Source organism: Lepeophtheirus salmonis, chromosome 7, assembly GCF_016086655.4.
Source record: "Lepeophtheirus salmonis chromosome 7, UVic_Lsal_1.4, whole genome shotgun sequence".
NCBI lineage: Eukaryota > Metazoa > Arthropoda > Copepoda > Siphonostomatoida > Caligidae > Lepeophtheirus > Lepeophtheirus salmonis.
Genome location: NC_052137.2, coordinates 33132805 through 33276983, shown reverse-complemented (window position 1 = coordinate 33276983; position 144179 = coordinate 33132805). Strand labels below are relative to the sequence as shown.

The 144179-nt window shown below is 30.9% G+C and overlaps 1 protein-coding gene across 1 annotated transcript; it reads left to right on the top strand.

Annotated features, from left to right (window-relative positions):
* The first annotated feature begins 48052 nt into the window (after positions 1-48052).
* Cbp53E (Calbindin 53E) lies at positions 48053-127990 on the top strand. The gene is made up of 12 exons (XM_040716550.2): positions 48053-48188; positions 98486-98654; positions 98907-98992; positions 99048-99137; positions 106204-106290; positions 110574-110629; positions 117014-117098; positions 119957-120012; positions 123084-123129; positions 127592-127648; positions 127712-127783; positions 127851-127990. Exons 2-12 carry the CDS (start codon positions 98516-98518, stop codon positions 127986-127988), a joined length of 912 nt encoding a protein of 303 aa, XP_040572484.1. The 5' UTR covers positions 48053-48188; positions 98486-98515; the 3' UTR covers positions 127989-127990.
* The last annotated feature ends 16189 nt before the right edge of the window (positions 127991-144179 follow it).

Genomic DNA, 144179 nt, shown 5'->3' with positions numbered 1-144179 from the left:
TCAAAAATGCCTTAGCCAACCTCGGCCCGAGCTTCATCGCCAAGTCATGCAGCAAGTTCCGGTCCAGGCTGGAGTTGGTAGTGGAGAAAATGGGCGCCCATATTGAATAGACATGTGTCTAAGACTCTCATCTTTCATGTTAAATAAATTAATTCGTCTAACACTTTAAAAATTACAGAATTATTTAACTATTTTTTAAAATTTCAGAATGTTCCGTTTTAGATACGCACACATGTATTTCATATATTATGTTTATTGGATGGTAACTTCTTGTACTGAAACTGGGGTGTCCACAAGGAGTGGTATGGACGACTGTACATAAAAACTTTAATTTTTTTTCCAAAAAATTCCAAACACCAAACCCTCTCCAAAGTATAATTCTGAGGAAGCCCATAAAAAACACCTATTGATGTAACTTCGAGCTCTGATGTATTTTTTTACAACCATATTAATATACGTATTGAACAAAAAGTCATCACTCCCAGATCCTCAAAGACTTTCTCATTCCTCATACCCTGAAGACTAATTACCCTGCCATGAAATACCATTGAAGCACTTTTCTCCATATTTACAGAGATTCATTGCTCCAACCGAAGAACTACCAAAGATCATATTTGGCTTCATGTTCTGAATTATTCTGATCTACACACCCACTATTTATGTAAGTTGAAAATAGTCATTTCTTTCGACTTAGGACGAACACGTTACCTATGAGAGACAAAAATATAATTAAGCCCATTTATAAACTTTTAACTATAAATTTATTTAATTAGATCACCTTCTGCAAGTAACCATTCATTTGAGACGAGGTAAAAAAGACTTACATATATGCCCCACATCCGCAGGAAATATGCCAGCCCAGTGTCACTTGTCCCAATGGCATTAAGGGTCACAATGACGGCATCATGAAGCTTTGTTTGAAGATGAGAAAACCATCACCTACCGCTTTAGCCACTCAATAACAATTCTGAACATCTATTCAAGATTTACTACATCTCATCGGCTGATACTGTACTTTCTTCTCCAATGAACTTCGTTTGTTGAACAATATTTTACTATTTGATTACTTTATATGTTTTGAAAGTGTTGAGTTTGTAGGAAGTAACTTTTAAGTCACATTTCATGGTCTTGGCGACAGTGACTATAATTATATTTTTTTGGGTTGGATACTGATATGATTCTAGGAATTTAAATGTTGGATAGTTTTAGTTCAGCAATAAAGATGGAAGCCCTTTTCTTCTCATACTATGACTTGTGGACTTCTCTAACATCTTTTCCATCCTGTTCTGAAATGGTAGTTATCTAAACTGTACTCATAAGAGTCACCATGTAAGTTCCTGATTGTACTAGAATAATAAATCTCGTGAGCTAGTTCAACAACTATAATATTTTGTTTATTTTTTTAGCCTCTACACTGATTTAATATTTGATACTGATTACAATATGTTTTTAAATACATAATATCAGACTTTCAAAAAATATTTTTTGCGATTTGCTCTTGATTAAGTTTAAAATTGTCCTGATTGATCTAATCGGTCTTGTAGACGGGGGTTATCTGGAATAACAAATACAAATGTTTTTTTGTTGATTGGGGGATTATTACAATTCAAAATTGCGTAAAAGGTTCAATTGAAACTGATCCATTTTATGAACTAGGTTATTACGAGGGTTGTTTTGAGGGAAATTCCTATTGGTTTTGTTTGTTGAAACATAATTAATATTCTAAAGTAATTAAAAATTTTATATTAAGCTAGACAATTATAATTTTAAATAAAGGTGAATAAAGCAAATCCTTCTTCACATAAAATGTTTTAAAGTTTATTGTCAATATATGAAAGCCTTACTTTATGACAAGGATTGTTAAGAGGTAGATGCGAATGTTTTCATATTTGCTTTATTTGTCACCCAGTTACTAAAATTCAAAATTGAGTATTAGCTTTAGTTTTAAATGAAGAACTATTATTTTATGCAAAAATCTAAACAATCATTTTTATTTGGTTATTCAACTTGTGACCAATAATTTTGCCGCTTACATTTTTGCCTTTGTAGATTTTGCTTAAAATACCACGTGATGTTGATATAAAATTACAACCGCTACAAATATTACACCTTTATAAATGTACAATGTTCATGGGTTGACCAACCAGAGTTTTTCCTCATAAAGGATGATTTTTACTACAAAAAGTTGTGTGATTAAAGCTTGTGCTTCTACAGATAATATTAGAACTTAAGGACTATTCCTCTTTTATTATTATTTATAAAGTATTTTATCTTTATTTTCCTTTCTTCTTCTAGCGATATAGTTAACATGATTGCGGTACAACAGCAAAGTTCGAACCAATAATTTGCAAACATTAGAAGGTGGCAAATATGTCGTGCACCATAATTTCCAGAAGTGACAACTATTTGTGGCAGAAATATTAGTGGCAAAATCCCATAGAACCATTCAACGAGGTGATTTACTTACAGCTGAATTTTATGGACATTTTAGGTGTAAAAGTGCTTGACAGATTTGAAAAGAAATAGAGTAACTGAGTCTTCATGTATTTTATCATGAGAAATTCAAATGAAAATTTAAAAATAATGTTAAATATCATTATATATGGAACAAGTTTTACCTTAGTTCTATTCTTTTATATAATCTCATATATGTCTGATATAAAAAATAAAGGAATTGTTAAGTTAAATTATGAATACAATTAAAAAGGTGGGGTAACTTTTTAACAAAGTTACCATATAAATTATGGGTTGATTTATGAATATTTTTCTTTTTTTTTTCACAAAGTAGTACCAAAAGCCAATTTTATAAATAAAAAATATTTAAAGCAAATGGTTTTGTGCCATAAACGGAGAAGGTAGATTTATAATTTATTCACATAATTATCTTCCTAGGATTTATCAACAGTTCTCTCAAAAATAGAGAAGCCCAAAATTGTCAAGTAGCTATTTAATTAGTTCAATTGTTTCACCATTTAACAGTAGGGATATTAAGAGTTCAACAAGCAATAATTTGAAAATCAATCAATCAATATTATTTCACAGAAAATATATTGAAGAAATAGTTAATTAAGGATGATTAGTTCGTTGGTATAAAACATACATCCCGTTAACCTTTTTTGAGATGGAATGTTCTTTAACAATTGATATACAACAATAATATACATAAATGTGACAATGTGACATGCATATATTTAGTGTTAATTAACTCTACACCTTGAGTGATAAGTGGGCGTTTATCCTCTACAAAGGTTGACTTTAAGAAAGGTAAGATAAGGAAATTAATCATGCTTCTAATTAATTGAATATTCCTGTATATTTTATAAATAGAGTAAAATGACTATACAGGGTCGTTCAGGTAAAATCGGACCATCTTTCAGTACATCCTGAACAATAAGGAAAAAATATAACTTGGTTACTTGAATTTTAATGTGAGAGGTTGAACTTTATCTTTAACTTAGTTGATCAACTTTGAATTCAAAACACGTTTTTACGATGGAGGATACCCGCAGGAAGACCATCATCGAATTTTCTCGCTTGGGACACAGTATAGTGTACATCAAGAAAATGCGTAGATATCCAAAGAGCACAGTCTTCTACTTCTAAAACTGCTGGAACGAGGAGGGACAAATAAGAGAAAAGCTCACCAGTCCTGGAGTTATAAAAAAAACACTCATATATTCATCGCAGGCATCAAACGTTCCTTGAAGTCATCTTCTGAGACTCCCATTAACGCTCTTGTCAAAAAGCGCCAAGTAATATTATGCAACAGTCTCCAAGGCATACACACTGATCTAAAGATGCCTCCATGAAAGACATATCCTTACGGCATTTAAGAAGTGACATAAGAGTTTGGTGGACATGAAGGCACTGTCAATAAGGCTTGCATTTGAATGAATTTCGACTACATTCCCAAGACTTGCAACCCCTTTTGTAAAGGGATTACTGCCGTAGTCGAAGCTAATGGTAGCAGAATTGAATAAATATATAAAAATTTGGAATAATTTATTATTAAATATTTTTTGTTTTATTAATATTATTAGACACGAAATAATTATTTAAATTTGTAAGGTATGTAAATTCCATATTTCCACTCAGCTTCTATAATCAGGGTCAAGTTTAGGATGAGTGGCACCTGGGACGAAGATAAACGTGCAGGACTCATTCTTTAAAAAAAATCAGTTGAACTTTTTTTAGACCTATCGAAAAATATTTTCAGCCAGCCTTTTGCAATAATATTTCTTGAATGACGTTTTCTCAGAAAATTATTTTATTTACATTTTTGATGCATTAAAGTAGGAAGATAACAAGTGGTCTTACGAAAATTAAAGTATTTGTTTGTCTTATAATATCCATTAACTGTGCCAAATTTCATTGAAAAATATTCATTGATGCTGCGAAAGAAGCGTAAAACTCAAGAGTTATTTTGCAACTAGGATTACCAACGATCAAGAGAAGAAAAACTGTTTTCTGCTATTTTTGGAATACCACATCAATAAATATATTAGTTTTAAGAAATCTAATTTATACCATTAAAAATCAATGTATTTATAGTGTGTTACATTGTATTGTTTTTAGTAAACAGTTATTCGCTTTGACAAGGAGAAATGTATTTTTTTGTATCTTACCCTATTGCATTATATATTCTATCCATATACGTCAAGATAATACTAACTTAGGAGAATACTTAAAAAGACAGTGAAGAAATTGGAAAAAATTTAAAAAACAAGCATTTTTTACGAACAGTACTCCTTGTATTCATGCACATACATACCAGTAATAATTCATATATGCTACATCATTGTTTTTTTCTTGTATCAAAAATATTGATATGATGCACATCAGGGAGCACATTATACAGTTCACCCTGTATAGACGTTCTATACTAGTGACTGCACAAGCCTGCAATAATTCATTTCACTACATGATATTTCTCAGATCAAAATATGTTTATGATATACATTTGTATCCATATTTTTTATTAATTATATTTTTTCAAACTGCATATTTTTATTGGCCTATAATAACCCACATAAGGGATGAAGATGGGCTGGCATGACAAAAGTGGAGGGATGAAATATCTAGCGTACAAATAAATGACGTATGGGATTAAGGGGTCATCAAGACGAACAAGAATAAGGGACAAAGAAAGAAAAATTGGAAATATATATGCGATATATTAGGCATTACGGACAACAAAGAATATCTCTCACTTTTGGCTGATTATATGTAAAATACAAAATTAATAAAAAAATAAATATGTGGTGCGAAATCATTAGTACTAACTTTAATTCCATAGCAAATAAGGTCTGAATGTGTTCATATACAATTTTCATACATATACTTATAATAAACTGTGAGTTAACTGAGCTAAGATATATATGAGATTTGGTAAAAATGTCATGGATACAAATGTCCGTATACTAATGTTGCGGATACAAATGTCTGGATACAAATGTTCGTATACTAATGTTGCAGATACATATGTCTGGATACAAATGTGGCAGAATCCCAAAAAGGGTTCTGTTAAAAAAAAGGCCTTCAAGGCTATGGTGGCATTAAAATAACATTGTTCTAAAAACGAATTTTTTGAACGAATAAACAAGTATTTTATAGAAAACAAAAAATAAAGACATTAAAATTTTAACAAATTTTCTCACTTGATGTTGGTATATATCTTTGCACATTTAAAAAAAAGAAGAAGAAGAGATTATTATGTTAAGAGAAGAAAAATATAGAATAAGGCAAAGGATTTTTGACAAATACATGAAAGATGAGTGGACGACATTTTTTTTTCTCTAAACCTTATAATCTACTTTTAAAAAAAGTGTTCAATGAAATATCCAGTGACAATAATTCTTTATTGTTTCTTTTATATGAAGCAGAAGAGTTTATAATTAAATTTTAATTAATTAATGTCCTGGCAAACATACTCTAGTCTAGATGAAATATAGCTTTAGAAATGTGCTACCATCCAATGGTCCAATGCAATCCTATAGTCAATAAACTATAGGATCATAAAGTTTATCTTACGGATAATTTTTTTTGTACTCTATAGGCTCTTTAAAAACTACATAAAATCCAAACTATCTTTTAATTTAATGATGAAGTTAATGGCTTTTTATTTATATAGTCATAAAAATAAATTGTGCTCACATATTTATTACAATAGGGGTAAATATATTCACATTAATAAAAAGTGAATTAGGAATGGTGAAAATAATATTGAAAAAACTGTATTGTTAAGGTTGGGATATGGAAAAAAAAATTAATCGTTTTATTGATTTAATCCATTATTCATTACGAAATAATGAATCTTTTACATTTACCGATACGGACGTTTCTACCTACAACAATACAAATACATCCATAATTTTCATATATGCATTCATAAACCATAGTAAGTTCGTCTAGCGTTGTCCGGGACATTTAGAAATTAAAATTAATTACTAAATTTTATGTTTCTTTCTAAGAATATTAAGAAAAGTAATAAAAAGTTGAATACCAGTAATAAGGATAATAGGTATTTTGCTAGCTCTCAAATCTATCATCCATGGTTGATTGGAATCGCAAATTAAACATTATTATTCCGATGCAGATCCCGATTCCAGAATAAATACCCGATTCCGATTAATCGTCCCATCATAGTTCTTATAAATCCTGTGGGTCTGAGCAAATTGCACTTAAAGTAGTCAAAATTGATCGTCACTATTACAGAATAAGAAATTGACAAGGGGGTTTGGAAATGGCTGTACAGCCTCTTCCATAAAAGGAATTTTTATTTTTTACTAGAAAATTTAATATTAATAATATTTGAAATTTAATTTTTGAAATGTTTTTCCAAAAAATTTAATTTTCTGTGAATAACCGTATACTTATGAATTTTTTTCCAAAAAATTTAATAATATTATCTACCTTTTTATCCAACAATTTAATTTTTCAGATTTTTTTCCTAAAAAAATTAATTTTTGGATTTCTTTTCAATGTATGTCTATTGGGATCTACATATCTTATATGTAGTAAGACAATAAATTGCAGATTTTTCTAAATAATTTTTATTTTGATGTACTACATATTTTTTATTTATGTTTGTTGTTTTTTCATAAACATGACATACATAAACTAATTTAAAAGTATCTTCAAAGAAATTGATGAAAAAATTTGTTGAATACTCGTATATACGCATATAAATATATTCATTCTTTAGTCTTAAGGATTCAAAAACTTTTATGAAAAATAAAATTATCATATTTTGAAGCTTCTGTACAAATTGTATTTATTAAATAAAAAAATATATGTTTTTTTTAATTTCTTTATACAAAAAAGAAGAGATATAAAAAAATCAGATGAAACACTTGAGTTACAGATAAAATTTCTTTCATTAATTTATTATTTTCTCTATATTTATTCAACCGTGTAATGGGACGATGCCAATCTCGATGCCAATTCCAATGAAATTCTAGTAAAAATTCCTGATTCTGATGCTGTTTTCGATTATTTAATATTTTAAATAGTAGTTAAAAAAAACACTTTTCCTATATATGCTTTTTTTTATTAATTATTTGAACAAAAAATCTAAAAATTAACAGTTTTTGAAAAAAAAATCCAAAAAATTATCATTTTTTGATAAAAAACCCAAAAATAAAATTTTTAGAAAGAAATTTGAAATATACATTGTGATATATACTTTTTTTTTCAAAAATCCACAACCATTCACAAACAATTAAATTAAAGTACATAATTATTCACAAAAAATTATTTTTTTTTGGAAAACAAATTTGAAAATTTAAATTTCTTCAGAAAAAAATTGAAAATTACATTTTAATTTCAAATATTAAATTTTTTGAAATAAATTCAAATATTAAATTTTTTGAAATAAATTCAAATATTAAATCTTTTGAAATAAATTCAAATATTAAATTTTCTACATAGAGAAAAACAAAAATTCATTTGCTTGAAGGGGGAGAGGGATTTTTTTTTTCAGAGTTGAGAGAAGGTATAAATAGTTAAATGCAAGTAATAAATAAAAATCGAAATTAAACATTATTTTCCCCTTTGTTGATCCAGATTCCGATTAAGAAAAACAAAAACACCCTATTCTACCAATTCTGATTCAACTTATCACTAGTATATATATGAGTTTTGTTCTTTGGAGTAAACTAGCATATAGATAAACCAATAGTTATTAATTGATAAGTAAATACTTAACCTCATCCTTGACATTTGAATTGAAATTTGGTGGTCGTCAAAGAAAGTGGACTACTGAAGCTGTTATCAATTTCCGTCAAGAACTCTTTGCCTCCACAATCATTATTATCCTATATGTAACTATTGTAAATTATATAAATAAAATTGTTTTTAATATTAAATGTTCACAAAATTATGGTGCTAAGTAATTTTGTTACAGGAGAATTTTCCCTAATATACAAATAAATGAGATATTAATGTAGTTTCTTTATATTTTTGTTTAATATTAATATTCCTTTGGAATTTTTAATCCAAATATGTTTTGTGTATGCTATAAAATGTATTAAATGGGGTTTTTATGTTCGAAAAATGATAGAATCATGCCCCAAAATTTCAATGAATGCACCAAAAAAAAATCTGATTGAAGATGTAATAAATTCGAACCAGAGACAAAATAGGTTATAAAGTTAGAATAATAAGGAAAACAAAAATAAACAAACACGGGAGATATACGAATAAAATAAGTACTAATCACTTATCTGTTAGTAATTATCATTAGACATGATTGATTATTCATATTAGACATGAGTCGTGGATTGACGAACAAACATAATATGTACAAACATGAGACACAGTATAATTCAATTATTCCTCCAACAGAAGACAAACATTTAATGCATTTTATAGTAATAAATATTCCATATTATGATTTGAAAAAATCAAAGGTAACATCAATTTCAACCAAAAACCGACAATAACGACGTATATATGTAATTTATTTATATATTAAGGAAATATCCATGATGTAAAAATGGCATTAAAGCAAAATCTCCTAACGCCAATTTGTTTGAGGCAAAATTAAAGGGCACCCAAAATAATTGTTTAATTTGTTAATTTTAGTCTAAAAACTTTTGCACAACCGGCTATATATTTATAATAATCGAAACAAGTGAGCCAAATTTTTATAAAATAAGGAATGAAAAAATCTAATAATTGTAGATACAAATTATGCCCAAAAATATACTATACCGAAAAAGTAATTATTTTTGTACATGGAAAATAACGCCGTGAAGATTTCGAGCAATTTGTTGTTTCTCTGAATATTTGATTAGTGCCCTTTTATGTCCTCAAATTATGATTACATTATAAAAGGGGCGAAGTAACTCCGTGAACAACGTGCTCAGGATAAATTATTCTTTTGAGGTCAATATGCGTAGGTTCCATTCACGGTCGTTCCTAGAAAAGGAAATTATTCATTATCTATATTAACTTCAAATACATTTCCTAGATCAGATGGAGAAATATTAATATTCTAACATTTAAAATAGTGGTTTACTGTAAATCCATCATACAAAAAAAGGAACACATTTAAAAAAAAAAACTTTAAAAATTCCTATAAGTTTAGATACCTCTGTTTGGCGTTTGGATATTTATTTATTAATTTTTTGATAAATTGAAATAGTGTTTACTTGATCAATTCAATTGTATATTTAACTTACTTTCCTCTCATTTAATACAGTATGCCTGTTAAGGTAATCAAATTCAATCGAATATTGATTAATGATTGATAACACTTCATCAATCTATTTTTTTTTTTTGCATGGATATAAACATAATAGAATAACAAATATTCCATATAGGTACTATATACATGATACATATGTACACCAATTATATACAAATTGGTGTTTAGTACAAGTTTCAAACCATAGAGGGAAATTGCCGAATCGGAATTATAATCAATCAAGGTGTTTTAAATATATAAATTACAGTTAGTCATGTGTATGTTAATGTAATGATGGTTGAAGCTGTTTTAAAAGGTTAATAATGTAATCTTGGATTTTTCTAATTAAATGTATATGTTACGGGTAATGTGAAAAATACCCGAAAGAGTGGGCAATGTGCAAAATGCCGGGGCAATCTATAAAATTTTCAATAGAGTGGTCATTTTACGTTCCTCTCAATTGTGAAGATTTCATTGGAAACAAATTGAAAATCTAATGCAAGGATGCCCAACCTGTTGATAGCAGGCCTCATTGCGGTCTACCTAATGTTTTAGGTGTGGCCCACTACTCATTCTCACATAATCAAGTATTTTTAGCAAAGTTGTTGCAATGTCATCAAAACACTTAGAACGCTCCAAGCACTACTCATTCTCACATAATCAAGTATTTCTTAGCAAAGTTGTTGCAATGTCATCAAAACACTTAGAACGCTCAAAGGTTTATAATAATAATTTATAAATAACGTACACTTTGAACGCAAATAATAAGTAAAAACATTGAAAATATTTGACATCATCTTGTATTTTTCCAACAAGGTTGCCAGTTTTTAAGCAGTTTGGCATAGAACAATTAGATTTGGCCTTGTTTCATATTGCCCTAAAATTGAAATAAACTTTTATTAGATCATTGCTTGGTGCTGTAGTCATCCTGATATAGCCCCATTTTCTCACGTCCGTTCAAATTACTTACCTTTTTGACTTACATTTAAAAATTAAAAAATTAAATTCTAAGTAAAAAACACATGAACCTACCAGGAAGCATTTGACAGTCATTAACCAAAGTTTCACTTACAGATTTACAGTATTATACCAAAAAAACTTCAAGCCCTTGAGTTTTGTGAATATTGAGGGTCCCAGGGAGCAGTGGCGGTTGGTAATGATCCACCTTTGGGACCAAAGGTCCACTTGAACAACCCATAGGCCGATGTGTATTATAGGATTATTAATAAGTTTAGAATAGCGTGGGCGAAAGGTTTTGATCCCCCATGTGGACAGGCACTTTCCTAACCCATGGGCTGGTTTGTATTACATTATATGAAAGAGGTCCTTGATACTCGGGATAGTGGTGGCGATAGGTTTTGATCCCCCTAAGAGACCAGCTATCCATTTGCACAACTTGTTGCCCAAGGTATATTTTGCTAAATAAAATGTGGTCTCTCGTGACGATTTGTAATCATACAATTGTTTGAATGTCTGAATACACTATAAATTTGAATGAAAGTGCACTTGATTATCAAATTGCTTTGAATGAATTTGTATCATTATCAAATTGATTACAAAGAAATTGTATTATAATCAAATCCTTGATAATCAAATTACTTGCAATGAATTATTTAGTAATCAAATTACCAACAATCCATTTTTCTGATAATTAAAATGAACATAAAAGGATAACTCTATTGGAAATTTTATAGATTGCCCGGGTATTTTGCAAAATGGCCGTAATATATATTTACATATATTAATTGGTAAAAAAAAATTATTTGAATTGAAATAGTAAGACTCCATATTATTTTGAGATTAAATCAGCTCATTTAAACTATTTTTAGTAAGGCCACACATCAATTTAATGGAATCCTAACATGTTTTATTATACGAATTATATACAAATTGATTTCTTTATTGATAACTAGTGGTAGAACCTGGTATTTCCCAAAGTAATTATGCGCCGGCTAGAAGAACAATTTGTGTTTAATAATATAGAAGATAACTCCCAGGAGATCCTCAGGGTTACTCTCCGTTTCTCATGAGCACACTCACAAGTAACTACTAATGACATAGAAATGGGTTTTTCGTATGAGTGCGAGAAAAAAACGAAAGCGAGACATATGGCATACCTGAATTAAGACCTTTGTTAATATTAACTGCCTTTTATATGATTTTGGCGATAAAATGAATTTCTACTATAAAGAGGAGAACCTTCTGCATTTAGATAACATTAGTATTGGGAAACTAACGGGTGGGACAAAAATCCTACTGCTATTATTTTTGTGCACCATCTTCTTTATGTGACGTTTAGCTCAGTTTCGCTTTAACCATTCTGTTGTGTAGACACCCAAATTTTATAACATATAAATATACGCGACAAGAACGAGCAGAAATAGTGACAATATTCATTGAAAATCATTGTTCCATTATTGCCGCTCAGTGGAAATTTAGTCAAAAATATTCAAACTGTCCAGTGCCTCACAAAACCGCAATTTATCGTTTATATGCAAATTTTCAACAGTACGGTATGACAATAGGCAGACCTCGTTCTGAACGCTGAAAATGTGGCTCTGTTGCGCAATAGTGTTACTGAGTCTCTAGAAACATCAATTCGGAGACGTGCTTCCTAGTTACACAATTCTGCACGCAGTTTAAGGCTAATTTTGAAAGCTGATATGAAAATGTTCCCGTACAAAACTCAATTAGTCTATAAATTGCTAACGATAGATCAAGATCAATGAGTTGAGTACAGTAAATCAATCATAAGGCTGTCTCGTGAAATTGAAGATTTTTCTTCTAAATTGATAATGACCGATGAAGCCCATTTTCTTCTCAGTGGCCACGTCAATAAACAGAACAGTCGGTTAGGGGGAACACACAATCCTCTATTAATTCATGGAACATCATTGCATCCACTAAAAACAACTGTATGTTGTGGTATTCATGTAAAAGCGGGGTTTAATGAGGTCACATGGTTCTGGGAGATGGCAAATTTACTTACTGCTAGGTTTGGGAATATTTGGTGGAAAAAATAGATAAATAATATTTAAACTACAGACGAATAAAGAAATCGAAAAACAGGCATACACAGACGTAAATTTAAAAAGAAACATTATTCAAGGAACGTCTCGAGGAATTTTACATGTGCTCTTGAAAAGGTAACAATCTCTAGAGAAAGAAGGTTTATTTAGAAGCTCAACGAGAAAAAGGAAGACAGGCTTACATAGTAGCTGTGGATCAAACATATACTCAAAGAGAAGATAAAAAAAGGATCTAAATTATAACACTATGGACGTCAAACTGAAGAGAAAGGCTACAAAAACTGCAGTGAGACACTTTTCATCTACTAGCAACAATTCAGAAGAAGAAGAAATGTCAACTACATCATCGAAAACAACGCCTAACACTTGTAAAAAATAAAATATTTGTCATCAGAATAAATGACACTGGATGGAAAAAAAAAAAAAAAATGAGGTATCGATAAGTATTATAGGTGAATAAGTAGGTATAGCATCACTTGGTTGTAAAGTTATTGATATTGTTATGATTCAAAGTACAATACTGGGAAAAATAATTGCATTAAAGCGGGAAATTGTACAAGACAACAAATAATCATTTGAATGTGAGCTTCCGCTGACAGTTTATTGGCACAGAAAGCTTATCCTTGATCTTATTGATGATGAAAATGTGGAGAAACTTCCCGTTATTGTAGCTGGTAGAGGAAAGCCTAAACTACAAGCTTCCCAAAACTTGAATCTACTACAGGAAAAATGTGGCAATTGCTGTTGTAGAACCTTTGAAAATTGAGGAATAAAAAACATTGTTCAGGCCATGTGCTTTGATATTAGAATCAAGCAATCCAGGTAAAATTGGACCCTGCATTCCCATGGAAGATAAACTTGAAAATCCATTTCATGGAATAGTATGCCGACATCACATGCTATAAATAGTCATTGCTGCAGTGTTCAACAAATACTATTTCTATTGTAATGGTCAAGATATCATACTCTTCAATTTTATCAAAACTACATGGAACACCCTCTATGTCCACAAATTTGAGACTATAAACTCTAATTTTCCAGATAAAATCTAATAATAGGTACCTAACTAAAGTACAGTGATTATAATGAACTGCTTGAATTAAAAGTCGTATATCTTGGAGAAACTCCACCAGGTGGCATTGAATTTCATCAGCCTGACTATTATATCGTGCACAAAGGATGGCACGTGTAATCTATGGACTCAAAATTTGTCATTTTCAAAAAAAAAAGGATCCAAGCAATGCAGTGTTTTGCGTAATATGCTGTGTATGCCATTATATTTACACTCATCAATGTTTTGTAGCCCATATTGCTGCTTATGCAGTATTCAATGACTTGTCACTTATGGAGAAGATTAAATCCTACAATGACAAAAAAATATCAGCAGTTGTAACAACAGTATTTTCTAGACATCTGTGGTATCTAAGTGGTCAACTTCAGAATTTCAGCAAACGTGGATCAGATAATCCCCTTCACGTGGGTGGAGACTCTTTGCGGACATAACGATCGTTAGTTTTGTTACTCCATCAACTTTGAATTTTTTCATGAACTTGTAATTTTCAACACAGTTTTTGTTGAATAATCCAGCTCAATTGAACTTAAATAATGAATACAAGGATGCCAGTTTTTATATTAGGAATTGAATGTGGTAAAAACAACGAGGCAAGAGGTGTTGCTTTAATTCATAACTTCACAACTTTAATTTAGAAAAATTACAGTATCTTCTACAAGTCGTGGAGGACAATCTGAAACGATTTCCAAACTTGAATGTAATAACACTAAGGAAAGGATTTCACCAATAGACAAACTAATATAATAAAAGACAACAGTACATAAATTAGGCCAACAGGGGACACAATTATCAAAAAAGATATATCATAGGTGGATTAGAAATACTTACTATTATTATATTAAAGCTGAACAACCCATTCACCTACAGTAGTATAGTTGTAGGCTATGACTTCAACAATAAAAAGAACCTCAATAGTTAATATATATCCATAATTAATGGAATATAAATCAAATTACTAACCTAAGAATTTAAGTATCAATAATTCATAGAATATTAACAAGGTTAAAAGTTTGACTTTGTTGAAGCACGTGTCAACATTAACTTATTTGGATACAAATCGGTATATATACTATGTATACTAACCATTCTCACAATATGCCAAGATCATAGTTCCAAAATAGTAACTTTGAGTCGATCCATGGAATGAGGGAGGAGGCCAGAGGAGATAATATCTCCTTAAGTAAAGCTTTTATTTTTATTGTATCTACCAGGAACTCTTACAGTATGAATGTAATATATATAACGGAGAGAAAGTTCTATATCATCAAAAAACTTGAACTAGAAATGTTTTATTAACGTACATAAATTGAAATATACCGTACTAACTCCAATGATTGTTTAATCCTACGTGGAGACTTATTCGAGGTATTTGTATGAATTGATTAGGATCCCTCTTTCCTTACTCCAAGAATATATTTTTCACTTTCCAAAGTTATTTTCTTATTAGTAAAAAGTTTTTATAATTGAATTTCAACTATCAGTTGTGGCTATCTCCAATTTCGAGATAGAAGGAGAAAGCATGATCTGCGGCCAATGTTCCCGATTTTAGTACAAAATGGAACTTAAAGTATATTTACATATTTTTTGAAATATAACAAAGTTATTAAATAGATAATATGCTTTACTGTATAATATCTTTATACATTATGTACATGGCGATGTTGCTCTCTTGTTTAAAACATTTTGAAACGACAGGTAATAATTTATTAGGAATAATTAATGTAGAAGGGTATTGATAAAGGTCTATAAATATTCTTAAAAAGCGGAAGCAGCTTTTTTTTTGGTTGGCAATATAAATAGATGTTTGTATTTGTTTTCAAGGCTCTTAACATTAGTACATATTTCTTGAAGGCAGAACATCTAAGTATAAGTAGTTATTGTTTAGCTGTTTTTTTATTATATTAAATGAGAGTAAGTACAAAGACTTGTTTTTATGTTTGTGTATTTTTTTAGTGTTTGTATCATGAATAAAGATGCTGTTAAAGGGGAAAGTAGTTCTAAACTAAATTGTTAATTAAATTTCCTTTATTTTATCTATTTAATTATATGTATTTTATAATACTTAATGAAATAAAGACCTTGCTAAAGATAGAGAAAAAAGTGTAAGTCCATGTTGGACTTGGAGTAGAAGTGATGATCGACATTGGGGTCATTCCTGTCTATATGTCCGTGATATATACAGAGCGGGATTTGTGTTTATTTCCTTGCTCTCAGTGGTGCTTGCAGATGATCATAAAATGCTATGACAAATAAGCTCCTTTCTCTGCCAAACATTCTTCAAATTGCCTTGGTGATCACGATCATTTTCTGTTTCTTTTATTTTTACATACCGCTCGCACATATTTTGTGCATCACAGGGTATTCAACTTCTTTCACATGATTGTAAAGGGTAGTTCTTTTAAACGTTCACTTTTTATCTGGTCTCATCCGATCCCCGTACAAATCAGCTTTAATACGAATATACTTTGTAAGAGAGTAATTCTGGTACGAATATCGTTCTACCGCGTCAGTTGCTCATTATACTTCCTTACGACAACATAATCCGTCTTCTTTATTCAGGAACAAACTTTTTTTACCTTTTTATGATTTTTTTTGCAATTTAAATGGTAAAATGGACAATGGCCTTTTGGACTACTCGATTCCTTCAAAAATTAACATGTTGAACAAGATAGTAAAGACCCAATAAAGGCGATTTCCCGGAGGCTTTGTGAGCTTGTAGCGGCCAAAATCGTCCGAAGTCCTGTTTTGTTCAGGAAAATACACAAAAAATTGAGACAAATCCCATCTAATCTATGATTGCGATCGCTTACAGTATCAACATAGCGTCCTGTTCAACTGTCAAACGTGTCAACAATGAAGATTTACCGCAGCTATACACGTCATAGGGAACAGTTTCTAACCCCGTCAAAGAGGGAGAAAAGGTTCATCGGAACCAAGACTTTGATCAGGCTAAATCCGAAGCATCCCATGAAACACCTTCTCTGGTTCTTTCAGATGAGAAAAATTTATGTCCAACCCAGAAACATAACTCGAGGGACAATAGATGGTTCGCAAAAAGTCCATATAACATCTAAGTATCATGAAGGTCAAATATCCACATAAATTTTTGGTTCTTGGGGTTGTTAGCACTGAAGGTCACGTTATGCCGCCCTTCATCTTCTATAAGGGGCTGAATGTAAACGCCAAGGTATACATAATTGTTTTGTGTACTAAAATCTTCCCCTGGGGTTTCAACATCATAAAAGACCGACCTAGGATCTGGCAGCAAGACAGGGAACCCTGTCTCACCAGCCAAATTAAAACTCGATTTTCTTGATTCTGAGAATGTGATATACGTCCCACCAAGTTCTTGGGCTCCTAACTCACCGTAATTGAATCCTTTAGACTATTTTGTCTGGAGCAATGTTGAGCAGGTTTCCAATGAAGGTCCCCACAGGACCACAAGCTGCCTGAAAGTTGTGATGCGGTAAGTATTCAGGACTTTACACAGTGGGACGGTCAAGAAGGCAGCGGAACGCTTCCGGAAAAGTTGTGAACGTGTGACGATGATTTTAACTGACTGTCAAATTGATTTAGTAATGCTGATTTTTGAAATTTTTTTTAATAAATTCGATTAAGAAATAAAGTCACAGTCGCGTGTTACTTTTTTTTCCGGTTGCGAGCGTTTATAAGGAATACTTAATTCTAATTTAATAAAGTAAATAGAAGGGTCTATAAAAATAAAGATTAAGGTACAGTGACTTTCATAAATTTAGACCAATTAGCTAATGACAAATGATATTTTTCATCATGGTTAGCCAGAGTCAATATATTGGATGTTATAGCTATCTATAGTGAATAAAGTTATTGTTATAATCGAAAAAGAGAGCATTCAGTATACAAAAAACCAATTCTTTGAGAGCCTGCTTTCCTGGCATTCTCCACCGTTCTATCTAACTATAATCAGCACTTTTCAAGCCTTTTTTATGTTTTAAATAACCACTACTATCGAAATAAAATAGATTATAAATACTTATCTGTCACAAATATGAAAAAAAAAAAGAAGAAGTTTATAAACAATAGTTTAAAAACAAGCAAACTTATGTTGTAGGCTTGCCTTTGTTTTACTTTCCAAATAGAATGTTGATTGTATATATATTTGTATTCGGTCTACCTTTACTTTACTTTATCATTCCATATAAATTAGAGCCTTTGTTTCTTGTTATAACTATAATTGAATTTTGAAGTCTAAAACAAAATTTTATAGAATACTCTATAATTATGGCTTCTGCTCTTTGAAAATTTAATTTCGAGAAAGTCAAGATATAGACCATAAAAGGAAGGAAGACACACATTCAATTTTATTCGTGAGGGGATTTCCATACACGATGAAAAGATAAAAAGTCTACAAAATAGTTATTTTATCGTATAGAAGAGCAGGCTTATATATATATATAGACTGAGTCATAAATAACTTGTGTGTACTTTAAAAACTCGATTTTTTTTATAAAAACGCTAAAATAACTGAAAAATCATATTATATAGTCGTCACTCTGGGATGCTATGACGTCGAGGCAGTGGTCTTGTAAATGTTTAAGTTGGTCACAAAACTCCTCTTCTGTCATCTTTTTCATTGCCCGCCACACACCAGTCAAAACCTCTTCAGGGACGTCAAAATTGTCCTCACGGAGTATATGTTTGATCTTCCTAAGAAGAAACGGTCATTCTTGTTTAAGTCAGGCTGAAGGGGTTTGTTTAACACTCAGAATGCCCGTTTGTCTTTTTTTTTCTCTGATCGTTTGTGGGATATCCAGATTTTCATGAGCTAGATCGTATGTTAGGATACAATTTACGGTTTTTTGCAGTAGATAAACATCCATGAGAGTTGGTCTCAATGAGGTTACACACACAGGGGATTTTATCGAGGATCCATGTCTCCCTGGTACATGCTGGACAACTTTTTTTCTCCAGAGTAAAAGTGACATTCTCCATGGCTTTAGTTCAGTGTCAAATAGTTTACCTAGTGCGGGAGTCTTCATACTTAGTAATGGAAAGTTTAGTGTAAATCTAAGGGACGGATTGTCCCTTCTTCATAGCTTCGAAAACAAAGATTCTCTATTGTGCAGCTGTAAAATGACTAACTAATATATTTGACGCATTTGTACATAGATACTTAATACCCACATTTAACCAAAGAATTTTTTCTTATAATTCAGTCCGACAGAAAAATGAAGATGATAGACTTTTTCATCGTGCTTTTATGGGGAAAATGTTATGCCACTCGATAATTATTTATGACTCAACACAATGGTTATTGTTATCGATTTAAATAATTATTGATTCGACTCAAATTGTGAGTCGACTTCAAATTTTTATTGAATGACTGGTTCACCAAAGTATGGATCAAAGTTATATTTCATAGATTTTTCGCAAGGAGTTTTAAGACATTTTTTAAGACTTGTGAGTATTCCAATTAATATTTATAACTAATAATGATTCCTTAATCGTCAAAAGATGATGCAGTTACTAAATGTATTTATGAAGCATATTAGAACAAATCTGTGACTTCTCCTTCATTCAGGACACTTTATGCCTTCCCTCCCTTTCTAATCTTTAGGAAGCCATCCCTGAAAAGAGTAATATTTACGACAAATTAAAAAAAAATATCCTTATTTTTTTATTTAAATACCTATTCTCTTCCTTTTAATGAAGTAATTTTCAATAAAAAAAAAAACTAAGCCAACTTTGAAATTAATAACAGAACAGTCAGCTTATAATAGAAAATTCTTAGAAATCAATCCATGGGCTATGGGTATACATAGCCTGTTCAATCTTACTATTACTGATATTCCCTTTTCGAATTGACACTAGTCGAGACAAGACTAATATTCATAAATGAATATAATACTATTCACTGACATGTTAAAAATAGAAACCAAAAATTAACCTGTTCACATTTAACAATTTAAAGAATGTTTTGGAGGAGAGTAGCTTAGCTGTGATGACGTTTCATTAAATTAGCTGTGAGTAGCTATGAGATGAGATAAATAAACACAAACCCCACTCCTTGTCTAAAAATGATATATGCAGGAATTACTCCGAAGTCGATCATCAATTCTACTTTGAGTCCAACACTGACTCATTTATAACTTTCTCAGAGTTACTCTCCGTCATTTATGAGCAAAAACATTCGTGATAAGACTTTATAAGTATAATATGTTCTTTTCTCAAGAAAACTTATGTCAAAACAGCTAAGCTGCTCTCCTCTAAAACATTCTTCAAGGAGTTATAATGAGGATTTCCGTTTTTTTAAACTTAACCCTAACTGTTCCTGATTAGCATCACTGTAGATAGGGATCTTCTACATAGAAAATCTCTTTATGTTTAACGTGAGTAATCTCTCATTTTTCATTATTAACTGTAAGAAATATTATATATTTTGGGCAACCCTGCCATAGACTCACTTTTTTAAGAGCTTCATGAAATAATATCAAAGTAACATAAAATTTATGATAATACATAAAATACAGAGCCTGATAATAAAGAAATGTAAGGCTTTATTTTATGTTGTTGACTGTGTGCAATATCACAAAACTAAGACTCCTCAAATCACTTGAACTAAGTACAACTTAAACACAATTTTTCGTCCCTTTACATTTTTTATTACAAATGGTTGGATTGTATTAATTAAGATCGACATGTATGTATATCATTGAATATCTTGTCTGATATAAGAAAAAAACAAAAACATTTTATTAAAAAAATAGCATGGGTATTTCACACATTATATACTTAATTTAAATTCCAATTAAATTTGTGAATATTCTTAATATATGTAATGTGTACATATACTTTAAATGTTAAAGTTATCAAAAAAAAAAAAAAAAAGAAGATTTATTATGTTTATCCAATGAATATGTGTATACTTATAGGCTATGAATAGGGATATGCATTAAATTCTTAATTGAGTAATTTTTTTTACTTCTTAATGTTTTCCAGGGTGCACTCAGGAACAAAGTAAATTCCTTTCTCAATAAATCAAGTTTAATAAATTTGAAAAATTATGTTATTTTTCATTATGATAAACAGTGAAAATTGTGATTTATACTGTTTTTTTTTTTAGATCGTTGAGTAAACCAAACTTTGGTATTTAAATACCCAAAGATTTTATTTTTGTTTCGATTTCTATAACTTTTTACTAAGAAGTTTTAAAGGTATTACAATAATAATATACTAAAACATGCATAATTTAGTCGACAACATATCTTATTATATAGTCAAGAATGATCAGTTCGTTAAATAATTAGTTAATGGAGATTTGGCAAAGGTCTTAAAATTTTTGGTATGTCCTAAAATAAATCTAGTTCCTTGATTTATACAAATTCTACCAATTTAGCTCTTTAACATTATCATAAGTGGAGTTATTTTTGTTATTTGCAAATTTCAAATCAAGAAAATGAATTGTAATTTTTTTGTATATTCAAATTAAAGCAATGAACTGATTTTTATGAATTGTACCAATAAAAACTCATGAGCTAAATTGCAACTAGCTTTACTTCATAAAACATTCTGTCAAAATATTTTTTGTCAATATTTATATACAATAGTAAATGCATGTTCCCCACGACTCCAACTCATTTTTGTATCTTCAAGAAAAATTTGGAATTTCCCCTCCAGAATGAAAATACGCTTATCCCTCTACGAATAGTTTGATAATTTGAATAAATCTAAAGTTACAGCTATTACATATACTTAAATAAGTATGAAAGGTGTAAATTTAAAATAATACTGAGTAACAATACTTTGAAATCTTTTTTCTGTCTCTGTTTTAGATAAATAGGACTATGCATGTAATATGTAAGTATAGTTTTATGATTATATTTCATTTATAAAGAAGGGGCTAAGTATAATTATGTGTTACTCAATTGTAGACTTGTACGCATAGATTACTGTCAAGTATTTGTGGGTTTTACATATTTTATGGATATTAATATTATATTGTGAGTAGGGTCATATTTAACTGAGTCACACATTGCTTCAAATCTATACTCTATATAGAACTAGCAAAGGGTGCGTTGCTCAGGACAAGGAGGGAGCGGCAAATCACACTGATAATGGTAAATATGATTTCTTCTTAATATTTGGACCCATTACGGGCGAGCATTATAAATATATGTATTATTATGAATTAAAAATAAATAAATATTTTATTATTAACTTCAAATAATATACCAACATATATTTAATAAAAAAAATTGTCTAGATGAGAAGTCCCTTTTTATTTTTGTAAAAAAAAAAATACCAAATCAAAATTTTCGGAGAAAATGACAAAAAAACTTCTTTGCATTAATTATAGAAAAAAAGTAGAAAATGTCATTTTTTGGAATTTTAAAGAGGAATACAAACCTACAAATATTTTTTTCGTGCATGTAAAAACAAAACCAAAATTTAGCAAATAATGTCTTCGAAAAAATAACCCTCAATAACTTGTTTAGTTTTGTAAATTTTGCAAAATTATATAATAGAATTTTCTGTCAGTTGAAAATATTTTTTTATTGTCTAAAATTTTATGTCCAAAATATTTCTTTTAAAAAAAATGATAATTGACGTTTGATGAAAAAATGAAAAATATTTGGAAAATGACAGATACTCCAGTTAAATAAAATATGCATGTGTCATGTATATATGTATAAAAATCTCCGGACAAATTGGTACATACTTTATTCGATCTACTTATCCAATACTTGATATGAAATCCATTTTTTTTGCTCCGGAAAAGTACAAAACTGCAATTTTTATCCGTTTCTATTTTTGCCCACAACTTTTTTGATTTTGAATAAATTTAGAAAACGTTCTTCGTATAGTTGTTTATTTTTAAGACGACAATCTCTTTTTGATTTATAACTCAATTCGTTATCTGATCTCCTGGAGTTGTCAAAAAAACAAAATTTGTGCTTTGTTTACAGAATAGGACCCTCCGAAAATCGGCCCCCTCCCCATCTTAGCTTGACCAGTTTTAAAAGAGGCGTCCTTGTTTTTGCCTCTTAGGCCCAACGATGTGGGCATTCAAAAAGTACACACAACCATAATGTATTTTATGTATATACAGATAACTAGTATGTGTACTCATGAAAGAGAGATAGTAGTAATGAGGGTTTGCGTATAAGTTCTTAATCTAATAGAAGTGGTATTGAGAATCATCATGATTATAAATCCCATTCCATATGTCCTTTCTGTATATGTTGTTGTATTTGTGTTTCTTTCCTTCCTTTCACGACTGCTTGCAGCTGGTTTGAATAACGTCATGACAGCTGAGCTCCTCTCCACCCAAATCTTATTCAAATGGTCCTCACGTTCCTTTCTGGATTTTTTTATTTTAACATACCGGTAGCACATGTTTTATGTATCCTTCATTTCCCAAAGGATTTCCCTAAAAATTAATTACATTTAAAAAAAGAGTGTAAGTTTTACTTTTCATATAAAAAGATATGAAAATTAAGTAATAAGTCAACTGATTCTAATAATTAGCAGAAAATGTAATCAAATATTCTTTTAGTGGCAATGGTTTTTGTAATAATCAATATAAAATTTATATATTTGTATCATCAAGTAAGAAGATAAATTACGTAGTATTTAAAATATCAGATTTTTTATTATTAATCTACATAAATTGCAACACAGCACGTAATTGAAGATAGTCTCAAACAAGAATATAATCAATGATATCTCTGATAACAGGGATTATCAACCTTTTTCAGTGATGTAACACTTATAAACTATTTTTTGTCAGCCAATACCCTATAACCAAAACAAAGGACTTTTAGTTTCAGTGATGTATAACTTGTATAATATAATATTATTCTAAGTATTTGAAAAGAACTGCATTATCATATAGGATATGCTACGCATCATTTAAAGACTTCAACATTGATTAAAAAGATTGCATATTGATCTTACAAAAAGCAGTATATCAAGTTTCGTCAGTTAAATAATAAAATTAAGCCTTAGTTTGTTATTTAATTTGTAGAGAATGATAAATTAAAATGTTATCATCATCTTCGTTGCAGAGCTTATTAATGGTTATTTCATATGTATATATTACTTAATATATAAAATGTACTTAATATTATTCAACATATTAATTAATTAGTATATCATTTATGAAACATAATGACTAAAATTATAAAGAACAATACTAGCCTTTTTAAGCTGCAAGCTGACTACTTACAAAGTAGTAATTAAATAAATTATTCTATCTAGTGATACAAAAATCTTGCACAAACCGTTATATTCTTTATTGTATGGCATAAATAACTGTACAAATAGGCGGGAGTGATTACACATATCTAATTTGAAAGAATTAACAGGATTTCATAAATTACCATCTTGATTTATTAAGAAATAAATAATCACAAATTGGTTAAACACATCTAGTAATTGAAAATATCCCAGAAAGTGTAATACTTCAACAAATCTAATTCACTCAAATGAATGAATTGCATGTCTTCAAATCAACCATTCTAAATGATATGATTTGTATTGAAAGTAATAATTAAAATATTACATTATCTAGGGTAAGAAATTGTTGAGTTATGAGCTATAAATTTTGGGATTTGAGCTGTTGAAGAATTAAAAAAAAGGTATAGATATACATACTAGTGATGGGACAATGAATAAAAATCGGAGAATCCGATGTTATTTCTGAATATGCATAGAAAAAATAACTTTTAATTTCCAGTTCCAATTCTTATGTTTTATTATTTACTACTGGTATTTCATTACTGTATATTTTTTATAGTTACGAAAAAAAAAAATATATATATCAAATATATAAAACGACCATGTACATTAGTTATTTGAAGTTTATGATTTTATAAATTTTGTTATAAAATAATTTATGATAAAAATGGTCAAAAACTGAGAAGAAACAAATTGAACACAAATTGAACGTCAACAAAAGTGTTCTAAACACAGTCAGTTGGTGTAGATAGTGTTATTCTAGGGGAATAAGTTTTGTAATGGGATCTAAAGAAGGTCACCTTTGTAAAGTTAGCCTATGGAAAGTTTGCCGTGGGATTACTCGAATTGGAAAAAGCTCCCCGAGTAGAGAAATTTATTTTATCATTTGTAATTCTTATAAATTTATAGCAAAATGATAATTTTTAACTATTATAGAATCAGGAATATATATTAAAATCGAATAAGAATTGGGATTTTTTTTTGAAATCGTAATATCACTAACACATAAAAAGAACCATAAATTATTTCATTCCCATGTACGATAATACATTTATATTTATTTTACTAATGAAAGTGGCACATTAGTAAACTATATATTTTTAAAGTATATACATTAAATATATGTATGTATGTATACATACATTATACGGATTATACTTCATCTTTTAATTCATATAGATTAAGCTTAATCTTATCAAAAATATATTTATCTATAATAGTTTTTACTATATTTTAAGGATAAAAGTTGGAGTACAAATTTCTCAAAAGCAGAAGTAGTTAAAATATTCCTATTGAAGTATTGTTTCTTGAGGAAGCAGATTATAAATAACATTTTCACATTGACATTTCATATTCAAATTGTTGGGGCTTTGATGACAGTATTATCATAGACACCGGAAGGGACTAAATACTAAAGGGGGTGCTAAATTAGAGAATCAAACTTAAATTAAATAATTTTTATTAAAAAAGAAGATTTCTATGATATAATTAGTCGACTAAGATTGCCCAAAAATATTTTAATGGGTGATTAAAAAAAAGTTGTGAAACTTCTTTTCTAAAAAATAAAATACCAGATTCGAAATTTTCCTAATGAAGAGCTATTTTTAAAAGTATATATACTATTTTAGGGATCCGAAAACGTATGCATGTCCTACCCTGTAAAATTAACTCCTCCGTCACTAATTGGCCCCCACTTTTTGAAAAATAATGGCAATGAAAAGTTACATCAATAAATTGTCAACATAATGACACTTTTTTGAATAAACTAACCTCTCCTCTTTTAAATTGGTTTTTGCGTAATTAAGAAGTTATTCTTGGAAATAAAGAGTTTTAAATTTTTAACCTTCCGTTAGTTAACTGGTATATTATACACCCCGGGATTTATAATAATCCTTCTTTTTCAATTTACTTCCCAATTTTTTTCAGTGTCCTTCTGAAACAATAAATGAGATTATATGTAGTTATTTATTTATCCTGATAATACCTTGCTTCGAATATGTTCTTATATTGAGCAATTTTCCAAAAGGTGTACGGAATTTAAAGAATTGTTTTGTTAATGATCCCTCCTTTGTTTTTCCTTTTGATATTTTGGATTTTTTTTTCATTGTGAAGACTGTGCACGACTGGCTTTTTTACTCAAGCTCGACTCTCAAAAGGGAAAGGAAAAATTAGCAAAAAAAACATATGGTAGCTATCCATTTGTATTTCCCCTTATGCCAACTGTTAATTATTGTTTAGAGAATAGATAATAATTATTATATACAATGGAATGATAATTGCTTCAATGAGAGAGTAAAAAAGGACACACAATTCTAAGCAAAAGACTTTGATTGATACAAATTAATAAGAAAATCTAAATCCTGTGTACTAACTTTTTTGAGTTCATTATACGTAGAGTTAGCTACTTTAAATCATCAAGAGGCATTTTATAAAAGTGAATGAAAACATCTCTGTTTATTTAAAAAAGTGAGCTGGGACTGTGTTGTACAATGGTTGCTACAAAAATTTAATATTGAAAGCGTTGTTTTTATATAATACACTCAACCTAATTTGATTCTCAAAGTATAGTAATAAATCGATAAAAATATCAACTACAAATTAGGTTATATTGAAATTTATAAAACGAAAAAAATGAATATAAATGATCACAAAAGAAAAAAAATCATAAGTTCTTACTAAGAAAATTGCTCAAGGCGGAATATTGTCCTGAAAAGACTAATTTTTAGATAGTTGTGAGCGTTCGAAGCTCCTTATAACAAGTGTTTACATTATTTCTAAGGGAAAAAAAAGTTTACAAATTAGAAATAAACTTCATGAAGAATAATAACCCATTATAAATTTGCTTAATTTTATTTATGAAGAAATATCCAAACATATTTGTGTGTTTCATTCCCCAAGGGAGTACCTTCAGATGTGAGTAATATTATTGCAATAAAAGAGGAGGGGAGAGAGTATAAATAGCTTAGAGTTTCTTAAAATATGGTTGAATGCTCTCCACCTTCGAGTTTAAACTATTTTTGGTATTAACGAGATTTCTTGGGCATATCAGCAGTGGTTTTTAGCGAACTCCCACTACCCCCAGACTAATTCTAGGGCGGAGGATTCAACCCTATTTTAAAAGGCCCTAGGCTATTTATTCCCCCCCCCCCTCATACATTTCTTAGAAGTTTGGATTGATTTTTTATAAAATTGCAAGGAAATTTTCTCTCGGGCAATTTTCCTAACTGGGAATTTTTTGTCCAAGGCAATTTTCTCCAGGACAATGTTCCACGGGCAATTTTCCCAAGGGCAGTTTTCCTAGTTAATTTCATAATTTTTTCAAAATGATTTAATTTATTCTAAGAAATATTTATATATTTATGAAATATTTTCCTTTTTTTGTTGAAGTTTTAGAGTGGCAACTAGTTATTCCTGATTTAAAAAAATACAATTAGTAAATTCACTGTAAAATTAAGCTTTGTTTAAAGGTGCTCAACGGCTTTAAAAATTGGTGGTTCATAAAAAAATATTTTATACTCAATTATCATCAATAATTTTTTGCTTTGTTTTGTGCGATACAGATTTTATTAGTTCATAACTGTTTTAAAATAAGATAATTTTTTTCATATTAATAATTTTTTCCTCCCTATGAAGCCTTATTATACAATAGACATAATAATAAATGGTTATCCTTTTTTTTCTGAGTAAAATACTAAGGTAGCCCCGATACCAATTTTTTGTTCGAGTCCGGGTACATTTTTAATTGTCATGTATAAATGTTTCTATTGAATTTATTTCTTTTTTTTCCTTATTTTTCATTTCCAATAATATTTTCTTTTTGGATGCTAAACTGACTCGACTGTCAAATAGGGCCAAACCAGCAAGCTCTTTAGATAAATACGATAAATGCTTAGAACATTTTTGAGAGTACATTTTTTAGTAATAATTTTTATTTCGAATAATTAATTAGTGAGTTGATCAAATTCATATATACATATATATATTTTTCAAAAAGTGTTTGGGGCCTGAATATACCGTGGCATAAAGAGCCAAACGGTAACTTGAACAGCTCTAATGGAGTTTGCTCTAGCAAAATATTAGTTTGTTAAGAGATGAACATTATTATCAAGTTCAGCTCTCACTGGGACCTTGTGTTTTCATTCATTTCAAATTCATAGTATTAAATGGAGCATCTGAGGTTGAAGGATCAGAGATCCATGCTTTAAATATACTTGCACGATTAAGTTACAAATCTCCTGCAATCCTCTTTCTTCTATATAATTAAATTTAAACCACGACTTAATTAACCAAACTTTTAAGCTATACAACGCTTTAAACAACCGACGAGTGTGGTGTATTGGAAAATATGAAATCAATTTTATTACACGTTTTGTAGAATCCCTAAAAAATATTGTGGAAAAAATTATAACTCTTGGAAGAATCTGTTGAAGATGTTAGTTAAAAAAATTAATAATTCCATTTATCTACAATGTGATATGCTATTTCACTATTTACAATTCCAGGCCCATGATTAGTTGTATCTATTGTTTGCCACCTTTTTGTGAATCTTTAAAAGCGTAAAATCTCAGGAGATTTTTTGTCCCCCAAAAACTTGATAGTTCTTTAATAGTAATGTATGATGATTCCTCAATACTCTTTTTAATTCAAAATAAAGATTTAGGAAAAATCAAATAACAAAGCCCTTCGTGATTAAGACAACTTATTTCCATTCAATTTGGTAACAAATCGTTATTAAGATATAACATATTTTGAGATCATAGCATCTGCCTTTTCACATTGATATTAACATTACTTTTGTTGAATAAATATGATCCTACTTACCTTTTACTTTATTAAAACTATTCCTGTAATATATCTCTTTTCTATCTTTATTCAAATGAGCATCCGTGCAAATTAATATTAAAGGCAACTACAGTTATTATCTAGTATTATCTGTTATATAAATATTTTCAATTATTATAATAAATAATTGTACTACGAGAATAGTTATATACTGAGTGGATTTAAATTGTAAACAAAACCACTTCAGATGTGTATGTGAGTAATAAAGGGGGATTTGAAATTTGGGGCACCTATAAAGGACGCATAAATGGTACTGATTTTAAATCTCCAATTCAGGACAACACAATCAAAATTAGGAGTCTTGTTTTGCAGAAGGAAAATTAGGGAAAATGCAAAAACATTGCGTGCAAGACGTTATAAATGTAGTGGTTTTCTCCTCAACTGTTTTGCATTGTAATTCGCATGATTAATATTTTTTTCTCAGAACAATATTAATATTTCTTAGAGTAAATTAAGTAATTTTGTAAAAAAAAAAGCTATATTGTGAACCGTTTTCACGATAGTCGAGAAAGAAATCACTTTTTTTTGTGTTTGCAGTTTTCAAATCTTTGAGGTCTCTTAGGGGGGTATGGGGGCGGGGGTTCAAAATAACATTGTTCAATTTTGTTCCAACTTTTCCAGTTGTATTTTTTTATCAAAAAGAACGTATTTTGACCCGGCGAGCCGAACATTTCAACAAAATAAAAAACACCATACCTCCCATTATACATTTTTTTAGTACATATGATAACTAATATTTGTGTTTTTTCTCTGTGTTCTCTTTTCTTTGACTAAAGCCATTTTTAATTCATCCTGAAACAAATCAAGACAATGGCAACAGTGACCGGATGTTATGCCCTATGCAGTTTTACCCTGGGAAGTTCTGCCCGTAGAAGTTACGCCCTCATACATATTTTATAGCATAAATGTATCGTCAACATATAATTTAAGGTCTTCCTTCACTTCAACTTGAAGTCCTTTGTAATTAATTATAAAATTATGGCATTTTGTAGTAATTCGTATCGAATAAGTGTTGTTTCTTATTATGATGAATTTGAACCATTTTTTTACCCATGTACTTTAGCTGATGAAAAAGAGGAAGAAATAACAAAAAAATAAATTAATTTGAATGAACATAGTAAGCAATGCTATATGTAGGACTTTAATTTAACATGTTCTTTTATTAAAGAAGTTCTTATACTTTTTAACATACAGGGTTGCCTAGATAAATCGGGACAAAATTCAATTGATAATAACACTAATATCCTTACACTGATTTCACATCAGAGTGTCTCGATTAAGAGATTGCAGTCTCGTGTATAATATTTTTCCGATTTTTTATAAAAATAAACACTTAGAGTCATGGAGCAAACCAAAATATCCACTGGTATCGAACTCGCTCGCGTAAGCCATGGAGTGGTAGCTATCGTCAAGCTAAAGGGATACACCAGGTGCACTGTCTACAACATCCACACCATGGTCAAAAATGAGGAAAAAAATAGGAAAGATTCCATTATAGTGAAGAAGGTATTGTAATGTCTCTCTTAGGCATATGGCAGGCCTGAAGAGGACCGTGACTGCTGATCCATCCTTGAATCAGACAACAATAGCCAGGAGAAAGGGCGTGGGTCGCAGAACCATCCAAAAGGGATTGGGGTAGCTCGGCATGACCTCTGTCTGTGTGTCATCTGTTGACTGAAAAATAGAAGGAGGTCAGGTTGGTCTACTGTATGACTCTTCTCTCTAGGCTCTAGACGTCCAATGCAGGTAAAACCATGATTTTCTTAGATCAGAAAATATTCACTATTGAACGCATAAGGAACTCTCAAAATGACAGATGGCTCCCCACGTCCTGGGACAATGTCCCCTATGTGAACAAGTCCAATAACTCCAGCTCTATCATGATCTTGGGCGTCATCACCAGCACAGGGAAGGTCATACCACCATTCTTCTTCAAAAAGGGAAACAAGGTCAATTCTACTGTGTATGTGAAGTACTTGAGGTCCATTGTGCTTATGTGGGGGCAAGCAAACGTCCCTGATCCATTTGTGGCAACAGGACTCTGCCCCCTGCCACACGTCCAAGATCAGCCAATAGTTCATCAGGAACAAATTTTACGATTTCTGGCCCCCAAAAACTTGTCCTTCCTACTCTCCCGATTGCAATCTGTTGGATTACTTCTTCCGGGAAAAGTTGGAGAGGGACGTCTGCTTAAAGTACCACAACAGCGTGGACAGCATTAAGGCAACCATGAAGAAGGAGTGGGCGAGGAGATAGGATTCAGATGTGGAGAATGCCTAAAAGAGCTTCTGGGCCAGGATAAATAAAACAAATGCCGCTGAGGGCAGTCACATTGAATAAAATAATACATAAATTTCATACAAATTGTTGTTTTATTGCTTACATCTTTATCTAGTCTACAATTATAGAAAGTCACTTTTGAAATTTACCGGATTTATCTCTGCAAACTTGTATACTGTGAGTATTTGCACTAAATTGTTGCTTGCTAATAACTTTTTGGCTTGAAATCAAGGTAACTTTATTCAGCTTTTTTTTGTCATAATATCGCAAAATAGATTAAAATCAGGGTTGATCTTAGCCCTAAGCCTCCAATGTCCATTGGATAACGTAACAGAGACGTTTTTGAGTATGCTGCGATGGGTTTTATATATAAGTATATGGTCGTGTTAGGAAAATAACTCCATTAACCTGTCAATGAGAAAAAGGCAAGGGTTTTTACAATATTAACTAGAATTATTCATTCTATTCACAACTAAGACTAAGAATTTGTCTGATGACGAATAATACCTCGTTAGAATATAATACAAATATCCAATATAAATCGAATATTTTTTTATTTTTCTTGCATAACCCTTGAAAATGAACTATCAGACCCAGATAGAAAGATGGGAGATTATGGAGGCCCTCTTTCAGGATACCGATCTCCCTTAAGATAGTTATTGCTATTAACTAGATTAAGCACCCCATTTCTTTCAGTGGACCAAGTAATTGAGCTGTTCACTGATAGCGATCTGTTGGTTCACTAAGAAGTTCATGATGCAATTCCTGGTCAGATCTGTTGTCCTCCTTAATGGTAGGGGTCCTCTCAGAAAGGCCCCCATTAGTGAGCTTCATGGCGATAGGATAACACTTTATTTCATGATTTTTTTAATTTATATAGTTTATTCATCTGTTTTCTCATCAGAAGTACAATAGTTTATAAAGAAGTCGGTTCGAACTCATTATAAAAAGGTGCAACATTTAAAATTGAATTAAGTGACCTCATTTTACACTGATGAATGCAAAAATGAATTACAAATTACTTGAGGTGGGAGAAGACTCATTTTCAACCCTTAACTATATGAGGAAGATATACTTATGCTATAATAGGTATATGTATGAGGATGTAACTTCGACAGGGCGAAACTTCTGCAGGGCTAAACTTCCTAAGGTTAAACTGCCTGGGGGTAAGATCCTATAATCAATGGCAAATAATTTTACAGTGTACGAATGTTGGGATAAAATTTCTATGTTGTAATACTTTTTTATGAAGGTGATAATTATCATTTTGAAAATTATTTTTTAGAAAGATGTTATTCCTCTGCGTACAGCCTTACGCCCCCTTAAAACAGAGGATTTGTTTTTTAAATTAACTTTCTGTTAGTGAACTGGGATATTACACACCCCAAGATTTATAAAAAAGTTTCTACTTCTTTTGAATCTATATTTTATCGCCAACACTTTTCAGTAGGCTGCAGAAACATTTCCTCTGATTATATGCAATTCTTTATTTAGCTTGCTAACGCCTTGTTTATAGTTCATTTGAACGTTTATCGGTTTATAACCAAGGTTTTGTGAATTAAAATAACTGTTTGTTTTAAACTCAATCCTTTTTTTCATTTCATTTCTTGGACTCTTCTTTTTTTCAAAGTAAGGAATGAGGTGTACAACGACTATAGATACAAAATACAGATGTGGAAAAGTAGTTGACGCAACAAAAAAAAAAAAAAAAAAACATTCGAATTGTAATAGTTAACTGAGTAAAAAAAATATAGAGGGAGCTTTCAATATTTTATTTTTTGAAATGTGTATTGCAATAGTAATAATTTATTAGAAAAACTATATAAATTTAGAGTTTTTAATAGCCTAATATACTAGTGGTACTAATACTAAAAGTAGTATTTTTTTATATTATTATAGTTTATTCCAATGTTTAAATGTAATTATAATTTTATTGAATATTTCAAAATATTAATGATGGACTTGGGGGGTTATTTTGAATATAATTCAATTCAAGAATAAATAATGATTGACTTTGAACTTTGGTCCCTTGAATCCTTTCATTTTCTCAAATTATATAATTTTATGGCTGCATAACATTCTGAAATATATTTAACTAGTGGAGATTAATGTGGGAAATACTATGTTGTCGATTGTTCTGGAAAACTATGTTTTTTTCTCTTGTCTACTGTCGCAACGTCAAATAATTTCCCTTGCTATTGGTCAGTATCATTACTCTATGTATTTATCTCTATGACAACAGCACCTACAAAATTATAATATTATAGCTATTATCATAAAATACATTCAACCTCATCAAAAAAAAAAAATAATGTGTACTAATTTGATTTCCAAAACTCGGAAAGTGTATTGAATATTTCATAGAAGCAATAAAAATGTAATGTTGAAACTCCAAGCTCATGTTGTCATGATTATTTTAAAGTATGGATTTATTTTTTCACGTGGAGGCACGCTATAATAGGTAGGCCATATTGTTGCTGCAGATGTTTTGGTCTTTTTTGACTACATAGGGCTGTAATGGACTTTTTGATATTTTTAAGCAGTACGGATGGGGATGCCAACGCTTCTGTGCAGGTTTCTCGGCACAGAAGATTTCGCAAACGCGTTACCTGTTTTGTCGTTGGTTCCACAGTTTTACAGTTAGAGACATGGTATAACAACCAAACTTATTTAGGTATGTCGTTTAGTTGCGTGGTGAAACCCTTTCACTCAAAATTACGTGGATGAAATCGTAATTAAACACTACAGCTTTTGGTTTTGGATCCCTTCTCTGTAACCTAATATTCGGCCATAGTTAGATATAACCTAAACATGCTCTGCAGTGATACAAAGGTTGAGAATCATACGTCCAGAGTATTGTTCTCCTTTCAAATACAAAAGAAATATTGTAATTTACAGAAATGAATATCTTGGCTTCTCTACATAGATAACTTTAAAAAATACACACACACAAAACTCTAATTTTAATTGTTATTTCATTCATTTTAATTAACGAATTAAAATGTAAATTAATTAAAAATAAACCAAGGACTTGTAACGCAGTAGCATACACATGATTTTAATTCAAAGTTATCTTACAAAGTTACAATATTTATGTAAATAATTATTCATTTAGTCATGTTACACACAAAAAAAGTATTTTTTTTAACATATCTAAACAGATAATGCTGATATTTTGAAATCTTGAAAATTTCGGAAAATTGATAAGTATGTATGTTGTAAGTAAATATACATACCCAAATATTACATTTGTAACCCTGTTGGTATAAAAAAGACTCTTAACTAATTAAGTGGCGTATTAAATAAAAGCACTGAGTAAAGAGATAGCCTATTCTAAAGTTGGACGCTGCTAAAAGTATGGACAACAAACAGAATAATGTGAATTATGATTAGGGTGCCAATTAAGTCGTTGTTTGTGAAAAAGTAAAGAATTGATAGTTTATATCAGTTCCTTTTGATAAAAAAATAGGATTCATAAAGTTTGAACAATTCATATGAATGTATAAAAGTAGCTCAAAGGACATACAATTTTACCTATTTTTGGAAAAATGCGTTTTTTTTGTTTGAGTATCATTCATAGATTACACATTTCAGCTTCCTAATAAAATTTAACAAATTTAGTTAAATTAAAGTTATTTAGAAATATTCATGATAAATCATTTTTACGTGACTAAATGAACGATAAATATATTGAAATGTAGCCGTTTTGTCAAAAAAGGACATATTTCCTTTTTTTTTTTTTTGTTAATCTTAGTAAAAAAAAAGTATTTGCAAATTTTTGTAGATATCAGTAGGTCCTCATTGGCTGTTATACGCAGATAAATAGACACATAGACAATAAGGCTACATCTCAATATTTTTATCGTTCATTTAGACACGTAAAAATTATTTATCGTAAACATTTATAAAAAACTTTCGCAAAATTTCAAAACTGTATGACCTTTGAGCTACCTCTAAATATTTAAATAAATTGTTCAAACTTTGTGAATCGTATTTTTATAAATCAAAAGGAACGCATTTAAAATCTCAATTCTTTACTTTTCCACAAAAAGTGATTTAATTGGCATCCTAATTATGATCGAAGGGAAACGTATGAGATTATTAATTGTGTTTTAAAGAATATATACAGAGAAAGAAGGAATTTTTTGCGAGTTTGTCATAAAAAAAAAATGCACAATTTCGTCATCGATTATAAGCTAAATCTCTTAGGTCATAATTGTAAAAGGTTCTAAAATGAAAGTAACTGTATAAAAAACAAAGCAAGGTTGACTTTCTTTAGGCAAAAAACAAGCTGATCTATAATAAAACTATGTTTGAAGATATACTTATTATGTTTGGGGAGGTAGATGTTGTTGTGTTTAGAGAGTCTCGTTCCGCAGTAGAAGCAACCTTTTTAAGTATCCAAGGTGAATTTGAGCTTTATATTTAAAATTGTGTAAAGCGTATCATATCCTTAATAGCACATAATATAATATACTGAGAATGGTGAGACTAGAATGGAGTAACTTACTTCATATATTTTTTATTTCAAATTGAAAAAAATCAAATTCAATCCAAAACTTGCGTATATCAAGTTACTCGTAATATCAGGTATTACTGTCTATTCTTCTATATATAATTATGTATATGTTGAAAAAAATATTTATTTAATATTTTTGATAGTAATACGCGTTGCTTAGCTATCTATGCAATGAGTACCATGATAAATTAATCTGCAAAGGAGCATTAATAATCTTAATTGGGAATGAATGAAATGCACTGTAGAATTAAATACAAACAAAATATTATATTAACACTTTTATTAATATTTTTTACAAACTAAAATGGAAATTAACTCTGAATTATTATTTATTATAATAACAACTATTTTTTACAATTTTTTAATTAACAATACTTCACCAACTCATTCAAATATATATATATAGAATACGTAGTGTTATAAGGAAAGCAATTAATACAAATTATATTAGAATAGTTAAGTTAAAAAACTTCTTCTTTTTTTCAAACGTCGAGTTTTGTTTAACTTTTTTTACTTTCTTAAGTACAATCCTCCCATGCTCTTACAGAAAACATGGCCTAAAGACACGTACATTATACGAATATGATTTTATCATAATGCTAAGGCAATGTGGAGAATAAATTTTTTATGTTAAAAAAATATTTACAGTTATGTATATATATATATGGAGATAAACAGATCACTTACGAATATATTTTTTATTGTGTGTGTTTTTTTTTTGACAATAATTTTTAGACAAGTGAGCGTACAATAAATTATTTATAATCCAAAATTGATATATATTGTAAGAGAGAAGGGAACAATTACAACAGTCTCTTTTTTAGGAACATAAAAAAAAAGTGACAATCACCAAATTCGAATTATCTTTTTTTTCGATATATTGGATAATATCTAATTTTGACGAATAAAAGTTATTTTTTGAAGGAAGAACCACTTTATAATAATGTACTCAGTTTTCTATTGTGTTTACTGTAGCTTACAGAGTGAGAAACCAAAATTTGCAGAAGCATTGAATTGTATTCCCATTATTTATATTTAAGATATTTCATTACCCAACCAAACGACAGCTGAAAAAAAAAAAAAAGTTTTTATCTCACGTCTATAAGTGTAAATATATCGGAGCAACAAGGAATACGGTAATGCGTTTGTGATATCCTCTGTATCGGTATCAGTGCCGAGAAGGCTGCAGAGACTGTTGACATTTTCATCGTAACTACCTACACCATCATGAATTAATTACAGCTCCAGAAAGCCAAGAAAAACCACATCCTAATTTGGATTTGCTCCGAGCTGCCATCATGACAGTGGGATACGCTATGGACACTTAATCGTCAAAAGCTGTCAATCTGTTCGCCGGCGAGCCAAGTCTGATGTTGCTTGTGAAGGAGGACATACATAATTAATAATAGTCCTAAATCAATATGGTATTCAAAGAAATCAGAAATTAGTTTTAAGTTTTCTTTGCTTGATTCCATAAAAATCACATTTTTCGTAATTTAGTGATGCTACTGCAAGTTTACGGTCCCCATTCTGTATATATAATTTGAACTACCTTCTGATGATTTTTCAGTCAGTTGATTTAATTATGCCAACATTTAGAGCTCATTTACTGAGGAGAAATTTGAGTTATTGAAACACTCTGTACAATGGGATCAGTTGGAATTTTTATTGTATTGATTTTAGTGGGGGAAAAAATATTACAAATAAACTGAATCCAAGGATGGAATTCCTATTTTAGTGCATAATCCAAAGCTGTTGTTAGTTTGTCTCAGATTCATCAGGTTTAAAAAAATATATAGGATTATGATATCATTTTTTTACTATTAAGATAAACATCAAATTACAGGTACAATAAGTAAAACACTTACTTAAAAGTATATTATTGATCAAATCTGATCTGAACTCGACATATTTCCTTTTTTGAGCCGAAAAATGATGAAAAACGATACTCGTCTTAAGATCCTTATAAATTATTCATCATTCATAATGATAAGGAATATCCTAGCTTCTATAATAGAAAAATTATCCATGATTTAAAAAAAAAAAAGACTTATTCAAGAAATATCATTCTCCAAGGATTTTGTTCTATTTTGTATGTTTTATAATGAGGTCACACACTGTAATAAATAATAATAATTAATATCACAATATAATTAACTTCATAAACAATATTTGTGGACGATTTTATTTTTTTCTCTCATCAAAATACTCATAAGATAAATGGTAATTAGATAAGTTGTCCTGAAATTTAATTTTTGCTCAATCACCATCCGAGTAGATATCTGAATTCGAACCTCTCATGTTAAGAATAAAGTATCTTGGATTTTTTTTTGTTCTAATTCTTAGAGAACATGGAATTATTTATGATTTAAAATCAATAAAATCGATCTAAGCAAATTAATAATAGCACATCTTAATTTATTATTTACTGAATTTAAAAAAATAAAAATATGTTTACTATGTTTTAATTTTAAGGTTATAACTTTGTAGCATAGTCATGTTTTGATCATACTTAATAAACATATTTTACTCGATTATATTTGCATATGCCACATCCAGTCTTTTATTTAATTCAAATAGAATGGTAGTGTCTGGAAGAAAGTATATAACTAATTCCCCATATCCCTTTGATCACAAATTAATAGATGTAATTTTTATCATTTTGTAAAATCGTACTATAGCTTACTCGGCTTAATCCATTAAAAGTTCATTATTCAACACCTTGAAAGGTATATTTAAAACTTCCTGAAAATATATTATTTTGCTCAATTTTTTGAATTTTTAACTCAAACTTTATTTTTTTTAACTGCTGGAACCGTTCTTGGCTACAAAGACAGCTGTAATAACATTAAATGTGGTTTTTGAAATGAAATAAGCTACGGGTATTTGAACCTAGAGCATAAAGTGGTGTTAGGGTCTTAATAAAAAGGAGTTCATAACTCAGAGCTGAATTAATTTAAAGATCTGAAATTTCATTTTTGAGTTTCCCAATAAAAATAGTTTATTTGAGCTACTAAATTTTCTACAAATTGGATGAAAAAAAAAGAGTAAATTTTTCATGGAATGATCCATATACATATTGTTCAAAGAAGGATAAATAAACTACAAAATCGTTATATGTATAGAATCAAGAAAATATAACCCAACATCAATTTGCAATACGTTCAAATACTATATCCAGCTTTATTTTATATTGTATATGCCCTCCTCTATAAGCAATAACAGTTTCAAAACAACAGAGAACAGATTGAAAGCTCTCGACGATGAAGGTCGTGTCTATCAAAGCAAATCCTGGCATTTCAAAGGCTGTTCATGCCCGGAGAAGGTCAATCACTTGGATGAAGGAGGCCAGGGTAATCAAAGACGACCTTGGCTTGAAGTCATACTAGATCACCTTCTTAGCACGAAGATGAAGGACATCATGTTGCAAAGAGGTAACAAACTGGGCTAAATTTGTAAATCAAATCCATGCATTATAAAAGGATTAGTGAAAATTCACGTTCGACACTACCTACAACCCATGACCAATGGCTGGCAAGGGACAGAGGTAATGTTTCTCCTGTGATGAAAACCAAATTCCCGTCCAAGATAATGGTGTTTGGTTGCATCACCAATGACGGGAATGTCATCCCAGCACTTATATTTGACAACGGTCTCAAGCTGACCTCCTCAGTGTACTTGGACTATCTTAAGAATGTTGTGATCCCATGGTTGTAAGCCACATATCACCCAGAAACAAGGTGCACGTGGATTCAATGCTGAGTACCTTTTCATATCACCAAAAATTCCATGCATTACTGTGAGAGCCATTTCCACATAGTTATCAAAGCCTTATAACAGCTCTGAACATGTCGAATATGCCTAAACTAATCATGGCCACTTGGTTAACTTAAGATTTATTGGAGTAAGCCAGATGTACCAAAAATCTAGAGATTTAGAGTAAGATAGTTGCCTGGAGCTATAATCGAGAAAAATGAATCAACCACCAATAATCATATTACTACAAGGACATGTAAAAAAGCTAATAATCCTAATCAAAGTGTTCCTATATTTTCAGAAACACTCAAGGATGTTGACAGTAACTATGTTAGTGCTATTGATCAAGAAACTGAGTTTCAAGTATTTTACGTTTCAGTTGCTCTCACTGAATCACCTGATACAGCAGTTTTAAGTTAACTTATTCCAAATAATACAAGGAGCAAGTATCAAAGTAATAATTTGGGTTTTACAGGTGTAGAGAAATGGAGTAAAGTTTACATGTGAAATTAAAAAATAATAAACCAAATCAATGTGCAATATTGAAATACCAACCAAAAAACAAAATCGAAAGTCATATTTCATCAACAAATCAAGAAAACCTAATGGTGATATTTATGGAGAAAATATTATTATATGTAGATCAAGCAAGATCTGCCTCCAGTACAAAAATACTTAATAGTTCTTTGTAAGTAGCCAAATACCCATTTGGCTGGACTGTGTCCGTCAGATCTGTGTGTATTTCTCCATTCCAGGAGTGATGAATGAAATGATGACCAATCATTAGATTTTTTGAGGATCATCTTCATGGATTTGACGGCAGCCTCGACATACCCGTTGTATTGGAATGAGTATGGGGATGCAAACTCATGTTTAATGCCTAAATCTTTGCAAAAGTCTCCTAATTCCGTCTGGAAATGTGGTACACCGTCCGTTCGAATATTTATTGAAAGGCCCAAATCTTGAAACTATGTCAACATGATATAAGTTACCGACTTACTTTAAGTCTTTCGTATTCGTCTTATGAGGGGCCAACCTGAACAACGGTCCACGACGACGAGATTTGTTTTCCTGTTGATTTCCATCAGGTCGAAAGACACGGCTTCGAAGGGCCTTGACACTGAAGATTGTTGGAGTGATTCTAGAGGTAATGAAGGGCATAGATCTTGGCATGGTTACAGCTTGATATCAACTGCTAAATTTCATTTGACATTCGAGGCCAAAAAATATAAAGACTTACCTCTTTCACGAGTTCTTCGAATGGATTCGTGTGATATATGAAGCCCTTTGAGGATGTCTTTACAGCTTGAAGAGGCAACCATAATCCAATGACCGTAATAAATGCATAAGTTAGTGCTTTCATTTATGCTGAGAAGATCCCACTATTTGGAGAAGAATCTTGCTGGATGGGAACAAGGAGTTGTTTTGTATTCATATTTTTCATAAGAGCTGATTTCCCGACTTGATATGGTGTACCATCATTGCAGCTATCAATTAAATTTTCAATATTAAAACTCCTGGTTGGAATCACTTAATGCATGAAGCAGAAATGTCCCCGCATTCATCATTTTTAGCATTAATTACTGGATAACCTTACATATAAGGCATCAGATATGGTGCTCCTTCCTGGGACCCATTCAAAGTCAAAAAGGTATCTAGCCAGTTTCTGCAAGATACGTTTGATCCTTGAATTTTCAGTTAAGTCTATATTAGAGCCACGAAAGATACTTATGAGAGGTTTATGGTCTTTCTGAAGATTGAGAAGGAGAATCAAATTCACCAATTTTACCTTTCACTTTTCTTTTTTTATTGTGAAAAGATGGACTCCTCGTCGTCGATACTATCTTACGGATGATAGATTCATTTGAAGAGACTTGAATGTCTTGAGGAAAAGATTCAGGTTTAATCCTCAGCTTTGTAGACCCTACCATAAAACAATTCATTTATCTTGCAGACTTGGAGTAACGTATCCCGTTATTTCTGCTATGGACACTTCTCCAATTTTGATACAAAGACAGACTGCACCCTTGCATCTCAAGCTTGAGTTGTTCGCTGCTGTGAGGGAGACTCTTTTAGTTAAGCCTATTTCGATGTTGTACTCCAATAACAAGTCGTGATAAATAAGAGACTCAGTAGTTCCTGTATCAGGCAGAGCTTTTATGGAAAGAAAAATAACTTAATTTTCGTTTATTTTTGGAACCAACAGTTCATTAGAGCACTTTTTCGTCACTTTCACACTGAAAGTATATTATGCAAGCAAGTACTTCCTAAATGTATGTATACGCCTAGCTTGATTTCTTTCAACGCATATTTGGAACGACACAACATTAAACAACTTAATCAAGAAATCCTTAAGGGAATTACAAATATATTTTTTTTATGTTGAGCGAAATATGGTTTAAATACAAATAACTATCCAGGACTCTCGAGGTTTCTGGCCAAGTATTTTAATGACGGATAAGGAATTTGCTTCTTCTGTAAATGTATACAGGGAACAATTGATCATCATATTTTGTGGGAGTGTCAATGATTATTTAGAACGTATAAGGAAGTTATTGAAATGGTTAGTAACTTATTCAAATGGGCAAAGAAAATTTCCTCTCTACTTCGAACAAAAATTGATTCAATTATTATAGAACGCAATATATTATCTATAAACTACGTAATATAAAAGAAAACAAACTCGATGGAATTTTACAAATTAATTATCGTTACACGAATGTTTTATTAAAAATTTAGACTTTTTTTGTGTTTATCTTCCTATTAATGCTATTTCTAGATATTTATTTTAAACATTCCTGATTGTGGTATATTTTATAAAAGTCTTTTTAATTATTTTTTTTTGTCTATATGTTGTAACGAATTATTTTTCTATTATATTATGTTAAATAATAATCAAAATGTAAGGCCAATACAAGAAAAAAGATGTTATGAAGGCCTCCTTAATCTGTATGTCCCCTTTCTGGTGATCAATGCTTAAGGTGATCTTATTGAATGATACAACAGCTAATGGGTCAATTTAAATTTCATATGATATAAATTTTGCTATCATCTATTATTTAAATTTACTTGAAAATATTGTTCGGATACTTCTGCCTACCCCTATATTTATGTATAAAGCCATCCATGTAGGATGACTTAAACCCACATATGTAAATATTCTCCTTTGTAAATACATACCATGAATAAAAAAGCGTATAATCTTCTTATTTTTATGAGGCATATCATGAAGCACCCTCTCCTTCTGATAATCAACTCTAGAATAATGATCATAATAACTACTTTAAATAGTTAATTTCTACATTTTCATCACATATCCTCAAATTGCAAGGCTTAAAGTAAACATACATAATATGTTCATAAATATTTACATATTTATTAATATTTTTGGAACAAAAACCCTACCTAGTATGCAAATAATGAAGGGAGATTTAGTTAAATCTTGTGATGTGAACATCATCAAATACTTACTTATGTACATATATAATATAAATACCTACATCTACATTGAAAACTTAAAAAAGTTTTATAAATGCTATTAAAAATAGAAAGAGAACAAAAAAAAAAAAAAATAGGAAAACTCGTTCCTCTTACTCAAATATATCATCCATGCTTGTAAATATCTCATTTGCTATATTTTCTTGCTATATTTGGAAGGAAGTCTTATCAATTTCTATTTGACAGGATAGAGCAATTAATAATATATGTCAGTTATGAGCTGTACATACTTTAAGTTAGCTGACCATAATGTTGCATTTTTTTTACTGAATTTAAAAAAAGAAAATGAAACGAAAAATTCCAAATATACAACGTGCGGCCATTGTTTAACAACGAACTTTGAGTATATGCGACAGCTGCAACTGCATAGATAGTTCATTGTATTTGCAGCTACCCAAATGTGTGTGTCGTAAGTTTACAACAAATGATATTGATCAACAAAGAATTTATTCCACAATCGTGGAAAAGGCGGTGTGTCCTTGTTGCGATCCGTGCCAGACGGGGCAATGTTGAGATTGCAAACTTCTATATTTAAAAAATTGTAAGGCTCTTTTCGCAGATAAAATGTCATAGTTGAAATCTATCAAAGTGGGAGAATTAAGAAGAATTATATTTGCAGCCCATTATTTCTGTAATGTTGTTACAATTAAAATTCTAAATGATAGGATCTCAACTTGGAAGTTTGTGAGAATTCTTATTACATTTCATCCTTCACACTCAGCAAGATACTTGATTGTATTGTATGAGATTATTTGCAATTTTAAAAAGTACAAAAATTGATGATGATCATGGTGAATGCCTATGATCAGCTCACGTTCCTTGAAGGTCATGACAAGTTTTGTATCGAGGAAGTTGGGAGGTCATTCGTCTCGCAACAAGACTTTCCACCGTGCCACACTGCAAAAATAACAAGTTGTCTATATATATTTTTTTTTTTGACTTTGTTGGAGCAAGTATTTTGCCTTCAAGCTCACCGAACCTAATCCCCAACGGCTTTTTTGTGTGAGGTGTAGTTGAGTGACACACCAACAGATCCTCATACAACCTAAAATACGAGCTGATTTCCAAGATCCAGAAGGAATTCCGGAGTCTGGCAAAAGAGACTGTCATCAAGACCTGCTTCCTTTTCTTAGGTCGAGTCGTTCTTGACGCTAAATGCGATTATATTGATAAATAATATATTAATTTTTTCATTTGGTATTAGTTTTTATCAAAATTGTGTTGACTGTTAAATAAAAGTCACTCTACCTGTAGTGTATATTGTGAGAACATGAAAAAAGTATTGAGTATTTTTTTTTTGTGGTTGCTTATATAATATACTTGTATGCATTGTAAATCATTCAATGATGTTAAATCATCTTATCCCTGTGTCTTTATTGTTCCCCTTTGTCATAAAAGTACAATAAATTATATATATATATTGTTGATCGATGGGGTTGTAAAAGAATAAAACTATCATCACCTTACTTTATCAAAGGGCATTCTTTATTTACCTATATATTCTTCCATATAAGTCGGCTTGAAATATCTATAAAATATATATATCAGATAATACAATACAATGTATATTATTCCTTCTTATCTCTTCACCACCAACAACAATTACTCGTATACCCGTTCAACTTTTGAGCTTTCACTAAATAAATACAGTTGAATCTATATATACAAAAGAGAGATTGTGTGTGTGTGTAGATGTCCTTTATACGTTCCCACACAGTTAAACCTTAGCTGAAATTTTTTATGGTCCCTTTTTTGAGCTCGGACGTGCTAAGACGGGGACGTCAATTTTGGGGGGGCTTATGCTATGCCCAAAACACAAAAACCGGTTTTTGCAGCTTATGGAGACTAGATAGGTGTTTGAGTTATTTAGCAATCAAAAAGAGATTGGCGTTTCAAACAACAACTATACGAATAAATCTGTTTTCTAAATCAAAAATATTATGGGCAAACAAAGAAATCGGTGAAAATTGTAGTTACGTCTATTTCAGGTGCAAAAAAAAAAATGAGCTTCCAATGGAATATGGGATTTTTTTTTAATCAAACGTCAATTTTCAATTATTTTTAAAAGAAATACCACAAACTGATACATTTTGGACATAAAATTTGAGACTTCAACAGTGCAATGAAATATTTTTAATTTCCAGAACATTTTGTTGTATAATTTTTGCAACATTTGCAAAAATGAACCAGTTATCGAGGGTTATTTTTTCGACAACATTATTCTTCATAACTTTTTTGTTTTTGCAAGTACGAAAAAAATATTGCCTGGGTTGTGTTTCTTTTACAATTCCAATACTTGCTATTAACTATTTTTTTTTGCAAAGTTAGTGGAAAAAAGTTTTTTGCAATTTACTTCGTGAATTTCGATTTGGGACTTTTTTGAAGTAAATATAAATTGGTATTCTCATCTATATAATGTTTGAGATACATATATGTTGGTATGTTATTTGAAGGTTATAACACATTTTTTTTTTTTTTTAATATTCATAATAATAATACTAAGGTTACAAGAGGCAATAACAAGAGTAATTTATTTTTTTCTCGGGGGGAGTTACTATGATGAGACTTTGTAGGTTACCTTATTTAACTGGATTGATGTAGTGTGAAGAATCCAAGCAAATTAGAATTATCAGGATCTTTCAACAAAACATTCATATTATAATTATTAGTATATAGAAATATTTTTTTAATTTGCTCAATTAATTTGACAATTTTTAGTATGATTCTCTCCCTCCTTAGCCCGAGCCACGCCGGGTTATCATTTGCTAGTAATCCATATATTGTAAGTCATGTATTCAAAAATAATAATAGTATCTAAATGTCATTTGTCCACGATCCTAATGATGTTTCTCAACGATGAGCCATCATCATTACTATTATTGTTATTTACAACTGAGTAAGTTGACAAATGATAAGGCATATATGTAAATTAGGCTGGTTCATAAATTTGCTTTTCTGAAATGTTGGAGGGAAATACTCGAAAAATATTCCAATATTGCAATAACACTTTCTTTATTGTTTTTTTTTTTTTTAAATAAGAAGGTATCCTATTAGGGGAAAACTCTTCATACACATTTAAAAGATTGTTTATTCCTGTAAAATAGTTTTATTGACTATTTATAGCTAAAAACGCCTTTTTTATGGAAGTTGTGCAATTTAGATACTTTAAGGTCGATTAACATCCAATAAACATTTTGTCTCAAACTGTTATATATGCGTAAGAAAATTGCACTGCGTCAATCAGAGCGCCATAAACCCATTATAGCACTCTCGATGTTGGGCTATGAAAAATATTTCTGTTTATCAAAATTTATCCGCTTTCATACGCTGTATTATTGGTTGCAATGTTTCAACAAACAAGTACAACGGAAGGAAAAAAGCAACGGATTCCATATGTTTTGCTAGCCGAGATTGTGACGCCCCTGTTGTATGATAATTACCCTGAAGGATGTTACTGTTGTGGCAACTAAACTCTACATAGCCATACAAATATAACAACAAGCTGGGTTCAAGGAAAGCCTCGCAATTTGTGCCCCCCTCATCACCAAATTACTCGCCACTGGACTATGGAATATAGGGGGTTCGAAAGGAGAAGGAACTCAAAAATCCCTCACTGCAATGTTGATTCTCTGAAGAACTGGGAGGATGCTGATATGTCCAATGGCAGTATTATTAAAGAGTGCAAGGACTTCAGGCCCTGAATGGAGCCAATGATGACTGCAGAAGGAGCACATTTTGAAAAATAATTTTTGGGGATATTATTAGGTATAAGGCATTAAGATCAAATTTGGATTTGTGTGAGCCAGTGAGTTTGCTATAATGCAGCTGACTGATGGGGTCTTTTTTTTTATTACTGTAATACACTTTCTGAAATTTTGGGCCCATGGCGATCGCTACTTCAGATATAAAGAAGATTGAATGTGCAGAAGAAGAACGGCGTTGCTCCATTACGTTACTTTTTGTCCACAACAACTAGGAGATTTCTAATCAGGAGGTTTAAAATTGGACAAGCGCCCCAATCTGGACCGTGCAAAAGATTTAATGCTCTTCAGGAGACTGGACTTTGAGACAGACCACGGAAGTGGCTGAATGTGCACTGCTATGACTTCATAGGGAAGGAAATATGGCCCTCAGCCGTCCAGATCTTAGTTTCATGGATTATTTTGTCATGATCTACGTTGAGTCCAAAACAAATCGAAAATATCATACCATCAAATACTCTCTGTTTGCCTCCTACAAAGAGACAATCAATAACATGCCAAGGAACTACTTTGTCAACTACTGCACCTCCTTTCGGACTAAGATCCAGGCTGTGATTGATGCTGGAATCAGATACATCAAATGACCTGTTTTTTCAATATTCATTTGTACAATTCAACCCAATATTCAAGTAAATCTACCCAAAAATGCGGTCTCGATGACAATTTAAAGATTTTTGAAAGGTGTACCGATTTGATCTTTACACTCAGTATAATTTAGTTCAAAAATACTCCTGATAATTGATGAAGTTGATTTAAATCTTACCTTATTATCAATAACGGTTCGATTTTTGTTTCTTCAACTTTTACTTTAAGGAAAATTTTGCCATTTGATAAAGACAAATTTAAGAACCCCTCTAATATATATGTACATTCATAATATCAAAGGGAACATCATCATCTGTTGTTACATTCTCTTAATTACTGTGTTGTTTAGATGACAAATACAAAGCGTTTAATTTTATTCTAAAGATCATTTGTCACTTTGTATGCATATATTTATATATATACATACATGGTGGTGAAAATGAGTACTAAGAATAATCAAATCATTCAATGAATGCTTTGTTTTTTATCATATCTAACAGTGTCCTCAGCACATTGACAAAAATAAATACAAATATAATCATAAAATGATCTTTTATATTCGTACAGACATAGTCGTAAAGGGAGTTTTGTATGGTGGAGAGGCGATATGAATGTGTACTTACTCTTTTCTCCTTCGGCTGCGAAGAGAAATTGGGAGAACATTGTATGTGTATTATTTTTTTCCGAAGCATACTAACTCTTTCCTTTATTTTCTCGGTCATTTCATATTATTTTTCTCTTATTTTTCTTATATTTTCTCAGTTCAACTTTCTTATCTCAGAGAGAACGGCCTCTTCTACACACACACACACACACTCACTCAAACAATCCGAAATTAATTGAAGAACACTTATTGACTCTATTGCATCTACCATCCACATAAAGAACCACATTGTAACAGAATTTGATCGAATCAAAGTGAGTGGACAACAACTCCTCGGTAAGTTGATAACAAAATTGTTTTTTTTTAGCAGTCATTCATTCTTACACTAGGAATTACCATTAAAGTTATGATTTATTATGTTTTTATATATATGTTATGTACAAGTTTTGATTTGGTACGAGTTTTAACTTGTATAATAACATTGTACAAGTTTTAATTTATTTGTATTAAAATGCACTATTTTATTAAAAGATGAGTCCTTCTAATGAAAGCATTTCCTTGTATCTATTAAAACTACAGGAGCATTATGTATTCATGTATAATATAACCCTGGGCATTTGATCTTCATAATGTACTACAGACTAATTATATTTTAGTCATTTGTATTAAAATAGTCAGAAAGGACACCATTTATAATATCATTCATGAATATTCAATTATTGCATTATTCTCATCCCAGGTACTGTAAATACTTTATTTAAAGTTATTTATCTCATTTTTTGTATGCAATTTGTACAAAATCGCAACTTGTATAATCAAATTGTACAAATTGCAGGAAAAAAATGAGATGAATAAGTTCAAATAAAAGTTTACAAGATATTACAATAATTGAATATTCCATGTATGAACAATATATTTTGGTGTTATGTTTAGCTATATTGGAACAAATTACTAAAATATAAGTATTCTGTGGCACACTATAAAGTTTAAATGCCCACAGTTACATTACTCCTAAATACCTAATAACCATTAATTTGAATAAATGACAGTATCAATGTAGGTAATTAGAATGAACCATGTTATAATTAAATAATGCATTTGCAGAATTTGCTTATACAAATTGCAACTTATACAGAATATATATAGTAAAATTGGCTTAATTTGGATATTAATTGTGAATGCATATAAACATGTACTTTCATGCAAAAAAAAAAACAATAAACTTTTATATTTTTAAAGTACATTCTCTTTGTAATAAATATCGTTCTAATGTACGTATGCTAATTATTTTTGTGTAAATCAAGCGTGAGAATCAATCCCTCACTTTGAAACAAGCTTGGAAGCAAGGAATTGGAATTAGTATGCCAATTCCTTTGTCAAGTACAGGATAAACTTCGTTTTTTTACTACAAATGCAAAACATTTTTATTTCTAAATTTATGTTAATGTTACTTTTTATTTCCTGCTGGCCATAAAAACACATTAAATCTTCCAAACAAATAAGTTTATTTTTGTGTTACCGCAACATTTTGACACACGTATATATGTAAATGGGAATAAAAAGAGCATTGCACGCGTATTCAACAATCTCTTATACATATAAGCAGGAGGTTACTTTCATTTGCAATTATTACAATTATTTATGGGTTTATGTTTTTGAAAAGATTCAAAGAGGGCATTTGGCATACAGTATACTGTTATATGTACATATTGTAATATATTCAAAGTCCTCATTATGAATTCAAACAATGCCTTTTAATATTGCGTATAAGTCATAGTAATGAAGAAAATGAGACTTATTTAAAAAAAAACCATAAAAAAAAACACATATTATGTCAGTGAGTGGGGGGAAAAAAAATTCTTCTTCAAAAACAAATAATTATTTACTTTAGAATAGTGAAAAACAGATTAATTTATACCAAGTTATTTAATGAGACAACTAATTAGAATAAGTTCATGTAGTATGTTTACTTGAAGGGAATTAATTTAAGGAGCACTCTTTAAAAAATATAAATAAACTTACTTATTTTATAAGTCGTCTCTTACATCATCGACCAAACCAGCCCCACGTCTACTCTACCAAATGAATATCATTAAGTTTAATCGAATTAATTCAAAAACTTTTTTTAACTTTCACTATTTAACTTAATACTGTTCATCCTTTCTTGTCCTTGAATGAAATACTTCCAATCTGATCTTATGAAGTAAACCAGAATTATGTTTGTATAGGGCTGAGCACTACAATTGGAACAAATTTTTTGATCTCATCCAGATGCTGAACAAATGGTTCGTGACAGTTTTTTTCGGTTTTTGTAGTAGCATATTGATGTACAATAATATATCTATGGGCCTCAATCACTGCCTCTATTCACTCACGGAGTGACAATTTTACTTCATAAAGCAAAATTCTTAATTGTTCATAAAGGAAGCTGATATTACTGATTTTATGTAAAAATATAGTGTTAGCGTTTGTAGAACTTTTGAATTTACACATTTTGAACAAAAAGGATGCCTGATTTGGCTTAGCTTTCCATTTTTCTCTGTGTTGTACTTTTACAAGGAATTGACGCTTACTGACAACATTTCAAAATTTTAAAAATATGTATAAAACCGTGTGGTAACATTTCAAACAATAGGTATTTCGGAACTTTTATCCTACTTGAACTTTTACAAAGTAATATTGGCATTTATATGAATTTATGATGTAAAAATGATCATTTTACTTCATGAAGAATAATTTTGATCTTCTGTGAAAGGCCCCAGAATTGGTTTCAATTATCATTTACGAACTAATTGCGCTAGTTTAGACTTATCAAATAACGGGGGATTAGATAGGACCATTTCATCTCGACAAGTAATTAAAACTCAAAGCAAACAGAATTGTATTTTATTAGAAATACCTTAACTCTTGCATGATCTTAAAAAACTCGGCCTTGATGCACTCATACGGGATCACGATGACCTCAAAGTTTGTTCCAATTGTATTTCACGACCCTGCATACACATGTACTTAAGTATTAGGTCATAGTGTTTGTTTGTCATGTCTTTATCCCTTATAACACATGCAGAGACACATATGTACAAATACTCACATTGAAGGCAAATACTTCTCAGAGGAAATGATGTGGTAATTTAATTCTCTCATGACTTTACAATAACAAATTCATTTTGAATCTCGTTGATTCACTTACTTTGTCTTTTAGACGAGAGATTTATGACAAAAATGAAGCAATAATTATAATTTAGAATTAAATTCATAGTTTTTAAACGAATATTATTAAAAAAATGGGGTATAAAGCTACAGGCTTCGAGACTTCCTCAAACATGTTCTAGAACTTTATATTGAGACTGGTATTTAACCAAAGTTACTTAAATGCTTTGTCTAGTGAGGGGATTATAAAAAAAATAATTCCATTAATAAAATATTTAAAAAAAAATATTTTTGGCACTAAAATTTCAAAAGTGGCAACTCCGGAATAACTTTTACCCAATATTTCGATATTGATATAATCCGAATTTCTTTTAGTTATGAAGTAAAATTTCATCAATATATTGATAAGACTAAGTTATTAATGATTTGGCATCCAAAACTTTTAAAATTTGGAAGCAAATAAGTGTACAATTTATCTTTCAACTATCTGCAACGAACATATACTTTCTTTCCTTGGATTATAATGTTTTTTCATGGCATGAATATCAAATAGTATAAGAATATTAAATGCTTTGCTTTTTAAAAGTCTTCATGCTCAAAGGAACGTAAAAAAAGGTACTTTGATTTGACTACCGTATTTTTAATGAATGAATGTATAAAACTAAAAAAAATATTGTTTTTGTCATTGAAAATTAGGTATATTTACTGCAATTTAACATATACATAAGCTTTAAATGCTAAAAACTTGATTGAAACATGAGCTGTAAGGAAACGAAACTATTAAGTAAGTGACTTTTTTGTTATAAAGAAATCAATTTTTATTGAAATAAATCACACGAGGTTGATATGAGAATATATATTTAACTCCTTTTTTTATATTTTTATGAATAAAAAATCTATACATTTCCTTTTTTCATATAAAAATATACAATTTGAAATTTAGGATTGAAAAAAATTTATACAAATAACCCTGAGCAATTTCTATAACACTAAAAGAAATATTAAAACCAATAATATTGCTTTTTTATGAATTCATTTGGCATAAAAACATTTGGAAAATTTGTTTCATGTCTATCAAAAATTCTTAAAATAAGGTGTTTTAAATTGTATTTTCTCAATAGTTAACTCAAACTTATAAAAATACTCAAAACTAGAATAAAAAATTCCTCAAAACAAGATTTAAGGAGATTTTTTTTATTGATTCCTGATCAAAGTATCATGTACTATTAAAATTAGAAAAGGATTTTAATTTTCTTTTTGTAAAAGTAAATATAAATGATTTTTATCAATAAAGAATTTTTCAATCATTAAATCGTAATACTCGCATTAGTTACAAATAAGTAAAAATTTTTATTTGTAAGTGTACCTGGGATCGAAAACTGTGTCTTTGTATATATGTCCTCATTCTTCAAAAGGTTGTCTCTTTTTCGGTGGATATGTATGTAGCTATGATCGGTTCAAAAACTACCAAATCGATAAGAATATATAGTGGGGACCCAAAACTTTCCGTAGCATTTAATGACGATTTTATCTTTGTTATTTTTAATTGCAAGCCTTTATTTTGCAATCAAACGACAGCTGCAACAAAAATAAACAAGTTTTGTTTTTGCCCCATATCTCGATGTGTAAAAATGTCGGAGTGACAACAAAAAAGGCACTCCTGTGTGATCTTCTCTGCTTCAGTGGCAGGTCCAAGAAGGCTGCAGAGACAGTTGGCATCAATATGTGGAATGCCTATCACATCACAGCCCCATAGAGACAAGAAGAATCAAAACTTCTGCAGCATTAATATGACTCCCTTTTGACTTACCTCCATGTGGTCCTTCTTCAGCCCTGAGCTAAACTCTCCGGACTTTGCAATTTGGAGTGTTTTGGAGAAAAAATGGGTGCCACACTTCTCATCCAAATTGAGATTAGCTCTGACCCGCAATCATGACAGAGTAGTACGTCATGAATAGGACCTTCATCGTCAAGAGATGTTTATCTGTTCGCCGGCGTGTCGAGGCTGTTATTGCTTGTGAAAGAGAATATATTGAATAAAAAATATAGCTTATTTAAACATATTAAAAATTGTTTATGGATTGTCTCTTCTTGATTTCCCAAAAAATTACGTTTTTCTTAATTGAATCATGATACTCCAAATTTGGGTCCCCCATTTGTATATAAATGATAATCGAGTTTATAGAAGTGGGAATAACTTTGAGATGACGAGTCTATCTTTTTTGGTACTGATGGTTTTTTAGGACACTCATTATTTTTACAAATTCAAAGTTACAGCTTGGAGTCAATAAATATGCTTTTTATTTTACCAAAATGTAAAGTCATATATTCTATTGAAAAGGAAATAGAATAAAATGAGCTTTTTATGATCAAATTGCTTGATTATTTGTAGATATAATAGAGTTTGTGTATGTATGTTGCTTTATGAGGTCTCCTTTCGATGGACAAATGAGGCCGATTAACATTGGGAGAGGGAGTCATATATGGGGGCTTATTCGAAACCCAAAACACAAAAACTGTTTTTGGGAGAGCTCAAGGAGACTAGATAGCAGGTTAAGCTATAAATTTATTGTAAAAATTTGCCTTGAAAATTGTTTGTGTATAAATTGAATAATAAAAATTTATCTTTAACAAAATATTTGTCATTTTCTGCATAATTTTTCGATTTTTTTTATTTTTTTCTCTTTTTATAATTCAATGTCAATATACATTATCTATGTATCTTAAATTTTGGACTTAATTATCAATTTCAATAACATTTTATTTCATAATTTTTGCAATATTTGCAAAAATGATTCAATTATCGAGGGTAATTTTTAGACATTATTCTTTATAACTTTTTTTGCTTTTGTAAGTACAAAAAAATATTGGTAAGTTTGTGTTCCTCTTAAAAATGTCAAAAAAGGTTTGTATCTACTTTTTTAATTTTTTTTTGCAAAACAGTGTTTTGCCATTTTTTTCGCAAATTTTACAATTTCAAAATTTATTTTAAGCATATATGTTGGTATGTTATTTGAAGTTTATACCATAACTTTATTTTATAATAATACATATATATATATATTAAATAAATACGCCATTATTATATTTTTTTTAATGCTCACCTACACCGAAGGGTTCTAAACATTAAGAAAAAATAAGATGGACCATGTACACAGATAATGAATTAATTATTCGATCATATAATCCGTTAAAAAAAGTTACATACTAATGATGAATTGTCCGTAACTTCCGAATCAGAAGCAAAAGCTGTTCTATGAAAGTAATTTCGTTTTATGTCATAACAATTGATCTAGATATTTTAGTTATCTTTGAGGTATAAAAGTTCATACATTATAAGATAAATAAATAATTTAAATATGTCAAAATAAAGAATAATGACAAATTATTACCGTTTATTTGTATGCCCCAATACTTAGATAGGTATAGCTATGAAATATATTTGAAATTTTGCTGAACGAGCTCAACTGATAAGCTAAAGAGGATGTATTAAAATTTGAAGTTTTTACAAGGACAGTTAACAGGAGTGAAGATAGACAGAAAGGAATGTCGGAAGGAGCAGATTTTGAGTTTAATATTTAGAACAAATACGTACAAGGTACAGCCGCTTATTAAAAACCAATATATTTTTGTTTTTTTAAAACGGATTTTGTAATAAACTAATCATTTGATTTTAATAAAAACAAATATAAAATGAAATCTGAATAATAAAAAATTGTATTATTATTATACAATACAATCACTTTTGGTGTCAATAAAGGCCTCAACTCAACCTCAAAAACTGGAGCAGTTCTTGATGGCACTCTCCATAAGCAAATTCCAAAAAAAATACCAGTTCCTGGACATTAGCTCGGATTTTGTATCACAGGAGGATCTGTTGGTGTATCGCTCAACTGCACCCTAAATAAAGAAGTCCATGGGGGTGGAGAACCAAATGGCGTGGAGGCCAAACTCTGGCTTTAACAAAAGCATAATAAAAAAATCTGACGACCTCGTTTTTGTTGTAGTGGTGCTTTGCTGTTGATTCATAAGCACCTTAATACTCTCACAGTTCCTTCCTAATTTTTCAGACAAAGGGTACTCTCCATTTTCCACGATTGTGGAATAAATGTTTTGTTGATCGATGCCAATTTTTTTAACTGACGCTAAATATGCCAAAACAACAAACAAAGTCCTACCTCTACAAATGCTCAAAGTCGTTATTAAACAACAGATGTACTTTTTGTTTGCCATATTCGTATTCCACACAATTTTTTTTTTTTGCAGGAAACACTATACGCATATGTTGAGATTGTTTTTAAGTATAAAGAATTCTTTGTGAAAGTATTTTCTTTTTGTGATGAAAAATGAGTCATGGATATTTGATAACAAGGGGCATTTTTTTTTTTTCGCTATTTCCCTTATTATAAAGAAGAATCCCATTTATTATTTGAAAATAATGGTTTCCTTGGGATTAATATGAATGTATATTGTATACGTTACATATGATATACAAAGTAGCCATTTATATACCAAATACCCCTTTATTAATTAGGTAAGACTTTAGATATGTATTCATTGTTGTATACTTAAAGTCCTTATTAGGTAGTGTTTTATTACATTATAATATTTTTGGAAACTGAGAATATTCAATTTCTTTTCCTTTCTCATAAATTTCTTCTTATGAATAGACCGTATTTTATAGGATAAAAGGTAAAATGACAAAGCAAATCCTTTTTTTTTCATATACTGGATTGCCCACTGAAATCTGAACACTTACTAACTCAGTAATTAATGAAGGTGGAGCAATTGAAATTAATTCATATTTCGATATATAGAAGCATGCAAATAGCTACAAAACTAAACACACATTTGCTCCCTAGCTTATATATAACTAGAGAAAATGCCACTTGAACGTGATCAACGAATTTCCATTCGTGCAGTCCAACAAGTTGGGCGTCTCCAGGACCATTGTATATGCTGTCAGCTGAAACGTTGGAGAGGAAGAAGAGCAACTGTCAAAAAGACCAAACGTGGCCCGGATGAGTTAAAGAACATAACCCATACAAATCCCCTCAACTCCATGGGAGCATATGCAAGAGATCTCGGGGTACACACTAGACTGTCCCGAAAAGCAACAAAAATAAGTGGCTGGAAAGAGTTTGGTGAGGGTAGAAAGGCAATTTTTGACACCAGCAATGAAAGAAAAATATCTCCTATACAACACTCTTTTGAATGAGTCTTTTGAACTCTTTTTTGACACTTTTGGGTCCCTACAGCCCTTATGTCGACCCAATCGACAAACCCCTTTGGCTTAGTCAAGGGGACGCAATGATAGAATACTACATCCATAGACGGAGCCAGGCCTTCTTCCGCTGCCTTGAGTCAATCATTGCTTCTAAGGGTTGCACATTAATCAATATGACATCTCAGACGCACATCTATTTATAGTTTTAATTTTATGAAAATGATATCGTTAATTAATAATTCAAGTATTACTGATTCTGTAGTTTTTATATGTTTATTATCCTCCAGGAAAAAGTATTATCAACTATTTTTATCTAAACAATAGTATGATACAATAAATAAATAAAGTTAAGATACGTGATTTGCAATGAATGAGTAAGGTCACATGGTATCTACATATTCTTTGTGGAGTAAGAAATAAGTATACAATAAAAAATAAAAAATAAACACTTGAAATATCATCATCATTTTTAAGTAGTGCTATTGGCAAAATAGACGAAAGGTACTTTTGTATCATACTAAGTCAATACATATTTAATATTTGTTTGAGTAACCTAATTTATTTCGTTAGTGAAAAGTTTTTCTGTCACAAAACAAATTTAATTAATCAAAAACTTTTACTTGTGTTTATATCGATATTATGTATTTACAATTTTCTATTGCAAAGTTTAAAAAATCATATCCGATAGGTGATGTCCCCCATTGTTCATACAATCAATAAACCGAACTTGGGGATTTTTATACATTCTGATTTTTTAATGTTTTTTGTTCATCCTAACACAACTTTTTATGCAGATATTTTAGAGGGTCATTTCTTTTTTATAGATAGATGCACCGTTTAATAAGCACCATATCTTATTTTATAATTATGGATGGTTTATTTTAATTCAAAATTTCTTATTGACATTTTGCAACGATCTTAAAAATGTTGGGGTTATGGGAATAAATCCGGTTACAATTACTTTTTTGTTGCACCCTGTATTAGTATCCAAATTAAAACTATAACTAAATATTCCCTCTGCACTTCTTAACACCTTCTTTAGACTTTTATCTGAGTAATGAAAATCCATATTATTAAAAAGTAGGTTTTATTTTGCCATAAATTGATTCCCTAGTAAGTTTTTATATTAAAAATCAATGATATAATATAAAAGGTATATAAAAAACAAGAAGTCTGAGTTGAATCAAATATTTTCCCCCTCAAGATCATATAATGATTATATAACCTAGTATATTTTTAATGTGTCTACAGTACATATTTCTTTTTAGTATTAATGATATTGGACATTTATGATATAAAAAAAAGAAATGAACAAATCTTTTAATGCCACTAAGGTCTCCACTGAGACTCTTTTATCTTAACATCTCTTACAAATACATATAAAAAAATACATGGATGAATCTACTTTTACAACATGAGATAAAAACCTCCAGAGTAAAGATGAAATAAATCTTCTTCTGACTAATGTTTTGTGTTGTGTTTTTTAACAAAGAAAAAAGAACGCAAATAATGAGGAAGAAAGGAGAGATTAATATTTGTAATTATGTAGTTTTGTTTTCGCTCACTTCATATGTACATATGGAAAATCAATACTGACATATATATATAAATTATAGAAATGAAAAAAAAAAAAAATATATATATTTAACTCAACTTATGATCGGCTTTGGCTTGATCAAGATTAATATAAAGTTGAGTCATAAATATTTTGTTTGTTCAAGAAAAAAACTCGACTTTTTCATAAAAACGCTTGAATAACTATAATATCATATTACATAGTCTCTCTGGGATGCAATCACGTCGTGGGAGTAAGTTTTTAATTGGGTTCAAGAGCTCCTCTTCTGTCCCCCCCCCCTTTTTCATCGTCTGCTGCACACCTGAACCTCTTCAGGGGCGTCAAAATTGTCATTCAAGTTTCGGTCGAGGCTATAGGGAGGCTATTTAACACTTCGTTCATCTTTACGGCTTGGGAAATCCCGTGTATTCTTCCTTGCGTGAGATATTGCGTTGTTCCATCACCCCATAATATCCTGCACCTTAATTTTGTCATTTCTGAAGTTATTAAAAAGATGTTTTTGGGTAGACAAACGTCCGCTGTAATTTCTCTAGTGCTCAGTCGAGGGTTGGAGTTCATAAGGTCACAAACACGTGTGATAATGTCGAGGTTCTGAGTCGCTTCAGGATTCCTGGACGTCTTTTCTTCTCCAGATTGTAATCATCAATGTCTCTAATCCAGTATAAAATAGTTCACAAAGTATTTATGACTTGGGTTTGGAGGGCTTGGTGTAGATCTCCGTGACTGATTTCCCCATATTCCGGTAGAGGAAGAGATAGCGTGGAAAACAAAGTTTTTCAGCGTGCAGCCCTGAAATGACTACCTAATACATTTGACTGACATGTACATCGACACCTATAATAATACAGTAATATCCAAATGAAACTAAAAATAGTTTCTTACACTAAAGGGTGACATATAAAATATTTTTTATCTGGTGTTTATTGGGGAAAGTTAAGGAACTTGCAATTTATTTATGACTCAACCTAATATTTAAGGGATAATCGTATTCAAATTATAAATTTTATTTTTGAAGCTTTCTATTTACAATGGGCTCATGAGTAGTAAAACACACATTCATATTGTGCGGCTATAAAAGTAAAAGAAACACAAAGTATATCCAGAGTAAGATAGACCTATTACATTAAAACAAAACGCTTATTTTGGAATTCCAAGTGAATGGGAATTTATGCAAATTATTTTATAAGCTCCATTTTGTTGAGATACTTTCTCTTAAATATGAACACATTAGTCTTTATTAATGTATTGGTTCTTGGGTTAATGAATGGGTTTCTTTTTGTAAGTACAAATGTGGTTTGTCAGCACAATAAACCAACTTGAATTATTTTTCTAAAAATTGAATCTGGATTACATGTTTGTATTCTTTGAAGAACTATGATCAATTTTTATCAACAAATTATTTTGATTAATTATCTGGAGGAGCTGCAAATTACATTTAAAACAATCTTCCACCAATGCCATCCAATACTACTCCAAAAAACATTTGCAAAAATGTATTTTACATGGTTATTGAAGAAAAATTTGTCCCTACCATGCTACTTGACAAATAATAGACTAATTGTTTTGATCTAAACTCATAAAAATTGCTCCCTTAGTAAGGTGTACTTAACTAATAAATAGTTAGTAAATTTGACTAATAATAATAGATGTCTCCCATCTAGACTCAGTTGTTGAGTGCGTCTGAGATTGTGAATTAGGGAAACATTTTGCTATTTGTTGAAAAGTAGGACTACTTTCTGTGTAGCTTATCTTTAGTTTATAAAGAGGACCATAACGAAGTGATAGCTAGCCGAAGTAGAAAAAAAGGTTCCGAGGTCTTCTCTAGACCCAAATCTTGATTTTCCACTTATGGGCAAGTTTTCATATGGAACAAAGCTCCTGGAGATGTCATAGGTGCTTTGAGGCATCTGTTTGAGAGTGGTAAGTACATCCAACCTTACAAAAATGCTGTATATAATCATGTCTACTGTGTATGGTATCATGACACTACTTACTGTATAACTTCAGCTGGTATTTGGAAAAAGATTGATAAAGATTGGTTTATGAATAAAGGAAGGCAAGAAAAGGTAGAGAGCAGGAAGAAAATCTGGAACTACAATAGAACATTATGAAGCGCATAGAGATAAGAGAGATAATCTATTTGATATAGTTGCAACTGATTCTGATAGGATAAAGGTATCTGAATCAGAGTTTGGTGTCTCAATGTCGATAAATGAACATGCATATTTAGAAGATATGCAGTCCGAAAGAAAAATGTCCTGTAACATAGGCGTAGATCCCATGCCATGATGAGAAGACAAAGACAGAAATAATTATGATAAATGATGAAAAGATACAAAAAAGCCGTTGTAAAAATACTTTCAATTGCTACGAAGAAGATATTTATACACATTAATGATATTAATTCATCCAAAAATATTATTCCACTTTCCACACAGCATGTGCGATTGTCAGAACGAAAAGTAAGAGACAAGATATATCATACTTCGGCTGATTTGAAAGGGCTAGGTCTCTTTACTTCTGAAGCTTTTCAAGCTCTTGCGAAAGGGAGATTTAATAGAAAATATAAATTACTTGGAGAAAATAAACAAAGTTTTGATCTTGATACACTACCTTATCCTATGAATCTGAGACATGCTGATGAGTTAATAGAGGCTAAGAGTCTTACCTTGATAGCTAAGATAATAGAATCTCTGCTTCTGAATCTGGTTCAATGATAACTCATGCCACAGATATTTCAACAAAGAACAGTGTTGGGAAGTTATCTGTTCCAGGCATACACATTGATCAAAATGTACTTTTTGCGTTGCCTTTTATAAGAGTAGAAGGAGAATCAAAGGAGGATTTGTCTGATTCAAGTTGATGTTTCAGATTTTAGGTGATATTTCAGGCAAATATGCAAAGGAAGTATATCAAATGGTAGATACCCACATGCTCGATTCCACACATTATAATAAATGTTTTGCCACTATGTTGTCAGACATGTTTAATATTCAAACTCAAGCTGGTCAATTATTCTGGGCTACTTAGTTCTGGATTCAGTTCAGCCATTAATAAAAGACTCCAATGATTGAGAGATACATGATGTTAGAAGCGTTCGTAAAGAACTTTATGGTAGATCTGGATTTTGATTGCAAGCATGGATCAGTTGCAGGACAAACATAGAAGACATAGAAGAGACTACAGCCTTTCCCATGAGTTCCCTGCTCAGTATCCTGTTCAGGAACAGGCAGTCAATATAGATGACTTTCCTGTCACTAATATTTCCATGGAAAGTATGTGTGGACAGGGGGATTACCGACTTCACAAGCTTAAACAACTTGAAGCTGTAAGTAGAAGACTGATACTCCAAAAGTTTAGAAAAACTAAGAACGGGATCTACTATTTCATTTAGAAACTTTTACGAGGAGACAACAAAGGTACGAGAGCTAAAAATGACATAGAGTGAAGAAATGAAGGAAAGGTTCAGAAAAGTTGCAATTGAAAAAGAAGCCTTAGAAATTGAAAAAGAATAAAAAAGACTAATCCTTTTAGAAAAACTGAAAGAAGAAGGTAGTCCTTTCACAAAGGTTGGTGAGATAGATGTTTATATGTAAAGTAGTCAAAACAATTCAAGAAAGGAACAAAAGAGATTAAAAATGGAAGTCCTATTTGCAAGAAAATCTTCGAAATTCCTTCCCAAAACTGAGCTCCTCTTTAGAATACAAGTTACTCTGCCCACTAAGAAAAGGAGATACAAAACTGCTGATGAATAAGTTATTGTGCTTAAAACATTATTGGGCAATAGAACGGATCGAACATAAACTCTCACCATTGAAAAATTGACAAATTCTATGAATAAAATATATCAACTATAAATAGCAATATTTCATACCTATAATAAACATCTTATCTCTTTAACCTTTTTACAATAATATTTTATGTATGTTCCCATTTTATATTTTTCTACTGTTTGAAATTATTTTTAAAGGCTACATACATATGATATATATATAAATATATTCTTACATATACTTAATGTTTATAAGGTAGGCAGAATATAGATTTAAAGAAAAAAAACAAAATTTAAATATTTTTTCCTTTGAACTTGGTAGGGGCAAAATTTAAAGTAATAATCATGAGTTATACATTTTTGGAAAAGGTTTTGGATGTGTAACAAAATAATACTGGTACAGAAGGGTTATCAATAATTTAAAAAAAAAAAACATAAACAGATTTATCCCCCAACCCCAATTATAAATAAAGTAAAAGTTTATATGATATAAAAAAATTATAGGACATTTTCTCATTTTCATGATATTTTTGCTAACTTAGCATTTATATATTGCATATATGGAGTAACCCACTTTTCATTTAAGTTATGTCATCATAAAACTATGCGACTTTAAATATTTGTGATCATCTTTGCATTTTTGAAATTAGGGGGATTAGAAGGAAATACCTGCTTCAAAAAAAATGAATATAATCATTATAGCCATGATTATACTCCTACTGGAAACAATGGATGGATTAATTATATAGCTAAATCAGGAGTTATGTACAGGGTGGTCCATGTAATTAGGGAAAATTTTAGATGGGGTGTAAACACATTTTTTTTTAGTTTGAAAAGTACATTTAATCAGATTCAATTATTTATAATGAAATCCATCTCTCTTGATAACCTGCACCAAAATTATAACTCAAAACCAGCACAATGTTAAAGCTGGATCCGCAACTTGTCGCCCGTGCCTGTCAAAGCTTCTGGCGCCCTCTGGCCGAGGTTATCAAGAGAGGTGGATCTCATTACAAATAAATGAATGTTTGAAGTTTTCATATGATTGAAGAAATTAGGGTTCTACCACATCTAGTTCGTTCGTTATGAGCCTTTAATGATTTTTCCAATTTATCTGGACTACCCTGTAAGTAAAAGCAAACAGACAGTCCTATATTTATGATAATCTATATGTCATTATGAGGGAAACAGGAATACAATAAAAAAAGATGTCAAAATATATTCACATTAGAAAACAGACACAGATTCTATCACACACACACATGATAACACGCCGCCCTCATACGTTCATATGTAAGAACTATTACCATTAGTAACATGATTAGATATAAGACATATATCATCATTAGAACTATAAATGATATCTGTTTCCTTCACTCGGTGATGGTTTATCTCATTCTCTCCTTAATGGACAATTGAAAAAGAGAAATATGTAGTTAAGTAATGAAACTCCTTTGACAATCATCAATTCCAAACCATGCTACACACATACCTAATAAAGCCGATTGAGTACTTAAAAAAGGTATTTATATAAAAAGAGAAAGTCTAGCGTGCTTAGTGTAATGTGATTGAAAAATTAATATAATATTTATACACCCTAAGGACGTAGAAAAATATTGGATATATCTTCTTCCTACATACTATATTAATATATCACCCACCATATAAGGAAATAAAAAAAGTATATAATGAAGTTGGACTACATTAAATACCCCTATGGGTAAAGAGAATGAATGAATAATCAATATGGGAACTATCTATTACATAGGTTTATCATCCCCCGGGATCCCGTTTGTGAATAATAAATACTGTCAGATTGATGTTTTTCTTTTAATATATTAAGTATACATAAGACATTTTAAGATTATCCAGAGAACTATCAAAAAAGTGGATGGAAAGAGTTTTTGAGGGTAGAGAGGTCACTTTTGAACTCTTTTTTTGACAATTTTTACTCTCCTACAACCCTGATGCTGATCCCCTGGAGTATATCTTTTGGATGCATGTCTGGGGGAAGGCCTGCAGTATCTGTCATCCAAACACAAAAACCCTAAAAGCTAATGCTACCCCGCACTGGGACGCTCTAATATAGGACTACATTCGTAGTGGGTGATAGGACTTCCACCACCGCCTGGAAGCTATCATTGCCGCTAAGGGTAGCTTTATTATTGATGATGAGCTCTCAGACACACATCTATTTATAGTATTAATTTTGTTGAAATACTAATGCTAATAAATAAATGACATCTTGTTGAAGTTTAAAATTCAAAGAGCTCAGATTTTGATGGACCAATCGGTAAATGAGATTATATAGATTGGAAAATCTTATTCCTTCGCCTAGTACGTAAAAAAAAACCCGAAAATGAACGTGGTTATCTTGGCAAATTGAATAATGTTTGGGAGGAGAACAGCTTAGCTGTCACAATGTTAACCGCAGCAGCCCATGAGAGAATGCCATGAGCATTAATCTTGTTTAAAAAGGGATTGTGACGAATATCTATATCTCATGAACGACTTAGAAATATTGGCTGAATTTTGATACACTTGATCAACTCATGAATATGAGCTTATGTGACAAAAATAATCCAAATCTGAGAGGATGGGGTTACATTTTTTTTGGTTGAATGAAGGAACTAAAAATTTGGTGGAGCTGAGGGCTGTATAACTGTTACATACAATGTCTTTCCCGTAGGAAAAAAGTCTAATCACGCATCACTAAAATATATATAGTTCCTTTTTTCTTTATTTAATATGTAACAACATTTTATTAATTACAAAAAGCAAAGAGTAAATTCTGTCCAAACGAAAAGTGTTCCCAATTTATGCATACTAAGTTTGTCTTTACATGTGACACAGTTGTATTATCGTATAATACGATTGAATTCTGCTTTATTTTAGTAAATTTACAGCCACAGCCATTAATTCAGCTTATAACTCTCATGCATGCGTAAAACACTATTTACACATTCTGTACATGTACAAAGCGTAACGGAATACATCCTTATTGTTTTTGTTTTTTATGTGAGGGTACCCGAAGCTTTCAAACTGTAGGACAGGATTTTTTTTTGTGTGTAGAGTAGGTGAAACTTCCTTTAGAGCCCTGTATTTTAAAATGACTAGAGGCAGGAAAACATCTATAATACACCCAGAATTCCGGGAAACCAGGATCCCTGAAGAGCTCTACGTATTAAAATAGTAGTAAATGAAATATGTAAGTTATGTCTTTTTCATCTTCTATCAATTGGAAAGCTCTTAAACAAAATATTATCCGCATAATTTTTATTATACATCCATTTTTTATTTAGACGAGTAGTATACATATATAAGGTGTGCAAACTATCTGTGCTACAAAAATGATTTTTTAAGCACAATTTTCTCTCCAATCTATTATCAAATTTAAAAAATACAATCAGATTTTAGAATGTTCATGGATTCTGATTTATTTTATTCAGTAAAATCACCTCCAGTCTCAACCAAAACCTCTACACGAAGGTGAAATAACTCATGTCTCCGCCACTTGGTCCCTTGGCATATACTGGAGTTCATTCTTGTTCCGGCTGATAAGTTTGTTTTGGTGTGGCAGGGGGTTTGGTTGATTTGTCGTTCAATCGTTCCTACACACACCAAAAAATCCATAAAATTCAAATACGGCAAGTTTGGACGCCAAAAGTACGCAGATATGTAGTCGTCTCAATTGTTTTCGAGCCATTTGAGATTTCATTCGAGGTGTTGTCTCAAAATCACCTTTCAAAGCCTCAAATATACTCCTAACCTTAGGAACGAACATCTAACTGAGTCACAGAGTTCGAGCAATAGTTATTTTGAACAAACTACCAAAAAAATTAGCTACCTATGTTCCTGTGTTTGCCAAAAAGAACGCGCTAATGTGGTGACATATATAGCTTACGCACCCTGTATGAATATACAATAAACATGATATAAATTATGTATATTCTTAACATGGTTTATCAGATTTACTTTTTATTAAATGGATTGATTTATATATTTTTAGAAAGGTAAGCATTAATTATTGAAACAGTCATTTCACATCAAGTATACAGGATTTGAATTTAACAATGTATTTTAAATGTTGATACAAATTATCTGATTTCTTAGACATAAAAATCGTCTTTCTAGAAAAAATTAAATCGTTTGATATGTATACAATACATATATCAAAGATTTTAAATGAGAGGGAAGTTCAATCCCCACAGGGAAATTGTTAATATCGTAAGAGCAATGCTTTCTCAATTATTTCTGATTTATATTTAATTATAATAAATTCAATTCATTTTTTAAAAATATTTATAAGAGTACAAAAACCAATAAAATTTGATGATTTTAATAAAGTAGTATGTTGTACTCCAATGGAATCCCTGATACTTCGTATCTAGTAAGGATATAGGTAGGGATTACTCCAATGTCGATCCTCAATTTTACTTTTAGTCCATGAAGGACTTACGCTCATAATTCCTCCAACTATCTTCTGTTTTATTCTCCGTCTTTCACGAGCGCATGTTCAAGTGGTTACTTTATACTTACATATTCTTTTATCAAGATCTACGTAATATTGATAACAGCATGTAAAAATAAATAACACTGTTCAGATTCCCAAGCAAAAAGTAAATTTCAGAAAGAAGTAAATGCTGAAGAATTTATCAACTCTTATCTATGGTCTTCTTTCTAACATGAGATACTTCACCATTACGGCTATCAGCGACGAAAATGTAATAACAGCTAATAAATATTCTATGTAGCTATTAGTAATAACTTTCCTGCTATTAGGATGCAACAAGTATAGTAGATACCAAAGAGGGGAAATTGAAATACGTAAAGTTGAAACTCCCTGTCATATACGACTGAGTATATACATATCTATTCTCCAATAAATACCAACAATAATACGATACTTATTTAATGCTCTTTGTAAGCATACTTTTTATCTCTTAGTGAATCAGTCTTCAATATTTACTTACATAGGTGTACAGAACATTTTTATTGTATCTATTGTAAAAGTATGTCTCACATACTCTGTCCTTTTCATCATGATTGGTATTTGGTGAGCTAATTATTCATTCAAATTGTAACATGTTGTAATTGACATAATACAGAGATGCAAAAAGGAAATTAATATAAAAGAGGTCAATTATAAGGTCAAAAGTGAAGGCGTATAGTTTTAATACAGGTATATTAGGAAAAAAAAATGGTATAAAAAGAAAGAAGTATACTCCTTTATTACAAACAGCAGCTATATTAAAAGCCAATAACAGTCGATTTATAGTTAGTATTTATAGAATTTAAAAACTATCAGTGTTAGTAAAAGTAGTTTTTGTTAAGCAAGAATACTCAAATTTTTAATATAACGTAAAAGTTCAAAGATACAAACAAAAAATTTAAATTGTAAATAAAATATATATAAATATGTGACTAAAAAAAAAGAGGAAAATAATGCCTCACTTCCCTGATGAAAGCATAGAAGTATATAATGCCAGGGACTACTCAATCTATAAGGAAAACTATTCTTGAAAGTGTCTATATTTGGTTATGCGAGGTGGATTCTGTTATGATCAGAGAGCCTCGTTTCGTGGACGAAGTAGTGTTTGTTTAGTATCCAGGGAGGGGAGATAGATTTATCTTTTTCTTTAAAATTATCTGGAGAGTAATCATATCCTTCATGGTGCACTTATCTTCTAGAGGGATGAGGCCAAGTCTTTTGACTTTGCATGGATAGTTGTCGTTATCTCACAACGAAGGAAAAATCAACACAAACTTATCTTATACCTCTTCCGGGGATTTAATCAAATAGTATCATGAAAATTTCCAGATTTGTACATTAAGATCGGGAGGACATAAAGTTTTCAAAGTTTTAATACGAACAAAGGGTTACGGGTTTTAGAACTTCCTTTAATGATTCCCAAGTTTACTTGACTTTATAATATCAGGAACATATATTCTTGTAAATCTGAGATCACAAGAGGTGCAAACGCTGAAGTCCAGGTAATCATCTATCAACGTAAGACTTGAGTGGATGTAAATCTTCTCCTTTTTTTTTTTTTTTTTTTTTTTGGGAATGGTAGCAAGACACATTTACTATAATTTATAAATTTTCTCCAAGTATCATTCCCTTTAAGAAATCTAGTAACAATCATCTGGGTACAAAAATATATCTTCCGGAAAAATATCCTCTAAATCGTTAATGTAAATGTCAAAGACCGTGGGCCAAAGAAAAACTGCCTTGCAGAGTAGATTAAGAGACGTTACAAGGGTTAGAGACATGAAATTTGATCAATACCCACTCTATCCTATTGTTCAACCAGAAACTAAGCCACTGAAACAACCGACCATTTTTTTTTCAAGGTTTTTATTCATCCACATTACATGTATATTGTATACATACATACACAAATAAGTAAATATACAAATAAATAAAAGAAATTTGTATTGATTTACAACATAAGCGAACATTACAGCTCATAGTTAATTTCCTTTTTCAGACCTGTAATATAAACATCTATTCACCGGTATGACTTGATAATTTTTTTAAAAACACACACATGGATTATGAAGAAAATCCACCTGATAACATATTATCAGGTGAAAAGTTAGTATATAGTTGAGACAATAACTAAAATCGAAGACATATACATGTACCTATAATTATAATGATATAGAAACAAAAACACAACAGGATTACGAAACTAAAGTATCGTAGAAAATCAACGATTTAAAAGTAAACATATAGAAATAACATAATAGAAATGGATGTTGCCCCGGGTACAAAATTTCCACTTACAAGTCTTAATGCAGTCATTCCAAAAAGTTACGACAATCCCCTAAAAAAAGTGATTATTTCTAAGCCTTGCTACATTGTTTTTTGTATTGTCGGATAATAAATTCCATGGTTTTATAGCGTCTTTTTGAGGCCGAAGGAAAATATTTAATTAGATCACCGAGATATTCCCACCTTGAGTCCTGGAGTCGTGGAATCTACAATGAGAATGTAGTATCTCTATCCAGTATATAAAATAATCTTCCTCATTTCCACGCCACAAATGATCAATCCCTCAGCTAGTTTTTGGCATATGAGAGTTTTGCTATTACTTAAAGCCTCCTCCTCATTGGAGCAACTGTTACGACTGAAGGGAAGACCAAACAACTCCGTGGCCTTTAAATTGCCTTAGTCAGTCATTTTTATATTTAACCCTATCAGCTCCTTAAAATTTCCAATGCAAGGAACTCTACAAAATCATACACCTCGTCGTTAAATAATTTGCTACAATCTTTACAGGGATGAACAAATTTGATTGTTCTCGTTGAAATCTGGAATTATGAGGTAAACTTCCTTCCATCATAGATACCATGTAATCACCTTAATATCCTTATTTTCCAATTTTTTGTACGCCTAGTTTGGAGATATAATAGTTGCAAATCGTTGTTTCATCAACAGATCCTATTTGCTTAAAATTGCAGATGAAAAATACCAGCAACCGACCATTTATACAGATTTTGGACAATCAGGGGCATCTGCAAAGGGTAGACAGGAGGGCTTTCAGTCCTCCCCCCCCCCATCCAATAAAAGAAATTCTGCTTATTACTAGAAAATTTAATATTTTAAATTATTTGAAAAAATTTAATTTTTTACGAAAAGCTGTGGATTTTTGAAATTTTATTCCAAAAAATTTAATATTCTGTGAATAGCTGTGGGGTTCTGAAATATTTCTCTAAAAATTATATTTTTGGAGAATAGATAAAGATTTTTGAATTTTTTTCTTGAAAATATTACTTCTTGGAATTTTTTCATACATTAATCCAAAAACCAGGTCCTCCCTCCCCCTAAAAAAATATATATACAATTATTTATATATAGCAAATATAACCCTGCGAACGCTCATGCCAATTTAAAAAGGAGTTCCCTTATTATTATTGTATAAAATAAAAACAAACTATTATTTTTGTCCTTTTTTCCCGCATTTCTAAAAACATCAAATTTATTCAAATGACATGCATATATACTTATTTATATATTTATACTTACGTCCTGTCCATCTGTGCATTATATTGATTTTTGTTAAAGAAAAAGAAAAACTTTTTGTCTCCTCCAAATATAAGAACAAATCATTAAAATAAAAAGCAAAGTTTCATAAATTATCTTTTTATTTTTTATCAAAAGAAAAAAGACCCACAAAAGTTTTCATTTTTCCTCATTTAAAGATTCACCAAATATATTTTTATTTAAATATTTACATAATATTCTTTTAGACACGGAAAGGAGATATGAATATATATATATATAAATAAAAAAAAGCTGATTAAAAATGCCGCCTTTCCTCGGGCTTTTTATTAAGTACATAAAATATAATTTTTTTTAAATTGTCACACTCTCATTTTGAAATGGAAAAGACTGAGTATTTAGAAAAAGAAAAAAAAGCGAAATTGAATCCCTTATCACTAATGCTCATATTTAAAAACATATTTTATACACGATGCGTGTATGTAATATGTAATTAAACGTCTATTAGGGAAATTGAAACATAAATTGGTATATTAATTGCTTCTTTTTACACTTAATACTCCTGCAATGGAGAAATATCCCTACCACACTTAGGCCTTTTTATATGTAGGCTTATATTTGTAAATGTAAAATTTTTATTGTACGTATTTTATTTTAAAATATATGCATTAATATTAATTTAATTAGTTTTTTATTACTTAGAATAATTATATTTAATGTATTTTAATCAAATGAGAAAATACCTTTCGAGGTGTTACATTATTCATAATTAATTATTCATTAATAGTCAATAATTTGAATGACTATCAATTTATATTAGAAATGGGAGTTTTTGTTTCTTTTGTTATGTCTCTATGAATATATGTTAGCAAGTCATCGGGTACACTGTATATAGTGCTCCTTGATGTATAGGGTAGGGCAGTAACACCCGGACCGTAAATTAATATATATTTTTTCATAACTATGAAAAAGTTTAGTGATTTTTTTAGGAAATTCTGTTTCTGCTGTCCTTTTTTACATAAACAAACTTTAAAAATCATTTAGTCATTTCACCATCATGAGAGAGTAACAAGCAAAATGCAGCGCATCTCAGATCTTCTAGATGCTGGAGTTTCAAGCAGTATATCCTTGACTATACTATAAAATATAAGTTGAGAACTCATTTTTTACAACAAGCGTGTAGTTAAAGTTTTATCCGTTGGTGTTCTAAAGATTAATGTAAATATCATTATTTTATTCTTAAGGAGAGGACACCTAAGTATCAAGTAACTAGATGTGAGTGTCCTCATGAAATAATATCCCTATCAGGAAGATTAAATTTCAACACATATTAGTGTTTCATCTTTTACAATACTTTTCTTTCGCTTCCACAGCCAGTTCAATTGTTTAAGAAAATCCTACATATATTATCTATGGAGGGCCGATATTTAAGTTTCCAAAGATCCATACTTATTGTAGAGTATACACTTTATTGTGGTTATTTTCCAATAATAATTAATATTAGGGAATTAATCACAGCTTGACAAGACCTAATTATATAAGTTCAACCAATTTAGTATTAGAGCGCACAAGGGTGGCAGAAAAATCGACAACTGGGGGGAAAAATACAGTGTGAATTATTATGTTAGGCGTATAACGCCGCCTTATAATATAAATTTAAATAACTAAAAATGTTTGTAAATAGCGTTTATTGTCCTATATACAAAAAGTAACATGATACAACTTCACAAGGATACGTATTTGACTCAAATTTAGTAAGTGGTATTATTGATGGTAGACGAGCACAAAAATGATTTTTTGGATCTGTAACTCAATCCAACTCCGAGTTTTAATTTCTTAAAGATGAATAAATTATTATTTTGATTAATGTTTCAAGAGAGATATTTAGTGACATCATACGGTTCATGTTTTAAAAATACTTAGTAGTAGTTTTTTTGTAGGACGGTTGAGAGAGGCCTGGCAGTGGGGATTCGGCACTGGCGATGAGGAATGACTAATGATAGATGATGTGAGACAGGTATTAATGATACATGGTGCTTATGGAGAAGAAGTGACATTGTGATAAATTATCTTAATGAAATCACCTAGTAAACAAAAATGCAACTAGGTTATATTAATTGTTTAAACTATATGTCTTTTTCCGATTGTGTTTTATGGAGAATCATTTTTTTTTATAAAAAAATTAATTAAGATTAACATTTTTCTGTCATCTGCTTAGTTGAAATGGATCAATTCATCGTTGCCAATTTTGATAACGGAACCGGTACATATTATTGGTAACATTAAGATAATCAAGGGGATCGTTAGCAAAAGTTCAAATAAGTTATATGTTTGCAGAGATATTTAATATTCAAACTGATTTAAATAGTAAATGTAGAAAAACCTACAAAGTATATTTATTTTTTATTTATGCATAATCGGCAGTGCTCTTTTACTTAAATTTTAGTAGGAATTTAGTTGTATCACAATAAAAAAGAATAATGAGGGAAGGATATTAATTAATGCAGTTGAGCATTGACCAAAATAAATTGTTTAACAAATATATTTTCAACCTTACTTTTCATCAAATAATATTCGTACAATTTAACTTCAAAAGTAAAATTATAAGAAAAAGAAGTTTAGTTAGCCATAAGAAACGATCTACCGATTGGGTTATAATTTACCTTAGATGAAAAATTTATAAAAACTGCATTTTAAGTTTTATTTAAGAAATTTGCTTTCATTTGGGTTCTTTGTCTTATATTCGTAAATAAAAAAGTGAAAATGCACGTGTTGTTACAAATTAAATTTTATGTTTCAATGAATTTGTATAGTTCTTTTAAAAGAAAAATAAAGTTCTTTATGTGCATAATAAAGCATAAAACATTTGTAAATATGAATATATTCGTTTTATGCACATAAAAGTATTACTGTTCATAAATTGGGTTATTTGATATTTTAAGTCATATCTGCAATGACTATTAATTGTATGTATGTATCAAATAGAGTTGGATTCGATCATGACTCGAACTTGTCCAAAATATCTTTTGAAAAACTCCACATAGCTTGAACTCAAACCACGGAAACTCAATATATTTACACGGTAAAAGTTAGAGTCCTCTTCGAGTCCGTCTAGCCTCAGTTTTAAAAGTCTGACAATTTTTTACTTGGTGCTATTTGAAAGAACGGACAAAAAGCTACAATTTTGATGTTTGTTTTGTTTTTGTAAGATCAAAAATGTTTGAGCAACAAGGAAAACGGCAAAGGGTGTCCAATCCCCTCTGCACATAATTCGATCTCCGACAAGAAGATATTCACTGTGGACGCTGTTCAAAACAGGAGAAAGGATCAATTCATCGCTGAATCAAGAGCTCCGGTCGACGGAATCTTCCGAGTCAATTATCCTCCTCAGGTCATGGTCATCAGGGTCGTGGTGTCTGACGCAAGCGAGATACGTCCCTACTTCTTCCTGGCCAACGATAAAGTCAATACGGGCGTCTACTACAAGGTCGTTAGGTATCTTGCCGTGGTTAAAGAGCACGTTCCGCAAAGACAACTATGTGTTTACCTAAGACGGCAACCCGGTACACACAACCAAAATCACATTTCTACATGGGGAACATGGCTGCCTTCTGACTGTTAGAATTTTAGCCTTCGTCCTCGCCCGAGGTGAACCACCTGGACTTTGCTGTTAACTGTGTATTGGAAGGCGAGACGAACAAGACTTCTCACTCGAATGTCGATGCTCTGAAGGCCGTGATCATAGAAGAGTGGAACAACTTGCCCTTGGACTTTATGAAGCCAAGTTTTGCTTCTGTTCTTTCCCATATTGAAGCCAACATTCAGAATTTAGGGGGGCATACTTAGTAAAAAGTGTTAGAAAATGGTTCAATTACTAACTTTTGCTCAAAAGTTTGCCATAAAAATTGCAAAAAATAAAATATGTATAAGTGAAATCGGCTTTTAAAATTTTCTAACTTTTCATTCCTCATCCTATATATGAACCTCAAGTAATCAAGTATGTAGTTATTTATTTTCCATATCTAATTATTCCTGTAAAATACAAATTGATCAATAACTATTCAAAATTAAAGATACTTATGGGGCCAAATTTACAAATATTTTTGATGTGATGAATTATTCATAACAAAGGATATTAATGGCGCCATAACTTAAAGATTACAACAATGTTACAAGTTATAACTAGTTTATAAGGCCAGCCACACTATGGCAATTTACAACTGATAGTTTTAACTGCACAGACCAAGGCTCCCTAAATATTTTTATAATACAAACATTATGTTTTATTTAAGAATCTATATATAGAATTACCCTGTATCGATTATTCAAATTACTCGGTAATTGGTTGCACACTGAAAGAAAATTAGTATTTCTTAACCCTTTTTACTTAAACAATTGGGATTTATCAATAACTACAACTTTATTTCCTAGTTAAAAGGTCTTTTCATTTGCTGGTGAAAAAGTTTCTAAAAAGAAAAAACAGGATTAATTACGATGTATCAATTATGCTCATTACCTTTCATGGTAATCTCGATAGGTATGGTATTAAAGATGCTAGATACTTTCGCCTTTAACTATTTTGCATTGCGATATCTTGCCTTAAACCATTTATCCTAAGCAAAGTACCAACCACCATTATTAAAGTTTAGAAAATTAGACTATTATCCATAATGATGGGTCAACTTTTTGAAATAACTTTCTCTGTATGAGATTAAACCTTCAGCCATACATATTTTTTTCTTCCTTTATTATTAAAGAGGTAAGAATAATTTAGTTTCAATCTATACTTTTGGCAACCCCAAATCAGGGCATCCGTAGGGTGTGGGCTGAAGGGGCTGTAGTTCCTTAAATACAGTCTTTTATTGTAACAAAATTATTGTTTAAATGTAAATATTTTCATGATACTAGAAAGAGTTGAAAGAAATTCTTCTATAATTATTGTTTTTTAAAAATCCATTAGTTTAGTTATAAATCATTTTCTTAAAAAAAACAAGAAACAATGGATTAATATTTCAACAGTTTCACTTTGTTTCTCATGATTTAGATCATGCAAGAAGTAGATTATGATAATAAATAAAACCTCTTCTAAGAAGCAGCTTATACTTTTTATCAAAGGTGTTTGTTATAGATTTCAATAGTACATAGTAGGTATAAGGGTTTCTCATTTCTCTCGAATTTATTGTTGAGCGCTATCCCGTTAATTAATGATAATTACTGTGAAATTTAAGAATTTATTCTTATAATTAAAGAAATTTTGTAGATATTTTATGCTTATATATTCTCAATCTCGTCATTTTAACATTATTACTAAAATTGGGCAGGTTGCTCCTTTAAAGCCCTTTGTAACTCCACCCCCCCCCAACCCCAAAAAAAAGACCCACCTAAATAGTAAGTGATGAAAGATATACCTTTTGCATCCTTTATTTAAAAACCTACACGATATATTTATAAAAATAATTTTCCCCTAAACTAACCATCCCATTTTAATAAAAATCAATGCCAAATGAAGCTGACTCAATTTTAAATTATTGTTCGATAAAATTGGCTTCGGCATCAATTAAGTGCCACGAATCGACCTCCAAAATGTCTTGATGACAGTATCCTTTTTTCATATATTCCTGAGTTTCTCCTTAACCTTGGACATGGATTTTGTATAGCAGAATGATCTGTTGGTTTGTCACTCAACTTTACCCCACATAAAGAAGTCCATAAGGGTTGAGGATCGGTGAGCTTCGAGACCCAAGCACTGGGTGCGACAAAAAAAAAAAAAAATAGAAAAAATAGTAATGTATACAGGAGTCTTGTTACCGAACGAATGGCCTCCTAGCTGCACGTGATCTTACTGGACCTTTATGTTTTCTTTGACATTATTTTGGATCATTATCAATAAAATGTTGCAAATTTGTAATGAAATACTGATCCCTTTTATTTAATCTTGTGAATAGTACGTTTTGCTGTTAGTCATCATCCCTTGTAACAGAGTCTTCCCGTTCCTTCCAAATACTCCTGATACTGAACTTGTCCAGATTTAATAAGTCGGCAATCTCAACAATGTCTCATACAGCGTAGATCGCACCAAGGGCAAACACCAAACACTTCTGGCCAGCCCCCAAAACGACAAATGACATCCTACCTGAAAGTTTAATGTTAAAAAATGGCCTCACCCTATACACTTTTGTGGAGCTAGGGGTGTATAGTTGTGATATACACAACCCCACGCGCGAGCTAAAAGCAACTGGATATGAATATATATTATTATAAAAACTAAATAAAGTATATGTATATTATTGAATAGTTAAATACAGGATATCCAGTAGTTGTAAAACCCCGAAAAATACAGGTTTAACAATATTCCGATAAATAAATGTCATTTATTGGGATTTCTCATAAGCTTGTGGTAAAACTTGAGATTTCTATTCATGTCATACTGTAATATATTAAGTATGAATAATATTGATTTTTTTTTTGTGAAATAATTTAAAGTGCATTTAAATGCAATTCTCTTGATTAAATTCATTTTCATTTTTTTAGTGAAATAATAAATACAGGGATATACATGTAAATTGGGACATTTTTTAAAGTGTTATTTCTTAGAAATTTTTAATTTTACGGAGCTTTTTTTTCAAAACAAGAAATGTGAAGTTGGGTGTCTAGTTTAAACAAAAAAGTTTCGTTCAAATAGGCAGACAATAAACATGGAATAAGAGATAAGGTCGGCCGTTATTGAAATGATTTGCGTGGGACATAAACCTCCTGCAATTGCCAAGACGCTATTGTACCTCAGGTTGACGGTATTCATACGACATGTGGAAGTTAACCGGCCAGGCCGAACAGGAGTCCTACAAGGCAAAAAGTGCGAAGAAGAGGAATCTCACGTTTCTGGCGGGTCTCAAACGATGGAATGAGGCGAACCCGTCTACCCCGATGACCATAGTCACAAAACACCACAGAGTCAGCACGCTAACAGTCCAGAGTGCTGTAAAGACGGACACAAAGTTGACTTCCTACAAGCACTTGAAGAGACACATCTTAAAATCGAAGATGAAGGAATTCCGGTTCACCAGGAACCCCAAATTATTGAACCTCCTCAAGGATAAGAGTCGTCCTGTAATTTCTTCAGTGACGAGAAGAAGTGCCGTAAACATAGTATACAACAGCCAAAACCACTGTTTCTTAGCTGACCAGAAGCCGAAGATCCCATGGTCTACACAATAAAGTTTACTTCTACTAAAAAAAAGAAGGTTGGCCCTGACAAGTACTACGAGGTACTGAAGGACAAAGTCATCAAGTTGATGAAAGCCAACATCGGGGGGAACAGATTCACCTTCCACTAGAACTCAGCCCCCACTCAAAAGGCCAAGAAGACCCTCAAATTTCTCAAGGAGAAAAATGTCGACTTCCGGTGCCCACCAACGAGGCCCTCAAAAAATATGTCCCAATTTACCTTTAGTTATAATGTTTGAGTTAAGGTGTAGATACATGGTATAATTAGCTGTTTTTTTTAAACTATCCATATTTTTAATTGAAAAATGGGGAAATATCGATAAAACAATCTATGTTTAATACATTAAAACAAGTTTTAAAAAAAAATTGTAATTTTTTTTATAAGTATAGTCCACATTTAAAGTTTGGTTTTTTTTAACACAGTTTTGAATATCAAAGTCAATATAATCATTGTTTATACTTTGAATAAATTAAAATGAGCTATTTGAATACATGGTTAGTTTTTTCATTTTTTCGTTGCTTTCTAAATTATTTTTCACTGATAGGTTCTAGAATGTTAACTATTACATACTGAAAGATCCAAAATTTAATAACAAGCATATCTGCTTTTTATAAATGTGGATGATTGATTGATTTGGTTATTTGTATTTGACGATTCTGCAAAGGACTTAAAAGTGTGGATTTCTCTCGAATAAATCCAGTTTCGTTTATAACTACTAAGTTCTAGGGTATTTTATCCAAGTTTGGATGTACAAAAACACTCCAGTCCAATAGTTTTATTTTAACAATTACGAAAATGATGAATGTTTTCTGGGATAGTAATAATAATATGAAGTAAGTGAATCAAGGTAAAACCATGGTTGCCAATGGGAGGCCTTACATGTGCATCAGGACTCGGCTCCCTGCCACACCTCGAAAAAATTATCAAAAGAATGCAAAACAATTCCGACAACTTCCTCTCATCGAAATTAGGCATTCAAATTCGCTTGATCTGAATCCAATGGAATTCTTTTGTCTCGGGCTCGATCGAACGACAAACTATCCGAAATCCGTTGCAATACTAAAGACAAAATTATAAGTCGGATCAAAAAGGAATTCCAGGATTTGACAAGGGACCAAGCTTGCGCTTTCGGCTTCGTATAGAGCCTGTAGTTGAGGCTGGAGGGGATGTTAACATATAAATAAACCAAATTGCATCATACTTTCAGAATCTGTTCTTTTTTTATTGTGATTTTTTAACTGATTGGAGCGAAAATTTCGATTAAAAAAAATCATTTTCGAGGCCCATAGAGCTTGTGCTACTATTATATGTAGTTTTACGCACACACAAAAAAACTAGGAAAAATAATTATAGTAAGACTAAATGACTTCTTCGAAATTATCTACTTTTTCATACTATTTTAGAAGAAAAGGCTGTAAGATGCAATTTAAATTGTTATCCGTATGTATATTCAACCATATCTTCATTTCTGAATGTACATTGTACATCAAAACATATTTACATTTGTTTGATCTCCTTACATCGGTAAACATTTGTAAAATGTCGTACATATATTTATTTATCTATGTTCAAATATTGCTGAGAGGAAATGATGATTCATTGAAATAGAACGTTGTAATTTTTCTTAATCTAAAACGTATCAATATACACATTAGGAACATATTTTCACATGTAAATTGAGAGAATATATTTCAATGTCATGGAATTTTAAATGAAACTTTGATGTTTGATATAACGATACATATAACTAAAGACAACGAGAAACCTCATCAAAATGATCAATCAAAAATATTTTGATGCATTCAATGTATGTAGAAAAGGTAGACTATAACCACTCAACCTAAGCTTTCATCAATTTAAAATAGCATCCTATTTGCTACCTATATATTTTGTAGAAAATAAATGCAATGATATGCATAAAATTAGGACCTTTTATATGCATCATTTGGGTCATCTATTAAAATTTATATTATGGATTTATTATTTATCATAGTATGTGAATATACTTTATAACATTCAATTACCTTTTCTTTGATTTTTTATGCAGGTACATAATTGTATCTATTGAATCCATTAAATTTGGCATATAGCGAACCGAACATTGTTGGTTAGGTGCTAGCCAAAGAAAATATATAGAGTGACAAAGTTTTTATTAAGGAGATTCTTATCGACTCAAGATAACGTTAGCTGTTGTCGAGTTATTTATGCTATAATCATCTATAAAATAAATTCATGAATTACAATATACAGTGGTACTACAAATGGAACTAACCTTGACGTCATCATGCTTCTATATGGGTGCACCATGAGCAAGGTTTTCCCCTACTCATACAAAAGGTTAGGAGCCTTTAAAAAATCCGTTTGTTGTCATTTTTATTCAGTTGTCGAGATATTAATGTTCTGCTAATTAAAAAAAAAAATCATCGAACGCTAACAACTCCAGATTCGATTCTGCTGGAGTGCCATAATTGGTGCAATCAGATCCCAAGTCATTCAGAAATTCCAAATTTTTGAAATTGGTTCCGAGAGTGTAACTAAAACTAACTCCGGGAAGGTTAGAATTTTTATTTATACATGGTTACAATCATTTTTACTTTATAAATTCATATAAAAGCAAATATTGACAATTAAGAGTTTAAATATAATAAATTGTCAGATATACGAAAGGTTTTAAATGGTACTACAAGTTGTAATATGGCATTGAAATTCTAAATATTTTTAATTAAGCGGATATTCTTTGAAAAATGCAAACTTTTCTTAAATCAAAACTGTGTATATTCAAAAGATCGACTGATCATAGAATCGAAATTTGACTGCTCAGTCAATATTACCAACATTGAGGCAGTTTATGCAGGATCATATTTTTTCTGTATGAAGTAAAATGATTACTTTGTTGGAGAATTGAGGCAGTGATTGAGGCCCATTGAGGTTTTACTTCAAATTAATAAAATATATAAATAAAACCACAATTCGTCAAAAAAAAAATTGTTTAGGATCTGGGCGATGTCAAAGTATGTTACAAACCTGTAAAAGTATATCTTAGAGCGAAAACATTTAGTAGTTGACGTGATTTTACACGACACGTGCGCTCTCACTCAATTAATGATTAATTAATAACTATCGATGGTGCCAACGTGTTTACACAGGATTTTTAGAGCTATATGCCAGGGTTATTTAGCCATAACTTGAATCTTATTTGTACCATTAATTTTTATGTTTGGTATTAAAATCTCTGCAGTTGAACACTAGCATATAGTTTTTAGTCTTTTAATATCAGCTGACTGTTATATGATTTTGGGTGGAAAAAATGAATTACTGCTATAAAGAGGGGAAACATTGAAAAAAGGTTTAGTGCAGGAGTAATACTATAACTAAATTTGAATTAATTTTATTATTTTATTTTTAAAACAATTACACTAAAGATATGTGAGAATGCTTACTTCAGAAGAAGAATTTAACCTCTCAGTGACTTATTAAATAATGAACAAAAAAGAACAAAGAGCACGGGCAACAACTGTTTTTCTTTTTATAATTTTCTATTTTCCTTCATAAGAATGTCAACTTTAGTTATATCCTAAACCTTGTATATACAGAAATGACTATTGTTGTGAATAAACATGGTGCGTTATGCATAATTATACATAGTGCATAAATTGTGTACAAAGCCGTATAATGCAATTATATCAATAAACCAAAATAGTATTAATTAGCGTTTAATATCATTTTACACATGTGTGTACATGAAGGATTATGTCAAAGTAAGTCGTTCTAATTAAATACTAAATATCGTGTTCTTTACAATATGTGGTTTTATTTTTTGGACCTTGTTGAATGTCAAATTACAAAATATTTTGAATAACTCATTTATTAAGATGTGAGTATAACATATATTTTTAGTTTTTCTTAATTAGTTAAAATAATGTTTATTTTAGAAAACAAACAAAAAAACATTTGAAATTAGAATATTTCTTGGTGATGGTGTATACTTATTGTTAGTAATGACCTTATTTGCTGAGTAAAAACTATATTTCTTTGTTTTCAATCCTTAAAAAAGGTAGAAAAATAATGGTGTTTGTGTATAAAATTGTATGAGACAAAACAATTTTTCATTGTGACAAAAAATATGCCTTGTTTACCCGTTTGGGGGAAAGTTCTTTGTTGCTTAACTTTAAATAAAATAAAAAAGAAACCCTACTACGTCCTTGAACGTAGTAGTATTATTTCAAGATTCTGATAAAAAAATCATATATAAAAACAAAAGTTCTTAAACAGTTTCTATATACTTAAAAACAAACTAAATTTTTACACAGTTAATATTTAAATATATATATGTAAGTATAGGTGCAAATATAAAATAAAAAAATATTGCAACAAATATTTTGCCAGTACACATGTTCCCCTTCTATAAAAAAACTAATCAAAAACCAATGCCAACATTTAAAAGCGAAAACACAAACATATATTTTAAATTATTTTAATAAATATATATTTACAGCAATTTAAAAAGGCTTCACCTGTTATGTTATCTCAATGACAGGGGGTTTTACAGTCCTCATTTATCAACTAAATCAAAATTTGCCCTGCTTTCGAATATGGGACAAATCTTTCACAACTTTTTGATTAAATATTACTAGACTGGAGCAAAGCAATAAGGCCTGACGCAACAGTAGTTGCAATTATATTTGATTATTTTTTTTAATAATATCATTTGCTTCAGCTTTCACCATATCGGGTAAATAATCCATTTTTAGGAAGGCAGGTCAAAAGAAACGAAAAAATCCGTCTTTTTGAACTGGACCAGCAAAAGAATATCAAGTATCAATAGGGAAAACCAATAATGAATACGGTTGCACGTAAAATAAAAACAAAGCTATCAGCTGTCAACCTACTTATTCTACAGGAAAGTTATTATTAGTATTTTCTGATGTATTGTTTCTCTGAAATCATTGCTCAACTGTAATCTGTAAACCAAGTGACCATTCTATGATAAATATTTGTCCATGGCTACAATAGGGCCTTGAGATTTTTACTTTAATTTTACTCTATCACTTAATACTTAATTTATTGAATTAACAACGTGACTTCTGCGATAAAAGAAGAAAAAGTTACATACATATATGGGAAAATGATATAGTCTTTCAAAACTCAAATTTTGATTGATTTTTTTTTTCAAGTAGCCAAGGAAATCTCCTTAAGCTAACATGCACATTTTTCCTATTTGTTATTGGTTGTTAGTTGAACCAAATCTATAAGACAAAAAGAGTTTTAAAAAAACCACCTCACTGTGTGAGAAATTACTTATGCAGATTGTCAATTGAAATGTTTATTATTATTTTACAGAGACATTTATTATGCGTATAGTTCAACTCATATAAAAAAGAAAAAAAGAGAGGTATTTTATATAAAGTTAGAAAAAATAAAGAGGTTTATATAAAAGCTAAAGTTGGCTCATCAAATGATATATATATTTTTTTGTCAAGCAACTATTATTTTTTCTTATTCTTGAGGAGCGAATATATATAATTTAAAAATTGAGTAATAATCTTCATTATTAATTGTAAGTTGATCGACGCCTAATAACTGTGAGTAATCGCGAGTACTACCACCAATATTATATATATGAAAGGTGCGCAAGCTATCTATTTTGCCACTTTGGTGCGCACTCTGGGAAAACAAGGGCATTTAAGCATCTGATTATTTTTAATCTCTTATTCAAACGTGAACCAGTTGGAAAAAAATGGACTCAATTTCCCCAAATATTTGGAAAAAGCACGAAGTCCTCTTCGGAATCTGCACTTTGAGCAAGAACATAATTACTGAACTCGAACTCAGCTAGAAGTTCGTTTGTAAGAGGGAATTTGAGGCTTTTAAAGGTGATTTTGAGGCTACTGCAATGCGGGCTGAGATCAAAGGTCGAAGTGACAAAAAAAATCATGAAAAAACGCTTAAAACACTCTGAAACGCTCCTCAACCACTTCAACCAACCACTTAATCGGTACATACTCTGGTTTTTGTCGGAGGAAAAACACTTTTGCCAAGATCAGAAGGTCAACAACCAAAACTACAGGTGATTGTCTTCTGTCCCAAAGATGTGCCTGTCTTCATAAAGATAAAGTTTATAGGCCACTAGTGGTTGGGGAGCTTATTTCTGAAGGCCGTGTCAAGAATGACTTCCAGGAACTTTCAGCCTGATGTAGAAACTGTAATTTTTATAAAATAAATCAGAATCGATCAAGCTTTCGATATCTGTTTTTTTTTTTTTAAATTTGATCATTTGTTGGAGAGAAAAATGTGTTTGATATATTAATACTTTTTCCGGCATAGCCAGTTTGTGCAGTGTACACCCTGTATTTATTACAAACTTTACTATTTTCAATTTCAAAAAATTTCATACCCAATATCCATTTAACTTATTTTGCCTATGTATATTTTTTCTTTGCCAAAACTATATTTATAGAAGAAATTGCTATAAGAAAGAAAATATCTACAGTAAATTCGTGAAAAAGTAATTTCCTATATCCCGCCCATTTTTATAATGAACAATTAAATATTGTTCATTGTATTCACATCAGATTATAGGATATAGCCGATACTCTTCCCGTTCGTGTTGCACAACAGAGTTTTAAGCTAAGAAGAAAATCTGTTCAATTATATCCTCTACGGTGAACAACTCGACCATTTGAAGCAGGCGATCGAAAGAAACGGGCAGCATTGGTGAATAGGGGATAGCAAGGCATCATCAAGACAACGTTAGGCAACATAAATCTTTGATGACACACCAGAAGCTCCGGAATATAGGATGAAAAGTTCTTATGCACCCTCCCTACAGTCCGGACATGACACCAAGTTACTATACTACCTGTTCCTGTCTACGGTCAGTGTACTTGAGGGGACCAATTTGGTCTCAATAGAGGCTTGTGAAAATTAGTTGTCCAAGTTTTTTGCCAATAGCGATGAGGCTTTCTACGAAAAGGGGATTATGAAGCTAGATTCTTGTTAGTAAAATGTCATCAAACGGAAAGGGATATCATATACTTAGCTTCAATCGGATGATTGTAACACTTCTTATAAAGCATTCAAATAAACCAAAAAGTAAGAGCTTACTTTTTCCACAGCCTATTATGAAGTTGTATTCATAAAGATTCAAGTTTAAATCATTTTTTTTTTCATCATTAAATGTATTCCCTATATCCAATTGTTTTTGTTTTTTGTACGATTTACTAGCAGTTATGCACATACAATCAAAACAAAAATTAAAATTGATCAGCATGTATGTAAATCCGGTGTGTTAATTTGTAATTGGTAGAAAGAACGAATTTTATTTTCCTTATTAGTTGTCATTATTATTTAATTCCTGAGTAGTGAATATCCTTTCCCAAATAGATTCAATTATATTCAAAACCTGTTTGAACGTTCCTGTGTGCTCATAAAAGACGGAGCATAACCCTGAGGATTAGTTGCAGGCATATAATTGTCATTCCTTGTTGGATCGACATCGGAGTAATACTAGCAAATATCATTGTTGATATCCTTTTTTCCTTCCTCTCTTGTCACAGCTGATTATAGCTGGTCTAATGAGACGTCATGAGTGTTATTTTTTCTCTCCAAAAACATTCTTCAAATTATTATGGTTACCATGGAAATTGTTGGTTTATGTTTTTCTAAAATGCCCATTTCACACTGGATTTTAAGTATAACATTAGTGTAAGAATAACTATTTGAACTATACTATGACATATATGTAAATTTCCAGAATAATTTTCATTTTAATAATAGAAAGTCTTATTAAATATAAATTCCCATTTATATATTTGGTACAAAAAAAAAAAAGTACCATAAAATACAGACGGAGTCACATTGAATAAAAAAAGAGGTTCTTTTTGCAGCTGTTTCTTCTTTCATGGGGTTCTTCCTCAATCATAAATATATTATTTCCTCTATATATTGTTCAATTATATAAATACATAATGAGTATGAAATTATGGAGGTGTTATTTTAATGCTCCACATTTTTATTATACACTTAAAAATGCAATACATAGAAACAAATGTATTTTTATTTCAGGGAATTTACTTCTTTTTTTCCAAAAAAAAATTATGAATGAAAGCATTTTATTATTGTTTCATAATGATAGTCTAAATTTAATGTTTCATTTTATACAGTTTTGAAAAGATGACTGAAAATAAAACGAACTTTGATATTTTAAAACCTGAGGATTTTTATTTCATTTTTTTTTAAACAACTTTTCAATTAGAGGTTTATGAAGGATAGTTAATTTATACAAAAAGATGCAACACTTATTTAACAACATATATAATTTAATAATTTTGAATTATTAATTGGTTTAGTGATGGGACAATATATCAAAATCGAAGAATCGGTTATTTTTTCTGAAATCGGGATCCAATTGATAAAATAATGTTAAATTTGCGTTTCCGATTCTTGTTTATTATTAGTTTTTCACTATTTATTACTTTTCTAAATTAAGAAAGAAAAAAAAATTGACCCCTTCAAAATGAAGGATTTTTTAATTTTTACAAAAAATTTAATATATGAAATTTCCATTTTTTTTCCAAAAATTCAACTTTCTGTGAATAAATAAGTATTTAAAAAAAATCCAAACTACGTATTTTTGAATTTTTTTTTCAAAAGATTTTATATTCAAAATTTAATTTTGTAATTTTTTATTTGAGAACAACTGGAGATTTTTAAATTTTTTAACCAAAAATATTAATTTTTTGTGAATAGTTGTAGATCTTTGAAAAAAAATAAAAAGCAAATTGTATATTTGAAATTTTTTTTCCAAAAATTTTATATCTAAAATTTAATTTTTCAAATAAAAAAAAATTTAACTTACCGATTCATTTTTTAATCCAAAAATTTCCCAATGAAATATTATCATGTGAACTCCCAAATTAGCAAAAGTGTGTTATTTAACTATTATTTAAAATATTAAAGAATCGGACTGGCATCGATAATTTTTACAAGAATTGCATCGGTATTGTTCCGTCACTAGTTAAGTGATTAGTTACTAGCGATTTTGCAAAGGTCTGAGAAAGGTTGTTTTACAGGAATAACTCCATTTCCGAATTGCCAAATTTGAACAACTAGCACGAATTTAAAATTAACGAATGACTAAAATGTTAGAGTATTTATTTTAGCTCTCTAACAATATTATTTATAGATTTATTCGCGTTTAAAGAATTTGGCAAATTTATAATAGTGAAATGAATTTTTAATAATTATTTTTTATATTAAAAGGGTCTTATAGTTTTAATTATTTTTTTTTACAAAAATAATCACCTTTTAAAAGACAACATTTCTTATCTTATACTTTTGGATAATTCAGTTGTTACCCGGAATTAGTTATTGGCGATTTTGAAAAGATCTTTAAAAACTCTCAGTTTTTCTGAATAAATCAGGTTCTAATGACTTGATTAAGACAAACAGCACCGATTTAGATTTTTTGAATGACACCATATCTCATGGCACCTATTTTATCTTTTTAGGATTGTAATCCATTGAGTTATTTGTATTCAAAGAATTTTGCAAATTTCAAATATGAAAAAGGAAATACAAGCAAAATTTCGTTTGTATATTAGAAATTGAAGCAATGAACTGATTTATGTAAATCGCACGAATTAAAACTCTGTAGCTACATTACAATTAGTTAATTCTATACAATCTTATCTCAAATTATTTTTTGGCAATATTTATTTACCACGACAAATTCACGTTCCTCAAGTCTCCAACGCAAGAAAACTTTAGAAACTTGCCTTAAGAATTAAATTCCTCTGACCCCACCACTACTCCTACATACATTTTGCTACGGATTTATAAAAAAGGAAGCTATCTTTCTGTACCCTATATATATCATAAAATAATGGTGAGTTCCTTTTATGTATTATTACAGATGAAACTTACGGATCCTAATAAATAAACTCTTGTTCTCTTTATTTTTTCTTAGATAAAGAATGAATAAAATATCTTTTATTCTTCCTAAAACATCATTCCCATAAATCCTTTTTTACTTTTTATCAACTTAATTAAATCCTATTGTAATCCGCATAGAAAGTTATGAGCGTGTTATTAGCCATGATATGCATTAGGTATAGAAAGAAGAAGAAAACATAGGCCTTTCAAGACACAATAAGAAGTAATATTTTTCCAATATTTGTTAATACGAAAAAAAAAACAAGCAAACTATTACATACTATAGTTTTTTGTTCAATTAATTGGAAGTAGTGTTTGTGTAATAAAGTTATATGTATGCATAACTACCCTACCTACATGATAGACTCATTCAGTAGAAATATTAATTGGATGAAGTGGTGTATTTATTGAGTCGATAAAGTACAAATATTTAATCTCCAAAAGCTCAAGTGTACACATTCATTCATGTATACCCCCCTCCAATTCTTTTAGTTTCCAAACGACTTCTGAAGCTGAACAAAAATAACACGGAGATCGATAAAGTGGGATGGAGATCGGCCATAAGAAATCTATTCCCTGATTCAAGAGAGAGATGGCTAAGATATCGTCTTGCTACGTCAACAGTCTTCACCAACAAGTCGAAAAAGATGAAAAGGAGAGGCTCTCCTCTTTCTACAAGGATTGCACGGATTCCTCCTTCCATCTTTTCTATGAATGCAATAGAACATATAAAAGAATAATCTAATAAAGTTATTTGCATTTTATACTTCACCCGGACTAGGGGCTTTATAATAAAGACGACAGGGCTGACGGACAACTGAGGGTGCTTCAACCGTTTTGAACAATGTTGTTGATAGATAATTATTCATGAGAGCTGGGTCGAGATCCTCTCTCCTCTTTAGTAGTGTGGTAGCTTGCCTATCAAATCTACCGGTTTATATGTTACATGTATATATATTGAAGAGGGCAAGGGAGGGATAACTAATTATTTCATATTTGAATGTTAATTATTGTTTTTATTTATGTTATATTTTTTCTGGAGTGTTTTTAACCGTATTACAAGAATTTTGTCAACTCTTATGATTTAATATTCTGCTTAGAAGAATAAATGGCTAGAGAAAAAAAACGTATACTCACTAGTGTTAGAAACGATACATAAATAAAATTTCTCAAATTTCAATATTTAAAAAAAAGTATATTCAATTATCAGAATGGAAAAATATATCTGTTGTGTCTGTTATTTGAACTAAGGGGTGTACCTTGCATTGCCCTGAGTTATAATGTGTAGAAGAACAGACACATTTTGCTGTTATAGAATAGAAAATAACTTCCCAATAAATATTTTTGCATTCTTCAAATTGTTCAAATTAATTTTCAAAGTTTTTAAATTTTTTTGTATTTTATGCAAGTCTGTAGGGTTGTAAATCTTAAGCATTTCCGGTATATTAGAAAACCCCCGGAAATTAACATGGTGACCATGATAAGCATAACTTCTTATCAAACAAAGAAATGGAGTATAATATAAGATTGAAAACGAAGTCATTTCTGTCTGCCTGACTCCGTTATTCATGAGCACACTCACACGTTGCTACTCAATACTTGGAAGTTATCTCCTCAAGAATAAAAATTAATAACAACAACTGGGAGTATATTTAAAAAAATATGATTTGATGAATCAGGAAGTACTTTAACTCGTATCTAAACCTCATCTAAAGTTTAATTCAATTTAAAAAAAATTTATATAGGAAACTTTCTCTTTTTCTTTTGAATATAAACTGAACTAAACCCCCTGCAAGATTTCATTCATTTTTACATTGTAGTACAACTCAAAACATGTACTGTAAATGTGTATTCATCAGAGAGCAATTTTATACAGTGTTTTCTGTATTTGCACTGGATACTTTATGTGAAACGCCTGGGAGACTTCAAGAATATGACTGCAATGTTATTTTTATATCAAAATATGCTTATAATATAATATACATCAGGGAGCACAATATACAGTCCACCCTTTCAACATGCTTTATCCTACATGCAAAACGCCTGCGAGATTTCATTAATATGTATATATTGTTATTTCTTAGATCAAAAATTTATTTTTGAAACATCCAAACATACATTGCGTTTTTGATCATTTATATGTCGGGAATGTCTATCGTATCTTACAACCTTTCCCTTCCAAAAAGAAACTGAAACTCATTTTGAAGTTATTCCCAATTGTAAAAATTACTATTAATAGATAATTTTGTTCAAAGTAGAACAATGGCTAAATACTTCTGAAAAGACCCCCTCCCCCAAAAAAAAAAAAAAAGAGTATTTTGGTTTTAAATACAGTTCTAATGTTGTTTTTAAGGACAATTTATATCAAGAATATAAATTGTCTTTAAGAAGAAGGCTTCGTAATAAATAAAAGAAACAGAGAATGAAGTAACCGATAGCAGAGTGAACAATACGCATGGGAAAATTAAATAGCTAGAATTCACTAGGCGAGAGTTAGAATCCCAGTCGATATAGGGCAGATATATTACTAAAAATAATAACTATTATCTCATTCATATAACTTCAGCCGACTATGCTAATCTATAAGGGCAAAAAGGCAAAAATCAATTGAGATAAATTATTAACTTTTTTTGTAGATCACTATAATTTCCTTAGCGGATCAAACTGTATTCTAGATGCCTTATCTTTCCTTTTTAGTAAAAAAAAACTAGTTTTATCTTGAGAGATATATAATCCTCGAGTTTTTCTTATCTCTTTCATTCAAAAGCCATATTTTTTTTGTAAAATATACATACAAAAAAAAATTCACTGCTCAGCAAGGACAATCATACTTAATAACATAAGCTTTAATACCAATGGAGTCTTCTTCTTATTTTTTTTTATTGTCAAGCACTCATGCATAGGCTTGTATATTGACACATAAATTATTCCATTAATGGTATACTTATCAATAAGTGCTGTATGGTTAAATATTGTTCAAGATATAAAGGGTAGTTCATCTAAACATTCATAAGGCGTGGAAAAAAGTAAAACGCTGTGTTGTCTTTATTTCTTAAACAATTTTATTAAAATTTTCACACAATCCAACATTAGAACATAAGCTTAATATTTAATCAATCAAATCGTAGCTAGCTTGGAGCACACATTCCACGGAAAACGTCCAACAGCCTTGTTGACTGTGTACTGTGGGGATCTTCATTGGTTACCAGACAAACTAGTCTTAAGGGTTTAATTTGGGTGATTCAGGAGGCCAAGAACTTGGTGGAACGTACATCACATTCTCAGAATAAATAAATCCCCCCCCGTCATATTGCCAGATCCATGGGAAGCCTTCGGTGCACAGAAAATTGAAGTAAACCTTAGAGTTGATCTTCAAGCCCTGGTTAAAGAGGAAGGGTGCCATAACGTGACCCTCACTGTTAACAACCATAACTTGCTGTGTTCACTTAGCATTCATGATCTTAAGGACGCTAATCAACCATCTGTTGTTCTTCGTCCAATACTTCGGGGTTTGAAAGAATTTTTTCACGAGACAAGACCTTTCTGGGGAGGCTTCTGTTTTAACTTTATCAAGGCCTTGGTTCTGGTAACACCTTTCATCACGTTTAACGGGGTAAAAAGCTGTCCTTCGTGACGTGTATAGCTGTGGTACCAAAGATTTTCATTCATGATATAAAGGACAGTTGAACAGGATTAAACTTTTTTGGAAGTTAGCGATGGCATTCATCGATTGTTCGGGATTCTTTGCATTTTTTAAGTTTATTTTCTTCATAAAGCATAACTTCAGGCAATGTTGGATGTTTCTGGGTCACAAAGCTTCCGGGAAATCACCGTCAGTGGATCCTGAATTTTTTGACGAATCCTATCGATAGTACACTCACCGCTTTAGCTAAAAACGCATTGTCTATTTTACCCTTTAAACTGCACAGGATACATAAAAGTCTCTAACGTTTTTGTTCCTGATTTAAAGAAGACGAGGGTATGTTGTCGAAATGAAGCATAACGATAATTTTACATGGTAGAGTGCCATTTGTTATAGACTTACTTCCCATTAGTATGTGGTTGTGTTAAAACCAATTTGTGGGGAGATGGAATGAACCCAAAGGAAATTAAGAACGCTTAAAAGAACTACCCTTTCGATAAATCCTAGTTTAAAATGTTTTGTTAGGTATAACTTTTAGTTTCAAATTTTAAGTGTGCCTATTTTTCTTTACTTGTAAATTCATATTAGGTTGAATAGTTAATTTTTATTTTAAAAGAAATTGTACCCATAATAGACCTCATATAAATGTTGGAAATAACGATCTTCCTATGTACATAAAGCCTAGTTAGGATATAATATGTAATTTATACGAATATATGCATTTTATGAACAGAATATTTAGTTTAGAATATAAAAGAAATTGATCATTTTTTTTTCCTTCGTAGAGACTTGCCAAGGTTTAAATTACCCTACAATATTTACATATATTATCTTTATGATTCAATTTGTATTTTTCTTACCATCTCGTTTGTGAATACCTTGGTATGATATCACATTTCAACATATTCTACTCTAACAATTTAAACAAAGCAGATGAATATATTAACAAACTAGCATTATATACAGTCTATAAACTGTCGGAAACAAGCTCTATTTAGTTATATAATTATTATTTATGTGCAAAGACTTTTGTGTGTGTTTTTAAACAAAACAATACAAGAACTTTGAGCAAATACAAAATAGTTTTATAAGTTGAAAAATTCAAAACATAAACACTTTTTAATTTTCCAAAGTATTTTGGTATTTGATTCTTTTAAAATTTTAACCATATAATTATAATTTTATAAAAAAGTTATAGTGTTAGGAGTATCGGTGTAATAAATAAAAATCATAACTAATATTTCTTGTAAATATAATATTTTCTCTTATATAAGTGAATGTTCGATGTAACTTGCTATTTTTAACATTAAAAATAAAGCCATAACTTTCATAAATCATAGCTTTCTACCTTATTCCATTCATTGCCTATCTACAGTTTTTTCTTAATTATAAGGGTTCTACATTTATATGGTTAAAATTTAAAAAAAATTATAAGCTTTCTATAATACCAAATTTGATTGAAATCTGTTTCCTCGTGAAGATGTCTCATGAAATGAGCTATATATACATATACATGTAAATAATCATAAACAAGTCGCAAGTCTTCCAAATATGGATCGAGTGGGGTAGCAAGTCTCGAATACAATGTTGTGTTTGTTTAAAAATATAACCATCCACATGGAGATATCCTCTCAAGTGTGAATTTACATGTTTTTTCAAAATATATCGAGATCTTGTTTTAAGTTTAATTAATGCCTATGTTATTAATACCAGGTAGCAATTGTAACAGTAAAAACTTATGGTTATTTCAATAGATTGATAAACTATAGTTGTATTTCACATCCCTTTTTTTTAAATACATATAAAAAACTTAAAAATGTTGATATTTTAATAATGTTTATACTCACTATATATGTAATATTTGTATAATCCATACTTTCCTTCAAATCCTAGGCTGATTACTTTCCTAGGATTTTTTAACACTTCAGCTCAAAAGAATGGTATTATTACAATAAATGAAAATCCTAACAAGATATCCTAGATCAATGTTTTTGCATTTATAAACCATCTGAGCACTACTTCAACATAGTATCAAATCTATTTTATTTATTAAGAAGTAAATAAATTAGAAATTACAAGCTTTTTTTAAATTGAGGGTTCCAAATACCCATGAAAGTAACAGAGAGAAAAATAGCTTAGATACCGTTTTCATAATTAAAGAATCAAGGACGTGCAGCGGCTATTTTTGAGATAAAGTTTTGCAAATAGGTCACTATATACCCAAGAATTGTTTGTTGGGAAGGAATATGAATCGCTTCCACATTTTTACACTTAAAGCTATAGGAAAGAAACAAAACTTGTTTAGTATATTTTCACCCATCGTTTGGTTGCGTAATGAAACATTTTTATTAAGAATAAAGTGGGTAAAAGTGTACCTAAATTCTATTAGAATTTTTAAGGACCTACTCTGTATAGATATACCCATTTAATAATTCAATAAAAGTCAAAAGCAACCAACTCTTTTAAAATTCAGAAAGTATGTTAGGCAGTTTATATTTAAATGTAAAAGTCAATAACAATAAAAAAGGATTAAGCATCGTCACCTAATTTGAAATTATTCTAACATATGCTGTTGGTTTGAGATAATTTTAGAAAAAAGTTAACAGAATGAAAAGTTCACATTGATTTAAGTTCATCAAGATTAAAAAAGTGATTTTTTTACAACATACTCAGTATATTAATAGTAATTGAACATTTTTTAAAATTATAATTAGAATAAATTTAATCATTTTATATGTTAAGGATAACTATTAAAAAAAGAAGTAAATTAAATCAAATTAATTAAACTATATAACAGAATAGTTTGTTAGCAATTTCTAAAATAATCCATTCAAATTGTATGTTTAAAAAATTTAGCAAATGTCAAAATTTTTGATTTTCATTATTATTAATGAGATCTGTTGAGGTAAGGAAACGAGATTATAAAAATGCATAGAATTGCAAAATAAAATTAATGGGCTGATTACAAAATATTTTCCTAATTCTATTAACAAGAGAGACAAGTAATTGGCCTTTATATCCGAGGTAAATTAAATATAACGATATTGATACGACCTATTGAATTTCTTCAAAACAATAGATTTTCAATATGTAATGGGGTGAACTGTGTTAATAGATGCATAATACAGTTTTTGGCATACTGCTCAGCTTGTAAATATGATATTGAAACGTAAATATACTATTTAGTAAAATTCTCAAAAAGTCTGAAAAACATATACATACATAAGTATTTAGGAAAAAAACGTAAAGCGTATTTTTACTTTATAAATCAACATATTGCAATGACAATGCACATTTATTATATTATAAATATTCAAGTAATTGCAAAAAAATATTATCCAAAACTAGAAACACTTCAAAAAATTATTTAATTAAATGAAATAGCCAAATTTTGGAATGTGTATCAAAATCAACCGAAAATCTTGACTACAAAACTCTAGTATACCATTGAGTTAAGAATATGTATCATGACTTTTGACTTTGATAACTGCAATAAGTTGTCTTCTATATAGTTTTACCAATTCTACACATGTATTTACTTCTTTTTTTTAAATCAATAATCATATAAACTCAACACTTCTATACAGGCATACTTTTGAACATAATGAACAAATTGCTTAAAAACACAGGACTGAACATAGTTTTTTTTTTAAACTATATAAATGATAACTTGATTAGTTGCAGATAACCTCTGACCCTAAGCACGATTAAGAAATATATACAAGTTGATCATTGAGTCTGTCCACCAACAAAACAGCGGTTTCCTTTTCTCTGAAACTTATCCAAAATATATTTAATTGAATATTTTTCCATTCCTCATCCCGAATTTCAATTAATTTCCTTTCATTAGAAGGATATCTGCAATATACTCTGGACGTCAATTAACCCAAGTGATTCTCAATCAGATTAAGATCTGAATTTTGTGACACGAATTTTATGTTGTTTTATATATGCTTAGGTTGACATGAGTTATGACTGTGTTCTTTTGATCTGATTCTTGTTGTAACGTCTAATTACATTTCATACTGTTGGATGCCTTTAGATAAGTATCCAATGTCGAAATATAATCTGTTATTTTGGTTATGCATTATATATCGACTATTGTACAAATGCCTCTGGATGAAAAACAATCCCAAATCTACTATTTTTACGTTTTGAGCCGTATTCTTTGGATTGGATTGCTCATTTCTTGCCATTGCCATTAAAAAGTTCAATTTTTGCCTCAACAGACCACCAAATTTAGTTCTTAAATGTATCATCATTATCGAAATGTTATCTGGCACTTTCAAAGATTTTGGAGATGTCTTTTTTTTTGTGGAGAATGTAGCGGGCCGACCCTTATTATTGACTCATGTATTGTGCAAATTTGAGAGATTAAGAGTCATTTAAAAAAAATCCTCTAGGTAATGTTGTAGAACACATAATTCCGCACAGAGGAGTGCTGGCATCTCTATCCTCTTAACGTCATGTGTGCTCATGGTGGCGACTAGAACAATGTTTTTCTTAGCAATCGACAGTTGGTTATGTGTTCTACAACATTGTTTATAGGAAAATTGTAAAAAAATTACTCTTGACGTTTCAAAATTCGCATAATAGAAATCAGTAGATAATAACGATTGGCCTAGTTCTTTTTAGGCGACTACCATAGAACCCATAACGATACAATACGTTACTTATACATATATATATTTTTAAATATGTAGCTTCTACAAATTTTAAATAATGCCCTTTTTTGTCATCCCTGCGTTGATTTGACCTTTCTATATCTCCAATTTGATCAAACAAAAATTCTGCAGGCTTGGAAACATTTTCTTCAATTACACATTTCTTGTATTCGGAAACTATTGTTAGTATATTGGTTTTGAACAACAAAAGAGGCTTGACAATCTGTCCCAATGACGGTGTTAAAGTGTTCGCTATCTTGTAAGGTTGACCGAATTCAAAATTATCATGGATCCCGAGTTGTGTTTAGGTGTTGGTAATGACCTTCTAATTTTTTTTATGTGCAATCCAAAACCGTTACCCTCCATCCGGTCAAAGTTCCATTCTACTGGAAATACTTCAAAAAGAAATCAAATTTTAAAAAAATGTTTGTTTTTTTATAATTTTTTCATATCTTTCTTCAGAGTTGAGATGCTGGTTTGCTTGATTTATTGAAAAGAGAAAGTGTTTCGATCTGTGTTTGATGTAAAGGAGTCGTATATATGTAGGACCAAATTCATTTAAGATAGTTATAACAAGTTTTTTAAGATCCATTGATGGATTTTTGAATGTATAATCTTAAAATGGTAGAAGTATCGAAAATCAACCTTGCGTCAAGCATTATTTCAGGATGTTTTTCATATATTTTGTTCTTTGCTGTTTTTAACCGTCTCATCTTGCTCTGTTCAGAAATAAGATGTTATGTTGTCCTCCTCTTTGATTTTTGCACCAATCTAATCCCGGATTGAAAATAATGAAATTTAATATATGGTTATTTTTTTTTTAGAAAAAATTTAATTTTTCAAATTTTTTTCCCAATATTTTTCTGTGAATAACAACGGATTTTTGATATTTTCTGTACAACTTGAAATTAATCTTTTGAATTTTTTTCAAAAAAAAAAATAATAAATTCTTTGTGAACAGTTAAATTTTTTGAAATTTTTTTATAAAACAACTGTAGTCTTTTTAAATTTTTTTCTTAAAAGTATAATATTCGAATTATTTTTTTTCCAGAAAGATTATATTTTTCAAATTTTTCCCAAAAAGTTTAAATGAAAAGCTATGCATCCTTGAATTTTTTATCCTTAACTTCAATTTTTGAATTTTTTTTTCCAAAAAATAAAACAATTATTTGTGAACAGCTTTAAAATTTTTTGTAAAAAGCTGCTGATTTTGATTTTTTTTCTCCTAAAAATGTAATATTTGAAACTTCTTTTCAGAAAAATTTAATTTCTCAAATTTTTTTCCTAAAAATTTTAAGTTTTTGACTTGTTAAGTTTTTAACTTGTTTATGATTAAAAATCGAGAAAACAAAGCCCCCCCCAATATTGTCTTACTCACGCTCCTACTCATGACACCTAAGCTCCTTTTCTCTTTAATTTGTCAGGATTATCATGTATACGATTGGTTTCTTTTATTTTTATATCCTGGCCAAAAGTCTACAATGCATCCCTTCAAATAACACAACTCTCTACCTTATATATTTTAGCAGAAATATGGATTTATCACAAACTTTATTAAACAAAAATTACTTTATTACTTGGCAAATTTATTCCATATAAATATACTACAAAAAAAAAGGAAAAAAAAAAATAAAGATTTATTTAAATTGTTATACTTTAAAAGTACTATATATAAATATATTGTATATATACCTACAGCTATATTTTAAGAAAATATATATTATTTTTTTTTTGACATGTGCTACATATGTTTAGCAACACAATTTTATATTTTATTTTTAACTACTTTCTTTATAAAAACCCTAAATAGATATGACGCAAAAGCTGAAATTTGTCTAATGCTATTTAAGTGGCACGTTTGACGTAAGCAATTATTTTGATTCTTTTATCTCTAAAGAAAGAAAAGGAAGTGTACTCTCATCTGTCTTTCTTTTATATTAATTTTTACCCATCTTAATTTGACATTTTTTTATTCTTTATCAATGTCATTATTTCATACGATTCATTTTTTTTCTTTATACATCATTTTATGAACAGTTCTGTACACACATTGAAATGTCACGATGTCATTTTGATAAAAAAATTATGTTACGGTCCTTTTAAAAAAAGAAAAAATACATACATATATTTTTTTAGTAGAGCCTATGATAATAATAATCTTATATTTATTCAAAATTTGAAGCAGGAAAATGTACTTTCATTTCAACATTTTTATGATATGTATTTTTTTTTATATATACACATATGTAAATATATTTGATGTAGTGTGTCTCATCTTTCTAGGAAATATTTTGTCAACCCTTAATTTATTCTCTATTATGGTTACCTATTAACTTTTCAAATACTTTTCTTTATGCAGTTTTTTTGTGGAATGAGCCTGGTATATATTTTTGAATGTACAGGGTGCGCCAGCATTACTTCCTTTTTTATAATGCATGACAATCATACTCTTGAAGTAGTAACGGAGTAGGCGTGGTTTCATTTTTGAGCCCAGATTTAAAAGTTTTCCCAAAAGTACAATTTCCTCTGCATCGAAGTAGTGAAGAACGTGCGTTTGCCTTCAAAATAAATATTTAATAAAAAAGGTTTGACAGAATATTTTATCATATAAAACTAATTTCTATTCAGTCCTTGAGTTTTTAGTAGTACAATTTATGAAAATGAGTCTATTGCTTCAATTTCTAATGTATAAAAAATATTTTTCAATTCATTTTCCTAGTTTGAAATTTGCAAAATTATTTGAACGCAAATAATGATGTTGAAAAGCTTACATAGATAACATCAAACCCCTTGTCATACTATGACTCTTTATTTGTAAGATTTGTCTAAATTAAGTAATTAAAACAGCATTTATTCTGGAAAAACTATAATTTAAAATATTTTTGCAAAATGGCCAAATATTAATTAGATATTCAAATAATCACATATTACTATAAAATAAAATATGCTTTTAAGTAAATGGGACGTCTTTTTATATGGAATAGTTATCTTTCTAAAACCTATCAATACGGAACGTCACGAATCTGATACGATTTTAAAACTATCTAGAACAAAATTCTAAATGTGTATTACCATTAAATAACAAAAATATATTTATATGAGTTATAAAAATAGATTTATTGTCTTTTTCGGAAAAAGGATGTTATTTGGCTGTAGCAATTATTTACTAAAATCTTCCTTGATAATGCAATTATTATAAAAAAGGAAAATTGCAGTCATAATATGAATATATGGGACATATGACTTACATATATATTAGTACTGTCTTAATGACTTTTCCCTCAGGGATGCAATAATAGTATTAATAATCTGAGAATTTTGATCTTTTTTTGGAAGCGAATCAAAATTATATTTACATTTGAAGGGGAAGAAATAAGTGTATGTTTTTGTACTTAAAAAATAAATGTTAACATTATACTTGTTGTCATTATTTAGAGTAACAAAGAAGAAATAAATTGAAGTAAAATGGCGTCCTCAAGAAAAAGTGAATCCAACAAAAAATGTGTAAACTTCATGAGACAATTCCGTGACTTAAACTCCCGCGAAATTAATAAACTCTCTGCTGCTCAGTTTATGGAAGTCTGGGATCATTATGATAGCGATGGTAAGATATATTTCCTTCTAATTATTCCTATAAATAATTTGAAACAATCATTAGAATAATAATAATGGATTTAAAAAAAGTTTTGCTTTACTCACGTGTCTTCATTTCAAAAGTTTTTTCCAAGGAAGAAAATATTAAATCAATATGTAGAATATGAGAATAAATTGACTTTTTATCAATGATGTAAAATCTAGTACTAAATGTCTGAGTATATAACAAAACCTTGGCTAACTTTGTGAAATTATTCAACAGGTAATGGATTCATTGAAGGTACTGAACTTGATGGATTCCTCAAGGAATTTGTTTCTTCCGTCAACTCTAATGAATGTGGTCCCGAGGTAAAATGACATTATTATCTAACAGACCCCATATTATTCTTCATATATCTTATAGGCTGTATCTGATTCTATGTTGGCAGAGTTAAAAGAATGCTTTTTAGAAGCTTATGACGATAACCAAGATGGAAAAATAGAGATCCGTGAAGTAAGTTTTAATGAGCTGTAATATTAAAATCACGTAATTTCATACATGCAACTACAAATAATTATTTGCAAAGAAAAACCAACCCTCAATTTTAAGGATGATGTTTTGTTTGTTTTTTGCATGAAGGCGTCTCCGTATGGAAATTACTTTCAAGGCATCTCATGAATTCATAATGCATAATATGGATTACGGCACATATTGTAATCCTTCAGAATTCCAAATATTACTAGAAGTTATCATTTGAAAATATATAGGTTTCAGTCAAGCGGTGAAACCAGGCATTTCATGAAATCCCTAAAAGTTTTACTCATTTCGTGGAATGAATGTTTCACTTATACGCATATTTTACTAAATCACTAGTATTTCTATGGATTTCAGGAAGTGACTGAAAAAATAGGGTTTTATTGCAGATATTGTCTGAAATTAGCAAGTAATTTTTTTAAGGTCCGGAAACTACCTTGGTGTTCATAAACCTGCCCATATTATGAATGAATGCAGTGCTTATTTGTGGGATTTTAGAGCCGATTTTAATTGTTTTTTTCTACCAAAATGATCCCAAGATTATTATCAAAGTTTGGCTAAAATTGAATTTACTTATTTGTAAAAATGAGCGGCCCTCCCTACCCCTATTTAAATAGCCCATATTTTTTTGCCATTGCATTTTTTAGATGTTAGTATAATAGTGGTGAGGGAGAGGCGTAATAGTGGCTATTGTGTCATCAACTAGGATCAGATGATTATGATAACCTCGTTAAATAACTTAAGCTGAGATACTGAAATTATTTTTTTGAGCTGTAAATTATATAATTTTGCTTTTTGGAATATTTATTAATATCAGTAGACCAGGGCAAATCAACAGACATATTTTGCTTCCATTAGAAAGAAGATAACAACCCAAATCAAATCATTGCTATTACCGTCCGTTTTTCATGAGCACACGCAGTCAATACTTTGACATTATCTCATCAAGAATTTAAAAAAATATTAATATCAGATGGAGGTTTTTTTTTACCCGATTTGATAAGCCAAGGAGTACTTTAACTCGTTGCTAAACTTAATCTAATAACATACTTTTTTAAATTTAAAAAGAGTGCTTCATTTTTCTCCTTTTTTTTATTTATACTCTATAAACAGTGCACCCAGTGGCGTTATTTCATACATTCTGACATACATCAATTAGTTTTTAATCAACGAATGGCTCTTAAGTTGAATCCATGTTACTTTTTAAAAAAAGTTTTCACGACAATTAGTGATATTTTTGTAAAATAACAGATCCTTCACTCAATCCAGTCAAATTGTATCAACTCATTAAATACTCAAATTGTATCTCATGGTAACATAATGGTATACCTTCATTCCCTTAATGGAACATCCTTGTAGATCGAAGAAAGTGATAGTTGATTACAGCCCAGGAACCCGCGTTTGACATATTTAATAAAGAAAATGTTCTTTAAGTATAGATAGCAGTTAATATTGTTTCTTTTTCTTAATAGTTATAATAATCATCAGGCATTTCATGATGTGACCTGACCATCACTTATGCCATTTCATATAAATAATAAGTTACACAGTTTCATTATAATATATATATATATATGTACATATACTATCAGGAGCTTTTAAATTAATTTAATTTGTATAATAGCCATTAACTAAAAAGTTTGTACACAATTTCTTAATAACTAAATTGTTATTTTATAGTACATAACGTCATATAACTTCTTTATAGCCGGTCAAATTCAATTATTGAGTGGCTTGACTTACACCCCTGTATGTACCTACGCATTTAAAAGAACTGTAAAAGCTTGAGCCTTTTTAATGATGTTTAACATATTTTTAGCATACTTCTAAAGAATGCAATAAATATATAGTTATCAGTAAAGTAGTAATTATATCTTCAAGCAGTATTTTATCTTAAATGGTATGCCATTAAGAAACTGTCTTCTTAACATATATATATTAGGGTTGGATTCAAGTATTATTCGAACTCGAAAAATACTCGACATAAGTAAATTACCTGAATTCAAACTAAATATCTTTTGAAAAACTGGGCATAGCTTAAATTTCAACTACAGAAACTTGACAAATATTTACACGAGTTATCAAGTATTTAGTTACTTATTTCGATACCGGATAATATTCAAATTATATAAATTTACAAATAACTATTAAAAATAAAGGATTTTAATGGCATCAAATTTACAAATAACTATTAAAAATAAGGGATTTTTATGCCACCAAATGTCCAAATATTTTTTTTTCTTTAATTATGGGAAGGGCAACATAACCTACAGGTTATAAAAAACTATACAATTTTAGTTTTCAGGGCTGCCACACTCTTGCAGTTTATATCTGACATTTTTAAATGTTCATGTTTAGGACCATGCGATATTTTTATGTTATAAACGTTATGTTTTATTTAAGAATCAATATTCATAATTGTTCTGTATCGATCAATCAAATGATCTGCAAAAGTGCAGCAACACTGAAAGAAAATTAGTATTTTGTAACTTATTTAAGTTAGGCATTAAATACTTATAACTTCCTGCCACTTCAGCTCCTAGTGAGAGGGAAAATAGTTTCTAAGAAGAGAAACATAATTAATTACAATGTAAAAGATATGCTTTTTACCTTCCATGGTAACCTCGGCTAATATAGTATTAAAGTGCAGATATTGCAATAATTATCAGAACTGATGCATCAACTTTTTGAGATAATTACCTTTTTGTGTAAGTAGGCGGGATCCACTGGTATTAAATGAAATATACATACGAGGGGGGGTCTGAAAAGTTTCCAACCTCATCATTTCTCACAACAGGCTTACATACGGGACAGGTTACAGAAATGGAAGTACCGCTGGTAAAAAGTGTAAAGAGTTACTAGGAGACTTGTTGAGAGTTAAAATTTCCGATAAATCTTTCAAAAAAAAACCTCACATCAACTTTCTCAAGCGACTGTTACATAACAATTGTGCATCCAAACTGGCTAAAACTTTGGTGAGCAACTGTTAAGACATGCTAGATAGATGTAACAAGCTTTTTTTTTGGAAGTGCTGTCATCTCCAAGTTGAGGTCAGAAACTTTTTCGACCACCCTTGTATAAATTGCGATAATAAGGAACCTAACTTTTCGAACCCACTTTTAGAAACTCCGAGTAAAATATAAGTATCATCGCCTTACTCGAACTTGGCTCGACTTCAATCATCAAAATCTCGAACTTGAAAATTTCAGCAAAAATCTAACTCTAATATATATTGTATTATATATCAAGCTATATGCTGCAAAATAAAACAAGACGGAGTAAGAGGGAGCATTAATTTGTGGCAAAGCCAAAGTCTTTATTAGACTTCTATGTCGACCAATATACAATATACACGGAATTATGTGCCTTTAATGTGCAATTATAAAAGAGGGTAATATTAATATTATATAAATTCCTTCTGTATTTGTAGGATTTTATAGTTTTTATTGCACTACTTAAAAACCATTGTTGCAAATGGGGAGGATTAAGACATATACACTCGTAAAAATATAGTCCTGATAGTTGTTTCATCATTTAGGGTGGGCTATGGCTACATACAATAATGGCCTATGACAGTATACATGTATATGTAAGGGCTTGGTAGACTAGACTGCGTTTATGTTTTTTAAATGTCGGAAAGCTTACAAATGTTCCGTTGGATAAAAATGAAGAAATATATAGTTTGATCCTTATTGATCAATGTTTAGTGGCAGGCTTTGATGTTGATACAATTTGACTAAATTAAGTGAAAAATTGGTGCTTTTGCGCAAAAAAAAACTAGCTAATTGTTGTAAAAAAGGAAGTTAAAAGTAACATGGATTTAGTTTTAGAGACATCTGGTGAGTAAAAAGTAATGTATCTATGTAATTAATCAGTATAGTCTTTTTTGATAAAGAAATAACAATGTAGTCATATTAATGAAGTATTGCAGGGGTTTGAGGGGATGAAATCCGCGTTGTACGGGGACTTTTTTAGTAGTAAAACCCGTAATTGGGATAAATTATTTTTCACTGTCCACTTTTTACTATTTTTCCTCGTTTTTTTCTTTTTTTTTATTGTCAGATTAGGACAATAAAATTTTATTTATCATTCACTATTTTAAATACTTTATGCCAGACAAGCTGCTTGTAAAATAATTGTTAAAGTTTAATATTAACCTAGTATTTACTTGATTGTTAATTCGGTCATTTCAATACTATAAAATTTAAATAATCAGAACAAATATTTATTCAGTAACCTTTTTAATAGCAAGTTTGTATAATAAAGTAACTACCAAAAGTTTTAAATCTAAATATCAAATTAAATACCTTCAGAACACTTCCCCCTATGTAATATACTATTATATGAATATATAGACATAGTATGAACTAACTCATGAACAACTTTAAAGATTCTTGTTTACCTTAATTTATTGTAGTTTTTTATAACTTATTTTAATAACATAAAAAACCGTGATATGAGGCAAATATACCACACTATGTGAAGAGTCAGAATAATTTCAAACACTTCGTTTTATGCGACATCTTCATTGTTTGAACCCACATTATGTGGGGACCCCCTATATATAATGATAAATGTGACTTTAAATTAGGTTAAGCAACGTGATTGTGTAGCTAAAGCTCTGCCATGTATCGTTCTATAGACTAACATACTCCGTGTCTCATCATGTCATATTAAATATTTTTCTCAAGCTGTTATTATTATTATTCATTGTGCTCAATAAAAACGTAAAGTAACATTGAAGATTTCTTAGGGAGTTATCTTCCATGTTATCAAAGGAAAGTGTGTCGTTTCGTCAACGCATAATACCTCCAGGAATTTCCGGCTACTACCACTTGCGTAAATATAAAACAAAATGGATCATTTTTTTTATAATTAGATTTTTTGATGAATAAAAATGAATGGATGAATGGTTTATTCATTTAAAATATTTATAAACTATATAATTTCTCTATTTTGGCCTGCATAGACTATTTGTAGGTAAGAATACTATTTTTTCAAAAAATTGTGAATTATGCTAAGCAGCCTATAAAAACGATTAACATATTACAAACTTTGTATATATATTTTTTTATTACTAAAATAAACATTTTGAGACTATGAGGGTTTTCGGAAAAAGTTTTACACCTAATAAACATACTTTTTCTGATTTTTTAATAATGACTCAACACAATCTCCTTGTAACTGTGCACACTTCTCTCAGGAATTTTCCTATCTTTGTAACCCATCCAAATAGTACTCGGCATTTTTATCTGCAAAAAAAATTGTTCGGGAAGGTGATTGCACCTTCATTTGACAAATATCTTTGCAGTCCACTGTTTGGAATATATTTTTGTTTGGGGTGTATAATTGTGTATCCAAGTTTCATCTACAGTAATTAATCAGTGTCAAATCTAGGATGTATTGTACTTAAATTGCGTCACTAGAGAGAAACTTGTTTAAAAACTATGATGTGATGCTATAATATTATAGGAATAAACGAACACCATAGAAAAACCTTAAAATGTACCATATAACATATATCTTCTATTTAAATATATATATATGGTTGTACATATGTATGCAAGGAAAACTATGGTAAATTCCATAAAATGGTAGGATTTTCCTTGGATTAAATTATAATCTTTTTTTATCAAAATATGGAAAATCACCATATATACATATACATACATTGAGGTGTGAACAGAATAATGAAGAAATGAGATACATTTGTCTATGTAGTAAAGAAAAGAAGTTTCCAAATTATGTTCAGGTCGGTTCGGTTCTTTAGACGTAAATATTTGAGTCAATTTGGAATAACCAAACTTTTGGATCTATATCCAAAACCAAAACTAGATTGATACTTGTCTCGAATTTTATGAGTATTTTAATCAAACTTCCGACCTAAATAAAATTGGATCCAGACTAAGATTAAATTTTTATAGATTGCCAATACCCAAGCAATGCTTTGTCCAATTTTATTACCATTAGGACATAATTATTAGTTTTCATTATAATTATGTCCTAATGGTCATAAGCGATGCAACTGTTTATGTATATGTGGGTCCAAGCACATATCAATACAAAAAGAGATGTTACGGTCGATCGAAATAATATATATATTTTTAAACTAAGATTAAGTATAAAGCAATACTAAAAGCTTTGTCAGGTCCGAAAAAGGCCTCCGATCTGTTTTAAGGTCCGTAAAAGTTTAAGTATCTGAAGTCTATTTAGATCCTGGATAACTCAAATTTATCTACATATACCATAGCCGGGGAATTTGTATCCGAATCCATGACCCGTCCTATCTTTATTAAGTAATAGTATAAGCTTTTTAAGATCTGTAAAAGTTTGAGTACCCGGACGGATACGACCTGTTCTAAGACATGACTGGATTGAAAAAATAAGGCCTGACACACACTCATGCAAGGAAAGTTTTCTACATATGACTAGCCAGGGCAGGTAGTGTAGATAAGGGATTCTCAACCTTTTTTTATTGATGTACAGCTTGTAAAATATTTATGTTACAAAAGTACCCCCCTTACCAGCACAAAGTAGTTTTAGCTTCAGTAACAGGGTTTTATTTCGGAGGGGGCTTAATTGTTCGGAAAAAAATTTCAAGAATTAAATTTAAAAATTCATAGCTACTCTCAAAAAATTAAATTTTTTTCCAAAAAATTTAAAAATTCATAGTTATTCCCGGAAAAATTAAATTAAGTTTTGAATATTAAATTTTTGAAAAAAAAATCAAACAAAATTTTTAAGTAAAAAACCAAAATTCCTTATTTTGGTGGAGCTATAGCCCTCCAGCCCGCACCATGCAGACACCCTTGAGTTAAGTAACACTTGTAGAACATTCACAAGTCGTGCTGGACGTAATATAGTCCCTATAGAGACACATACCGTAGATACTTGTTTATGTACATAAATAATATAAACGATTTATTTGTGGTTAAAATAAAATAATTTATTCAGGAAGCAGAAATAATGAAAGAAAATGTTACAAACGTATAATTCATTTCTAAATATTCGTATTCTTTTTTTTCATGTTCTTCTTCATACATAGCTGGCACAGTTACTACCCATGGAAGAAAACTTTCTACTTCTCTTCCGTTTCGATAATCCATTAGACTCAAGTGTGGAGTTTATGAAGGTAACTAAATGTTGTTTTTTTCATTTAAATAATATAGGAATGACTATTATGTTTGTATACTTTGTTTTAATTCTAGATTATGATGTATTAAATTCATGAAGTATATTTCTAATATATTATCAAACCTTTTCCCATAAATTATGAAGAGATATTCTTTTATTCATTGTGTTCGTAATACATAAATTAAAGCATACATATATCTTATTCTTTGAATAGGGCATTCTCATATTATTAAAAAAGAGAAATGAAATATTTCTGGATAATATGGATTTACTCTATTTTCAATTCAAAATCAATGTATTGTTGCTCATTGAATGCAATGTCTATGTCAGTTAACTGCATAGACTTTTGTATAAATACAAATATACTCCATTGTGTTGTCTGTTCGATAGAAAAACTTTGTCAATGTCTTAGTAAAGATAGGACATATCCACATATTCGGGATCTTTAGATGTAAATATTCGAGTAAATTTAGGGTACTCCATCTTTTGGACTCATATCATCATATTGTGCGGGTAGGCATTGTCTTCTAAAAGTACTTATCCAAAAAGTTTTGGAACTCCCTGTTGTTGATCTTGGCAAGGGGGATATTAGCAGAGATCGAGGCCTTCACTAGGTCAGTATTGAAGAGACCATCGCTCTTATTGTTGGAGGGTATGAGACTGAGTACCTTCTGTGTAGATTTGTCTCCCTTGTTGTTTAAATCTACATTTATTCAAAAAAGCATTGGAAAATACATAAATATCCATACCTATATTGGTACCAGAACCGCTACAAAAAATATTAATATCTTGAAAACCCTACAATGCCGTAATTTTTTTTTCTCGATGTAATGCTTTTTTCTATTAATATTAATATAACCAATCCTGTCTAGACCTTACTTCTTGATTATTCACTTATTGTTAAAAAATCAAATTCAGGCTCTAATTTACATCATAAGTAAATAAGTAATTAAATTTTTATTCAAAGTTTTACATGAATCGGTTCGAGAATGTATTGATGGATTTTATAAATGAGGTATATTTTTTAATTTTTTTTGTAAACTGTTATGGATTGTGAATTTTTTTCCAAAAAATGTAATATTTGAAATTTTTTCCAAAAAATTTATTTTTTTTAAACTTTTTTTTCCCGAAATTTTGTTTTTTTTAAACTTTTTTTTCCTGAAAGTTTATTATTTTTTGTTTGTTTAAAAAAAAAATATCCAAAAACCAAGCCCTCTCCTCCCTAAAATGGACGCCCCAATATCCAGTCATGATTAATATTTAGTAAGGTGTTATATTTCAAACATGTCGAAATTGACGAAGGATAAAGAAGGTCAAACTAATGTTTAGTTAACAAACAGAATACAATAGATCCATACTATTATCACTTACATAATATATTATGCTCCTTGTTTCCAGATAGGCATTAAAACTTTGTAAACAATAGGAAACCCCTATGTACATTAGTATGTTAATGGAATGAGCCCTTTTTAAGAGTAACTTTATTTGGATTGTAACAGCAGTATGTTCTACAATTAAAAAAATACATAAAACTCAAATTCTACCGAAACTCAAATCCATTTTTCAATTTGGATAATTTGGATCTTTTCATTATGTTGTGAATTAATTGAATACCAGAGGGACCATGGGACTCGAGTTGGACTTGAGTCAATACTTTAAAGATTTGCGATTCGACTTGATCTCACATTCAAAAGACTCGAGACTTTACTTAGACTCGATAACTAAGACTAGCGACTCGAAAGCTAATTTATATTAAACTCACTCAAAGCCTAAGCTCTATGGACCAACTTATATATACAGACTTGATATGTTCTCAAAAGAAATATAATCAAATATTGAAGGACTTGGACTACCATTATAAGAACTTTTTCCAACTTTTGTTGAATTTTATTCAGCTTTCGACAATGCCTCAAGGAGTGTCTACTTGAGTAACATTAGTTTTCAAGTAGCCTAAATTATTTTGACTCATAGTATTTGCATACTGCTGTATCTTCGAGGATCTTATACAAGAAGAAAAAATATAATGTATCCTCTCTTCCGGGATTATGACATACTAATATTCTTATTTTTTTCTTTGATAAATATGGTAATAATAACGGAATTCCCATAAATCAAATTGGTTTGGCCCAAGACTTGAAACTATTTTCCGTCCGTAGGTTCTCCAGAAAATGTATAACACTTTATTTCCTTCCATTTATATTTTGATTGCACAGGTTATTAGATGTTAGATATCCCCATAGCCAAAAGGAAAGAAAAAGTTGTAGACAAACTCTCCATCCCCTATTTTGTAATTTGATATTTTGATCTTCCTTATCCAGGGCAATAAAATGTCCTAGCTTGATGAATCAATGGAGAAATAGAAGACATTTCTATGTATTGATCTCGATGTTAAGAAACGTGTTCATGAGTAAACCAACTAAAACAAGGAGCATTATTTCCAAAAGTATCCAAAGATCGCATAAAACAAGATCTACCATTTTCGAGGATCCTTTTAAGTCCTTGTCTTTCTACTATATTCACATAGAAAAATGCTACATTTCCAGGTTCCGAAAGTCAGATGTTAGAGATATTGCTAACAAATTAAGACGAAATCTCTTATGATAATATTATATATATAATTTATAACTAATCAAGAGAATGATGGCATCAAAGAGTTGAACAATACTATACCGTAAGAACCTCATTTCAGATAAGCCGGTTGAAGAACCTAATCATACCATCATCAATCTGTGTATTCTTTCCTAAAATACAATTTCATCCTTTGTCATCTTCGAGAGCCTATATTGGCTTCATCGATGCATTAATCTTTATTAAATATCCAATTAAATTAAGCTAGAGATTCTAAGCAATAATAACCTGTCCTGCTTTTTGAAATTTTTGAGAAAAAGTAGTAAAATTTATGGTTACAAGAATATAATTTTCTTTTTTATGAAAAAAAATAGGTAGAAAAATAAAAATCAACTTTTCACCTTTTCTTTTATTTCTTTTGCTTTATCATTTCTTGTTATAATGATACAAAAACCGGGCAGTCAGAAAGTCTTGGAACGTTGAAGAATTAATTACACTTAGTGGCTTTAAATGAAATTCAAGAGATTTAAAGAAAAAATTGAAACTTGTTTTTACTCTATAAAGAACCTTATTTATGAATTTGAGAACCTTCGGTAAAAATCACACGCTCTGCGCGATCCCGGAACACTATGTACACGTTGACAACGTACTGCTTCAACATTGATCCCCACTCTTTCTCTCATTGCGTCAGGGTCTCAATACTGATGTGACGTTGTCCACAGTCATTGCTTTCAATTTGCCACCAGATGCTGTAATCAAGGGGATTCAGGTCGGGGCTCTGCACTTGCCAGAAGTCCTTCAGCCAGAACTTCCTTTTTTTTGGCCATAAAATCCTGTACGATTTTTGTATTATGTGTTGGAGACCTTTTTTTTAAAATTAAATTTTTTCAATAAAAATTTTGCTCACAAAAAATTATATATATTTTTTAAAATTTACAACTATTCTTAAAAAGTTAAATTTTATGGAAAAAATTTCAAAATCGGCTCTTGTTCAAAAACAATGAAATTTTTAGAGAAAAAATATCCTAAATTAAATTTGTAATATAAAATTTTTTGGAATTTTTTTTTTAATATTAAAGTTTAAGGAGATACATAATAGAAATCCTTAGCTAATTTATTTGGATATACATTTTATATATAATAAATTTCTTGTCAAAAATATGAAAAATTAGATACATTTTTGGAAGAATAATTTCAAATACTAAAATTTCTGGCATAAACCAAAAAGTCTTTAGTTTGGGGGAAGGAGCTCTCCAGCCATCCCCTGTGGATGTTCCTATAATGAAACAGCTTTAGAAAATATAAACACATATATTTAGGTATTAACTACAAAAAGGCATTATATTATTCCATTGCAGTATTATTTTTACTTATGAACAAAAACTTTAAGGTACTTATTTTCTTGGAGCTGTGGATTTATTTTTATATTTATAAAAACTACAAAAGAAATATTCTTCATATTTAAGGTAATATATCCAAATCTATTTTATTTTCTGTATACACACATAAGCCTATTGGAAACAAAATGGCAATTCCTTTTTTTTTTTAATAAAAAAAGTCAAATGTATACATGAATATGTACATTTTATTTTAAAAAGACAACATCTGCAGCCTCCATAAAGTTATATATATATATATACATATGTATTATTTAGATAGAAAAAGTTTATGGGTTCAATTTTTTAAAGTATTATTTGTTATTATTTCTTTCAGCTCTGGCATCAATATGACTCAGACGGAAGTGGATCTATTGAAGCTGATGAATTAAAAGTAAGTTACTCTTATAAAAACTTACTTGTAAAAGTGATTCTTTTAAATTATGAATGATCCTCTCACAAAATATCAAATAATAAGAATTATTAATATTTAGCTCCCTAGATAATACACCTGACATTTAATTAAATTTTTTTCTTTTATTAGATTTCATTAAGTATATTTTTTATATGATTACTTCTACATACATTTGGTGCCTTTATTAAATTATCCTACATTTGTAGCTAAATTGATAAGTCTATAGAGTTCATTAACCTTTAAAAAAAATGTTTATTAAAATACATTTTACTAAAAAAGGATTTTGTGACTTTTGACTTTTGGGGCATCGTACATTTGGTATGCTCGATTTTTTGATTTTGTTATGTTTCTACATTTGCCAGGTACATATATTTACAGTTTCAACCATGTAATATGTTTAGTTTGTTTGTGAGAGGCATAACGGCTAGAAGTCTTTTGCGTGTTGAAAAAAACATGGATCAAAGAATTTGCATCAAATTTTGTTTAAAAAATAAAATTAAGTGCTCCAAAACCCTTGAAATGCTGACAATGTCATATGGGGAAACTTTTCTATGTAAAAAAATGTTTACAAGATGTATAAACTCTTTCAAGATAGCTAGGAAGATGCCCATGGCGAGCCTAACTAAACAAAACGAAAACAAAAGATGAAAATGAAAATGTTGAACCAGTGAAGAAAATTATTTTAAAACCCGTTGATTCACGATCAGAGAAGTTGTTTAGGATATAAAAATATCCGTTGGCTCGTGGCATAAAATTTTTTCTAACGTTTTGGGCATGAGACAAGTGTTAGCGAAGTTTGTTCCGAAACTGCTTAATTTTGAACAAAAGAGTCGTTACATTTTTTTGCCAATAAAAAAAAACGCCAATCAAGCTTCAGGCACCATATAGCAGCAGATACAATTATGAAGAATACAACTCAATTTAGTCTCTGATGGTCTTATTAACGGCCTCGATTCGGGTCTTGAACTACATGTAGACCTTGGAAACTGAAACCCGACATAATTTTTCTTGTGACCACTCACCTAGAGTCGTTGGTCTTTACTAGCTTTATCTTACTTTATCAACTCTACAACCTTTCTACTGGCGATCCCTTTCATCATCTAGACCTCAAGATATCAAAATCATAACAGCAGTGCACATGTATTCTGCCTCAGAAAATGCAATAGGCTTGAAATTTTCCGTTGTTGTCACCAAGTGATATTGAATCTCAGGTTTTGGGCAACTAAGTCAAACATTTATAGTTATATTTCACCGCAAGCATTGTGCAATTTTGCCATTATATATGCCGGAAAAGGTTGGAAATCCGATTGTTGCATTCCGTTGTTACAGGCTGTATATATATAAATTAAAGAAAAGTTAATGGACGCCTAATAACTGCAAGTAATGCTGAGTATTCCCCACTAGTAGCTAAAAAATATAAAGGTTTATAGATGAAACATTATTACATTGACAACGGCCATAATAATAAAAGTAATTATTCCTACATACTATTCAAAATAAACGAAACATGAACACATTTTGTCAAATTTATCCCGGATATGACATATTTTTATCCTAAAGCAGCAATATGTAAATATGTTCATTAGAGTGTTTTGTTTTCGAATTTGACGATAAATATTCAGGACGTATCTATGGTATTTTGTTCTGAATGGCATTGCAAAACACTATCTGTAAAGTTGTAGGTCCTCCATGACATTTTTAGTATGGTAATAATATTTTAAAGATAAAACTTGCCATTTGTAGGTCAAAATTTACAACTTTCAGGCGTTATATACGAAATATAAAGACACCTACTTTTAAAGATGTGTGTCTAATATTGTGCTTTTATAGCTAGATAGGTATTAATCTAGTAAAAAAACAAAAAAAACCAAGTCAGCACTTTGATTTCAATAATTTAACGTGTCAGGGATGGGTTTATAACACATTTTACTTCAAATGGCGTTAAATATGACATTTTTAAATAGTTTATTCTATATGAATATTCATCAAATTTGCAGTTTATTTACTTGATCTAATAAAAGAATACTTTAATAACTTTTTACCTTTAAAGTACCAAAGTACATATGAGTCTAAAATTTTGTTAAAAGTATTTTTGTAATATTCTACCATGGTGCTGTCAAAAAATATTTTACTCCAAAGCGGGAAACTATAATGTACAATACAGGCTCCTTAACCAAAATTAGATAATATTTAGTGATGAAAATCGAGGGTATTTTGTAGCTAGCCCGTATTTTTTTTTCTTTACTTTTTTTTTTTTTGAGTTCAGAAACAAAAAATTAAATTTCCTTTTACCCAATATTATTTCATACCTGAGGATGAACATCCTTTTCAACTTTTTATTATTTACATATATATTAGCAAAGGGTTACCCAACGTAGCTTGGTCAATGAGGGAGCGGGACATTACATCGACAATGGTAAAAATAATTGGAAAATTATTATATATACAGAATTACTGCTATTGTAATTAGGTATAATTGTAATATGAATGTTTCGTTGTTGTCAAAAATAATACTGATAATTCTAATTCTCTTGCTATGATAATATCATACTATATAAATCCCATTAAGTAAGGTAATCCACAAAGTCTCATTTTTTGGTACCTGGAAAAAACGAACTTTCAATTTCCACCGATTTGTTAGCTTCCCCATAGCTTTTTTGATTTGGAATAAATTTAGAAAAGGTAATTATTTATCAAATTAAACTTTAAGACAATATCACTTTTTGATTTATGACTAAACTCGTTACTAGTCTCATTGAGCTCCAAACAACAGTTTTTGTGTTATAGGTATAGTATAAGCACCCTTTATATTATCCCTCCAAAAATCAACACCCTCGTTTTAGCCTTACCAGGTTTGAAAGAAGCACCCATGCAAAATTTCAGTCTCCTAGGTTGGTTCACCGGTGTGGGTACGCACAAACTCTATTTTATATATATACTAGCCAAGGAATACTCGGCGTTGCTCGGGCTAAGGAGGGAGAGGGAAGTCACATTCTAATAGGTCAAACTAATTGAGAATATAAAAAAAATTAAAAATAGTTGTATATGCTGGCAATTATAATATGAATGTTTCGTTGTTGTCGAAAAAGATTCTGATAATTTTAATTCTTTTGGATTTTTCAGACTACATCAATCGGGTAAGTAAGGTAAATAGTAACCCCCTTCCCCCCTGCCAAATTGCTTATTATTACCTCTTGTAACCTTAGTAGTGTTATTATGAATATATAAAAAAATTATGTGTTATAAACTTCAAACAACATACATGCATCTAAAAAAAAATATTGAATAGATGCGTATACCACTTTTTATATACTTCAAAAATAGTTTGTTTTTTTGTGCATTAATTTTGCTAAAAAAATAATTAATAGCATTTATTGGAATTGCAAAAGAAACACAAACCTTTCACCATTTTTTTCGTTCTTCCAAAAATAAAAAAGTTATAAGGAATGATGTTGTCGAAAAAATAACACTTGATAACTGGTTCATTTTGCAAATGTAGTCAAAATTATGTTATCAAAGCTTCCGGAAATTGAAAATACTCAGATACGTAGATGTTGCGTCGGTATTTTTTTGTGCAAAAAACATTGTCTTCTGGCATTTTTTATTAAAAAATTGAAAATTGACTTTTGATGAAAAAATGAAAAAAAAAGAAAGATAAAATGAAAAAAAAAAATAAAAAGAACAGATATTTCAGTTAAACATCGATTTTTATTTCACCAAGTTATATGCAAACGAATTTCCAGACAAATTTTATTCCATTTACTAATCCCATATTCCATTGTAAGTTCATTTTTTTGCACATGAAATTGTAATTTTCTCCGATTTCTTTCGACCGCCCAAAACATTCTTGATTTTGAATAAATTAAGAAAATGTAGTTATTCGTATTGTTTTGTTTTTTTGAAACGCCAATCACTTATTGATAAATAACTCAACCCTCTATCTAGCCTCCTTGGGATCAAAAAACGGTTTATGGGTTTTGGATATAGCATAAGCCCTCCTTATATGACCTTCCCAAAAATTGACACCCTCGTTTATGCCTGTCCCAGCTCAAAAAAGGGATCCATACAAAATTTCAGCCTCCTAGGTTCAATGGTGTGGGAACATATAAAGGAAATCTACACAGAAACACACAATCTCTTTTGTATATATCCTGATATATATATATGAGCTCATAAAAGAAGGAGTAATTGTTGCGAAGTTATAATTGTAAGTCCTCCTTGGATAGTAGAATTGAGATCGATATCGGGACAATTCTGAACCTTGCACAGGCCTTGGTGAGCCACTCCTTGTCCATCCCTCGAGAGTGGAAGACTGCAAAAAGTCAATAGTGTTTTATGCACGTCTATTGAACTCTCTTTCCAAGACGTCCCACACATAATAGTCCAAAGATTTCAGATCGGAGTAGCTAGGAGCCCATATTTCCTTTTTCAGATGTTCAAAATAATTGTCGCACGGTGATTGTATCCGGAGGACATTTCAAGGGTTTATTATTTTGTCTTATACAGTTTTTTCATAATAATCTGATGAACATACTATTATATATATATATATGAAGGCTGCCAATATATTGAGATCTAAACTTGTTCCGTATTCAAATCCCTACCTGTTTATATGGATATATTTGATTAATTTAGATTCGAAGGGAAACTACTGTAAAATACCTTTATCTCCAATCAGAAACAAGGAAAAAAAAACGCTTTACGGAATATGTAAATTAGATAAATTGGTTTCGGAATAGAAATTTACTGAGTGTTCCGCACTTAAAGATGTCAGTTTATTTAAAAAACATTTCCAAACTACACAGGAAGTGAAATATTGCAATTTTTTTAAATATATTTTATTTACAAATATCACTTGAGTTTTGTTTACAATGTCTTGACGTGTGAGATATTGACACATGGAAATACCTATTATTTGAACCCAAAATTGCCGGTGTAAATGCAGTTTTTAAGATACAGCATTAACTAGCCAAAAAGGATATATACAGGCCAACCTGCACATGCCCACCTGTTTCTTTACTAGGCACGGGATAGCGTAGCTGTTGAGCCCTACTAATAATATTCATTCATTTTTTTTTTAAATCATTAAGTAATTTAACATAAATTTCTAATATTTGCATGATTGGAGATGAAGTTTATTAAGATAACATAATTACGTATGTTAAAGTGCTGAAATATCAATAAATATCCCTTTGTTTACTTTTGCAAAATGAATGGGTTAATTATTAAATGCATTTATTATAAATAAATTGATATAGCATTAAATAACTCTTATAAAGAAATCTGTTGAGTTTTTAAGAAGTGATGTACAACTATTTACTTTGTATTTGGTTACGTTATACGCAATAAAATCAATTTTTATGAGATCATAAAAATGCTTATATCCAATACAGAAATACTAAATTATACATCGAAAGATTCATTAATACAATCAAGTTTTTCGTTTTTAATATCTTGCCACTTCATCCAATAAACTTTTTATTAGTATTACTTGGTGTTGTGTCATTCCTTATTCATTGTGTCCAGTCCAGTATTAGGACAAGTACATTCAGTCCTAGGTACCGGTACAAAAGCAAAAATAAAAATGAGTGGCGTCATCAAGGACTGAATTTTATTCGTTTTTAGGACTGAAGATTACCCGACCAAGACTGAACCGGACAGGATTTCAGTGTCAGTCCTAAATAAGTTATTAGGCGTCGACGAACATACACAGTTTACTTTAATAATATGGAATATAATTCATTAACAAATCCTTGGTGCTAAACTCCTTTTTTCATAAACACACTCTCACGTAGCTACTTTCTTGTCACAGCTGATTGAAGCTGATCTAATGCAACGTCATTAGGATGATTCCTTCTCTCATCCCAAACCATTTTCAAATTTTCAGGGCTAGCATGTTAATTTTCGGTTTCTTTTTTTAACATGCCTATACTACACTGGATTTTCACCTTTGCATATGATATATATCAAAGAGCATATAATGCACCCTTTAACTATTTTTCTGGCATGCATGCAGATACACTTTATCTATATAGATTATGTTTTTAAATTTTAATACATGTTTGTAGAGCTTTTCTTCAAAAATCTTTTTTTTTTCGGACATATATTATTATTATTTTTGAACATATAGCGAAATGAATATTCTACGAAAAAATATACAATTTTTTAGTTATTAATGATGTTCTTATTTTGACATTCAGTGAGAGAGTTTTAAACATAATAAAGGTTGTGAAATCCCATTTTGATATAAAATATAGCTAAATAATAGTATACCTATAATCATGTATATAAAATTACATTTACAAAATGTAAAAAGGAATGCTATAAGGAAGTAAAACTAAATAAATACTTTTATTTTTCAGAACTTTTTTAAGAGATCTTTTAAAGCAAGCGAAGAAAAGCAATGACGTGTCTGAAGATGAGCTCATTCAATACACAGATGTTATGGTAAGTTCTATATAATTGACTCACTTGTGTTTTAAATTATGGCCAGAGTTCTAGATGGCAGGGAGTATTCCCAACCCAACAGCTGGAGGTATATTATTTTATAGGTGTGGGTATTTGGGTAGTATAGTAACTGTGGACAGGTTTAGTGATTATATTTTATATTCTGTTTCCACGTCCTTTTTAAATAAACAAACTATACTAATCATGTGGTCCTTTCAGCATCATGAGCGAGCAAAAAGCAAAAAGGCAGCGCATCTCAGATCTCCTACATGCTAGAGTTGAGGTTATGAACATTACAGACATTGTTAAGTGTTCTAGAAGCCTGATTTTTAAGTCGCCAAAGATGAAAAACAATCTTAAAAACCGATCCAAAATATTATGAAGTGTAGACCATAATTTAAAGAGGGATATGAAGTTCATGTTAAGTTTGGGGAAGAATGAAATGGAGGATCCCACGAAGTCGATGAATTGCCTCGCCAACTACTTACTTCTTTGTAGCTCTTAACACCATCAGTAGGGCTATAAATCACAACTTGGAATTAGTTTCTTTCACAAGAACCCACGCCACCTTCTGACTGAAGATATGAAAGCCAGGAGGCTCTAAAGGTGCAAAAAAATCATCACATGGATCAAGGCAAATGGGGCAATTCTGAAAATCTTCTTGCCAAAGAAGATTTTCACATTTAATAAAATCCACAACAGCCGGAACAACCACTGGCTTATGAAAACAAAAGAAGAGGTGTAAGGGGTTACCACACAAAATATCCGTCCCAAGCAATGGTCCTCAGCATTTTGGCCTCTGATGGAAAGAAGATGCCCCCGTTCTTTTTCCAGGCTGGACAGAAAATCGGCCAGGAGGCCTACTATAAGGTTCTTCGGTACAATATCTTGCCATGGCTGAATGCAACTACACGGAGGTTCACTACGTGTGGACTCAAGACGTCGCCCCTCTAACACTTTTGCCAAGTGCCAAAAGTTCTGCACAGATAATATGACATGACTCTGGTCCAAAGAGATATGGCCTCCTCACTCACCAGATTTGAGCCCACTGGACTTTTCTATAGATGTTTTATAAATCCATCTCTAGAGTCCACGTTTTGCTACCCTACCCTATATCTGAACAAGAAGTGAATATTATTTAACAAAATTGATTCTACTAATGCTATTTTCCTAATTATTTTATGACATTTATATCCGTATATCTGTTACAAATCATTATCTACCTTATTATTCATCTTAATTCTCGAAAAACCTTCAAAAAATTAATGACAGTTTGAAAAAATGATGAAAATATTTCAATCTTGAAATATTTAGAAAAAAACTTTTCGTTCTTTCAACAGGACAAAATATTTGAATCATCCTCTATGTTGTTCATATACCCATTATAATAGCATCATACAATACAATGGTTGTTTAGATGCCGCTCCAAGCGTACACTAATCAAGATAAATAGAGATGCTACGTTAGATATGGATAAGATATTTTTTTTAAAACTAGGATTAAGCTTTGAGCAATACTAGTGGTGTCGATAACCCTGTTTTTAGGGGAAGGGGGGGGGGCTTGACCCACCCTAAAGGTTTCTAAACATTTTTTTTCACATAAATATATATAATAAGCTTATTTATATAAGTAATTATATTACGGTGTGGATAATTTTTGGGGCTTTTTGGGGTGTTCTTCACCAAATGAAAGTTAGCAACCTCCTTGAGCATTATTATAACCCTTTTACGTTCCATAAATCCTTCAGATTTGATTTAACATATCCAAAGCTTATTTGGGTCACGAATGTCCGATATTACAAATTTGTCTATACCATACCCGAGTACTTTGGATACGAATCCAAGACCTGTCCTATCTTGATTCTGTAATACTATAAGCTTTTTAAGATCCGTAAAAAAATAAATAACCGAAGACGTGATAACTTTGAGATAACTCAGGTTTCCTTTTTCAGTACCCAGGTCCAAAAACCATACTATCACTAGTGCCAAGGAGGAAATATGAGGAATATACACATAAGAGTTAATGACCAAAAACCTCTAAATAATTTAATAACTAATTTTTTATCATCAAATTATTTATGGGTTCATTTTACTTTGCTTGTTGTTTTTTTTCTTTAAAAGTTAGAGACACTAACTAAAATATGGTCCATTTATTTCATTAAAAAGATACAGTAATATCATGTTCAAGGCCATTATAAATATACAATATATTTGATACTTACTCAGTATTAAAAATCGGAAAAAAACAAACATTTGAATAAAAAAAAATGAAGAAGAGATACAAAGTTGAAAAATGCTCAAATTGTTTATCAATATACAGAGTGGGGGTACAAAACTTGTAGTAGGATAACTAAATCACAAAAAAAATGTGAGTTTTGAGGAATTTACAAAAGACAACTCAAAAGTCTTTTGTAATATGTTTACAAACTATATTTAGCTTTATCTTTTATTCAATATGCCCTCCTTCACAAGAAATAAGAGCATCGACACACCAGCAAACAGATTGACAGCGTACAACGCTGTCATGACGACAGCTGCAAAAATTATTAACACTGTTAAATAATTAGATATATAAGTAGGGTTTAATATATATATATTATTTCAAAAACAGTCAAAGGTACAAAAATAAATTAAATCAAAAATTCCCAAAAACATGGCTTGTTACGAAAAAAACATTTTTTATTTGAGCATTAATTTCTAGTCATATCAAAACTTTTGTATATACTTCTATTGTCAACTCATGTTATCTGATACTGACGTTTTATAAAGAAAATTTATTATTATGCATGTTATAAGCCGATATATTAATCTAATATATTGTTAGGATAAAGTAAAACATTTCTTTTTTTCCTCTACTAGTTACAAGTCTTTGATTCAAACAAGGATGGAAAACTTCAGTTATCTGAAATGGCAAAGTAAGTTTTGATTAATAAATCATGATCTGTTATATTTCTACTCGTTCATTAATTTTGTAGATTTCATATATGCTTTTCTCTCTGTAAGGTGTATACAATACATATAAGATGCCAATATCTTTAATTAATTAATTATTCGTCTAAATAGAACTATGTTTTACCGATATATATATATATGGCTATTCATAAGATTTAAAGGTTTTATTTAATTATGTTAACCTATATTTTTGAGTTTATTGTATATAAATTATTATACAATATAACTGCCATTGTTGGCCAGTGCATCCTTTAAACGAGATTGGAAAGGGTTGCATGTTTTACGGATGTACTTTTCCAGAAGTTAACCCCAAGTTTCTACAATGCCATTGCAGAGATATACCAAATTTTGATACGATCTTAAACATTGACTCTAAATAACCCAATACAAAATAATCGAGGGGGTTTGAGATCTGGACTCAATGTAACCCATATAATTTGTCCCCAAAACGGAATTCTTTTGTTCTGCCATTCCCGAGATGTTCGACCAGTATGAATTGGATAGTCTGGTGAGAAACCTCGAGATCTGTTGCACGGGCCCTCATGGACTTGAGGGGATTGGGCTGGGCTGTTTTCTTTAACTTCTCTGTATCCAGTTTGGCCTTTTTGACCGAGCCCTTCTTCCTCTCCAACGTTTTTGACTTGCTGACAGTCCTGTAGACGTCCAACTGATTGGAGTGCACTAATAGAAATTCTTTGTTTACGTTCAAGTGCCATTTTCTCGACTTTTACATAATATAGAGAGCTCAGATTTGCTCTGTTTTGTAACTAATTGTTTATGCTTTTAAATATCGAAATATCAATTAATTTCAATCACTCAAACTTCATTAATTATTGAACTGCAAAGTGTAAAGATTTCAACAGACTACCCCGTATAGCCTTAAACTATTTCGCCCTATGACATTTCACCTTAAGTCTATTTTTCCTCAAGGATATTTCGCCTTAATATATAAATACATGAGATTTATACATCTTTATTGATTATTTATGGTTAAAATATATGGTCCTCTTGAATTTTTGTAATCCAAATATGTAGGTAATATATGTATTACTATTAAGCACATTAAATCGTTGTTTTCTGTTTGAAAATGATGGAATTATACCCCAAAATTTCAATGCATATACCAACAACGTGTTATTATGTAATGAATTCGAACCAGAGACAAAACAGGTGATAAAATTAGTTCAATAAGAAAAAAAAAACACAGTAACGATTGGAATTGAGGAAGAAAAAATCACTTCTCCATTATTAATTATCGTTACATATTATGGATTATTCACGTTAGAAGATACTCGTGGATTGACGAACAAACATTATTTGAAGCAAGAGTATAACTCCATATATATTTCAAAAGACAAAAATAAATTTAATGCATTTTATAGTAAGAAACATTAATTTCGATCAAAAATAAACAATATCCTTGTTTAAATATTTTAAATGCCCTATGGGGAAATGGTTCAAGGCAAAATGTCCTGATGTAAAATATTTTAAGATAAAAGTACGGGGCAACCAAATTTATACCAATTTTCTGTACTTTTCCAGTCTTTTGTCTCCTGTAGCCTCTTACTTTCTGACAGAAATATTGCTTAAAAAGTTTATTTTTCGAGTAATTTCGAAGCAATCTATAAATTAGTAGTTTCAAAATTCCTTTATTTCTTTAGGTGGGCATTTTGAATATTCCTTTGGATCCATGCTGGCCTTGAAAACTTTTTGGGTTTTTTCATAGATAACAGTCTACAAAGCTTCGAGATCGCATATTCAATTATACTAAGAACTATCGAGGCACTTCGGATCCAGTCAATTTGTGATAGTATTTTCCAATCATTTTAAAGAGCTTCACCCGCCTTTCTTAATTTATGATTGATGAATGAATAAGGAATTTTTTTATTAATCCTTCTTTATATTTGATTTGAGATTCAGTTGAAACCAATCATATTGCAAATTGATAGATTAATCGATAAAAAAATTGCACAACCCATGAAACGCTTAAAAATTATGAATAGCCATTTAGTATACGAGTATATAGTATTCCTAAATATGTGAAACTTGTCTAAATCCTCGTGAGTGTAAATCAAAAATTGTAATATATGTTGGTAACTTTGATAGACGGAATATTTGTTTACAGCTATCTTTACAAAAATTATGTGCAGCTTACTCTCAAATACGTTTTATTTATTTATTTTACAAAATTGGATGCATATTTTATAAAAACGCAAATATCATGCAGATTACCAAAAAAATAACTTTTTCCTATTTATGCTCATGAGGATTTGGAAAATTTTCACTTCACTAATTATGACTGTTTATACTACAGTGTTTATAGACCAAATTTGTTAGGGATGTGTCATGTTATTTCATTGTTGATCGAAACAGGAACTTGACTCGAGAAGGTGTAAACATAGAATATCTATATTGACAGTTCTTTAATGACACCAGACTAGAACATTTACTATCCTTTAATAGATAAATCTATCATTTAATAGTGCAAATACTATATCTTACATACAGGACTAGGAAAATAGACAAATGTGGAACATTGCCCCTAAAAAGCCTACTTTTTAATTAGCTTTGAACCTACAATGTTACTTATAAATGAACCTGTTTAACTCTAGAAATTGTTATTTTGTTTCAAAGCCACCTTTGGATAAAATTTTATGCCTTTTACCTCGAGCAATATTACTTAGGACCCCTACGTATATTTCACTCATTTTTAAAACATAGACAATATATTTTTAAAAATAGAAGATCGTATATATGTTTTGCAAATAAATGTTCCTTGTACATAGGTACATATCAAAAGTATTTGCTGTAACATGAGCCCCTTTAATGCATAAGATCCTTTTGTATCATAAATTACATCGTATGTCGACATGTACTTCAATAAATAAATAAAGAATATATCTCCCCTTAAGCATTAATAATATTATATTAAGCCTTTTCTCTGCATGCTCATTTTTTTTTAATGAATATGCACTATCCATAATCATACTATTAAGTATGATTATAAAATATATAACTTTATTTTTATTTACAGATTACTCCCTGTGAAGGAAAATTTCTTGACCCGGCAAGTTTTTAAGGTGAGACAACAAGAATAATTTTCTCTACTACCATATCTTTTGATAGATAAGGATCATAATTAATCTTTGTAAATGTGACAAAAAAAATCCTTCCAATTCCTTTAAGATATTCTCTTTGTTATCCCACATTTATGTAAATACTAACGAATACAATATTTGTGTCCATTCAGTCTTAATATCTGTGAGTTTACAATTTAAGATGAATCAAGCTTCAATATTCAAATAACACTCGTCACCAAATTTTTGGGATTGGATTGAAATGGTGTGGGCCTGACTGCTTACATCTTGAGATACATTGCAGCAATTTTTTAAGTTATTCTTTTTATATTATGAAAATGTGTGACTTCACTTTTCTACTAACTATGATTTATGTGGAAAAAATGTGTAGAGTTACATGAAGACTATGTTAAAAATAAACATACAAAAATTAAGAATTTATTTCACAAAAACACCCACCTCAACTCACTCAAACGGCTATTACATAACAACTGCATGTCCAAAATGGCGGAAACATTGGTGAGTAACTTTCATCAGATGCTCGATAGATGTTACTAGCTATTATTTCACGCTAAGGTCGAAAACTTTTCAAACCAACCTTGTAGATACTTTGCATAAACAGGGCTGTCTAGATAAATTGTGAAAATATTTAAAGGGTCACAACGAACTAACTAGATGGAGTAGAACCATATTTTTTATTATTATTTGAAAGCTACATTTAGGCGCATTCAATAATTTGTAATGAAACACGCCTCTCATTATAACCTCAGCAACAAGGCGCCAAAAGATTTACATCCCAGGCGACCTCGTGTGGATCCAAATTTATATTGTGGAAGACATTACACCTTCCAACAAGACAGTTTACCGGCCCACAAGGCCAAAAAAAATGCAGGATGTCTTGGCCACAAAATGCCCTTACTTTTGGAGCCCATATCTTTGGCTTGCAAACAGCCCAGACCTGAGCCCATGCGATTTATATCGCTGAGGGAGGGTCGATCATTGACCTGTGTCAAGTATCATTCGTCTGTTGAAGCCCTGAAGAAGTCCATTACTCGTAAAATGGCTAAGCTGTATCCTCACGAGGTTACCTCAGTTTGTTAAAGCTTTTGTTACCGTTGGGCTGAGCTTATCAAGGGAGGCGTTTTTCATTATAAAAAAATTAATATCTCTGGTAAAGTATAAGTTTTTTGTAAAAATAATTGTTCAGATTAAAATTTCCAATAAAAAAATGTGAGAAAGACCAATCCTTCCTGAAATTCGTAGTTTGACATTTAAAAAATGTTAAAACTATTGTATTCGAACCTTATTTTACTCTGATATATTATTGTACATAATGAAATAAAAAATGACTCATTTGGGAAAAGGAAAAATGTCGTATTTATTCCAGATATCTGGAGTTCAATGATTCAGTCCAGTCTTAGGACTAGTCCAATGGTTTCTTAGGACTGTCAGTACTAGAAGTGATTTATTAAAATATGCAGTAAAGTTGAGTGAGATCATCAAGGACTGAACTTTATTAGTTTTTAGGACTGATATGTAGGGCTAAAATGGACCGTTATCAATTTCAAATAAAGACCGACGCAACACAACTAAATTATCTAGATGTTGACAAAAATATGTATCTAAAAAAACCTCCTCTTGGCCAAAAAAACAGAAAATTAGAGTTATAAATGTGTCGTATTATTTTTTCTCAAAATAAAAGAAATAAGGGCTACGTTTTCAATCCATTTTTTTGATAAGTTGAAATTTTGTTCACAGGTGTATTTAATTCACATAGCTATAAATTAAAATTTTTATGTTGATTCATCTTCAAATTTTAAACAATTTTTTCCCCCTTTTACTAGTCTTGCTTATCCAAAGTCCTTCTTTCTTACGAATGATCCCAATTTGTATTAACTCCCATTCATCCCCTGATTTTTTAAAAATTCATACCTAAAAAATAAATAATATGCCAATATATATTTCTTTCAAATCTTTTAGGGTGAAATTGGAGTAAGTGTTCAAGGTTTTAAATCATTCATAGATTCATTTTATATATACAAATATGTAGAATTTCAAATAAAATAACAAAAAAAAAATTATAAGTCCTTGAAAAAAGTGCTAAATTTTAATTTGTTATGATTCATTAATATGTACTTGTTAAAAAAATTTATTAGAAATTTGTAAATGCATGAATCTCTTTTTTTCAATTGTTATGAGCAACTCATTTCGAGTATTCAAATTGCGTGTATATATATATATATTGAAGATACATCAGGACTGTATCCATACAAACAATAGATATAAAATACCTTCATATCAATATATCATAAGCATTCATAAAAATATGATGATTAATTATTGCTTGATTCATTAAGAACATTATATATAAATAGGTAACTGATCTTTCATTTTAGTTAATGAATATAAAATGGATTCAGAGTGCACGAATGAGTTTTTTATTTTATATGAAATATAATTTGGGTCGTATTAAAAGTAGCATGCTTCTATAATCACAAAAAAGAAAAAAAATAGAAGAGGTTCTTCTAATGATTAATGGTAAAAACCTTTTCAGAGAAATAATACATATTCATAATTCGGTTCGAATAAAAATATTGATGAATGACGCTTAATATGATATAGGGGATCCAATCACTTGTTTTTCAAAGTCCTACTTCGTTCTAATAAGCATATACCTACAGGGTTGTGCACAACAACTGAAACAAACTTTTACTTCTTCCAGATCCTGAATAAATGCATTGTTACGAATTTTTTGACTTTATTTAATAACATAGATGGAAGCATCTTGCAAAGAAATAAAAACATTTAACACTCTAAGGGCAATCAGGTTAATTCATAGTTGGAGTTTTTGTATTTTTGGAAATTTGAATCCTTATCCTCTTCTAAGAACTTTAAATTATCAAAAATCAAAGATTTTATAGTTTTTCGTCAGAAATTAAGAATATTTTTGTATTGAAAGTAACGAATATATTTATTCTAAAAAACTAAAATTATACTTATAATTTGCAAAAATAAACCTAGTTTTAGCGCTTTTTTGATGAGACAATAGGCTTACAACACTAAAAGGTCAAAAGTGGGGATGCCGCTTTTGTGATAAGAAAAATAAATTACGAACAGGAAAAAGGAAAAATAGCTGTTGTATGTGCTTTTCCTACTTTTCTGCTATTATTTAATAGGTCATTGTGGTGTTAACTCCTCCCTCTGAAGTAAGTATTCTTGCCTATCTTTGGTGTTTACTGTTTTAAAAATGTATAATTATATATGAATTTAAAAAATATGCATCTCTAAGAATTTTTATTCCAGTTTTTTTTTTTTTGGTTTTTATTGATCCCATTTTGAAATATTAATAATATATACTCATTCTTTCGATCCTTGTAACGCATTCTCAAGAAAGGAGTCAACTCTACTCTCCTATGAGGTCTGGTAGTTTTCCTGTGTGGAATTCTCCTCCAGTTGTCTTCTGTGGGATTCGAAATCCGAAATCGAACATCACTTGAGATGAATGATCAAGTTAGAAGTATCTTCCTTTGATTGCCTAGATCTTTCTTTTTACGCCGCATGACGTCATGAAATTGGCATTGAAATCGGGAAAAATATGATGATAATGTTGATTATTTGTTAGTACAGCCCCATACAATATGGAATTACTTAAAAAATACAAAATTGTAAAAAAAAATCCTTGGAGATGCATATTTCTTAAACCTTTTTTTGAATTATAACTTAATATTTTTTTATAGTATCAGCTATGATATTCCCCATAATGAATAAGTTATAAGGGTTTAAAGAAGAATCTCGTTTTTTATCATTTTTCAGCATAAAAATGGAAATATATCGAGTTCAGAACAATATACAGAATCAATAAAAATTCCAAATACTTATAAGAAATCCCATTTATATAAGTTTTATTAATCCTATTATTAATTTGGTGATTGCTTTGAGGGTAAAAATGATTCTGAACGATAATAGTCCCGAATTACTATAATTCCAGATATTTTAGAATTCAAATGACTGAGAAAAAAACTAAAGTCAGTTTTGGATTCTATGCTCATAGATAATTTCGATTATTTTCTTCCATTCATTATTACAAAATTTACCCCATAATTGTTCCCCTGTGTCATATATTTGCAATTGTATTCATTATTTTTTTTGCACCAAATGGAGGATTAAAAAGCTCATTTATCACATATGATTCGTATGACATAATAATGCTTTGTAATCATTTGTAGAAGTATTGTATAAATTAAATTACGTCATAAACATTAGACGTAACCTGTATGTGTAGGTTAATGACAAGAATTATGTAAATGATCAATTATACATTGCTTCTATTTATTTGGTAAATTGCATGTTTTATTAACAAATAATATACGTATTATTTAAATTTGTAATCAATATAGTGCATGATGATGAGTTTTGAATACTTATTTGCATATTCTAATAATAAGTGTTTTGATTATTTTTCTAGGGATCAACAAAATTGACAAAGGAAGACATCGAAAGTGTTTTCTCATTATATGATAGAGTAAGTCATTTATTTGTGACATTGTTTTAAGTAAAATGTAATTTTCTTTTCTTTTAAATATAGGATGGGAATGGTACAATTGAAAACGAAGAGCTTCATGGCTTCCTCAAAGATCTCCTAGAATTAGTAAAAAAAAGTAAATGAGAAGCTTATGTACAAACTAGGGAGTTAATGCTATTTATATTTTGTCTTATCTCCCTAGGATTACGATAGTTCTGACTTGGCAGATTTTGAGGATACCATTTTAAAGGGCTGCGATTTTAATAGGGATGGTAAAATTTCCCGAAAGGAGCTAACGATGATCCTTCTTGCATTAGCCAAACAAGGTGCTGATGATTAATTTGAACATGCCAAAGAATTTTTCTTTTCTTCCTCTTCCTTTGATTATCTTTTCTTATCATTTAGTATTTTGTATTCAAGAAATTTTATTAGTCATATGCATTCAAACAAAAAGTTAATAATCCCCCAGGAAATTTTGTCTCACCAAAGCCCTCTTGATAGAATTCAAGAAAACTTGGGCATCGCGGCCAAAAAGAAAATATGAAAAGGGGTGATTTTATTTTTTGAAACACAAAATATCATATATATCTATAGAGAAAATTTTATTACTTTTTTTAAAATTACTTAGAACAAACTATTTATAAACATATTTTTACAATCTCTACAAACAACGAAAAATGAATTGAAAATATTTTTCGTCAAATTGACTTTACTTCAAAAATATATATATTTATTCAGCTGCTACAGGACGAAACATTTGCCAAAAATTTTATTAGAGACAAGGGGACACATGAGTCTTTAATCATAGTAAAATAAATCATCGAGAAAGTTTAAAAAAAAATATATATACAACAGATATATTTTTGAGTTATAGGTGCTTTAAATAGTGATTTAAAAAACAAACAAGATGAAAATAAATAAACAGGGAAGACCAAAAGATACAAAAAAACATTGCATCCTTGTTTGCAAAGTATTGCTATTATTTTATTGTTATTAGTTCATTTGCCCAAAATGAATAAATGATCTTCCAAAAAAAATTAACAAACAAATGCTTTCACTCTTAAGAATTGTTATTAACATATAGCTTTTTTAAAGCTGACGAGTTTATAATTCTATTCTTTCTATTATCAAACAATGCCGGTGGCTGCGCTATCGGCATCTTTATAATACATACATCCCACACGTTATGTCTCTACCTTCCCTCCTTACTATCCTGATTTAACTATTCGACCAACAACAAAAGCAAATTATTGACACATTCACTTATAAAAAGATTAAATATCAAAAAATCCCCAAATAAAATTTAAAAAAATAATTTTTCAAGTACAAAAAAAAACACATCCCTGTAATCACGCTGTCACTTTTTCAGTATTGCATTTAATATGAAAATGTATATTACTTTTATAGTCCTTTAAATCAATTTTCTTTGTTTGTTTTTTTAAAGAAACCGTTTATCTTTTCCTACATATTCTATTTCACTTTTTTCCTAAATATTAAGTCTTCTTATCCATGTATTTATAAAAGAATATCATTCCAACACATTTTATCATAATTATCTTTTATTTAAATACATCTTTTTTGAAATAAAAATACCTGGTTTTTTATTCACTATTATAAGAAATAACCTGGTAATGTTTGATGTAGAATAGATGCATTTGTTGTAGAAAAAATACATAGGTCTTGACGTTTTAAGTACATTATAAATATTCCAAGTGGTATCCAAAACTTGCAATAGTATTTAAAAGAGATTTAATCCCCTTTTTTTAATTACGAAGCTTTATTACGCAACCAATTGACAGCTGAAGCTAAAATGAGGAAGAATTTTTGTTGACCCATCTCTCTATGACAATCGGAGCAACAACAAAAATGGCAATGGGTGGCAACCTCTTCCTCGTCAGTGGCAGTGCCGAAATGGCTGTAAAACAGTGTTGACTTCGTCAGATATTTTCAGTTTTGTCTCGTCTTTGTCTCGTTTTCGTTTTATCTCACCTAATATCCATCAGCAAATAGTCTTTGTCCGTCATTATTCTTCGTCATCATTTCGTCAGCTTTCGTCAAAATTTCGTATGCATGAAAATATTTTCTCCGTCAGACATCTTCTTTTATTTCGTCTCGCCTTCGTTATAGTTTCCTCTTCGTCTCACTTTCGTCATGATTTTTGTCACATTTGACTTGCTTCAGAATCACACATAGCGACAAAAGGTAATAAGCAACTCCAAAAGTTATATAGAAAATCATAATCTCCTTTTTGTCTTTAAATTGCAATTCCTTTCAGAGTTGGGGGAGAAAATACGATTTGATTAGATTATTAAAATTTTTAGAAACTCCTGATATTTTTATATTATCTGACACGAGATGCAGTTTAGAGAATCACTCTTCATTATCTGCGCCTGATAGGCCCTCTTACATCCAAAAAGGGGGGTTTCCTTTGATACCTTGTCTCATGAGTACATAATTAAAACGCTGTGCCGAAAAGAGTTTGGTGATTTTATAATTCGTATGGTTGCAGTTACCTTAGTGCGTACTCGTACAATGATTAAATGCAAAACAAACTCGAATATTTGTTGAACAACAGGGGCGTTAGTCAGGGAGATCATCTGTCCCAATACTTTTTATTATATGCCTTGATGGGCTAATATATGAAACATAGTATAGAGATGGAATAAAAGGCTTTCAATTGCTTCACTCAAATTTAACATGTTTATGTTATGCAGACGACTTAACAATGATATTTTAAAATCAATCAAAACACATCTGGGGTCCTCTCTTCATTTTCTAAATTATCTGGTCTGTTGTCGAATGAAGAGAAAACTGAAATTATCAGTTACTTGGAAAGGCTTGGCCTAATTTTAAATTTAAATCAAATTTACAATTGTTGGGATTATGGATAGGCGAAGGAAGTTACGAAATGAATGGGAGAGAGATTTGGAAGAGAATTTGGAAGATGCTTTCTTATTTTTCTTCTTTCAATTCAAAAGGACAGGATAGGATCAGAATAGCAGGGAATAATTATATCATTCCTAAAGTAACGCACCTCTTACGTGTTACACCTTTCAACAACAGCATCACTTGGTAAATATTATGTCTAGAAGATTCCTACTTTAAATTATTGACTACAAAAAAAAAAACATAAACCACCAAAGAGGCCATAACCCATTGAACTTTGGGGGCCTGAGTGTGATAGATTGCGTTTTTTTATAGAAAACTCTTAACTTCTATTGGATTTGAAAGTTATAGGAAGCTAAACTACGTGGAATTTCAGCTAAGCCTACAATTGGGACTTTTGGATGTCTTTAAAGTATTGTTATTATACTCGGAGCTTTTCAAACAAATTTGTTATGGTGCTGCTGAAGTAGTCGAAAAGTTTGAATTATCTTTACGATGGGAGATGCCAACTAGAGGTTGCATTAACCAAAATTATATGTGTGCCATAAACTCCGATATTGCTGCAGATGTTAACTTGACAGATTGGCTAATGAATAAAATGGCTTTTGTCTTTCATTCATCTATTTTTTGACAAAACCTTTCAGTAAAACGTCCTGTCGTCCCTTTTAGACTGAAATCATGTTACACAAGTACTTCGTACTTGAGAAAGTGTATGTACCCACTAACCTTAACACAATTCAACGCATATTTGGTACGACGCAGCATTAAAAACGTAGGCAAGAAAGCCTTAAGGCCATCACCAATAATTTTTTTAGTTCGAGCAAAAGATGTTTTATTTACAAAAATTATCCAGGACTCTCGAAGTTGCTTCTAAGTACCGGGCCGTGCAAAATTATTTACCAATGATGTAAATATACTTTTTAAGAGGTTTTGTGGCAACCAATCTGATTGTTTCGTTATTTTACTGTTAAAATAAACAAAAATCCTTCCTGTGAGAGCGTAACAACTTCCACACGTGAGACCATGTCCAATCAGGAAACAAAGAGGATCGAAATTGCAGCCCTCCTCCGAGTGGGAGTGCCTCATAACAACATTAAGGAACAGGTTGGGGCCTCGTTGAAGACAATTTACAACGTTTCCAAGCGCTTGGAGGCTGGGGGTGATCTCAAGCATTCCCCTGGGGCTGGCAGGAAGCCCACTGTCTCAACAAGGCAAGTAAAGGCAGTGTTCAAGAGGACTCCCAACAGGTCCATTGTCGACATGGCCAGAAAGATGGGAACGTCGAGATCAACTGTTTCAAGGGCATTGAAAAGGGCCGGAGGAAAGTCCCTGAGGCTTACTGAACGCCCTCTGATAACTGAACGTCAGTGAGAAGTCATACTTGAGCGTGCCAAGAAAATCTTGAATGATATCAAGAGCTCATCTGGACGCATCATCATTTTTTCAGATGAGAAAACTTTTATGGTCGATCCTGTTTTCAACAGGCAAAATGACCGTGTTGTGAGCTTTGGAGATGTGCAAGATAAGCACCGCTATGTGGCAACAACAAAGCACCCTGCTTCGATGATGATGTTGGGTCTCGTGGTCTCCAACGGGAAGGCCATGAAGCCGGTATGGTTCCCCACTGGTTACATATTAACAGTGGATGATTATGTGAAGATTCTGGTGTCCAAGGTCCTTCCGTGGATCAAATCCATGGTCGGCAACTCTCCTTGGGGTTTTCAACAAGATGGAGCACCGACCCACGCTTCCAAGAAAGCTCAGGAGTGGCTCAAGGACAACATGTAATTTTGGCCCAAGGACTACTGGCCCCCTCAGAGGCCAGATTTGAACCCACTAAACTTCTTTATCTAGGTGCACGTGGAGACCAAGGCCTGCAAAAACGACACAATAACATAAATGCCTTAGAGGCTGCTGTTAACCAGGCCTGGGCCTCCATGGACGCCGATTACATCCAGCAAGTCTATGGCAGCTTCAGACGTCGCCTGACTAGTGTCATTGAGTCAAATGGTGGCTAGATTGATTAAATTTGATCACAAAATATTTTATTATTCAAAAAATGTATGAATAAATTGTTTCTCAAGTCATTCGAAATGTCATTATTGTCTGCGATATGTTCTGAACAAAAATTGGTAAATAATTCTGCACGGCTCCGTATTTTAATGACAAAAGGGGAATTTGCTTCTTCTGTCAATGTTCAAAAGAGACAACCGATAATATTTTCTGGAAATGTAAATCTTTATCTAAAACTTATGGTGACGTAATTAAAATGGTTAGTAGATTATTCAATAAACAACTTGGTAAAGAAGATTTCCTCTCTACTTCAAATAATAAGAGAGTAGATGCAATTATTACTAAGAGGCAATACATAGTCTATAACTTCCAGAAAGTACAAGAAGACAACCTTGATGGCATTTTATATACTTTTAATCTTTATGGAAATGTTTAATTGAAGATTTAAATTATTCCAGTTTTTTTTAGTTCATCGTCCAATGGATATTATTTATAAATTATTTATTTGAAATACTTTTGATTGTGCCATATTTAATAATGGTTTTTTTAATTTTCGTTTGTCTACATGTTTTAACAAATTATTTTTTGAGTATATTGTGTTATATTATAATAAGATTGTAAATGTTTAAATGCGTGCAAATAAAGGCCAATCAATAAATAAAAAATGATTTTTTTCTCCGTCAAACTGGCGTCAGTGACAGAGTTTCCTTTGCATGGGAAACAATTTTTGATTGAAATCACTTTTTGGACGATCACAGCTAAATATGACACCCCTAGTGAATTGAAGTTTGAGTATAACAACCTTATCACCAGTTGAGTCAGTTGAGAATGCATGTGACTTTCCTCTTCTCCAAAATTGATTCTTGCATTCTATTCAAGCACTCCTTAACACTCTCCATCATCACAGCCAGTGCTCCTTGTTTTGTCAAGGCTGGGAGGCTCAGTGGGCGAAAGCTAGACTTCCTTAAAGTCCAAAGTCCAACTTTTACATGACACTGGTGTAATACGGCCTTCCTCTTCTCCTTATTTTTCGGCAGTGCACATAGTAGATAACTGAAAAAGAGAGTTTCGATTCTGGTGGAATTTTCGTAGACTCATCTGTATGTCAAAGCTCGATCAGTAACCACCCCCGAATAAGAGCCTTGGTAGATCCACGATATTTTCAATGCTAAACCTTTGCAAGGCCTATCATCAGATCCCAGTCGAGGACAAAGACATCCCTAAGACGGCCCCAATCACACCCATTGGCATTTTCGAATGCGTGCACAAATCATTTGGCCTAAAAAAAATCATGTTTTTTGGATGCATTAATTTTCAGTGTATTTATATATTTGGACTACCAATTAGTGGTTTCTAAATTTCTTGATGAACATCGCTATACCCTATTTCACATTTTTCATGATTGTTAGAGGCCTGCCTTTGCCTCTCCATAGATAAATGTGTTTGGGCCAAGCCCTCTCTCGATTTCTTAGGCCACCATTTTAGTGGTAATGGCATATACCTATAAAAAAATCGATTCAAAACCATCCAGTCCCTTGGGCTTTAAGATCTAGGAAGGAAATTTAATCTTTATTGGGTATGATTCAATCTTAAGGTAGATTTGTGCCTAAATTAGTGGAACATACAGCCAAACTACAGCGTGTCCACGATAAATTGGAACTACTTTAAACTTCATCCATATCCAGAATGGGGATATTCGGGGTTAAATCATACTAATATAAAAGGTTGCTTGAACAATACACTATAACTTCCACCAAAATTGTTTTGACAATTAACAATAGTCATCATGAAACAACAAAGGAGAGACGCCATCTTCGAATTGGATCGCGCGGGACACAAACCCTCTGCTATCTACAAGCTTCTTAACTACCCAAAGACCACCGTGTATTGGGTCTTCAATGCCTGGGAGGTTGAGGGGAAGGTCTGCCGCAAGGCCCACACCATGAGAAGTGACCGAACCCGAACTCCCCACTTCCTTAAAGGCCTCCGGAAGTCCATCAAGGCTTCGACGGGGACTTCCTTGTCCAGGTTGGCCAAGAACCGAGGAGTGAGCAAGCAGCTAGTCTCCAATGCTGTAAATTAGGACCTCGGGTACAGATCATACCAAATGGCCAAACAAAACATCGTCACGGCATCCATGAAGGCCACCAGGCTCACCAACGGTAAGTGTCTCCTCAATGACCTGAAGAGCCATGGAGAAAGAATCATCTTCTTCTCCGACGAGAAGAACTGGACTGTCGGCAGAAGCTACAACGTCCAGAATGACAGATGTCTTGCCAAGGAGAGAGAAAAGGTATCTACAGTCTTCACCACAAAGTTCCCGGCCTACGTGATGACCCTGGGTGTCACCTGTAGTACCGGTGAGGTGATGCCTCCTTTCTTCTTCAATCCCAAGGAAAGGGTTAAAGTGATAAGGTACTGCAAAATTATGGAGGAGTTCGTCATCCCCTGGATGAAGGATACCGCTGCTGGGAGGGAGTCAACTCCCACGACATCACTTTCTGGGATCGCAACACCTGGCTCTCCAACTCCCCCGACCTCAATCTGTGTGATTACTACTGGTAGGGAAAGTTGCAGAGGGAGGTGTGCAAGGTCAGCCACAAGAGCATCGCAGACCTGAAGGGCTCCATTACGAGGGAGTGGAATGCTTTCGATTCCGTGGAAGGATCAGGGCATGCAAATCCTGTAGGGGCAGGATGGAGAAGATGGTGGCTGCTGAGGGAGGACATGTTGAATAAATTTATTGTTTAATATCATGTCTAACTTTTTCATATTAACAAATACACTCCAAATTCCATTTTTATGAAGCAGGTTGAATTTTAATATAGTTCCAATTTATCGTGGACACCCTGTAGACCCTTTACCATGCAAACATGCGAAGGTTAATATGGGATGCGAGCAACAAAGAGCCTTTCAGAAAATCATATAAGATTTATCAAAGCAAACCTTGCTAGCCTCCGCCATGAGAATAACCAATAATTCGTTACACATAATGGTGTTTCTGTTTGCAATGGAATGGGAGTTCATGGAGACCATTGGCGTTTGGGTTGAGAGCCCACAGTTTCTCTGACCATAACCCGTTAATGGCTGAAATGGAATCGAGTAACCTACATATTTGGACTGCAAGACAACACAGTATCTTTTCTTTATTGCCGAGTTTCATTGCAGTATTGTGGACAATTCTGGAAAGTCAAACTTAGTGAATAACACATTATTTAGACTTGTAGCTCTCTTGAGAGCAGGAATCTTGTCCCTTTTTAAAGACGTGGTTCGAGATCAAAACGCAATCAATCCCTGGATTCCTGAATTGAAGTGAAGTCATTTCACAACCAAAACATTTGGAGCACAGACGATGGTGATATACCAATTCAGGTGCATCTAAGCCTATCGCCACCAGTATTCTGAGTAGTAAGGCCCTAGTAAGGTGTATATTATAATACACCTCAGACCACCGGTTACGCTAGTGAACTGCTAGCTCACAAGTGATTTCAAAACCTATAGCCGCCGCTATCCTGAGCATCAAATATCCGCTCTAATATCCTTTTATACACAGCTGTTCACAGGTTGTGTAATTGCACAACTAGTCAAAAAGGTGGGTCATTAGCCACCGCTTCATTGAGCATTAAGGATCCCTTTTAACAGTATATAATTGAACTTCGGTTCACTTGTTGTGGAAATAAAATTATGTAGGGAAATCCCCATCATTCACAATTTCAGGAGTCATACGAAAGAGCAAATTGAGACATTCAAGACATTCTTATGATGTGACCACAAAACAAGCAAGTTGACTGATGGTCAATGGTTGTTTCAATATGTCAAGAATCACTGGGTTCACTCTGGTATTGGGCAAAGTTCATACCAAGCAATGTATGGGCATCTGATAAGGGTCGGACATGAGGGCTTACATTTATCGAAAGAGTGTGATACAGCCACTGAGTAGCATCTATTAGATATGTGTGGAAATATATACCAGGAAAGGCTCGAAGTAGAGGACATAGAGAAAACATCGGTTGATGACAAGAAATGGGTATTCTGTCAATAATCTGTATACAGATAACAAAATTGTTCCATCTGCGATCTTAAATGACATGCATCAGAACCTTCCGGCCTTGACCTGAGGGAAAATGAAAATGATTCAACATATATGAAGTTATCACATTGGCAATCTGTTCAACCTTGCCAAGTGCACAGAGAGGAGCTAATCACAAACAAGAAGAAGAAGCAAATAGAATTATGCAACTCTCCTCAGGCAGTTTAATGAGACTGAGGTAGGACAGTGCGTCAAAGTTTGAAGTATCGTCTTGGTTGTTGTGATCCATACTGCTAAAAACGGATATTATAAATTAGAGACAAAGAATAATGTCTTAAAACAGCTCAATGTAAGAAAGCAGTTTGAGCCTTGCAGGGAGGCATTCCTCAGTTTTCATGAAGTTTCCCGAGAAATGGAAGTTACATTGCGGCTAACTACATCAATTCTTTAAGTTGTGCAATTGCATGGAATCGAAAAAAATAAGTTTATCTGCAAAAAAAGGGAGACCTCTATAATAGCAAACTCCATATTAGCACAACATACTGCCAAAATAGTTTATTTGGTAAATGTGTGTATGTATGGGAGATATTAAGTAAAAATAAAAAGAGAAAATATTAGGTAAGTTCAAAAAGAAGATTTCTTGAAATAATTACATTTGATGTTGAAAAGTATATGTAATTAAGTCTTTTCGTGTATGTCTATTTTAAAAAAAATAATAAAGCTTATAAGAAATATATAACTGTGTAGTTTGAATATTATTCAATAGGATCAACATTTCTAATGTAAATTTTTAATAGATCTTTACTTGTTAATGTTGTTCATTCTGATATACTCACATTTTAACATGTTCAATCTGATTGCCCAACTCTTTGGCTTACATTTTAGTATTAAAAAAACACATGAACCCTCCGGTTGCAGAGAAGCTGCATGATGTTCATAAACCACCACCAAATTTATACATACGTTTACAGATTCCATTAAGTATAATGCAAAAAATAGTTCAATCCCTTGAGTTTTGTGAATAACGAAGCCTCTTGATGCTCAATGAAGCGGTGGCAGTGGATAATGACCCACCTTTTTACTAGCAGTTCATTTGCAAAACCCATAGGATGATGCGTATTATCGGATATTGAAAAGGGGTGCTTGATGCTTAAGAAACGGTGGCATTGTGTAATAATCCTGTTCTTTTGCTCAATCCGTTGGTGTGGGTATTATAGGATATCAAAAGGGGTAATTTATGCTCAGGGAAGAGATGGCGGTGGGTAATGATCCACTTTTTGGACCAGTCGTACACTTGCAAAACCTGTGGGTTGCAGTGTATCATAGGATATAAGAAGGTGGCCTTGATACACAGGATAGCTGCGGCGATAAGTTTTGATCCCCCTTGTGGACAAGTGGTTCACTTTTGTAATCCGTCACCCGGGTTGTTTTATAACATATTAGAAGGGGTCCATGATACTCAGGATAGTGGTGACGATTAGTTTTAATCCTATTAGGTACTTTCTATCCACTTGCACAACCTGTTGGTCGAGGTAAAGGGTGATTCAAAACGATCAGTTTTTGGATTGTAGAAATAAAACACATAAAATATTAATTTATGGTCAAAACTTCATTATGAACCGAAAAAACCATCCTTTACAATTATTTATAGAAAATAATCCCCTTCATATGTTGGCCGCAACTGGCCTTTAAATGGCCCATTCTTTCACCCCAATTTTCGATGACGCATTTGAGCATTGTGACCGGAATCTCACGAATAACTCGCTCAATATATGCTTCCAATGCTTCAGTCGTCACTGGTTTATCCACATAGACTTTTGCTTTTACGTAGCCCTAAACAAAAAAATCCAAAGGTGTGATATCACACGATCATGGTGGCCAATTTACCGGGCCAAAACGTGAAATTAATTTCTCACCAAAATGACGTCCCAATACGTCCATTGCTACGCGCCCTGTGTAGCAAGTGGCACCGTCTTTTTGGAACCAAATATCGTGGAGACCATGTGCTTCTATTTGAAGTACCAAAAAGTCTGTAACCACGGCGCGATAACGTTTGCCGTTGACGGTAATCTATTAGCCGGTAGTGTTTTTGAAAAAATATGGACCAATGATTCCACCAGCCCACAAAGCACATCAAACCGTTGTTTTCAATGGATATAATGGATGGTCTTGATACAATTCGGGTTGCTCTTTACCCCAAATACGGCAATTTTGCTTATTTACGTAGCTATTGAGCCAGAAATGGGCCTCATCACTGAACAAAATTTGGCGCGGAAAAAACAGATTTTCTTGAATACGTTCAAGAGCCCATTCACTGAATACATGAAGCAAACGAATGTCGGGCGGCCTACCAGACGACGGGATATCCCAGCAAGTTGCTGCCCCTTCAATTTTTCGATTATTCTGCGAATTGTGGATTCTAAAGGTCGATCATGTGGACCACAAATTGGGCGTAATTTGCGAAAAAATTCTTTCACAGAACGCTGATTTTCATCGTACAATTGAACAGTTTGTACACGTTATTGTGACGTATATCCTCCCATGAAGAATTGTAAAGCAATACTGAGTAAAAATGACGTACGAATTTGACAGAACTCGTGCGCGCCTGTCAAAAAATCCCTACTGGAAAAACCCGCTTGTTTTGAATCACCCTTTATATTTTGCCAAATAGAATTGAATCTCTCGAGACAATTTCTTATAATGCAATAGTCTGATTGCGTAAATGCAATATAAATTTCAATGATAATAAACTATATTATAAAATTACTTGCAATGAAATTGTTTAGTAATGAATTGTTTAATTATCGAATAACCTACAATAATTTCCCCTGACAATATATCTAGTGAGTTGAACAAAATTTGATAGGGGCATAATATTAGTAATATAAAAGATCTGGGCATTCCATGAATTAATTCAAATTAATTAAATACATAAATATTCCCCTGTTACAACTTTGAATACAAAGAAAAGGAAAACTTGCGCCAAAGAATGAGAACATCCCTTAAAAAATATTATTTCTTGCAGAATCATGAATTATTCATAAGTGACTAAAATTTAACAGATTTGGAATATTTTGCATTTTAACTTCAAAAAATGCTATTTTACAATTTAAGTTAAGATTCTAAATATTTCTAAGCCTGAGACCTCCATTCTGGATGCTAAACGCCATTGAAACCCCAATAGGAAGTCAAATTGGATCATATAAGTAAAAAATGTAGTTATACTCTAGCGGTTGGATCAAAAAACAGTGAATTAACGTTCGGTTATGAGCACACTACGTCCCCCAATGGTATATTGGACATCCAGTGAGCAGAAAAAGTATAGAAAGGCTCGAATAAGGGGACCCTTTTGCAATTACAATGATTTGGCAGTTGTTTATGAACCTACTCCGGGCCACACAGAATTTCATTATTAATTAAATTTTATATGTTTAAAGAACATATTTTTGTTTTGAGTTTGTTGTAAGACCATGGGAACTTGTTCACTAACTATGTAGTCTATGTTAAAAGGTTCTCCTTCCCTATTAGTTTCCCCTTCTTCTTATTATGATTATTTAAGATGTATTTAAAGCACTGTTGATCTTTTATTATTATAAATAGCCAGTATGGATTATGATTGTCAGAGTAGTATTGATTAATGTATCTAACAAGGAAATACATGTGTTCTTATTAAACCAATCCCTGCATTATTCGTCCACGTCTTTTCTCCTTCGTTATAGATTGTATCTCTCAACCTCTTCACGGACAGGATGGGATCAGAACCACGTGACTTCCCTGCTAGGGACCGTCAGAGAAGCTGGCCCTGCTGTAGTTGGGTCCCCCGTTTTTGTCAACAGGGAGTTTGCTTGTTTGTCTACGGAAGGAGGAACAGTATGGTTTATGCCTCGGTTTTGGCCTCGTGGATGATGGAAGAGAACCATGGTCATTATCAAGAGGAGAGGTATGTGTCCGTATCAGGGACCACATCAGCTAGTGTGGCTTTGCTCCTCAGGATTTTATGCTCTCCAATGTGAATACTCTCCTGTTCACCCTGTTGTGTGGAGAATGTGTTCAGGGGAGAAGGGACTGGTTTCTCCCCTGGATGGGCTGATGGGATAGAATTGTTCAATGTATGATAGTACTCCTCTGGAGAATGTTTGGAATTGTTGTAACATGTTAGATTTTCACATCCAAAGCACTTTTTAAAATCAATTTATGAAAATGATGATAAAAATAAATAAAAGCATTTCTCTTTCTAATTTTTACTCCAGCAGAATATCGGTACCCTTAATACGAAAATTAGTTGAAGCTGTGGTATCGTAGTAGAGAACTTGCACATGTTATTTGAGTTCCCAGTCTAGGATTGCTTTCCAAACAGCTTGTGTTTGTGCTTTTCCTGTTGAATTATCCAACCTTGGAACATCAATAATTTATTCTTTATTTCCATATGTAATTTGCAATGGGAAAACAATCAAACAGTTTGAATACAGTCCAAATTACAAATAACACACTAGACCTTGATAACTACTTCAAAATTAAACAATTTAACACATGTTGAAACATAGATTACCGTACTCCAATTTATGTGAAATTCATTTTTGAAATTGTTTAGATATACATCAGAAAAAAATTCAAACAGATTGTAAATTATTTCGGAGCTCCTAGTCTGTAATTGCCTTTCAAAATCAAACAAGGTCACAGCATTTCTCTAATTTGAAATTTATAATGTAGTAGGTGAAACCATACTGTCTTCAAATATACTGACTTATTAGAATACAATTACGATGAATAAAAAACTATTATTTATCAATTCTGAAAGATAAACTCAACACATCCACTTTAAATAGAGTAGGGTGGACCGGGGAAAGTTGAAACACCTTTAACCGAGTAATTTTAAATCAGACAGACCAAAGTATTACACAACAGGCATACATCTACATATTTACTGATAGTCTAACGAGTTAAAATACATTTATGATAAGTACTTTTTGTGTGATACTTATTTGAATGAAAATTTATCGGTTCACCTTTAGATCAAGTCATCGACTTGGCATTAAGCTGTTGTCGGCGCCAGTGATCCTTTTCTTCGACATTTTTTATTATTCTTGAGTAGCTTAGATTAAATAGGAAAAAAAATTGAAGGGGGGGGAGTATGCATTTCAAATTTTTGTGAAAAAAAAAATATGTTATAGGCCTTTGGACAACCTTATATAAATAATTCATTTTAAAAATGGTGTAGAAATAATAAGTAGTGTTGTGTCAATTCTTCTTTATTCGGTACAGTTCAGTCTTAAGACACGCCCTGTATGTTTTTGGCACTGTCAGAATAAGAACTCCATTTGAGTGACGTCATCATTGATCGAACTCTATTTGTTTTAGAACTGATGGTGCAATTCAGAACTTGACCGGTCCGAGACTGAAATGGACGGCAATGCAGTCCATTAGTCCTAAATATGTACCGACACAACACTAATTCTATGACTGAGAGTAATTAAAAGATAAAGTGTAATTGGTATGATTAACTTAATTGAAAAACTACCATATGATTTTGGGGTTTTCTTCTGTTTCTTTTTGGAAGAATACAACAAAGGTAACAACGTAGTATGGTTTAGTTCTTGGAAATAGTGGCGTAAATCAGAATAATTTATTTATTGAAATGAAAGAACATGAGTTGAAGAATGCGAAACTATCCCACATTCTTTTTAGAAAAATAATTCTACCAGCTTCCTTAGATGTTGACTCGCGAAAATCTAAATGGTAAGGTATTAATTTATATAGAGGTTGCGTGATCACAGAAGTTTGAAAATATCCGATAATTTCTTTGTACTGTTTACCATGAAGGTATATATTAACTATGTAGTTCGAAAAGTTAAGGAATTGTTTGATCTTTCCATGCTTTTGTAGAATAATCCTTGAATTTGGAATTGATCCTAATAATTCATTTGGATAATATTCTTTTGACCTGTGTCCTTATGATATGGTCGTAAGGTCAATGAAGAGCATTATCTTGAAGTTATGCACCTCTTGTGGGAACCATTACTAAGAAAACATCGGAATTGTAGAAAAAACAATGAATTAATTTTGCATCCCGATCATGCCACTGCTTACTCACTTTTTTAAAAATAGAAATACCCGTTTTTTTCCCTTTCCAAATATATTTTTAAAAGTTGATTTCTTGTAATTGCCTCACATATCTTGGAAAAAAATATGACTGTTTTCATTAAGATCTGATATGAGTCTGTGAGGTCGTTGCATAGAAAGATTAAAACCTGTGTGTGTATATAATAATAGAATATACCTATGTATAGAATGTATTTGTATCAGTATGAATTGAATCGTCTACCAGTGGAAACGTCGTAAGTTGATAACTCAGTATGGCACAGCGGAAAATAAAGTGCCTTATCCACGAAGTAAGGCAAATGTAGCTCGTCCAATTACATCATTTAGGAACTTTAATGGCAGGAATGGCGTCCTTGACATTGGAGGAGAGAATCGAGGATATGATGAAGAAAGTTCAATTCATCATGTACAAAGTCGAGGATGTCTAACAAAACATGTAGACGAGATTGAACTCTGAGTAGGAATAAGAGGAAGAGGAGGCAAGACTTAGGAGAGTGACTTCATAAAGAAGTCGCTGAAACAGTCGAGAATTTAAGGGTATTGATCCTAAAACTCTCCAAAAATTCCATAAAAACCAACCCCCTCCCCTCTTGTGCAAGAAGTCAAAACTGCCGGAATAAATAATGATTTGAAGCCGGAGAGACTCACAAAAGACTCGAAATTGGCAGAATTCAGATGACTGTAGACAAGTTACAAGCTCTACTCTTCCATAATTAAGATGGGACAAATTACCAAAGCGGATTAACATGGATATATAAAAAGTTGTATAGATTTAAAATTACTTAGTATATTATCATTCACAATACCTCCTGACACTCCAATAATGGCATCAGAGGATAAGTATACAAACATTATATTCAGGCAATTTCGCTCCTGACGTAACGGTATGGCTTCTTTCAATGTCATCAAAAGCGAGGATGAAAAGTTTTCAGACTGGTATCTCCGTCTTAGACTACAGGGACAAGAAGCAGAGCTCAGTAGTCTCGATGAAGACTATGTATACTCCCTATGCTTGATTACGGGTACAAATAATAGACATCTACGCAAAGAGTTTCTCCGACAAAGTGAGCCAAACCATGAAAAGCTTATCTAGATATTCATGACCTGGGAGTCAGCTTCAACAATGGAGGAAAAAATAAAAAAACCAGCAGATGTTGCAGCTCTTTCTACTTACAAAGATTGACAAAGACAACAAAAAAAAACAGACCACAAACAAGAAACATCATCAACCAGAACGTAAATGTATATGCTATAGATGGGCCAAGTCAAATACATCACATCGACCTATTAAATGTTCTCCTAAAAATGAGACATGTAAGAATTGCAAAAAGAAGGGCCCTTTTGAGAAAATATGCTTTCATCATGCAAAATCTTCAGTGTGGAGCAACCCCAAGCCAAGCAAAACATCGACAATCCGAGTGAAAACTTTATCCATTGATCACACCATCCATATTTTGAAGCTGAAGTTAATCCAAAGACAGGCCAACGTTTTACCATAAAAGC

Coding starts and splice junctions, on each gene's coding strand:
- Cbp53E (XM_040716550.2), top strand. CDS start 98,516: ATGGCGTCCTCAAGAAAAAGTGAATCCAACAAAAAATGTGTAAACTTC. Junction 110,630..117,013: donor ATTGAAGCTGATGAATTAAA/AGTAAGTTACTC, acceptor TTTATTTTTCAG/AACTTTTTTAAGAGATCTTT. Junction 117,099..119,956: donor TTCAATACACAGATGTTATG/GTAAGTTCTATA, acceptor TTCCTCTACTAG/TTACAAGTCTTTGATTCAAA.